We start from the raw sequence: 144,179 nt of genomic DNA, 5'->3' as shown, positions 1-144,179 counted from the left end.
CTTGTTCCTCCCTTTGCCATTCCCTCTCTTCTGCTGCCTGTAGCCTTTTGCCGCCTTGCAATGACGTAGAAAGCCGCCATTATGGTTCCACAGTTGCATTTTGGGACTCTTTTTATGGCCTTCACCTGATTACCACCTGCATTCAATCCATGGTAAATACCGACTCATAAATACCGAATTTCCGTGTATTCGGTATTTTTTGGCTTTCCTACATCTCCATGGCCATTTTTTACCGTTTCTTATTTACTGATTCGGTAAATAAGAATTTGGTAAATATGAATTCGGTAAATTCCGCCTCGGTAAGAATACGACTCTTATTTACTGAGTCGGAATTATACCGACTCATATTTACCGAGTCGGAATTATACCGACGCATATTTACCGATTCGGAAAATAATAGGCTCCTACATCTCATTTCATTTATACCGGTCGGTAACGGACAAAATTACCAAATTACGGCCGTTACCGACCGGTATTTGGCTACCTACATCTGGCCCTTAATCTTCCTGTGCCTAACATTAATGAATGTGTTCTTCTGTGACGAAACTGGTGCATATGTAAAGCGCTTTGATACCTGATTTTTTGGGTCTAGTTTGCGCTATATAAAACACGCTAAAAACTAAAAATCATCCATGAGGCGACATAGCTATCTCAAGAGGGTAAAGAATGTCATCCAGGCTGGGGATTCGCATGGATTCTGTTATTATAAATACACTAGCATTTCCATGTTTAGATCAGAAGAGCACTCTGCTGTTAATGTGTGGTCACTGCACATTGGAATCTCAGCCCATCTTATTCCTGTTTTCCCTCTGCTAGGAAATATGTCCAACTTGTGACCAAGATGGGGATCTGCACACATTGTCAGAGGTAACTAGGAGTTAAACCATTAAGTAGAAGATTCTATGGCAGACCACCTACCCAAGACAACTAGGAGCACATAGTAGGAGTACACTATACCCACTTATATGCCCGCATATATTCACTGCTTTAGCACAATGGTGGAATTGTATATCCTTTTCACTGTTCGAGTGATGCAATTACTCTTGTATGCTTCTGTCTATTAATCATTGCAGTGCTTATATTTTATACAAAAATCACAATAGTTCAATGAATATAGAAATGCCTTGTTCTGTATTTCTTGTCTATCTCTTTAGGTTTGTATAAGTGGCTGAGCGAAAAGGTTCTAGATCTGTTATTACGATTCCTTGGGAAGTCAGGGTTGTCATGTTCTGAGCTTACCTTCCTAGGCTTAGGGGTACTTATGCTTGCAAGGTAAACCAGTAGGACTATATGCCAACATTTCCTTGGGGGGTGTGTAAAATCAATCTTGGACCATCCTGAAGTAAAGGTTGTCCCACAAATGCACAGTTACTACTGATCAAGTGGAAGCCATACAACACTAATATGCACACCCATCTTCCGAGGCAGAAGTTTCAGTGGAGAGGCGTGTCCCTACCCAAACACGACAATGCACACCTGTCACTCTGGAGGAGTCTCAGCGGAGCAGCCAGTCCATTCCATACCCTACTACGCACATGTGTAACTCTGTGGAGAAGTCTCAGCAGAGAGGCCAGCCCATTCCACACCCTACTACGTACATCAATCACCCTTTGGCAGAGACTCAGTGGAGAGGCCAGTCTTTCCCCACACCTTACTATGCACACCCATCATCCAAGTGGGAGGTCTCAGAGGTGAGGCCAGCCCATTCCCATACTCTACTATGCACACCCTCAGCCTGTGCTGGAGTCTCAACCGAGAGGCCAGTTCCACCCCAAAACCTACTATGCACCCTTGTCACCCTGTCTAGAGGTCTCAGTGGAGAGGCCAGTCCTTCCCCCACCCTAATATGCACACCTGTCATCCAAAAGAGAGGACTCACCATAGAGGCAAGACACTTCCGATGTCCTACTAAACACACCCCCACCCTGTGGAGGAGTCTCAGCGGAGATGCATGTTTCCCCCTCTACCTACTACGCAAACCCATCATCCAAGAGAGAGGTCTCAGCAGAGATGCCAGCCCCTCACCACACCCTACTATGCACACCAGTCACCCAAGATAGAGGTCAGTCTCTCCCCACACCCTAATACACACACTCATCATCCAAGAGAGACAGCTAAACAGGGAGGCTCGTCCCTACCCCTCACTGCTATACACATCCATCATTCAAGAAAGATGTCAGGGAGAGGCCAGTCCCCCCCACACCCTAGTACTCACATACGTCATCCCAGAGAGAGGTCTCAGCAGATATGCCAATACCTTACCACACCTTCCTGTGCACAACAATCATCTCAGAGAGAGGTCTCAGCAGAGGGTAGTCCCCCCACAGCCTTCAATGAACAAGCATCACCCTGTAGAGGAGTCTGAAAGAAAGAACAGTCCCTCCCCTTAACCTACTGCTCATACCTGTCACCCTGTGGAAGAGTCTCAGTGGAGAGGTCAGTTCATCCCAATACTCTACTAGGCACACCAGTCAACCTGTGGATGAGTCTCATCAGAGGACAAGTCTCTCCCCATAAACTACTATACACACCCATCACCCTGTGGAGGAGTTTCAGTGGAAAGGCCAGTCCCTCCCTCAATCCTACTACACACTTCTCAGTGAATATGCCAGCACCACTCCACACCCATCTATACACACTTAACACTCTGGGGAGGGATGTCAGCAGAGAGGCTGGTTCCTCCCCACACCCTACTACAACACCCCAGGTTTAAGACAGAGGGCTCAGCAGAGAGGCCAGTCCCTTTCCAGACACTACTATGCATACCCTATACCCTGGGAAGGGGTGTAAGTGGAGAGGCCTGTCCTTCCCCACACCCTACTATGCACACTTGGTTCCTAGGGGAGAGGTCTTAGTGAACATTTCTGCCCATTTACATTCTATAGGTTCCACAGTTGTCAGGCAGTTATTGTAATTGAGACTTCTGAGCTAGCGAGATTCTGGAGGGAGTGGGTTTAATGTAGAGGTAGAGGTATTTGTTTGGGTGCTCCGGCAAGAGTCAATTAATTTTTTTTAATGGGAGTTGCAACATAAACCAATTAGAGAATGAGGATGTGGGGTGGCTCTAAAAAGTGCTGTTTTGTTTATATTTTGTAGAGTACACATAGATGTTACACTGGATGCATTCCTGTTTCCTTCGATAGTAAAATATATTCCAACTCACCTGTAGAGACCTGTAATATAAAAATGGATAATATGATAAATAGAACTCAATCTAAGGTCACACAGAAATGCTGAAATTGTTCTATTTGAAAATGTATGTGTGTGGGTGCTGCACTCTGCTTTACTGAATTTAAGGGCGTTTAATCAAAATCGTGTGCTACCTTCGATTGGTGCCTGCTACACCACGTAAACCAATGTATTAAGCCTGACACCTAGCTGGCTGCCAGGACTCTAGGGTGCACAACATAAAGAAGAGCGAACTCTTCGTCCATATAAACTTTTTGTTTGTATTTAAACCATTATTTTTTTATATATATACGATATACATCTCATCAAACAAGTTCATCATCATCAAACATAATTTACAGTGTACAAATCAATGCGGTTTATAATGTGCAAAACAATAAGGTTTACAAACTAAAAAAGAAGAACCATTTCATAATATAAACCCAATGCATTTCGGGACCTTTCGTGGCCCCTTCGTCAGGGGTCGTTTATGGCAAGTTGCTTGAAGCAATGAACGATACTTCTGCGAGCCTATGCGTAACGCGTTGGTCTCGCTTCTGTGGCCAAATAAAATTATACTGTTCAGGAAAGCGTTTCTAAATCTTCCTTATTCTTTAGGCGGACTGCTGGTACCAACCTGCGGTCCTACGCTGTGAAGCTTCGGTCCCGCAACGCTAGTACCCCTGCTGTTTTAACTAGAAACTTACGTTTAATGTCCGTGTACTTGGATTCCACGTCTCAACGGGCTCGCAGAAGTGAGTTTGTTTGATGAGATGTATATCGTATATATATAAAAAAATAATGGTTTAAATACAAACAAAAAGTTTATATGGACGAAGAGTTCGCTCATCTTTATGTTGTGCACCCTAGAGTCCTGGCAGCCAGCTAGGTGTCAGGCTTAATACATTGAAATTGTTCTATTGACATGTCCCCGGGATTGCTCCATCTTAGTACAAAATTGTTTTGACCATTACCTTTGAAATATGTTGGAATATACAAAGGCAGTGTGAGGAAAAAGGGATATCAAGTGAGAAAAGGTCTCCTTCATATGGATTCCAAGCAATGTTCCCTTTAATTGTATTCCTCTGTGTGCGGCAGTTCAAGATCTCTGTGCGCTGCAAACAAGGCTATATGCACCAAGCCATTCTATTTGCTCACCATGCCATTCCAGTTTGGACCCAGCCATATGCAAATCAGTCTTGACCCTGCACTCATCGGGAACAGTCCAGCCCAAACTGCCAGGCCAGGTCCTCCCAGAACTGGAAACAAGCATCCTAGGACCGGTTGCGGGCTTTCAGCCCTAATCTGCCAGGATAGCTTGATTCCAGTGGCATGGAGAGCAGGGGACCCACGTCCGGGCATACCCGTCCCACTTGGGGTGACAAATGCAAAAAGAATATTTAATGGACAGAATGCAGAACAATGTCATACATTCACCCCAGTACATATGTCCATCAACTGTGTGTCTTTGGCTTTCTCACCCTTAGTGCACCAGGTAGGCCCAGACGTGGGCCCTGGGCTCACTATGCCACTAGAATCAAGCTATCCCGGCTGAACCGGTCCTAGGATGCTTGTTTGCGGTCCAGGGAGGACCTGAATTGCCAGTTCGAGCTGGACTGGTTTAAACTGGGGTGGCAATTAGACAAAACACAGATCTCTCCAGCAACTGCATTAACCCACAGAGTTATCTGACCATCAATATTATCCTGTAAACTTTCCTGGGGACACAAATCTCTCTTTAGAGAATGTGTTAACCCTATAAGATATTTGTAATCATTAAAGCCAGAAAAGATTTACTGTCACCTTTGTCCCCGTTGCCATTTCTTTACTGCAGAGTTAAAAAAAGTAAATGTTTAAGTTGACAGCCAAACTCTTATTTGCGTGAACCCTGCTCCCGGTGACTGCAGCCCCCTTTCTTTTGTCATGCCTTGACCACCAATTTATGAGTTTGCACATCAATGAGGTCGCTGTAGTGGGTTCTTGGTGAATTAGCAACAAAGTGCATGTGATTCTAAGATCAGCACTCACTGGAAAAAAGCCAAACAGAGACAGTCATCCACCTAACTCCCCAAATTCTAGCAGCACCATATGTAAAGGGCTGCACTCTTATTTGTACAAGCTAACCCTTGAAAATATTTGAAATATCATATACTTATATGTTTGTTGAATATTTTACAAGGTTGCATTCAATATTCAAGAAGTGTATTTCTTTAATATGTGGAAGTGTTTCCCTTTAATACATTCAAATTATTTGGAAATTATTTATTAAAAGTGAGTGGTTTTAAACATGAACTGATAAACAGCCTATCACACAACAGGGGCAGCTACACTTCTGTGGATGAAATGCAGGCCAGTTCCACCACAAAAATAATATGCTGTTGACAATACTTTCATTCCTGCGTTGTGCCCCCAAATGTTGCTAGTTTTTGTCAGTTTTATATAGTGTGAACTTGGCCCTAGGGCACTGGAGCCATTTGCATGAGCACCAGTTGCATTACACAAAGACTCATTAGGATTTATTTTTATATATCCAGATAAATGACACAACAACTGACATACACCTATAGCCTGTCAGTATGATTGGCTTTGTCAATGGGTGTTAGCTGCTTAGGATAAATGAGTAACAACGATTTGTTATAAATAATTAACATTGGAAAGTTTCAATTCGGAAACTCTGAGTCTGTGAATTATATATTATTGATGCCTATGGAAGGAGTTTTGGCCATCAGTTAGTGTGATTAATGATAGATATGTATCTTCTTTTTTTCTGCATATGTTGTCCATCTGCACAACCACCTCTTTGTCCTCTTGAACATCCTCTTTTCTTTCTTCCCGAATGGACTTCCTCGCATCTTTGTCACTTAACCGCCCCCACACATGACCTGCACTCCCTCAAATTTAAGAACTTTAATTTCTCTTACTTTTGTCTTGCAACATTTTTGACATTTGTGTACCCTCTTCTCACACACATCCCCAGAATTTCAGTCTCAAGTGGTATATAAACATTGTTCTGTGTGCCAACCCTCTGACATGCACTTTGTTTGGCTTCAGCCTAAGCGCCTAGATGCTCAATCAAAGCCCCTCATAAACACCTGGCTGGGACAAGCCTCAAAGTATGCAAAGAAAAAAATACAGATAAACAACAAAATTATAAAATAGTGAATGCTAATGCAAGATTGAGTAAAGCATGTGAAATAAGACAAAACATTTATTTTCTTTGCCAGGATTTGAACCCACCGCCTGTACTGCCAAGGTGGCAGCATTTCCATTGCACCACGCTGCCTTTTGGAAATTGGTGTTGGCTCCTAACTTTAAGAAAGCAAACATCATGGGTAAAAGCTGTGAGCTTTCTAATCTAAGCAGCAGAACAGAGGGCAGAGGCTAATAGAATCCACACCGAACACGTGAATAGTGTCAGCTTATTAGATTATAGGTGCACAAAACCTCTATGCTCCCCACAAAATAGAAACTAGTCCCACAAACTTAACATATCAAAAAAGGTTTCAGCACTCTATGCAAGATTTAGCAATGTTTCCTGTCACAATCCACAGTCAATAAGTATCACCAATATTTTGCACATAAGGAAAAAAAGAGATAGCCAAATTCAATAGTTTTTCTTGTTCAAACGTTCTCTTTATTATTCACAAAACAGATTCTTCTTCCACAAACATATTCCTCATAGCCAACGCGTTTCGTCTCTTTAAGAGACTTCTTCAGGGCTATTGAAAGAATATATAAAAAAATATATATCTTTTTTTTTAACGATGGAGACTAACCCCATTATCACACATTAAATCCAGAAAACATCAATTACATTTAAGAAAATCACGTCCAAATTAATTGTTGATTACATAGATAATATTCGAATAAACAAGTGTAAATACTAACTCAAAAAGGATGCAAACTTAAATACAAAAATAATTAGAAATCACAGTGCATATCCAAACACCTTTACATTGCTATAATCATTCGACATTTGACATTAACCGAGCAATGGTGCATAAACACAAAAAGTGATGGCACTCCCGCCCTATACATATGTACATGAGACCCCACACATAAATATAAATAACACATTAAAAACAATACCTCTCAGTATTTGGCATATAGTATATTCTTCAAGCAAAAACGCAGTATTTCAAAGGCAATGTGAATAAAGCACTCTGTACAATGTTCTATCAATCTGTAATAATACATGAATACATTAAGAATTATTATTCTTTATATAAGCTCCTAAACTGTAGAGATCAGAGAGGACATATAAAACAACTATTAATAAACATTGTTGAATAAACATGATGCTCCCATGGGAAAAGCAGACAAACCCACAGAAGTGCAATTGAGTTAATATCTAAATACTATGGTATTGTATTTTCATCAAAGAAACTCATCATTCCATATATATTACATTCATTGTTCTAATTATTTATTACAAATTTTATTCAAAAGAACATGATGAGTTAATTGTACTCTGTTACATAATTTTATTTTGTTTCTTCAGAGGGACCAAACAAGGGAGCACCCACTACCAATTACCAGTATAGTCTGTGTCTCATATCTTTTAAGATGTATATTAAACTAGAAGAGTGTGCTAGGATCGTTAATCTCAAAACAGTATCAGAATCTACAGACCCTGACTTACGAAAGTATATTTAATTTTATAATCAAAGCATAATAAGTTATGGCTAATTCCTTCACAGCAAACGAAATGGACTCCCATATTAATTACAAACAGAGCTTGTTTTGAGAAAAATCTCGCCCATGGTGGCTAAACGACACATGTATTGAGTGTCAATAGGGTTTGTATTAAAAAAAAGTCCCGCCCACAGCGGCTAAACGGCACATGGCGGCCATTTCTACCTCTTCATTTACATGCTAACTAACGCACCTGCTATGTCTTATTTAGGTATTATGTAACTGAAAGAATGCTCGTACATACAATGTATGGCTCCCTCACACTCCCCCTGTTGGCATGGCATATCGATAAGATCACTTGAAAGAATTTTAAATATGCCCTCCACAACGATGTATCTTTCAGGGCATTTACGATTGAATATGAACCAATAGGAACCGTGTTGTATGCTGCCATTTTGAAATGGTTCTCACCACCCATAAGTAAGAGTCCTAGACAACATATTTGTGCTATTTAAATTAAAAAACAAGACCGAATCACCAAACGCATTGTGGCAAGTTAATAGTTTGCAATATAGCCATTAATCAGTATTATTTTGATGAGCACCCAAATGAGTTTTATATCCCATTATTAGACCATAATAAATCGTATTATTAAATTTTGGAACAATATAGCATTTTAGAGTGTATCCTAACTCACCTCAAAAACGGCCTGGTAACCGCACGCAGTCAAGTATATCGATATCACCAACCGAGCCACACTGTTCTTGCATTTTTAAATGCCGCGACCCGGAAGCAAATGGTCACGTGACTCTGAACGTAACCAACCAAGGACTTTATAAACATATTTCAGCCATCTTTCTTTTTCATGATATACTAATTAATGTCATTCTAAGTTGCTCAATACGGAGCAAATAACTCCCCTCTGTGCTTCATAATGCTGATCAGAGATCAACCAACACTACGGCGGCCATCTTGTAGTTGCTGACTCTAGTTTCGTAGCCCACATGTTTTAAACCGAACGAAATACAAATATGTTAACAACAAAATATCTTGGATGAAACAGCCTGTATCAGAAATTGCAGTTTTATTAGAGTAAACAAATTAACTTCATACATTTTTCACGGTCAAGTCTCAAAACACTAAATTTTGCAAATCATTACATGGCGGATATTTTTTGGTCCCATAAAATATCTAACACAAGCTAAATTCATTATTAAATATGTATTTTTATTATGAGGCCATCATTTCCAACCAATGTGTTTGTAAACACATTTTAGCCATCTTTCATTTTTATGAACTACTTATCAAATAATCTCATTCCAGTTGCTCACTATGGGACAAATAACTACCTTCTGATGTCGTTAATGCATCAACCACAACTATGGCAGCCATATTGTAATAACTAACTCAAATATGAAAACATCCATACTCAACCAAAAAAAGGGATACAAATAAATTAAAAACACATTGTCGTAGATAAGACAGCCTTTATCAAATCTTATCAACTTCATAAAAAGAAAGCAGATCTACTGCATACAATATTCACAGCCAAGTGTCAAGAAACTTCATTTTTCAAATCACTACTCGACTAATGTTTTGGTACCATAAAATATCTACCGCTAGCAGTGCCCATAATTCAATATATATTTCTATGATGATGCCACAACGTTAGAAAACAAAACTATCCTAACCATATATTTGTGTGTAACTAAATAGCGTTCAGTGATTCGAGCGGAATCAGACACTATTATTTGAAATCAACCAGTGTATGAGAAATCACTCCACAAAAATCATAAGAACAAAATGACATGCAATATATGCATTTACACGCATGTTAACCATAAATATTTTTATACAAAATAGAGAGATAACCATAAACAGCACCAAATGTATATGCGCAATCTAGTATGCTGTAAAACATCCTCAACAATGTTTACGATGATTACACTACGAATCTGATTTTTATCAATCCATTATATACATAATAAGAAGTATAATGTGCTTAAACAGAATCTTAATATTGTGAGAATATCATCTCTGTGGGTACCCTTATAACAACAAGGTAATTCCAGAGAATGAAAATATTGGCAAATCCACAAAAACATTTACTTAGGATATCTATTACAGATCTAGCATGATAGTATGAGATCCATGTAATCCATATAGTCCAGATAGTTTACAGATCAAACAAAGTTCAACAACATCCTATTCAGAAAACTAGCAAGGCACAGATATATCTAATTCACTGTCATCACAAAAAATAATGCATCTCATCATTAATGTTTAGGCCAAATTGTACAGTCCTAAGGCAACATATCCAGGAAGATTCTCGCTGCCTAAGGAGAAATTCCCTAACACCTCCTCTCTCTGGTAGTTTGACATGATCAATGCCATAGAAGTTAAAACTCATATCATTAGGATGCTCTCGTTGTATATGCATAGAGACATGATATCTCTCATCTCTATTCTTGATAGCTCTTGCATGCTCCTGTATCTGCAGTTTAAGGCTGGGTTTACTGCTCCCAATATATTTATTTTTGACAGGAGCATGTAATCATATACACTGTGTAGGTAGTGTTACAATTTATAAAACAGTTGATCTGAAACTCCCTGGGTGTATTATTGCCAAAGTTTTTACTTTTATTAAGACAAAATTTGCAAACACTACAATTCCCACAAATATGAAAACAACAAGGTTTATCTGGTAGCCATATCGTGGACTTAGTCAAAAGTTCCCTACTATAACTGTGGCTTATTATATCCTTAAGAGTCTTACTCCTACGTTAAACCACTTTAGGTTTCCGTGGTATTACAGTGTCTAAAGCACCCTCTTGTCCAGACCAGAATGCTGTATATGTGATTACTGAGCATATTATGTTCAGTAATAAAAATAATCTCAGAGTCAGATTTATTGGTACCCCGTTTTCTCCCTACTCTTGATTTCAAAATTACATTTCTTTTGTGGGATAAGGCTCTTCTCCCTGCCTTATCCAGGCAAGCTTGATTATAGCCCCTCTTTGCAAAATGTGTCTTGATGTTTCTGAGATTTCTTATGAAATTTTCTTCGAAACTGCAGTTCCGCCTAGCGCGAACCATCTCGCCATAAGGTATTGCTTCAATGGTCGAAGAAGGATGTGCACTTGTTGCGTGTAGATAACTATTACACGCGGTCTTTTTCTAAACATGTCACCATGTGTCGTTTAGCCACTGTGGGCGGGACTTTTTTCAATACAAACTAAGCATGAGCGAAAAATCCGCTCCGATCGCGGATTTTGCGGATTTTCGGTAAATCCGCGATCCGCGAACTCTCGCGAATTTACCGAAAATCCGCAATTCGCGAGCGGCGGATTCCTCGGTCAAAAGTTCACGCCTTGCTGGTCTGTAACTAATTTACGATGGCGCCGGCAAGCTGCCAGCGCCATCCTAAAGTTACTTAATTAGCTTCAGCAGGAAGCTCTAATAGATAAGATAAAGCAGGGGCTCGAGCGCCTGCTTTATGTTACCAATTAGAGCTTCCTGTTGAAGCTAATTTAGTAACTATTTTAGGATGGCGCTGGCAGCTTGCCGGCGCTATCGTAAATTAGTTACAACAGGCACAAAACGGTGGTGTCTTCTTGAATAAATATGAAGGGCAGGGTTCATTCTGGCACGACGGTCCTGGCACAAAAATTACACCTCAACAGGAAGCACTTACAGATATCAATACAGCATGTGCCCTAGTTGAAGCTTTAATTCAGTGACTCATTCATCAGCCCAAAAACAATCCTGAGCATTGTGGAGGCTGGGCAGGTGTGCCTTCTTCCCAAATATACCGTCGAAAATCAGCTGTGACGCTGGATACAGGCCTTTGCATCTTTGACCTTCACGAGCGCAATCTCCGTGCTGTTCTGTGACCAGGAGCTTCTGTCTCTACATCTGTTGCTCTGATCAGTCTCTGACCTTTTATACACACAAGAGGCATGTGCACTCGCATGGAAGCCCCGTCCGTTTGGCCCCGCCCACACACTCGAGGTGTGCACCGTCTTCCCGCCATTTACCCATTATGATAGGTCACTCAAGGGACCCCTGCGCCCTTCGGCGCGATTGCATAGTAACACACACCTGGTCGCTGTTGACAACTCTCGGGCACTTTAGGTAGCTGTAGTGTAGTAAAAGCACTATACATTTACCCAACGAGGTAGCACTTACTGATTATCCAGTAGAAAGTACTCCAGTTGAGTAGAGGTATGGCACAAAACGGTGGCGTCTTCTTGAATAAATATGAAGGGCAGGGTTCAATCTGGCACGATGGTCCTGGCATGGAAGCCCCGCCCCCAAATCCGCCGATCCGCAAAATCCACGGATTTTGCGGATCCACGATCCGTGAATACGCAAATTCGTGAATCGTGGATCCGCAAAATCCGCCCATGCTTAATACAAACCCTATTGACACTCAATACATGCGTCATTTAGCCACCATGGGCGGGATTTTTCTCAAAAAAAGCTCTGTTTGTAATTAATATGGGAGGCCATTTTGTTTGCTGTGATGGAATTAGCCATAACTTATTATGCTTTTATTATAAAATTAAATATTCTTTCGTAAGTCAGGGTCTGTGGATTCTGATACTGTGTTGAGAATAACGATCCTAGCACACTCTTCTAGTTTAATATACATGTTAAAAGTTATGAGACACAGACTATACCGGTACTTGTTAGTGGGTGTTCCCCAGTTTGGTCCCTCTGAAGAAACAAAATAAAATTATGTAACAGAGTACAATTAACTCATCATGTTCTTTTGAATGAAATTTGTAATACATAATTAGAACAATGAATGTAATATATATGGAATGATGGGTTTCTTTGATGAAAATACAATACCATAGTATTTAGATATTAACTCAATTGCACTTCTGTGGGTTTGTCTGCTTTTCCCACGGGAGCATCATGTTTATTCGACAATGTTTATTAATTGTTGTTTTATATGTCCTCTCTGATCTCTACAGTTTAGTAGCTCATATAAGGAATAATAAACCTTAATGTATTCATTTATTATTACAGATTGATAGAACATTGTACAGTGCTTTATTCACAGTGCCTTATATACCATATGCCAAATACTGAGAGGTATTGTTTTTAATGTGTTATTTATATTTATGTGCTAGGTTAAAGTCAAATGTCGAATCGTTATAGCAATGTAAAGGTGTTTGGACATGCACTGTGATTTCTTTTTATTTATTTTTTCACCATCAGTATTCCAAAGTTTTACAGAAAAAAACAAAGATAAATGTAGCAAGAAATGCAAAACATAGAAAGAGCTTAGCCATAATATACACAATTAAACAAGCTGAGACATAAGATAGCAAAAAACTTAAAAGCCACATTATTACCTATTATGAACATTCGTAAACACCATATATCAACAGCAAGGGATTTTGATCGGCATTATACCATTCTAGCCTTCCAGTCAGCTATTGGAGCCCAAATATGCTTTCCCCGTTTCATAGCTTTCCAGCCTTTTTTTCCATACAGCCCTTTTTCCACATTGTAAGTGGCTAAAAGCCTTGACACCCATTGTTGGAATGTGGGGAGTTAGGGTCTTTCCATGCTGCTGCAACACAGATCCTGGCAATCGCCATGGCGATGAATAAAAACTCCCTGTGCCCTTTTGCGCCTCCCTCCTTACAGGTACCTAAGATCAATAATTTGTTAGATAAGTTTACTGTAATCTTCAGGGATTGATCAATAAAAGACTCAATCGCCCTTCTCCATTGATCTAATTTTGGGCAGGCTGCAAACATATGTACCACGTCAGCCGCCATGCTGCCACACCGTCGGCAGCAAATTCCCGTTCGTCCTCCCCACTGAGCTATTTTCGCCGGAGTTTATTAGAGGTTAAAGATCGTTTTAAAATGTTGGGCTTGTAGGTTCGCTACTTTCAGAACCATGCAACCCATTTTAAGCGATGTTACCAGTTCATTACCTTCAATACCCAGCTTCTCCCGCCATTTCTCAGTATGTTTAATAATATCATCATTTTGTTTTTGAATTAGCTCACAATATAGCTGGAAAATGGGGCAGCCTGTGGGATTTTGCAGGCTGTCCATTACGACATCTATGTCAAAGCCCTTTACTCCCCCACTTTTTTTGTTTAGGGCCGATAGTCTCTGTGAAAATTTAAAGAACTCCCTGCGCTCCAAATGAAACCGACTTTGTGTCATTTCAAATGTCATTATGCCGTCAGGATCTATAATATCTCCAATTACCTTGACCCCCATTCCATCCCAACGTCTCATTATATTGTCATGAAACGTCTCTGGGAAAGCTGGATTTCCAAACAGAGGAGTATAAAAGTTAATTCTGCCCAATCCCAATCTTCTCCTAATGGCAGACCAGACTGATGCTACCGCTCTTAAAGTCTTAAATTTCACTTTCTTGTAATAGCTGGCCTCATGAAACCTGAGTAGCCAGTTACGTACTTCACATAGTAAAAGAAGCCCATATACTTCGGGCACTGATTCATCTTCCCTCCAGTTATCGTTCACCGTTCCTCCCAGCAACCCACGCATATACTGTAATGCCGCTGCCAAATATTATAGTTTTAGATCGGGAACTGCCCAGCTTCTCTCTCCCTTGGGAGAGTCATAAGCCTAAAAGCTCTTCTCGTTTTCCCATGGCCCCATATGAATCTATTAATCATTCTCTCCATTTCTTGAAACCAGCTATTATCAAATTTCAAAGAAATCATTCTAAAAAGATATAAAACCTTCGGAAGAAACAACATTTTGCTAATATTACATCTGCCCACAATAGTTTAGTGCAGGCTGTTCATTCTATCCAGATCACTCCTTGACTTCTGAATTATAGGAGAGAGGATTGTTTCAACGATCTTGTTAAATCGGAAGAAATTACAACCCCTAGATACGTGGCTGATTCGACCACACGTGAATCTAGCAGGTTAGCATACTCAATAATAACAATCTGATTATTTCCCCTGTTAAGGCTATAGCCAGAGACTACCCCAAAATGATCTGCCTCATGTTCAATTTCAATCAGAGCCTCAGCGGGATGAGGGGTCGTAATAGCCAGATCGTCTGCGTATCCCAAGATCTTTGTTTCAAACCGATTAAAACGTATTGGAGTAATGTGTCTATTTGATGCAACTTTCCTTATAAACGGGTCGATGTAGAAGGCAAAGAGGAGGGGTGAGCACGGGCACCCCTGTCTAGTTCATCGTTTAATATCTATACTATCACTTTGTCCTCCCATCACACGAACACGGATGCTAGGATTCCTATATAGGACCTGTAGCGCTCTTAAACACCCCCTACCGATATTAACTCTTTCCAATGCTGACCAGAGAAACCCCCACGAGACCCTATTGAATGCTTTCTCCGCGTCAAGCAGGATGAGTGCCATAGGGTCTGGTGTGACTGATGTACTGTCAAACAGGGTAATAACTTTCCTCACGGTGTTCATCAGTTCCTCTACCTGGAATAAAACCATGCTGCCGAATCGAGATCACTTTTCCTATGATCAAACTGAGATAGTTAGCCAAGATTTTAGAGTAGATCTTAGAATCGCTATTCAATAGGCTTATCGGCCTATAAGACCCAAGTTCAATCGGGGGTTTGCTTTTTTTAAGGAACACAATCATAGTAGCTTCTCCCCATTATTGCGGGGGTGCTAAACCATTCTGCACCTGTCGCAACATACTACATAAAAATTTATTTAATGAAGAATTTTGTTTTCATAGAACTCCAAGGGGATAATATCAGGTCCAACCGTCTTGCCCGATGGTAAATCAAAAATAGCTTTTCTAATTTCTTCATCAGTGAAATTGATTTCTAATGCAATTGAATCTTCTGAAGAGAAAGCATCAAATGGAATTGACTCTAAGTAATCCCTAGCTTCCTTGGGATCTCTTACCTCGTCCTCATTATAAAGATTTTGATAAAACTCTTGGAAGGCCTTACATATATCCTTCAGGGTTTTAGCGATTATACCATCTAATGTTTTAACATCAGTGATATCCCCTTTAGAAGCTAACTGCCCAGTCCTGTCAGCTAGTAAGTGTCCCACCTGCTCGCTAAACTCATACTGCTTTTGCTTCCATGCCAAAAATGTCCCTGCTGCTTTAGCAGCAATAGCTTCCCCTGCCGCTGCCTTAGTCAAAACCAATTTTTGCAGAGTCCCTTCTATATTTAACCCATGTTTAATTGCGCTAACCAGTTCCTCCTCAAGACCCCGATTACTCTCTGCATGGCCTCCCTTTCGTTTTTTTCCAATTTGATCCTTGTCAAGGAATAGCTCATTGTTTCCCCCCGAATTACGGCTTTGACAGCATCCCAGACAACTCCTAGTTCTGAGCTCCCCCAGTTGCTCTCCAAAAAATCTTTGAGCCAGTTGCTCATGTGTTCCACATATTCTGTGTCACACAGTAAAGCTCGTTCAAATGTCCAGTTGACTGCTTTTTTGGCCCCTCCATAGGTTTGAATATCTTAGACCAGAGCACTATGAGCTGATACCAGCCATGGTAGTTTCTTGATTTTACAGGACGGGATAATAGAAGAGGAGACTAAAAAGTAATCTAAATTCACCACTGTCCTATGAGGTGCAGAGTAATAGGTACTGCCAGTGGCCAAAGTATTGTAATACTCCCATGCATCGACAAGGACGTTATTCTTCATCATTTGAATTAAAGCCCTGTGGCCTTCTTTCTTCCTGCCTGTAAATTTGGTTGGATCCTCCTTCCAAATCCCATTCAAACCATTAATATTGAGATCTCCACAAAAAAAATCGGGAGCGGCCAGTTTGCCAATTCTTGATTAACAGAGCTAAGCATCTCTGTATCATCAACCGTGTGTCCATAAACTGAGCAGAGTGTAAACATGAATCCTGATATTTGGCCCTCTATAATTGCCCATCAACCATATTTATCTGACAGGCACTTTTTAAAAGTCAGCCCGGTATTTGTGGCTAATATTGCCAGCCCCTTGGTCCTAGTTCCCTGCGAGGTATGGGCTATTAGCTGAAAACCCAATTGTTCCAAAAGGAACTTTCGAGCCCCCTCGACATGCGTCTCTTGTAGGCAGATTATATCGGCACATAGCGTTTTAAGGTATTCACCAACCGTCCTCCTCTTAGCGGGGTCGTTCAGCCCACTAACATTTAGAGTTACTACTCGTATAAAATATATAGTTGAGCATAATGCCTGTTGCCATAGTTTAGAAAAGATTTCATTTCCACCTTGCTTCCTTTATTAGACTGCTCGGTCATGTAGCTGTCTTCTTTACTGAATGGTGATTTTTTTTTCCTTTTTTTACCCCTCCCAGCCCCCCCTTATTAGGGCCCCACTCCAACCCACCAACAACACCCCCCATCCACCTCACCCCGTCCCCCTCACCCCACCTAAACTGCGAAGCAAGCAGACCTAAGGTCCCTGTGATGAAGCCTGAGAGTCAAGCCCCCCTCGCTGCACTCAAGTCTATTATTTCTGTGCCAAACCTGTGACATTCCCTTTTAACTATTCCTATTAATAACCATGTGTACCTCTCGCCCCTACTCCCTCGGTGTCCTTACCCCATTGCTTTAAAGCCCCCTCTTTTTTTCTTTAACAGTAACCTAGCCCTCATTTCAGCTGCCCTAGCTCACAGGCTCAAGATTTACTTGAATTTAGGACATCCAGAGAATTGTTAATCAGCCTGTAAATTAGAAAAAGAATCCATGTAAGCTTTTGCTTGAATCTCTGAAGTAAAGACTCTGGATGTATTCTTGTAGATGATTTTTAGTTTGGCAAGGTTCATCAGAAAACGCCTGCGCACCCAGAGCTTGAAACGGTTGAATCATTTCTCTTAATCTCCAGCGCCTTTCCACAGTAGCGTGGCAGAAATCTGGCCTGGTGAAAAAAGACTGGGACCCAGGTGGATAGAGGGAAGCAAGATGGTGCCTAAATGGGTGGCCGCGGAGATCACTACTCACTGCTGGATATATCCCATGCCCAAACCTACGCCGATCTTCATCAGATTTTCAATTAAAACATGAATACTTACCCCGAATGTCTTTTGCCCGGGACGTCAGCTTGATCGCCGCTGTTGAGGAGTTGCTGACAACAGCTTTGGTGGCAGTGGGGCTATTAGTGGAGGAGCTCCGGTCCAGGTCACGTACAGCCGGCAAGTGCGCTGAGTGCCGAGGAGTGTGGGCGGATCTGGCGGTACAGTCCGGGTGGTTCACTGCAAGGTACCGCTCCCAACAGGCACGAGAGGCTAAGATGCCTCCGAAGACTCGCGCGGAGCCCGGGGAAGGCTATTGATGCACATGCTTGTGCTTCACCTCAGGATGGCGTGGAAGTGGGTGCTCCCAAAGGAGTAAAAATGACAGCCTTGACCAGCGCCAGGGCTACAACGCCTCAGTCTCACTCGAACTGCTCGTCAAAAGGTGAGAGCCTTGGGGTACGTAAAACGAAGGAGAAAGAGAAAGAGAATGAGAAGAGCATAGTAAATGCAGGAGCTAAGGAGGCAAAATTGGATTCTAAGGACACCGTCTAGGGGAATACCATTGTGAACTTTTTTACTGGAATGGCGCCAGCCACCAGAAAGGATTTACAGGCTATTGAAGGGGAGGAACGAATAGCTGTTCCAGAGGTTAGCACTGATGAACTTGGTTTGTCCCCGCTCTCTCAGCCCGGGGATAATGCATATGTACATACTGATGCAAATTTGGAGCTCACTCCTCCAGCTGATCCTGCTGTATGCACCCATATCCCCCTAGCAAGTCATGTCATAATCCAACCCTCGACAGATGAAGGGATCTCCCCTCTGTCAGTTAAGGCAGTAGGGACTCCAGGAGCCATAGGGGCAATAGTTGCAACTAATCCACAAATGGATACCAGGGCCCTAATAGAAAGTATCGAAGCAACCAACGACCTGGAAGAGACAATAGATCTTGATCTTGATCTAGGGGATACCTTTTACTCAGTGACGGACGGCTCTGATGGATCTGACCTTAGTCCCTTGGTGAAGGAATAGAGCGACTCGCAGATCTCCAGTGTCACCACAAGCCCGGGCACGCCGCAGAGAGACACTGTTGTAAGGAAAAATAAACTTTTAAAGAAACATAGAGATGCCTCGGCACTAGAGAAAAGCGCGGAGGGCCATTCTAGGGAAAACAGAGCTAGCTCGGATCCTGCAATGAAATGGGATTACTCTGCCACCAGGAATACTTATCCAGATCAATCAGGGTTGGAAGAAGGCAGAGATGAATGATCACCATCTCTGAAAATGATTTTTGACTCCATCAAACAGCTGCAGGAGGAGACACGTATGGATGGCAAGAAAAACAAACTGGCTACAAAAAAGCTACGAGGGGCAGTAAGAAAAATGGCCAAAGCCTGCCCAGACGTAAATGCAAGGATTACCCATGTGGAGGAGTGCACCAGTACATTAGAGGATAACGCAGCCAAAGCTCAGGCTCACGCTGAATCGTATGACAAACAGCTGGTAGATCTCTAATGGAAAATGGAGGACTTTGAAAACAGACAGCGGCGCAATATTCTCAGAGTTCTTGGTATTGAAGAAGGGGCAGAAGGCGATGATATCCGGGCGTATGTCTTGAAAATGATGAAAGGTGCCTTCCCCGAGCTACAGCACTGGAATTGGGAGACCGAGATCCAACGTGTCCATCACTTTCCCCTGATGTTAAAGAAATCACCGCATGCGGCTAAGCAAGGAATTATTATGCCAAGAGTAATTTTAATGTACTTTGGGAACTTTTTGCTACGAGAAGAGATTTATGCAAAAGCACGCCCCAATGCTAAACGCACCTTTGGGAACCAGTCTTTTTTCACCAGGCACTGTGATTTCTAATTATTATTTTTGTATTTAAGTGTGCATCATTTTTGAGTTAGTATTTACACTTGTTTATTAGAATATTTTCTATGTAATTAACAATTAATTTGGATGTGATTTTCTTAAATGTAATTGAAGTTTTGTGGATTTAATGTGTGACAATGGGGTTAGTCTCCATAGTAAAAAAAAAAAAATATATATATATATATATATATATATATATATATATATATATATATATATATATATATATATATATATATATATTGGTATATTCTTTCAGTAGCCCTGAAGAAGTCTCTCAAAGAGATGAAACGCGTTGGCTATGAGAAATCTGTTTGTGGAAGAAGAATCTGTTTTGTGAATAATAAAGAGAACGCTGGAACAAGAAAAACATCTATTCAATTTGGATTTCTCTTTTTTTCCTTATGTGCAAAATATTGATGATACTTATTGACTTTGGATTGTGACAAGAAATATTGCTAAATCTTGCATAGAGTGCTGAAACCTGTGTTAATCTAAGCTTTCTAATCTGCAACGTGTCCTTGGCAGAATAGCTGCTCTTCTGTCTGACCTCATAAATGCACTGCCACTGCGCCTGCCATTTTGCCCATGTTGATTTACATATGTGGTTGAGGAATGGACTTTTGGTGTTGCGCTCCCTTTTCTAGTGAGTGTGTGCACTAGAGGAAAGCCTGGCACGAGCATGTGCACCCACACATGTTAAAGGGAAGTATGATTCCAAGTCCACCCCCTGTGAGTGTGACAACATCATTGCCACCACAGTGCGCTATCATGAGATCTAGGTGTTCGAAATCCAAAAGGATCTTAACCACAGCTCTAGTCTTAGAAATGTCCAACTGGGGAAATCCATGACCTTTGTCAATTTCACAATTTGTAGCATATTCTCTATCCCAGTAGTTAAAGCTATGTCCCCAAATCAAGATGTAAACCATGATGCATTATGGAGATGCCATTCACAACAGAAGTGTGCAGCTGAATGAGTGATCACAGAAGGAACATGGAGTTAGATCAGAGGGAAAAAAATGGGTAGGTGGAAAAAATTCACAAGCTATTGGTAGGTTATGGTCAGTTAAAACAGTAGTTTAGGGTGTGAGCAACTGTTGTTTTTAATTATGTACTGTTATTGGTTAAAGAGTATGAGTTTTCTAGAGCAGCGTGCTATTGGGTACTTTTGAAATTCTGCTATGATACAGCAAGAATCTGGTGGGCCCAGCATGATCTGATTAGACTCTTGTGAGAGTTGCATGGAAATTTACTAAGTGACTCTGGTATGACATCTTTTCACAATTCAGCTAGAGTCCCAGGAGATCGTTTTGAGAGAACTAGCAAAAGTGTGGATAAAAACAGTGCAAGTGTATAAATAAACCACAGAAAAAACACACCTATCACTTGCATAATCATGGGTGGCTGAGATTGCTCTTGGTGATGTGTAGGTGAAACAGGTGTATTTTCTTTGGCTTCAGCAGAGTTGATTTGATTGAGAGTAGAACAATTTAATGTAATCTGCTACCTTCAAGGTACCGCTTCATTTGCAGATACTTCAAAATATAGAGCTTTACTGATAGGCAGTGAGGAATACTTTGCACACCGTACTGTGACTTAGTTTTTAAAAGATTACGGGCGATATGTATCAAGCATTTTCGCATTCGCAAAGGCAGAAAATCGCAGAATTTCGGTCTTTGCGAATGCGAAAATGCTCATCGGCATGTATGAATGCAAAAGCCATTGAATATAAGGAATCGCTAAAAATGCGATTCCACTATTTGCGAGAAGTGCCAATCTGTGAATAATTAGCGATATTGTACATTAGCGATTTTTTATATTGCGAAATTCGCAAAAGGAAAATCGCAAATGTAGGAAAACGCAGAAAAATCACAGATCAGCATAATTAGCAAAAAAAAATCGCAATGAGATGTATGAAAAAAGCGCAATTAGCAATTTATAAAAATTCGCAAAATACAGAATCGCAATTACCACCAAGTAGGAGCAGGTGGTAACCAGGTGCAAACTATTTAAGCAGCAACAGAATTCAAAAAACTGTTTACCACAATGGCGGGCCTTTACATCATAGCTAGGAGGATGCGTTTGAGAGCTGGGGCACAGAGGAGGCTACGGCAGGAGAGGATATTCCGTTTGCGCGTCACCATCTCCCAGCGCCTTGAGGAGGAGCTCTACACCCATTACAGGCTTGAGGAAGACAGCATAAATGATTTAATAGCAGAACTCAGACCCTACCTTGAACACCCCACACGCAGGACAAATGCCATCTCCACTGAACTACAGGTCCTGTGTTCATTACACTTGTTGGCCTCTGGAAGTTTTCAGGGGGTGATTGCCTCAGCAGGAGGTGTGTCACAAAGTGCCCTTTCACGATTCCTCCATGCCTTCCTAGATGCCATGGTTCAGAGGATGCCACATCACATTTACTTCCCCAGCACACCACAGGCAATAGCACAGACAAAGCAGGACTTTTATCAAATTTCGCAGTTCCCACACGTGATAGGATGCATAGATGGCACACATGTTGCTATATCCCCCCCATCAAGCAATGAATACATCTTCAGAAACCGGAAATGCTACCACTCACTGAACATACAGGTGGTGTGTGATGCAAAACACATCATTACTGACATCGTAGCAAAGTACCCTGGCAGCACACATGATGCATTTATCTTCCGACACAGTGGGATATATCGTAGACTCTCAAGAGGGGAGTTTGGCGAGGGATACCTTCTCGGTAAATACCTTCAGACATAGGGGTCATTACTACCAACCACCATATGCATGTCACAGGCTAACATATTTTTATCTAACCCACAGGTGACAGTGCTTATGCAGTACGTGATTTCATCTTGACTCCCTACCTCAATCCCAACAATGTAAGTGAACGCAGGTACAACAGGGCACACATTGCTACCAGAGGCACCATCGAACGGACATTTGGGATCCTGAAAAGCAGATTCCGGTGCCGCCATAAAAGTGGAGGTGCACTCCAATACAGCCCCAATACATGTTGTGAAATAGTGGTGGCTTGTGCCATGCTCCATAATATAGCAACAAGAAAAGGGACACCAGTGGAGCTGAGTGACTCAGGATCCTCTGATGTAGAGGGGCCTGGACCTGGACATATGGTAGCTGGTAGAGCAGTTGCAGCGGCTGGGCACCAGAGGCGTGATGAGATTACGCGCAAATATTTCTAGGTAAGGAAAAACAACACAATGCCAAGTCATGTAAGTGTGAATGTTGTTTGTAATCCTTAATAGCAGGATATGTATCAACTTAAAACGTACAGTAGTCATACAAGATTATAATTAGCACATGTTCCATTCATAGTGCTCATAACAGCAAAGGTGTGACTCACAAGTTAGATAATGCACAGGCTAATGTTCATTTTAAGGTGTAGCCCTATGGGTCCTGCCACTACGGCGTCTCTCGAAGGTTGGCGTTGGGGTGGTGCTGCTCCTTACTGACTGATTATCTTCTTCGCTTGGAGTAAGTACTCCCGACCCTATTGTGCGTACTTGGTGCAACTAAAAATAATAATAATAATAATAATAATAATAATAATCCACATTTGTAAAGCGCACAATCACCCGTAAGGGTCTCTAGGCGCTGGGGGCCGTCGGGAAGATTAAGCAAGCTATTGCCCAGAGTCACATGGTGCTGGGCTAACCTGCCGTCGGAGCCGGGGATCGAACCCTGATCCCCAGATTCCAGCGTCAGTCGCCCTGGCCGCGGCGCCACACCTCTCCCCAACTCATCCACAGCAGTGGTCACTTGCGTGAGCGCATTTGCTATGCCTTGTGCAGCATGGGTGAATTGCCGCTGCATCTCAATGCTGCGCCTGGCCTGGATGCTACATGTAGCCGCCAGGCGGTTGATGGCCCGGGTGTACCTATCTTGGCGTTGCCAACCTCTGCGCCTAGCACTACCCTCAGTACGCAATTCATTGCATACGGCCTGTAGGCCATCCTTCATGTCATTCCTGAGTGCACGGAAGCCCTCCCTCACCTCCCTTTGTAAAAGCTTTATGTTTTTTGCCTGCAGGCGCTGTACCTGCAACATGTTGAGTTCCAGTCCTGCATAAACTGATTCCTCGCCTCGCCCTTCAAATATGTTAGCCGTGCGTCGCCTGCGCCTGGCTGCACTTCGTGGGACATGCTGTTCTGTTGCCGGTCCCTGTTGCTCTGGCTGTGTGTCCACATGTGTAACATTTTCGCTACTTTCATCTGCGTCATCTTGAATTGGCGCTAGAGGTCTTCTTTGTCTGTGAGTGGTCACAGGGCTGTCCTCCCCATCTGTGTTGACATCTTGGCCTGCTTCTCCTGACTCAGTAACTGTCACACTGCATGAGGGCTGTGTCGAAGATGGTGCTGTGGACAGAACAGCACACATTAATTGACTGCACTGACTTGCACTGTATAAATAAAATGTTCACACCTATTCCATGTACTTTGGTGTCTTGTTCCACTGTCAAGCCAGGCAGAATATATGTTTGACTATTTTAGCTGCAAATTTAAAACTTTGATTTACATGTGACTACATCTCCCATGATGCATTGCTGGGTCTGCCTGTGTGCCTGCTCTGGACTACCTATCTTGTATCTTGACCCTGGCTCACTGCTGGGGGGTGTTGGGGGGTGTTAAGGGTGTGAGGGCATGGTTCTAACCTTTTCCTGTTGCTGGCTGGTCAGAGCTGTCCAAATCAGCCACTCCTCCCACACTCTCTGGTTGCAGGGTCCCCTCCACCAGTTCCTCCAGGGGTGTGGAATCAGAAACAGATGAGGTCCCACCACCTGTTAACCTGGACTGCTCCAGCCTGGCAGCTAGTTTTTCCTTGGAGCGCAGGCGCAGGTCGTACCAGCGCTTTCTGAGGTCCTCCACACTCCGGGGTGTCACACCCACAGCATTCACCTTGTGCTGTATTTCTTCCCAGATCCTCCTTTTGCGACTCTCTGGCACCTCCCTGGATTTCCTTCCAAAAAGTAAATCATTGTTTGACATCATTTCATGGATCAGAGCCTCCAATTCAGCCTCAGAAAACTTTTGTTTTCTTTTCCTTGAGCTTTCACTCTCCTGCTGCTGGGATTCCTGCCTGGGCGTGGCTCCACTCTCAGCCATGTTTCTCCAGGTGCACACTGCACTGTTCCAAACACACCTTCACTCTGCCTCTGAATCAGGAAGTCAGGTGCAGCATGGGTAGTCAATCACTTCCTGGTTGTGATGTCATCATTCTGCACCCGAGTTCCTGATTGGATCATTCCAGAAAATCGCAATTTTGCGATTTATCACACATTTTAGCGAATTTTCGCACAAACTGCGATTTCCCATAGCGATTTCGCATATTATGCGATTCCTACATGTTAAGGATTCGCATTTGGGGAAATCGCTAATAAATTGCGATTTTTAAGAAATCGCAATTTAATAGTGATTTCTATCATACATACCGAATTGCGATTCTGAATGTGCGATTCGGTAAATTTCGCAGATTCAGAATCGCAATTCTGTACTTTCATACATATCGCCCTACATTTTGTACAGAAACTGCGTCAAAAGAAACAGAAACAACGACCACCCCACGTTGTTAAATAATATATGCAGAAATGCACATACTAATAAATTAAATACAAATTCAGTTCCCTGAGCAAAAATGTCAAATTCCAAATCATGAGTCCATGCAAATAGTTTCATCACTTGTTCGTGCTTGGTCTTTATTTTGTCACTTGTATCCTGAGATGAGCTGATACAAGCAACAGCCACAGTTCTTGCCAACACGTGCCAATGATAGAGAAGTAATCATCAGTTGGTAGCGAGTTCAATAATTTCAAACAGTATCCTCGAAGCGTGCATCCAAAAGGTCGCGGCGAGTAATGCCGATCTAAATCGCTACCAACTAATGATTACTTCTCTATCATTGACTGATGAACCGGATTTGGATTTATACTGTCTACCTTATCTGTGGATGGCTCTCTACGATAGAGGCAGATTATATCCAATGAACTAATATAGCTGTCCAGGCCCTGATGAAGTCTTAGGTTATTACTAATAGATGAAACACGTGTTGGCAAGAACTGTGGCTGTTGGTTGTATCATCGATGAACTGAAGTGTGCTTTGAGTTCAAACAAGTCTTCAAAATATAGTGTCATTAATAATAATCCTGGGCAGAGTTCACGCAATTTCACTACGTGGAATTCCACTGCGTTACTGGAAAACTCAGCAAAATTCTACGCAGTTCCGTGACCTGTGGAGTAATTTTTGTAGTACCACCATTATAGTCCACATGATGGCATCAACACTTCAAGTTTGCTATGATGCAACAGAAGAGGTGTGGCGCCGCGGCCAGGGCGACTGACTCCGGAATCTGGGGATCACGGTTCGATCCCTGGCTCCGGCAGCAGATTAGCTCAGCACCATGTGACTCTGGGCAATAGCTTGCTTAATCTTCCCGACGGCCCCCAGCGCCTAGAGACCCTTACGGGTGATTGTGCGCTTTACAAATGAGGATTATTATTAGTATTATTATTATTATTATGCTTTCCATCTACGCTTCTGCAGTGCACTATGCACTAATTTCTGTACTTTAATTTACTCCATAAGTAAAACAACATTTAAAAAAATGACAGCATTGAAAGTTGTGGTGCTAGCGAGCATGAGAGAAAAATTAGTATAATCTGTGAGGGTTGTTGAGGAGTAGGACTCGAGGAGGGAGGAAGGGAAGAGGAAGAAGAGTGAGCATAAAGGGAAGATGGTGAAGGGTGATGAGGAGGGAGGTAAGAGGAAGAAGAGTGTGGGACCGGAGACAGAGGGAGAGGGTAGGGTGTCCCTCACAGCTCACTCACATTCTCTTCCAGTGCTTGGCTTGGCAATGGCATCTGGTGATGACATTCGCAAAAAGCAAGCCCTCAGAGGCCTGCACACAGCATCCCACAGCTCTGAGGCCCAGAAGTGAGAGCAGAGAGTCCCTTGCAGCTCACTCACCTTCTCCTTTGGTGCCCAGCTCCGTAGCTGGAGATGTGGGCCTGTAGAGCATTGGAAACCTTAGAGGCCTGCATTGACCATCCCTCGGCTCTGAAGCCCATCAAGATTGTGAGCACACTCCAGACAGTGAGTGTAGGTCAAAGCAGGGGACACCCCTCCTCAGAACAGGGCTCCGTGTAGCACAGGCGTCTCAGCTGTCCCTTGCCTACCTCCTAGCGCTGGATTCTCTCTCCAACCCTGACCTTCTCTCAGGCTCCGAGTCCAGACTCGTACCTACCCTGTGCTACTAGTATGGACCTGCAAACTCACTCCGCACCCAGGCTCTCTCCTACCCTCTACCTGCACAGTGCATACAACACATTAGCAACTCCAATCTTACTCCCAAACTCAGAACAAGCTTTGGCATAGCCAATAGTTCTCGCCTTCGGGACCTTCGCGAAAGCTATTGCCTTTGCCAATGTTTTAAGCTGTGTTGAAGAGCAGCATGGCTGCTGTGCAGCATGTTCGAAAGTTATAATGAAAAAGTGTTATAAGCATTTTTTTACTCTACATATACCAAAACAACAGTACGTACAACTGAATGGCCCAAATAAAAAACTATTGACATAAAAAAAGTCTTCTAGTTGTGTTGTCCTTAAAATGCTGGCAGCTTCTTTCTGCCTCTTATGGGGGCGGACATAAACAATGAAAGGGGGGAGGTTAGTTAATAGTACCTGAATTACAACATGAGCAGCGGATGGACACTAGGGGAGAATGATTAGATGCCAAATTCAGAGTGAATACTGCACGTATGGAAATGGGGCCCATTAGAAACTGTGTGGATAGAGTCTGAAATCAGTACAATATATATAGAAGCACTGAGCCCAGAGATAGAGAATGAAATATGTGAGAAAGACAGACTGAGTTAGTGTTCTGCTCGATTTTCCCGGCCCTTTTTGGAGGAAAGGTGATTGATGGTGACTTCAGTCTCTTATCATTCTGGTACATGGGTTAGAATAGTGGATAGAGCCTATTTACAAGGCATTTCGACATGATTCTGTATCCTATTCTCTAGATTAGGGCTTATATATATAGACTAGGGGATAGATTCGTTAGTATTAGGGATAATTCGCCCCTTAGTTAAGGTATTAGTATACTTTCCATGGAGTTATGCTGAATTCGGGCCTGGTAGGCCTCAAACGGGAGAGACTCCATCTTTCTTTCTGCCCCGGCAGCCTGGGATGCTTCTAGGTCAAGTGTAATGTTTTAGTTACGAGGTGTTGTTCGCTTGGAGAGAACCGGTTCAGGCCGGCCCTTGTCGAAGAATTGTATTTTTCTTCATACCGAAGACACAACATCAGGCCGGCCGGCTGGGAACGTGTCCTTGGTACGGGGAGGTACAAGAATTTGGTGGGCAGCAGGTTACTGGCTGGAATTTTCCATGAAGAAACACGCTTCTATATTAGTGGAAGCCCGAGGTAGTTGCGGAGTTAGTCTTGCAGGCGATATCTGGCCGTCAGTAGAAAACCTATCACTTATTCCAGGGAAGACAGATACCAGTCCAAAGGCGGAGAAGAATCGAGAGACATGCACTCTCCTAGCAGACCAGCCAGGAAAGGAGAGTAGCTGATGAGAGAAAGGTCCCAGGGGCTTAGAGAGGAGTGAAGGGAACAGTGCATAGCGGTGCCGCCGTGTACCCATGATTGCAGAGGTGTGACTTCAAGACGAACTAAAAGCCCAGACGAGAAGGGAACCTAGATGACTGCTGACTGTGGACTCCATATTAATAAGGTGATGTCGACCCTTTCTTATTAGAGTGTACAGCCTAATCTTTTACTTTCCTTTGCAGGCTATGTGTTGTAATGTGGTATTATGTGTTTATGTGTAACGATGAGAAATAAAGTACTTAGTGAACCAGTGTGTAGCTGTTGTTGTCCCTAGTGGGGCTAATCTTTCTTCCAGTCAGGTGCAGGTGAACGGATGCATCTCCCGTCCATGTGGGTCTGAGCAAGGGGGAGAGGGTGGCTTCTATGAGATAATAACCTTTACATAGTGTGCTCTTTATCCTTTCATGAAAAGATAACCTTTTTCTCCTAGTCAGATGCTACTATGTGAACAGATGCTAATCCTGGTCAGGTAAGTGGTAACTGAATAAGGGAGAGAGGGGCTCTTAGATCGAGGGATAGGCGGTACATCACCTAATTTGGCAACCATTGTGTAATCCCGAAATAACGTAGTACTATACCCCTGATGAATAGTGAGATCGATCCCTTTATGTAATGGTAATCATAGGATAAGCTGCCGGTTGGGTAGGTGACTGGGTTCGACTGGAGCCGCGAGGTCATTGATTGCTACTGCTGCCGATTGGGTAGGTGACTGGGTTCGACTGGAGCCGCGAGGTCATTGATTGCTAATGCTGCCGATTGGGTAGGTGACTGGGTTCGACTGGAGCCGCGAGGTCATTGATTGCTACTGCTGCCGATTGGGTAGGTGACTGGGTTCGACTGGAGCCGCGAGGTCATTGATTGCTACTGCTGCCGATTGGGTAGGTGACTGGGTTCGACTGGAGCCGCGAGGTCATTGATTGCTACTGCTGCCGATTGGGTAGGTGACTGGGTTCGACTGGAGCCGCGAGGTCATTGATTGCTACTGCTGCCGATTGGGTAGGTGACTGGGTTCGATTGGAGCTGCGAGGTCATTGATTGCTGATATTATAGGAGGTACATGGTATGTATCTTAGGAATTCCCTGTCCTTAGGGGGTAGATACCTCTGGTGAATAGGCCCTAGGGAGGGGAGAGAGTAACGTTCTGGCTGGGTTAGTGATGCTCTGAGGGGCAGGTTCTATCTGATCCGAAAACCCAAGCAGAACATTTGGCGTCACGAACCGTTTACGAAACCTGTGTGCGTTGTTGTCTTTTTATTTGTCCTCGGCGTATACGTGCTTGCGTTTGTTGTTTCGTTTTCTTTTTGTGTGTTTAGTTTCCTTTTCTCAGAATGTTCTTGAGAAAGTCGAAATCTGTTTTTAAGTTGCCTGTTGATATTCCCGGCTGGGATTCAAGGCCTTATGAGGCCTTGGCCCGCGAGTGGGCTGATTCTACTGGTTTGAGTGAAAATTGGAATTCTTGTCTGGAGCTGGCGGAGCCGGCTGATGTGATTTCCTGTTTGCAGAAGGCGCCGATAGCAAAGGGTGATGAGCTTCCTAGTTTAGGTCGCAGAGGTTGGATTGTTTTGTCTGCGTACAGGCTTGTACATGAGAGGTTGTTGAAATTGCGGAGGGAGCATGTGGAAATGGAACGGAAGTTTGTTGAAATTCAGAATGCTCATACTTTGTTGCGTTGCCAAAATAAATTGCTTGCTGACAAGCTTGAGACGTACCAGACTGTCGCCGAAAGGGCGGCTGTGCGGATTGCACGTTATAAATACAAGCATCGTCGGGGTCGCGTTTCTAAGTGGAAAGTGCGTCTGGTCGTGGCGAAAGCCGGCTTGGATTGGAATCCTGATGAGTGGGATGGTAATATCTGTAATTCGAGTGATTCCCTTTCCTCGGATGAGGAGCCTAAGGATCGCGTGTCTTCTCGCTCCGGACGGGTTCTTAAATCTGCTTCTTGTGCTACGGATGTTGATTCCCGCGACTGCGATTGCCCTTTGAATTCGCTTTCTACTTCTCATGCGGATTGTTCCCCCGAATTTACTGATCGGGCTCCTTCTGGTGCCCTTCCTGCGGTCTCTGCACATCCTGTTTTTCGTAGGAAGTTGCAGCAGGCTCCCGGTCATCTGAACGGTATTCCTTTGGATTCTTTGGAGGATTTTACTCAACAGGAGATTAGTGATATTTTGCAGCGCTTTCGACAGCGCGCTGGTGAGACCTTGCTTACGTGGATGGTGCGCCTCTATGAACTGGGCGCTGCTGGCATTATGTTGGATGCTGGCGATTCATTGAAATTCTGTTCTTTGAGCTCGGATTCTACTGTACAAGATCATTTTCGTAATTTTAATGGTGGTGGTCAAATCAGTTTGCTTCAGTTGGCGACTGAGGGGTGTAATCAAAAGTACCCTACTGAATCTGACTGGCCTGTGAATGACAAGCCGTGGTATACTCTACGCGATGCTGCACAGCGTCTCAAAGAGGAGGTGATGAAAACTGCGATTTTTCTGAGTACTGCTGACAGATTGCTTGATGGTTTGTTAACGTCTTCTGTGCGGAATCGTATTATTCGTTCTTCCCCGGTTGCTTATAAGCAGGTCATGATGACCTTATTGATCAATCAGACTGGTAATGCTTTATCTGTGGTGCAGGAATCTGTACGCCAGCTCGGTGAGCTGGGTGATTGGTTTAAGCCTGAACGACAGTCTCGGTCTGACACTCGTACTCCGGGTGAAAATAGAATTTCTAGACGTGACATGTTTATGGCACTTTTGGCTGATGGTGTGAGGAGGGAGGACATTGATGGTGAAACTACTTCTCGTTTGTGGGAATTGTTTCGCAAGCGCGGTTTGGACCGGAAGGAGGGTGCCCGGCATGTGCGTACGACTGAGTGTGATCGTGAATGCTCTGATGACAGCGGTGATGACTCCCGTCGTGTGCGTTCCGATCGTCGTGATGATCGACGGCTTGAGCGTGATGTGTCCCCTCGTCGGGGGAGAGAGAGAGAGAGAGAGGGGGAGAGAGAGAGGGGGAGAGATGATTATGGTAACAACCGACGTAGAGATGATAGGGATCAGTCCCCTGAGTTGAGGAGGAGGGAGGATCGACACAGATTTTCCGATCGAAATTCACAATACAATACGGAGGATAGGAATCCATTTCGTAAGGGAGATGGATATGAACATGATATATTGATACCTGAGAAACGTGAGAATCTCTATCCTGATTTGTCCTGGGCGTTAGAACGCAGCAAAAATGACTAGGAAGTAGGTCAAGCTCCCGTACACAGATGGGCTCATCGAGATAATAGACCCTATGTTGATATTGAAATTTTTTGGAGACATCGTAATATTCAAAGGGCCCGAGCATTAGTAGATACAGGAGCGGAGGCCACCCTTATTCATGGAAAATCAAAGAAATTTAAAGGCCAATTTTTTACCATTACTGGTTTGGGTGGGAAGGAAACTCCCGCAATACAAACTACAATTGAAATGAAAATAGGCAGAATTTCTAGAAATGAATATTCTGTATTAGTCGTGCCCCTTGTAGAGTACATCATTGGAATTGACATTTTGAAAGGAATGACTTTATATTTGGATGATGGATGTTATCAATTTGGAACTAAACATTACATATCATCCAGACCCGTACGGGTTGGTCGTTTGAGAATGCCCCCCGTAAAGATTCCCCAGGCGACAAAAGTGGTTTGCCAGAAGCAGTATCGTATTCCAGGTGGCCATGAAGAAATTAGTAGCACTATTCAAGACTTGGTGGATGCAGGGGTTATAACTCCAGTTACCTCTGCTTGGAATAATCCTGTCTGGCCGGTGCGTAAGAGTGATAACTCTTGGCGCATGACTGTTGATTATCGAGAATTGAATAAACATACGCCCCCTTTAACTGTCGCAGTACCGGATATTGTTACCTTAATTGAAAGAATTCAAAAGCATCCAGGTACATGGTATGCGTCCATTGATATTGCTAATGCTTTCTTTTCAATCCCGATTGCCCCTGAATGCCAAGATCAATTCAGTTTTACATGGAACGGACGTCAAATGACGTTTAGAAGTCTTCCCCAGGGCTATGTACATAGTCCCACGATATGTCACCGGCTGGTGGCAGAGCATTTGGCTGAGGTACCTGTAAATTCGAAAATTCAAATATGTCATTATATTGATGATATTCTGATTCAAGGTGCAACACAAGATGAAGTTCAGACCCAATTGGATAAAATTCTTGAATGTTTACGTGAAAAAGGTTGGGAAATCAACCCGGATAAATTACAAGGTCCATCCCAGACTGTAACATTTCTGGGTATTAATTGGCATGAAGGTCACAGAGAGGTAATCCCACAAGTAAAACAAAAGATTCTTGACTTTGCAGTTCCGAGGAATAGGAAAGAAGCCCAAAGCTTCATCGGCTTATTTGGTTTTTGGCGCCAGCATATTCCTCATTTGAGTCAAATATTGGCCCCCTTGTATCGAGTCACTCGTAAAAAGAATGCGTTTGAATGGGGTAAACCACAGCAAGATGCGTTTAGTTTGGCAAAAGAAGCGATCCAGTATGCCTTAGATTTATGGCCTGTGTGTGATGGTGATGTGGACTTGAATGTGTCTGTACAAGGCCCTTATGCAAATTGGAGTTTGTGGCAGAAACAAGGCAGAAGTAAAGTACCGTTAGGTTTTTGGACTAAAAAGTTACCTGATGCTGGTGAGCGTTATACACCTTTTGAGAAACAGTTGCTTGCATGTTATTGGGCTCTGGTAGATACCGAGCAATTGACTTTGGGACATGATGTGGTTCTGCGACCTGAAATTCCTATCATGCAGTGGGTTTTGAGTTCGCCGAAAACTCACAGAATTGGACATGCTCAGGAAGCGAGTGTGATCAAATGGAAGTGGTACATACAGGACAGGGCACGTGTGGGACCGAAAGGAGTTGCATCTTTGCATGAGCAGGTGGCGCAGGCACCATTGGTTGAGACAGAGAGTGAATGCTCCATACCTTTAGTGCAGGAATCCCCTGTCAAGTGGGGAAGGCCATTTGATGATTTGCCCCTGGAAGACAGAAACCACGTTTGGTTTACTGATGGTTCAGCAAGATTCATAGGGACAAAAAGACATTGGAAAGCAGTGTCCTATAATCCGATCACACAAAGGTTGCTGAGTACGACAGGTGAGGGAAAGAGTAGTCAATTTGCTGAGCTTTATGCTGTTTATCAAGTTCTGAAACAAGAGTTACCTGGTACATGTCATATTTTTACTGATTCCTGGTCTACTGCCAATGGATTAGCAGTCTGGTTACCGACTTGGCATTCCCATAATTGGGAATTACATTCAAAAGAACTGTGGGGGAAAGAATTATGGCAAGAGATTTGGGACATGCTCCCGCAGAGTACTGTTACAATCTTTCACGTGGATGCTCATACCCCAATAGATTCCCTTGACAAATTTTTTCATAATATTGCAGATGAACAATCTAAAATTCCTGAGGCAATGGTGGACATGCAGGATTCTGATATGGAAGGATTGGCGAAATGGGCCCACCAGAAGGCAGGACATTATGGAGAGAAAGCCACTAGCAGGTGGGCTGCTGATCGAGGAATTTATATTCCTCTAGATTTAATTAAAGACATTATTTTGCATTGTCCCATTTGTCAGCATGCTAGACAGCGGAAAGTGCCTCAAATTGTTAAAGGCCATTTACATCGCGGGAAGCTGCCCGCTCAAATTTGGCAAATTGATTATATTGGCCCGCTTCCTATGAGTAAAAACTGTCAATACATTTGCACCATTGTGGATACATACAGTGGCCTGTTAGTGGCCCTCCCCTGTAAACAAGCTACCCAAGTGAATACAATCAAAACATTGGAATTGATTATGCTCTATTATGGTATCCCCTTCCAAATTCAATCTGATAATGCATCCCATTTTCGTGGAAGATTGGTGCAGGAATTTTGTGTGGAGAATAATATTGAATGGGTGTTTCATATACCGTATTATCCTCAGGCCTCGGGTCTGATTGAACGACTAAATGGCTTGCTGAAAAATCAACTGCGTAAATTGACTGATGACAGATATAAGAATTGGAGGGATTATTTGTTCCAGGCACTGTTAATTTTGAATAATCGTCCCTTTCTAAATGCTGAATCTCCATTGATGCGTTTGTTTCCTCGAAATGTCAATGCGAAGCCCAATCAAATTAATGACCCTGTGACATACTGGGAAATTACCCCCGGAGCACTGGCTCCATGCAGAGCGACCCCGGGGTCGGCAGGTTTAGACTTGCATGCCATGAATGATACTATGATAAAGAGTAAAGATCAAGTTATCATTGAAACCGGTGTTGGTGTTTGTATACCCACTGGAAATTTTGGATTAATCGCCCCCAGATCGGGGCTGGCTGTAAAGGGCATTCAAGTACTCGGAGGAGTCATTGACAGTGACTATCAGGGAGAGATTAAGGTGCTCCTGCTGAATAGCAGTGAGATTGATGTACCGATTCATAAAACTGACCGGATTGCTCAATTGTTGATAATGCCTGTTTTCAGTGGTGAGATCACAAAAGGCGCTGCCCCAACGTTGCTAACTGTACGAGGACAGAAAGGTTTCGGCTCTACAGATAATCCTGGAGCTAGAGTTTGGGTGCAATCGCCTAAGAATCCCCCTGAACAGGCTGAAATAATTGCGACCGGTCACGATAACACCATTCTTGTTATGAGACCAGGGAAAGATAGCTGGGAAGCTGTCCCAGCTGACAAATGTTACCTTCGAGAATGAATAATGCCTGTTTTTGATCCTCTTTCAGATCATTCTCTGGACTGTTGCTGCAGGATGTGTCGGCGTTGGACTCCTTTTGGACTGCTACGACGGGAGAGGCGGGAACCTATCGACCCGGGCTGATTTGAGAACCCGGATGCCGTGTTCCTTTGCTGCGTGGGATTCATCGTCGAACTTTTGGACCACTTTGGCCAAGCGGGTGACCAATGCCCCTCATTTTTGCTTAACGCCGATGCGGTCGGTGACTGATATTCTAGCGACTTGTTTAGTGGCTGTCCCTGCTTCATTGGAGACTTTGGCCCACATTTTCAATGTATCGAATGCCCGTCCTAATGTCCTTTTGGGAGATGTTGCTACACATGAATACTGCCCTTTATGTACTGAGATGTCCGATTCGACACCCTTGATCCAGTCCCAGATAACAACTTATAATATTACGCAGGGTGATTTATGCTTCTTCCTTACTTGTGATCCCAATGCTATTTCTGAGTGTGTACGTTTAAAACTGAAAGGCGCTACGTCGTTCACGGCTCATGAAAGGACTCTTTGCTTCCAGAGGTCACTGAAATCTTGCACTTCTGTTCAAAATAATATGACTTGTAAGAGTTTAGTAGTGACTCCTAGTCATTACCGGACAATGTTGTTACCTTCTGGTTGGCTCTTTTCTTGTGGTAATACATCCTGGCCATATATTCCCGCGAACATTTCCGGAGGCCCTTGTGCCATTACTAGACTGAGTTTATTGATGTTTTCCTCACATCCCCATGCTAATTCCCGTGTGATCCGAGATGCTGTAATGCTACAAGAGGACTGTGATTCATCTATGCATTTATATTCCAAATCTGAATACCTTGGTTTAGCCTTTTCAATTATTGGTGTTCCTGCTTTGGCGGTCTATAATGCCAAGTCTATTGAGAAAATGGCCTGCTGGATGGTGAAATCCATTAATCAAACTTCTACGATTTTGTCTGACATATTACTAGACGCCCAGGGTGAACGTAGAGCTATCTTGCAGAACCGGGCGGCTATTGATTACCTTTTGCTTAAACATGGACATGACTGTTCTGATTTTGAGGGTCTTTGCTGTTTTAACCTATCTGATCATACGAAATCCATTCAGGCTCACATAGATAAACTTCACGACCTGACAGAAGAGGTTAGAAAACACATTGACCAGGGCTGGTTTGACTGGCTCTTTAATTGGCTACCTGATTTACATATGTTGCGTCAAGTTTTAGGGGGTATTTTGATTACTATTAGCATTTTGATTGCTATCTGCTGCTTTATTCAGTGTATTCCTTCTCTACTTCAATACTGCAGCCCCGGTACTAGACGTAGATCAGTTAGTTTTGTTTCCTATTATTCCTCCACAGATGTTAGTTCCGTTTAATAAATGTATAATAGACTGAAGTCAAGGGTGAAATGTTCTGCTCGATTTTCCCGGCCCTTTTTGGAGGAAAGGTGATTGATGGTGACTTCAGTCTCTTATCATTCTGGTACATGGGTTAGAATAGTGGATAGAGCCTATTTACAAGGCATTTCGACATGATTCTGTATCCTATTCTCTAGATTTGGGCTTATATATATAGACTAGGGGATAGATTTGTTAGTATTAGGGATAATTCGCCCCTTAGTTAAGGTATTAGTATACTTTCCATGGAGTTATGCTGAATTCGGGCCTGGTAGGCCTCAAACGGGAGAGACTCCATCTTTCTTTCTGCCCCGGCAGCCTGGGATGCTTCTAGGTCAAGTGTAATGTTTTAGTTACGAGGTGTTGTTCGCTTGGAGAGAACCGGTTCAGGCCGGCCCTTGTCGAAGAATTGTATTTTTCTTCATACCGAAGACACAACATCAGGCCGGCCGGCTGGGAACGTGTCCTTGGTACGGGGAGGTACAAGAATTTGGTGGGCGGCAGGTTACTGGCTGGAATTTTGCATGAACAAACACGCTTCTATATTAGTGGAAGCCCGAGGTAGTTGCGGAGTTAGTCTTGCAGGCGATATCTGGCCGTCAGTAGAAAACCTATCACTTATTCCAGGGAAGACAGATACCAGTCCAAAGGCGGAGAAGAATCGAGAGACATGCACTCTCCTAGCAGACCAGCCAGGAAAGGAGAGTAGCTGATGAGAGAAAGGTCCCAGGGGCTTAGAGAGGAGTGAAGGGAACAGTGCATAGCGGTGCCGCCGTGTACCCGTGATTGCAGAGGTGTGACTTCAAGACGAACTAAAAGCCCAGACGAGAAGGGAACCTAGATGACTGCTGACTGTGGACTCCATATTAATAAGGTGATGTCGACCCTTTCTCATTAGAGTGTACAGCCTAATCTTTTACTTTCCTTTGCAGGCTATGTGTTGTAATGTGGTATTATGTGTTTATGTGTAACGATGAGAAATAAAGTACTTAGTGAACCAGTGTGTAGCTGTTGTTGCCCCTAGTGGGGCTAATCTTTCTTCCAGTCAGGTGCAGGTGAACGGATGCATCTCCCGTCCATGTGGGTCTGAGCAAGGGGGAGAGGGTGGCTTCTATGAGATAATAACCTTTACATAGTGTGCTCTTTATCCTTTCATGAAAAGATAACCTATTCTCCTAGTCAGATGCTACTATGTGAACAGATGCTAATCCTGGTCAGGTAAGTGGTAACTGAATAAGGGAGAGAGGGGCTCTTAGATCGAGGGATAGGCGGTACATCACCTAATTTGGCAACCATTGTGTAATCCCGAAATAACGTAGTACTATACCCCTGATGAATAGTGAGATCGATCCCTTTATGTAATGGTAATCATAGGATAAGCTGCCGGTTGGGTAGGTGACTGGGTTCGACTGGAGCCGCGAGGTCATTGATTGCTACTGCTGCCGATTGGGTAGGTGACTGGGTTCGACTGGAGCCGCGAGGTCATTGATTGCTAATGCTGCCGATTGGGTAGGTGACTGGGTTCGACTGGAGCCGCGAGGTCATTGATTGCTACTGCTGCCGATTGGGTAGGTGACTGGGTTCGACTGGAGCCGCGAGGTCATTGATTGCTACTGCTGCCGATTGGGTAGGTGACTGGGTTCGACTGGAGCCGCGAGGTCATTGATTGCTACTGCTGCCGATTGGGTAGGTGACTGGGTTCGACTAGAGCCGCGAGGTCATTGATTGCTACTGCTGCCGATTGGGTAGGTGACTGGGTTCGACTGGAGCCGCGAGGTCATTGATTGCTACTGCTGCCGATTGGGTAGGTGACTGGGTTCGACTGGAGCCGCGAGGTCATTGATTGCTACTGCTGCCGATTGGGTAGGTGACTGGGTTCGATTGGAGCCGCGAGGTCATTGTTTGCTGATATTATAGGAGGTACATGGTATGTATCTTAGGAATTCCCTGTCCTTAGGGGGTAGATACCTGTCGTGAATAGGCCCTAGGGAGGGGAGAGAGTAACGTTCTGGCTGGGTTAGTGATGCTCTGAGGGGCAGGTTCTATCTGATCCGAAAACCCAAGCAGAACAGTTAGTATGAGAGGAAAACAATCAAATAGAAAGAAGGATACCTACAGGAAGGAGAAAGGGTTACAGAGAAAGAAGTAAGAGAGAGAGACAGAGTAAGCATTTGCTTGAGATGAATGAAGCTAGAGAGACAGGATGAGGAAGGCAAGGGAGAGATGGTGAGAGCAAGAGAGAAACACCTCGAGGGAGGGAGAGAAGAGAAGAGGAGAGGTGGACGAGCGATAAGAAAGCGAGTGTTAGAAGAAGAGAAGTAAATTTGTGAGTGCCATATAAATTGTTATTTGTGTAATTACCCATATATAAAGATACAAATGGCATTTTTACAGTCTTTGCATATTTTTTGCAAAGAAGGGCAGAACAAAGTCCTGCCTGATCATTAAAATTTCTCTTAAGCGCTAGTGAAGTGATAATTTGCCTAACACTGATCAGCCACTAACAGAGAGACACATAGTACAGGGCTCACATAATGATTAAGGTGCAGACTTCAGAAACTAGGTGGCAGTAGAAAGCCACTTAAGGCACGGCAGAACAGACTACAGGAATCACCAACTAATGTCAAGTCACAGGACTTGTGCCACTTATCCATCTCAACCTGCCTCCACATGAAACACTGTGTGCGGACAGGAGCAGGAAACATATATAGATATCCTTGGTTATCCCCTTGGAGCTTGATATTTAAGCGTCTGTCCTGCCACTGAGCATCCCCACAACGTGGTGTGGGGGTCATGAAGTCTAAATACAGCAAGGGCTTCGCAAAAGGGACATGGCACTTGGACTAAAGTAGCGCAGATACGGACTACATCACCCAGATGCCCACGCATTGACTCATCCAGAGCAGTTGAATATCAACATGTGATTTGGCTTAAATAAGAGGGTGTGGCCCGTTCTGTTCCTCCGACCGCTGTAGCCTCTGAGGAAGTGAAATCACGAAACGCGTCAGGCTGCGGTCGCATGCATTCAGAGACTGTGAATTTATCTGTGCAAACCATTAAAGGCTTTTGCTGGGGAAAAAAAGCGTACCGTGTCGGAGTGCTACTCGATAGTTGGTCATCCCCTTGGAGCTTGATATTTAAGCTGCTGTCCTGCCGCTGAGCAGCACCACCCCGTGGCGTGGGGGCCATGAAGTCTAAATACAGCAAGGGCTTCGCAAATGGGACACGGCACTTGGACTAAAGGAGCGCAGATACGGACTACATCACCCAGATGCCCACGCATTGACTCATCCAGAGCAGTTGAATATCAATATGTGATTTGGCTTAAATAAGAGGGTGTGGCCCGTTCTGTTCCTCCGACCGCTGTAGCCTCTGAGGAAGTGAAATCACGAAACGCGTCAGGCTGCGGTCGCATGCATTCAGAGACTGTGAATTTATCTGTGCAAACCATTAAAGGCTTTTTCTGGGGGAAAAAAGCGTACTGTGTCGGAGTGCTACTCGATAGTTGGTCATCCCCTTGGAGCTTGATATCCATGGTTATATAGAACTTTAAAACATTTGCTCCATGACGTACATGTATACAACATTTTTGTACAGCCCTTAGTATTAGAGCTTAACCTGTCTTTTAGATCTTTGAATGCTTGCTGGAAAAGGTATTTGGGCATAATGAGGTAAACTAGCCTGCCAATGATTGTCCAGTAGTAGTCATCAAACATCAGTTTAAATAAATTGTTGAAGATTATTCAAATGCAAATGTTGCCAACTCAGAAAAATAACTGCTGAATATTTAGAAAATGTCTGCTAGCTGTATTGATTTGGTGCAATTATGAAATTAATCTGGAAATTAACTCTGAACTGGATAATTTTGACACTATAAAAAATATTAATGTTTTTATTTTTTTGCTGAGCAGAGCAGTGAACAAAAATAACATATAATAGGTTGGCAGGAGAAAAGCAAAAAAAAAAACAACAACCATCATCCATCCGAATTTGACGCAGATACACAATATATACAGTTAACATCTAAAACCCTTAAAACAGGAATGGACACATCCTCAATTAAAACCTCCCCCATCCTAAAATACCCTAAAGTGTCTTGTGCCAAATGATCATCGAGATTACGACAAAGGTCAATTGGATTGTCTTCATAATTTTTCATGTGTAAAGTCTTAGCATTAATACAGTACACAACTTTTCCCCCATTAGGGGGCTTAAAGTGCAACGCGTTAAATTGCTAAATTTTCTAATGTGCAATGTGCTAAACTGCTAAGATTCCTAAGATTACAATCAAATTATCAAAATACTTCCAAACCACTGCAAAGGTTTTTGATCCGCCAATCAGTTTAGCATATACTTCCTCGAATCTCCTTATTCTTGACATTTTATTTATCCATTTAGGATAAGGTGAAATCTCTTCCGACCTTCAATTTTGGTGAATTAATGAGCGTGCTACTGTTGAGCCGATTGAGATGTACGGCTCTTCAGCTTTAGTCAAGTCTGGCCTAGCTTTAGAAAGCCCAAAGAGAGTCATTTCTGTCTCGGGATTGATCTTTTTTTAATAGGCTGGCTCATTGCTAAAAAAAAATTCTACAGAAGGCTTCGAGCTTCGGGCAACTAAAAAATACGTGAAGCCAATCTCCCTCACCATGGGAGAGACATCGAAAGCATTTATTCTCAACTTCCGCATGACATTTATTTAGCTTTTTCAGAGTATAATAAGCCAGCCACCGTGACAAGAAGACCATCCCTTTAAAATGTGCTGCTCTCAGAGCCTTGCTTCCTGCCCGGGCTATAGCCTGCCTCTCCTGCTGAGAAAAGGAACAGCTAGTCTCCGGAGTTATTTTTCCCAAGAATTCATCAACCAAGGGGAGTGCCTTTTGTTTCAGAATTAAGGAGTACCAATTTCCTACTCCCTTTAATTTTACTTTATATAGAGCATTAACTAGGGCAATTGGAACCCCGCTTGGCAGGAGGCTATATTTTTTAATGAAGTTTATGATCTGCATATATTCCAAGAACCCTGGCTTAATTCGGTTCCCTGCTCTACCTAGTACTCCTTCCCAAGAAATCACTGTATTTACAATGAAGATATGGCCCATATTTTCGAAGCCAATGTCCTTCCATCTCCTATGACGACTTGAATGAATTTGCAGGCCAAACCCCCTACATTCCTCCGATTTAAAAAAAGCAAACCCTGACGAGTTTGCTTGTTTAAAAAAAACTGGAGTCGATCGGAATAAACATGAAGCGTCTTGTAACTGGACTTTTTCAGTAGTTTAGATGTTTTTAGAAAAACTGGAATTAGTGTACTGGACTCATCAATCATTGTTTCGAAAAAATATGTGTCCATCTGGTCGTTGGGTTCCAATAGACGAGCTGTAAGATCTAGTAATGCTGCCTCATAATAGGAACAGATATTTGGTAAGGCTAGACCCCCTTGACTTGTCTCTAGTTGTAGTATGGGCAGTTTAACCCTTGACGCCTTTTTATACCACACAAATTCCCTAAACATTGAGTCAATTGCCTTGAAATATTAAGCATTGATTTTTAAGGGTATATTAACAAACAAAAATATTAAAAGTGGAAGAATTGACATCTTTAACAATGCTACACGGCCGATCATGGTCAATGGTAGGAGGGACCACTTGTCCAGTAGGGTTTTAATTTTATTTCACACTGCTAGATAGTTCAAGTTAAATAATTGATCTATGTGGCTCGAGACATGAATACCCAAATATCTAATTGGCTCTTCTTTCAAGGCCTGGGTTCTTAAGATCGAGGGTAAAAAATTACAGTCCCTGTTAAGCACTAAAATCTCTGTTTTATTTTGATTTATTTTATAGCCTCCTTTTTGTTCGAATTTACTAAATTCTAATAGATCTTCTTCCGCGATCTGTTTATCCGGGCTGAGATACATAATTAATGTCGTCCGCAAATAATTTTAACTTAGACATTCCTTTGCATGGAGCTTAAATTAGGGGATTTCAGCAGATTCTTACAGCTAGGGGCTCAATGAAAAAAGTAAAAAGTAGGTGTGACATCGGACAGCCTTGTCTAGTGCCGCGGTTTATTTCCACGGTCCCAATTGAATCTCCATTGAGCACCTTGGTGTATATTTTTCAGCATATTCAATACTAAAGCCGGGATGCCGAATGTACCTAAACCAAAAAACAGGGCATCCCAGTTTACCAGGTCGAATGCTTTTTCGGCATCAACCATGGTGATAAAATTAGGTATTTTATTATTAGTCACATAGTCGAGAGCTTGAATTAAAAACCCGGTATTGGTGGACATGGACCTTCCGGCTATAAACCCAGTTTGATCACTGTAAATTAACTCCTGGGCGATGGGAGTAAATCGTTGTGCCCAAAATGTCATTAATATTTTAAAATCCACATTAAGGAGACTGATTAGCCTATATGAATGAATATCTTTGCCATTTTTTCCCTTTTTAACAAAACTAACCAAAATGGATTCCTTAAAACTTGGGGGAACACAACCTCCCTGAGTGATATTATAAAAAAGGTTTACCAAAAAAGGGGTCAGCTCTCTCCAAAAAGTTTTATAAAATTCAATTGGAAGACCATCGGCTCCACAGGCTTTTGCTCCTGAAATAGATTTTATCACATTCACAATTTCTTCTTCAGAAATGTCTAGCAGGAGCTGTTCCCCCATTGGCCCTGAAAGATGGGGAAGCTCGGCCCCATCAAAATAATTATTAATTTGAATCAACTTCAAAGCTAGTGGTGTATAACTCCGCTTAATGATCTAGAAAGACTTGGGCTATCTACTCTTTACCCGTTAAAGACAAATCTAGTTTTGGGGTCAAAATTTTTTGTGATGGTGGCTGCCTCCTGTTTGGTTTTGGTACTACAGGCGAGCATCTTGCCAACCATCTGACTCTCCTCATATACTTGCTGTAGATATGTTCTGGAGCTGGCAATCTCTTCCAAAGTAAAAAACTCCTTTAACTTGTATTTAGCCCTATCTAGCTTTGCGTTTGCGTCCTCCATCCCTGCAGACTGTGCATATATGAATTTTGTAGCTTCTACAACTGCCTGCTGGAGTTTCGCAATTTTGTCTTTCCTCAATTTAACTTGAGAGGCGGATAGTGCAATCATTCACCAACGAAGGGCAGCCTTTAACCCCCCCAAAATGAGAAAATTTCTGCCGTGTTCACATTGATCTTAAAAAATTCAACAATCCAATCTTTTGTATCAGCCACCCATTGATGGTGCTGCAAAAGGACCCAATCCACCTGGATCTTGGCCTCCTGCTTTCCCCTATTTCTATACTAAGTTTAATAAGATAATGGTCGGAGAATGGATTAATGTCCATATCAGAGGTAGAATGGCCCAGGGTTTGTGATATTAAAAAAAAAATCAATTTGGGAGGCCGTATGGAATTGATTTGAATAGCATGAAAATTCCCATTTCGATGGGTTGGCGACACGCCAGGGATCCATCAAAATATGCTCCTGTCTTAAAACCTCAATCACCTTTTTAGTTTTGGGTTTAAGCTCTTTTTTGTTTTTGTTCGAGGTGTCTTTCTTTAAATCCTGAATGAAGTTAAAAACGCCTCCCATAATTATTTTCCCGGGAACCCCCCTTAGTACCTCACTAATTATGCATAGGGCAGTGGTGCCATTCACAATGGGGCTGTACTAGTAGTTGATAAAATGCGATATCATACCACTTAATTTTGCCTCAACCCATATTCATCTCCCCTGGGGATCTCTCTTCACTTGGCCAAACTCCCATGGGAGAGCCCTGCAGAAATATATTGCAACTCCTCTCTTAGCCAGTCCTGCAGAAGCAAAAAAAGCATGCGAGTACCATCTTAGGAGGAATATTCTAGGAGGTTTCGTTTTTAAATGTGTCTCCTGTAAAAATAGAACTTGGGGTGAGAAGAAGCTAGCCATCTAATTTGAGCTCCATATTTTTGTTTGTTCAAGATCCCGTTCATGTTGAGCAAAAGAATACTGCACTTACTTGTGATTTATAACCCAATAACTATAGCCTTACTGATTACATCAATGCTTCGCATACTCCTGACTTTTTTTCAATAAAAACCCTGCTACTGCTCATTTTACAAATGCTTTTGCCCATCCCCCTCGAGCCCTCTTCTCCTTCCTAATGTGGTCTCCTCAAGTCCCGCAAGCCACATTTTCCCCTTTCTCTTGATGGGGTGCCTTGACCCTGTACCCTCAGTGACCAGCCCCACCCATACCCACAGACAGATACATTTTTTCCACATTGAACAAGCATTACAAGGATTCTCATCTCATCACAGAGATTTCTTTCAGAAAATCTTGGGCTTCTTCTACCTGTGTAAACAAGTGAAATTTCCCTTTAACCAGTTTAGACTGCTGTGCATTGGATGCCTGGGCCCCTGAACTTTAAATAACAATAACAGTTTTACAAATTCCTTCCGCCTTCGTGCTGCCCCCACTGACATGTCTGAGAAAATACATTTAGATGTCTCATCGATAGGAATTTGTCTAATTTGAATGGCTTTCATATATTAACGTTGCTATTTTAAAACGGAGTTAAACTTGATAGTGATGAAAATGTCGGTTTCTCATGTTGCGTGTTTGTATCTCAGTATGCTTGTTTCCTTATTGTGTTCTGAATATGTATCATGTATTCATAGGAGACACACACCTACATGAACAAGAATGCAAAGGGAAGAAAAAACACTACTTGAGTACAACTTTTCTAGCTGCAGTCAAATTGCCTGCATCCCCTCCCCTACCCCAAATCACAGTATGCGATTCTCATGAAGTCTTGTGAAAAAACCTAGAAGTGTTGTCCTTTGGCTTGGGAGCAGTGCTGCTTGGACCTACGTCTAGAGTCAGTGCATGCACAATGCAATGCGAGATTACCTTCCACAGCCGTTGTAGAAATGGAATGCAAAACAGAATTGTTGTGCATCTGTAAATGACCATGTATGTGTCAAACTGAGCGAGAAAAGGAATCTGTTAGTTTAGTGCGCGGTGAAGGAGGGTATAGTTGGTTGGTAGTAGCGCTTGTTACTTTAATGCTCAGATACCATTTAGTGTGCGTGCATGCTCTAGATACGGGACACTGGTATTTATCGTGAGATGTAGTGTATTACATTGGAAACTAGAGTCTCAACCTGGTTCCAGATTTCGTATTGGAACGGAACGCCGGTTGGATGCAGGGAGGCCGTAAAGTTCATTAAAGGTTTTAAAGAAAGAAATATATATACTCCTTTATCTGCAATCTTTGATCACCTCATCACGGGATCAGCTGAGTAAAGATAGCTCATGATGGCATCTCGACTCTTGGCAACATCCAAATGCAACTGACAAGGAGACCATATAAGGCCCTTGGAAAAATTTTCTGTATTTAGCACATTTTCAGTGCACCCTGTTTTAAAAAAACATTAGCACGGTGGCTCCAACCAAGGCTCTTTTATTCTGAAAACGTTCTTAATAAATGATATTTTTAGATATATATCTGGAGGGATCTCTTTAAAAGGGAAAATAATCTGACCCTCGACCAATGTAGCAACTCTACGCTTTTATAAAGAAAACTGTCCTGAAGAAGGTGAACATCAAACGAAATCACCGAAACGCCGCGTCGACTTTTGTTTTCTAATAAATTGTTTATGTATTGATTGTTTATTGTTTTTATGAATTTTATGAGTAACATTGTATTTTAAACCTGTGTAATAAATTGTAAAAAATGACTTTTTGATATATCAAACCTTTGGGTCTAATTGTATTATTCCGATGATAGCTGACATAAGGAATGTGTAGTCATTTCGAATTGTTTTGTGGTTGTGCAATATGCTGTTAGTTTAATCTTGTAGTACATATTAGTGTTCAGGTCTGTGGGACACATTTGATTTTGTTGTCCTGCCTATGGCCAAATTATTGTTTGATTCTTGGCATGCATGCAGGATCAGTAAAAACCTCCTTAGAGAGCTATTGATCAGTTGGCGTACCCTAAAATCGAGCCGAAATACCTTAAATGAAACATGGGCAGGTTAGCTCAACAGCTGCTGATTTTAGGCAAATCCTTTAATCTCCATGTACCTAAAAATATCTGACTTTGTGTAATATGATGCTTATGTAGAGCGCTCTGTTGCTGCTTAAGGGTTCAAGTGACCAACTTGGTGTTGTGGATCACATTTAGGCAAAGTCCTACTGTAGATCTAGTTAACTCTAGTATGAAATTTCACAGACACAGGATTCCATCATATAATAAAGACAGCTCCAGCTAAATGTGAATTGCGGCATATTGATTTTTAGGCTGCAAGTGCTAATTAGAAGGGTCGATGCTACTGGATAAGAAAACGAAAGGAACTTTACAGTAATAACCAGTTTCTAGAGAAATAGAACTCTAAAACCATTAGGCCCAGATTCCAGATGGCAAAATGTGGTTTGCAAACGCAGAAAGTAACGAACTGACATCAAAAGTACAAAAGAGAACCACGCCCTGACAGAAATCTTCCAGTTCTTCAACATTATGTATATCCTTCAGAACATCCAAAGTATACATCGAAACTGCAGCAATACCTGTGGTCTTTAAAGTGTTCACTTTAGATTTTGCTCTTCCGGCCTCTTTAGGCAGTTTATCCACTTAACGATGACATCCGAGAAAGACATATTGGCTGAAGAAACAAAGAAAGAACTAAGACACGATCATCTGCAGGATGAGAAACGTTTTTATTTTTTTTATTTTTACTCTTAGCTTGCTTTTTCTTAACAGTAAATATTGTTTACCATATAAATAAAAACAGGAAATCTAATGCAGGCCACATTAAATCTAAGTGCATTTCTCTGGAGGTACAGTGTTGTCTCTAATGCATGTTTATGTGCCTTAAACCATTGTTTAAATAATATATGTTTTTAATGCTGATTCCCTTATTGCACCTATTATGTCGGAGGCAGAAGTAAATTTTGCACCGGGAGCTGTCAGTCCTTGAGGTGGCGTTTCTCTGCACACGGAATGCAAAGGGAGGATTCGCAGACCAAGCACTGTATGTAAGAGACCTGCTGGGCCAGTTCCCCATTCTAATTCAAATGAAGGCGAGACTAAGCAGATGTGTCTGGCTTAACAGGGTAGATTTGTGCCGAAGAGAGGCCTGGCTAAAAAATACAGCGTGCAGGCTGCAGGCAGGAAACAGTCTATGTATTATTAACTCAGCAAGACACGCTACATATGGGGGGAGGGTGTGGGGGGAGAGCAGCACCCACCTCCTTACCAGGGCTTGGATGTACTGAAAGCTAGGGGGAGTAAAAGCGGCTGCCATCTGCTAAAGGTGTGGCGTCACTGGAAGGCCACCTAAAAAGAACGGCGTTTTGGCTTGTGGAGGGCACAAGGACAAAGCAGACGGAAAATAGGTATAAAATAAAAGTGGAGGTTTCGAGTTTGCATTGTGAAAGTGACAACTCCCTTGGAGCCAGGAGGAGAGGAGTGCCTGGATAATCATTAAGGCGTCTGACTTATGGGGAAATGTCCGAGACGTCATGAAGTAACGGCTGTGTGGGCAGTATGGAGGCAATCACCTGACAGCTCTGATTTCTTCCAAACCGGGGTCAGAGCCATGGTGGCCGCCGGACAACACAACACTTACTGCAGCATCATGCGAATACTGAAAGGTGACGGTCAGGAAACAATAAAAACAAGCGATGAAACACAAGCGTGGCCCCGAGGCCGTGAATGTGAAACAGTACTCCAGGTTAACACGTGGGAGGGGTGGGGGGAGTGCGGCCAAGAGAACACACAGTGATTCCCTTGCGAGAGCGAGCATGGGCAACATCTGTTTGGAAGTTAATTACAAACAGATGTTGCCAAAGCTCGCTCCCACAAGGGAATCGCCAAACGTGCACGCGTTGCCATTGAAAGCAATTGGTCCACCCTCCTGCTCACTCCCCTCCCCTACGAGGGGCGGAGTGTTCAAGCGACCCCCGGTTGTACAGGTTTCCAATCACCCGTAGGATAGCGGGGCGCCGTCGCACCCCATGGTCCATCGCACAGACTTCCTGGGGATATTATGCCTCAGCACCCTTTGTGCTCCTGAAGAGGGTACCCCTGAGTACCTTTCCGCCTCTGGATCGCCCTGTAACTCCGCCACAGCCCTGGGTGTGGTGACCGTCACAGCCAGGGCCCCCCACCAAGGCCAGCATTCCTACTTACATCCTGCTATTTCTAGGGCCTCATCCCTAACCAGCAAGAATCGGTCCATGCTTATACTGGGCAGATGTACCCCTCGTTCTCAAAACACCCTGTGAATTTGGCGTGTAGCACTCAGGTCTAATGAGGCCAAGTCTCCTCTGCCCAGTGAATTTACGCATAGCGCAGAAGGCTCCATCGCCTCCCCTGCCAAGCTCCCTGCCACAGGAGCCTGGGGTGATTTCCGACCACTGACGTTTACCTGTCCCCCACTGGTTGCTAATTTGCCCCGTGTGGTCATTGTGGTCTTCATCCCTGGTTCATACTTTGCCACCTAGACCAGACAACTTCATAGTTATTTTCAAATTATCCCTGGTGCCCATAGCAATGGTGTCACACGGGCTTGAGGGAATAAGTGTATGGTGTCCATCATTAGACACTGCACTAAGTCGTGAAGTGCCAACCTACAGCTGCCCGGACCCTGTTATCCACCTGTGACCCTTGATACTTATACCAGTAATGGTGTCAAACTACAAGATAGTGTGACACATGTTTAGCTATAATCCTTTTTGGTGGATTCTCTGGGACCCATCTGTGTTCCTGCCAACGCTGTGTCACCCACTTCAGCACTATAACGCCCTAGCCCGCCCCTCAAAAACATCTACAGCCTGATACCCCGGCTGACTTTCTGATGGGGTTTAGAGCCCAGCGCTCCCCGTCTAAGTTTCTAACCTTTCTCTCCCTTGCGTGTGAGAGGCTATCCCTGTCCTGGCGAGGCATATCAAAGACCATTTCCCACCTTAGGGACTAACCTTCCCTGGGAAAAGTGACATAGACACAGGTGTCCATGTGTCTTTGTCGTATAAAAGGGGGAACCACATGAACGCAAAACACTTGACCCTTCTTGGGCAGTCAGACCGCCAAAACAACCTTCTTCAATCATTTTAGCCAAATTATGTGGACCCCACATTCTCCTCAGGTTATTGCACCGCAACCCACAATTTATTTGGCAGCTACCCCCACGGCCTAGCTCCCTGGCTCTTGCGCAGGTGTTATTGTCTGTCTTGAATGGACTGGAACATCCATCACTTGGTGCGTGCTTGCCCTTAATGTAATCACCTTGGTTGTGCAAGCCCCTGCCTGGCCGCAAGCTTAGCTAAGCCCCTGCGGAAATCACCTGCCTGTCTAGGCCCACCAAGCTACCTCCCTTGGCATCCCGTCCCTACAACACAAGGCTTACCTCTTAGGCATGTCACTAATGTCTCCATCATGCGTATAAGGCTAGTTGGGACCTTCTTAGGCAATCTCCCTTCTAGTACACATGCCGAGTAACTATTAATGTCTGTCTCTTGACCAGTCACCCCGATTGGGCACTCGCTGGACCCAAGGCGGCTATTAACAAATGTATATATCAAGTTGGGCAACTTGGGACACTACTACTTTCTCACTGTGTACTTCCCGGCTTGGAGATACTGCCTACGATCTCCCCACCATAGATCCTGAATAACGACTAAATAAATCTGACTCAGGCCGAACGATTACTAGTGCACCTAGCCAAGGGCCCTCCACTGCATATGTACTCCAGCAGTTCATTTTAAGACTGTGGTTATTATCTGCCCACATCTGGACCCTACAAGTGAAACCCAGCCAAATCAATGGCAGGCCCTCCTGCTAAGACAAAACCCTATCTGGCCGTAAACGTGCCAATAAGTGTCTAAATTATTCTGGGCACCAGAATTTAAAACAAACCAATAAATCCAAAGGCAATAGTCACCAATGATCTTGACTTATCCTGTGGCTGTTGTAGCGGTCGTCTCTGAAAGCCAGACAGTGCTATTTAGTAACAATTGAGGGGCGGTGCCGCGCACCAGAACGAACCACCCTGAAAATAGAGCACCGGTGAACATGCTGCTGCTAATAGCAGTAACTGCAAACACAACAATGATGGACAGAATGTGGATCAATGTCACACATTCACCCCAGTCCAAAGATATGGGCCCAAATCCATCGTTTTTCCACTCCACACCACCCTGGGTTAGACAATGGCGATATGCAAATCAGCACTGACCCTGTGCCCCATGGGAACAGTCCAGTCCGAACTACAAAAGCCATGTCCTTCCCAGAACGGAAACAAGCATCCGAGGACCGGACCGGTTTCGAGGTAACACCTCTCTTCAGCCCGGCTAGCTTGATTCCAGTGATGTGGAGTGCCTGGGACTCACGTCTGAGCATCCCCAGTACACTTAGAGCAGTAACTGCAAACACAACAATGATGGACAGAATGTGGATCAATGTCACACATTCACCCCAGTCCAAAGATCTGGGCCCAAATCCATCGTTTTTCCACTCCACACCACCCTGGGTTAGACAATGGCGATATGCAAATCAGCGCTGACCCTGTGCCCCATGGGAACAGTCCAGTCCGAACTACAAAAGCCATGTCCTTCCCAGAACGGAAACAAGCATCCGAGGACCAGACCGGTTTCGAGGTAACACCTCTCTTCAGCCCAGCTAGCTTGATTCCAGTGGTGTGGAGTGCCTGGGACTCACGTCTGAGCATCCCCAGTACACTTAGAGCGGTAACTGCAAACACAACAATGATGGACAAAATGTGGATCAATGTCACACATTCACCCCAGTCCAAAGATCTGGGCCCAAATCCATCGTTTTTCCACTCCACACCACCCTGGGTTAGACAATGGCGATATGCAAATCAGCGCTGACCCTGTGCCCCATGGGAACAGTCCAGTCCGAACTACAAAAGCCATGTCCTTCCCAGAACGGAAACAAGCATCCGAGGACCGGACCGGTTTCGAGGTAACACCTCTCTTCAGCCCGGCTAGCTTGATTCCAGTGGTGTGGAGTGCCTGGGACTCACGTCTGAGCATCCCCAGTACACTTAGAGCGGTAACTGCAAACACAACAATGATGGACAGAATGTGGATCAATGTCACACATTCACCGCAGTCCAAAGATCTGGGCATGGCTTTTGTAGTTCGGACTGGACTGTTCCCATGGGGCACAGGGTCAGCGCTGATTTGCATATCGCCATTGTCTAACCCAGGGTGGGGTGGAGTGGAAAAACGATGGATTTGGGCCCAGATCTTTGGACTGGGGTGAATGTGTGACATTGATCCACATTCTGTCCATCATTGTTGTGTTTGCAGTTACCGCTCTAAGTGTACTGGGGATGCTCAGACGTGAGTCCCAGGCACTCCACACCACTGGAATCAAGCTAGCCGGGCTGAAGAGAGGTGTTACCTCGAAACCGGGCCGGTCCACGGATGCTTGTTTCTGTTCTGGGAAGGACATGGCTTTTGTAGTTCGGACTGGACTGTTCCCATGGGGCACAGGGTCAGCGCTGATTTGCATATCGCCATTGTCTAACCCAGGGTGGTGTAGAGTGGAAAAACGATGGATTTGGGCCCAGATGTTTGGACTGGGGTGAATGTGTGACATTGATCCACATTCTGTCCATCATTGTTGTGTTTGCAGTTACCGCTCTAAGTGTACTGGGGATGCTCAGACGTGAGTCCCAGGCACTCCACACCACTGGAATCAAGCTAGCCGGGCTGAAGAGAGGTGTTACCTCGAAACCGGGCCGGTCCTCGGATGCTTGTTTCTGTTCTGGGAAGGACATGGCTTTTGTAGTTCGGACTGGACTGTTCCCATGGGGCACAGGGTCAGCGCTGATTTGCATATCGCCATTGTCTAACCCAGGGTGGTGTGGAGTGGAAAAACGATGGATTTGGGCCCAGATCTTTGGACTGGGGTGAATGTGTGACATTGATCCACATTCTGTCCATCATTGTTGTGTTTGCAGTTACCACTCTAAGTGTACTGGGGATGCTCAGACGTGAGTCCCAGGCACTCCACACCACTGGAATCAAGCTAGCCGGGCTGAAGAGAGGTGTTACCTCGAAACCGGGCCGGTCCTCGGATGCTTGATTCTGTTCTGGGAAGGACATGGCTTTTGTAGTTCGGACAGGACTGTTCCCATGGGGCACAGGGTCAGCGCTGATTTGCATATCGCCATTGTCTAACCCAGGGTGGTGTGGAGTGGAAAAACGATGGATTTGGGCCCAGATCTTTGGACTAGGGTGAATGTGTGACATTGATCCACATTCTGTCCATCATTGTTGTGTTTGCAGTTACCGCTCTAAGTGTACTGGGGATGCTCAGACGTGAGTCCCAGGCACTCCACACCACTGGAATCAAGCTAGCCGGGCTGAAGAGAGGTGTTACCTCGAAACCGGTCCGGTCCTCGGATGCTTGTTTCTGTTCTGGGAAGGACATGGCTTTTGTAGTTCAGACTGGACTGTTCCCATGGGGCACAGGGTCAGCGCTGATTTGCATATCGCCATTGTCTAACCCAGGGTGGTGTGGAGTGGAAAAACGATGGATTTGGGCCCAGATCTTTGGACTGGGGTGAATGTGTGACATTGATCCACATTCTGTCCATCATTGTTGTGTTTGCAGTTACCGCTCTAAGTGTACTGGGGATGCTCAGACGTGAGCCCCAGGCACTCCACACCACTGGAATCAAGCTAGCCGGGCTGAAGAGAGGTGTTACCTCGAAACCGGGCCGGTCCTCGGATGCTTGTTTCTGTTCTGGGAAGGACATGGCTTTTGTAGTTCGGACTGGACTGTTCCCATGGGGCACAAGGTCAGCGCTGATTTGCATATCGCCATTGTCTAACCCAGGGTGGTGTGGAGTGGAAAAACGATGGATTTGGGCCCAGATCTTTGGACTGGGGTGAATGTGTGACATTGATCCACATTCTGTCCATCATTGTTGTGTTTGCAGTTGCTGCTAATAGCAGTGGCATGCCATAGCCGCACTTACGGAAGTCCAGGCTAGACTCTCTCACATTGTGAGGTTAAAAGTTACCAGGTGACAAGTGTGTACCCCGCAACTAACTAGGCGGGGAAAATGGTGAGTGCCCCTTCCCCTTGTGCGACACAGGTGGATTGCTATGACAGGAAAGATATAATTTTATATTTTATTGTGTCCAGGTATATTTTCGCAGAGCAACTTAAAGAGGTTCAACAATAGCTGATTAGAAAAATCCAAAGCTTATTAACACCATTCTACTAGCTGCACTTAGTAGCGTAATGCACTCCTACGAGCCCTATCAAGTGGATGCATAAGCATCGCCTGCTAGTAACATATGCTTGAGATAAATTGATAATTGTCTACATGTAACTAACCTTTAGTACATGTCAAAAGGACATGCCCCATGCCCTATAGTGCGATAATCTCGTATCCCGCCCTCGTTGTGAGGCTCCCAGGTGCATCCGGGTCAAAGCAATGAAAATTATGCTATCCCGGAGGCAGTAACTAACATGCATGTATCGCATAACAAAATTGTGTAATGCTGGGTCTTATTAAGGCAGGGGAAAGTATGTTTGAGTCTCTCCCCTGCAGCATACAATTTCATGTTGCAATGAAGGACTAATGTGCTACATGAATGAATAGTCGTCCTGTACTCACAATGTACCAATGTCGATAAAGTCAGGGCAGTCACTGCATCCCCTGAGGGGTGACCCATCCCAATCCCATCAAGCTTAATTGCTGTAGTCCTATCCCAGGTAACCCTACCTGCTGCCCAAAAGTGACCCTTGGTGTTGAACCAACCATGCCCTGGATCGCTTGTAGCCGCCGGAATTTATAGCCCTCCACCGAAGTGTGTGAAATGGGCATGCCTGTATCTTGGAGGACTGACAGACGTATGTAATATGCAGTTCTTATGATATACCATGCCCTTACATACACATGCCTGCGATACGCGCACTGAATACAGCAAGGAGCATGCCCAAGTACCTGCCCCTTGTTTTGAGACTTGAGGAGGACATGCAACACACCCCCTAATTGTGGACCTATGCGCAGCCCAGCTGTGCCCACAGCCCCACACAAACCCAGTGTGCTATGGCCCTTATACCTGTTGAAACTTCAGGTGGCCCCACATGTGAATAGGGTGGTTCTCCATCACTGTTCCAGCATTTGAGACAACACATTCATTAAAAGCCCTGCCCCCCTCATATACCAATATGAATTCACTGCAATGGGACAGGGGCCATCAATGCCGCCACGCTAACCAGGCCAAAGCCTGGTTGACAGATACGAGATCTAGGATGCCACCTCACATTCTCATAAGCAGTTGGTTGAGGCAAATACCAAGTTAATTATTCAAATGCTAAGTCGATAATGACCGTTGCACTTTAATGACTTATTCATCCCATAACCACCTCCGCCTCCCAGGCCTACAAAACTGACCTAAACGTTCTCCTCCTGCAAAGACACTTCCAAATTGTCATGCCCTCTCTATTATCTGCGGGAAGACCTTTATTATAGAGAATTCTATTCTCCTGGACTATGGAAGTGTCCTCCCAGTGTGTTCTTGTGGTTTGAGTCTGCCCTTTCTGAAGTATTATCCTTCTACCTGTGTTTGTACTCTATTGTAACATGCACACGTCACTTTCTTCTTGTACCACACTTTTTGCTACCTCTTGCATTGTTTTTGGTTCCAGTACTTGCACAAGTGCCACCATTGCCTACGTAACGTTTGTTCTTGTGTTTGAGTGTCCTCCATTTCTGGCAGAATTATACCTCTACCTGTACTTTGTACGCTTTTGTAACTTGCACACATGTCACTTTTCCTACTGTAATGCACCGTTTGCTACCTCTTGTATTGATTGCGCACGATTGACACTTGCTTCCTGTAACTTAGCGTTTGCTTTTGCAATGTGTTCACTTATGGTGCTCTCATGTACCTGTACTGTTCCTATTGTGAAGCGCTCTGAAATGTACCGTTTGCTACCTCTTGTATTGTTTGCTCACAATAGTCACTTCCTTTATGTAACTTAGCGTTTGCTTTTGCAATGTGTTCACTTTTAGTGCTCTCATGTATCAGTTCTGTTCCTATTTTGAAGCGCTCTGACACCTGCGGGTAAAGTCTGCGCTATATGAAGCGATAAAAGAGTGTGTACATGATTGTCAACTGCAGCGGGATACGGAACGTCAATGCAAGCCTCGATCCAGCTTCCCCCGCAACAGTCGACTGCTGTCCCAGTAAGGCCCTATCATCTCCGAGGCGCTCTAAGCTCCTCTAATGACTCCACCCGAAGTGAACCACAGAGAGCGCTCCTAAATAATGGCAACATGGTCTGGGAGTCCTTCCGTCTTACACTCTGAAGACAGACCAAACCAAAGCTTCCGTCGCATAGTGTTATGACTAGTCGCCCCGGAAGACTGGGTGGTGCAGCAAGGCATTGGAAAAAGACAATGGCTTTTTGGAGTAGGCACTTGTTAAATCACATATGCCCTGAAAAAAACAATCTTGCGCTCACTCTTCAAATCATGTACCAACTCACACAAACCCCGCCACCGTGTGGCCACATGCATGAGTGCCTGCAGAGAAAAAACGGCGAGGCAAGAGAAGGCCTATGTGTATCTGAGGACGACATGTTACCCAGCACGCCGCTAGGCCCAAGGGATCAGAAAAGATACCAGGGAAGCCCAACAACCCAAACATCGAAAAGCAACAACAATAGTAATCATCAAACTCGAGCTGTACTGCATAAAAGTGTTTGACTTTTGTCGTCTCTAAGACCAAAGGCAAAGCGGGCTAAGGGAGTCATACAGGAAAAAGGATGCTTCTCAACTTTGCTTTTCCTTCCCAATGCACAACTTCTGCAGGACCCTCTGCTACTTTAACCCCTGCAGTGTCTTCGCATCGCTCTCAAAGCATGATGCAGTACGCCAAACACTTCCACCTGAGCCCTGACCTGTAACCCTTGCCCAAAGCACCAATGTTCTACTACAGGCGAAACTTACTGCTTAGTGACACACAGGACGAAGTGTCGGGTGCCAGAGACACAAAGGAGGAGATGGTTCCTGTGGCCAAAATCTACCACCGCTAGCGATACTTAGCAACTGCGCTACTTGACATCTGAACTATATGAATGACAACAATAAAGGGGAAGCCACGAGGCGCTCGCTGCCCTCCCCCAGCGAAACACCTGGCTCCGAGCGTCTCTTAAGTGCCGAGAAGAGGCCTGCCTAAACTGGGGAAGGAGCCCTGAGAAAATCACTGTCCCCGCTGGAGGTAATGGCGAGGCCAGGTATCATATTACAGCATCAGCTTTAAAATTAGTATTGTCATCTCTACATTGAGAATCTAATGACGGCAACTACCTAGGACAGGGAAGCTGTCACCGCATACCAGATCACTATCACAACCTCAGACGAAGAATCCCCTCCTCAGTCTACGCAGATCTATCCGCAATCAAAATTCTGATACCTGACCATCCTCCAGTTTGTATACTGCCTTCGCATCAAGGTCGTGTTGCAGCGAACAAAAGGCGAGCCTTAAGCGAGGCCCGAATAAGGCCAGCCAGCGCATCTAAGTCCTGTTAACAAAGTAAACCCTCACCAAGATGAGGCTGGTTTGAAGAATCTAGCGCGGTTCCAGTCGGGCCCACGCTGAGAGTCCAAAACACCCTACTTGGGCATCACCGATCCCACCAAGGCCGGACACTGCCTAACCCACGAGGCTTTAGAGGGGAGGGGGCTTACAGACGTCTCAGCCATACTTGCAGTTCCCTCGGACGATGGCGTGGGTCTCCGTGTGAGGAAAGACTGCGTTCAATCATACAAAACTCTTTGATTCCCTCCTGCCATAAATCCGTACACCAGAATCTAAGCAATGCGAAAAGTCAAAAACTGGATCCAGTTCTACCTCACTCAGCTAACTCAGCCTTGCTCCTTACTTTCCAAAATTAAAGCACGATAGACACTTCTTTTCACCAACGCACCACAGCACTATCTGGGCTCCATCGGGAAGCAACAAATAACAACCACTGCGCTCAAACAATTGCGGCAAGCCGCATCTCACCATCCATGGCCTCTCCGTGGACACCAGCACCCGTGCCCGCTCAAATAAATAACGCGGGCCCACATAAGCGACCCCACATGCCACCGGACCATACCGATGCCCTGCACCGGAGGACGCGCTCGACCCCTGCACCCCAACAGTCCCCTCGCTTGAAGGCGATGAAGATCACACCCAATCAGAAACAGACTCACCGCAAGAGAAAACCAAGTCGGCAACCGGCGGAGAAAACATCACATCGATGCCAGACCAGGCCTCTGGATGGAGCGACCAGAGGGCACCCAAACGGCGACAGGGTGAGGAGACAAAGAGGCCGCCAGGTGAGCGGGGGAGGAATTAATACCTCTCCCCCGCCCCCAACCTGGCCGGAAGTGACAAGCGGGACCCGAACAGGGGTCGCAGAACACTGGGCTGCCCCGTGTGCCATCTTGTGGCACTGAGGGGGCTGCCCTCTTATGAGGGTCCCCTGCGGGGACGTGTCGGTCGGCCCGCAAATACTGAAAGGTGACGGTCAGGAAACAATAAAAACAAGCGATGAAACACAAGCGCGGCCCCGCGGCCGTGAAAGTGAAACAGTACTCCAGGTTAACACGTGGAAGGGGTGGGGGGGAGTGCGGCCAAGAGAACACACAGCGATGCCCTTGCGAGAGCAAGCATGGGCAACATCTGTTTGAAAGTTAATTACAAACAGATGTTGCCAAAGCTCGCTCCCACAAGGGAATCGCCAAACGTGCACGTGTTGCCATTGAAAGCAATGCAACGCGTGCATGTTTTTCGGGACAAAAGCGGATCGATTCCACGAGGTACCCCATATGCCAGAGCATTTTGGAGTGGTACCTGCAGAAAAGGACCTGAATGTTCCCCCTCTTCATATAATGAAGTGGATGGGCGTATCGCTAGGTTGAATTAAACTTTACAATTGCAATATTTAATTAAGGTGAGCAGGCATGTCTGTAAACACCGCTGGCAGTTCAGATTTTTTTTACCGAACTTCGCACTGCAAGCGGAGTGCAGAGGGCCAAAAACTCTGTACACTCCACTGGCAGGGCGGAGTGCACTGCCCACCGTTAATTAATATATGAAGTCTAGGACTTAAGATTTAATTAATATATTATTATTTTACTTACAGTTTAACATTGTCTGCCTAAAATGTAATTGGTAGAAACTTCAGTAATCAAAAATGTAAAAAAAAAATTATTATGGAATAACTATTGAAAATAGTAGAGATGTATCTGCATTTTTTAGGAAATTCAAGTTTGCATTGTGTAATGTGTATTTGTTAGATTATGTTTATTGCAGTTGACATTTTAAAATTATAGGAACAATAAGCGCTATAAAAAATTAACAGTGTTTGATATTGAACCTTAGCTGAGGTTATGTGTGGTATGTGGTTGAATTTATAGATGGTCCTCTAGTGATTTCACTATTGAGCTGTAAATGTCGTTTATTAGTTGTTGATGTATTGTGAAACCATTGTAGATTCTATATTTGAACTACTGAACCCAATCATAAACCCTGTTCACTGACAGAAAAGGTGTTTTTAGTGGAGTGCGTTCCTATTTATAAGGTATGAAACTCAGGCAACATCCAGTATTGAGGTTTCAACAGAGAAGCCATATTGTAATACAACTAAACCATTTATCTTGCATAGAGTTCTAAGAGAATGAGCTAGTGTTGCACCACAGTGCTTCATAGAAAATCCACAACCAGTTAAAGTGTGATATTATAGGGCCTCAAATTTTTGTTAAATCTTGTACTCGACACATTTAGTTGTGGAAAATGACAATGTATATGTACATAAGCGGCGTTCATTTGTGTTCACCATACCCCTCGCTGTAAGCAGAACGAATACCGCGAAGCATTGACCGCATCATCCCGCCAGCATAGGCCCATGCACGCACGTACACGACAGCCATTTTAGACACCAAGGCCTCTCTGCCCACTCCCGATAGCCAGCGTCTCTCTCTCCCCCCTCACTCCCCAGCCTCGCAAGCATCCCCGACAGCCCCCGGTCTCTCATGCATAGGCCATAAAACCCTCTCCCTCTGCACGACCCTGCTCTAAAAGTGACACCCCGCCTGACCGACACCTCCTGCATTCCTCCCAGGAACACCCTTCCCCTCTTCTGATGACCCCCCGTCTACGCCTGGCCTCCCGACCCGGTCCCAAGTCATAAAACAAAGCCACATGGATGTACCCCCCCTGGCCCCGCATAGCAAAGCGTGATACACCAACCGAAGTGCCCGATCTTATCGCCTGCCCAACCTTAGATCTGACCACTCCCTCTTGCCCTCGCGTCCTGTTGGAATGTCCGGCTGCAAGATTACAATCACATGTTACATTTGGGAGGGGGAACGACATCCGAACGACTGGTATGGGAATAGGCCTGAAGCTGGGATTCCAAACACGCCTTTTCGTACTTCAAAGTGCCTTTATTGCAATAAGGAATGTTTGTACATCATAAACCTGTGTATAAAAGACGGAGCCTCAGAGAAACTTGTTAGAGCACCTCTTGAAGACATTGTGCGCGTGTCCGAAATGACAGGCTCTCCTCATGAGTAATACAAATCTGTTCCTGCACTCCCGCTTCCAGCGCCCGTCTCTTTATTTGGTAACTGTTCAAGATGGGAACTAAGAGGCGTCTTGTGCCAGCCGCCTGGGCATCGGTTGTAATTTGGGCTGTTTTTCCTCATAGTATGTATTAAGGGGACACTAAAGTGGTTGCTCTTAGCAAATATAATCAGACACTGTGTTCACCCTGTTAAAAACTGTTTGCACATGGGTCAGTGTCTCAGTGAAATCTTTCACATCCAATCTTTGAGCTGCAGAGAAATGTTATAGATAGGCTATGTTGTCATAACATCTAAGAACTTACACTGTATAAAGCTATTAGTAAATGAGTGAGTGCTGTAGAAAAGTGTAGTATGGTAATAATACTCATTTAAATGTCAAAAATGTAAATGGTAGTAGGCGGAAATTGTAGCCTGATTCTAGACCACTTCATGGACCAGACCGGCCATCACACATTACCCAGACCCAAAGATAGGCATCTTCTAGGGGACATAATGAGGAAACACTCATTAATAGATCCATGACAGCTAACTCACCCCACTGACTGAGACTACACCTTTTCTTTATGTGTGCACATTACCGGAACAAAAATAGACTTTTATTTAGTATCTGTCCCCTTTATGCAGTACAATTAAGCACTGATATTGGCATCCCTAGACCTCCTATTCGCTCAATACACCCAGATTTAAACAGCTAGAAGCTAAGAGGACGATGCAGGAGATTGATAAAAGATACATAGAAGAGAATCCACATTTGGCAACTTCATTACAAGTCCTCTAGAAAGCAGGCAAACCCTCCAGAAGAGGTGAACTGATGTGTGATACAGCTACCCTGACACAGTAATCGCTCACAACACAAATAGTCCTTGAACAGCAAATAGCTCTCCTTTCAACTCTATACCGCGTCAACCAAACCGGAGGAGGAATCGCCATCATCTACAGGAACACCATCAGTGTCACAATCAATTCCAAAGACACCCTCACCGCTGCCGAGCACCTACACTTCCAGATCCACACCAACCCCAAGACCACCCTCAGAGGATCACTCATCTACCGTCCCCCGGGCCCACGCACACAATTCAGTGAACCATCGCCGACTTCACCAGCCCACACGCCCTCGCCTCGCCAGACTACATCCTCCTAGGGGACCTGAACTTCCACCTGGAGAACAACAACGACAGCAACTCCACCACCCTGCTCGACAACCTCGCCAACCTTGGACTCAAGCAACTGGTGGACAACCCCACCCACTACGCCGGGCACACGCTTGACCCCATCTTCTCCGCCAGCGGCCATGTCAACTTCAGCAACACCTCCGAACTACACTGGACCGACCACAGCTGCATCCATTTCACCTTCAAGAAGACAACATCCCACCACCTCCCGCAACAGATCCCCCGCAGACACTGAAGAAAAGTAACCACCAACCAGCTAACCACAGCACTGAGCCAGAACCCACCAACTGACTCTACCGACACCAACGCCGCAGCCCACAACCTCACACAGTGGATCACCTACTGCGCTTACGCCCTTGCACCACTGAAGACCCCTTCAGACAAGCCAGGCAACAGGAGAGCCACATGGTTCACCGACGACTTTAAAGATTCGAAGAAATCCTGCCGTACCCTTGAGAAAGCCTGACGTCATGAACAGACGACAGTTAACCTGACAACTCTCAAGAACGCCACACGCAAGCACCACCAGTTGATCCGCACCACCAAAAGGACATTGTTCAAAGAGCGGCTGGACGCCAACACACACAACAGCAAGGAACTCTTCAGCATCATTAAAGAGCTCTCCAACCCCAGCGCCAGCAACAACGACATCACACCGTCGCAAGACCTCTGCAACTCCCTCGCCACGTTCTTCCACCGTAAGATCGCCGATATACACGACAGCTTCGGTGACCAGACCCTGCCTCCAACCACCGAATCAACTCCCCCTACGACCACCCTCAACGCTTGGACCCCCATCAGCACTGAAGACACCACCCACGTGATGAACACCATCCACTCCAGCTCACCCTCCGACCTATGCCCTCACCGCATCTTCAACAAAGCCGACACCATCATCGCATCCCAACTCCGGAATGTCATAAACAACTCCTTCTCATCCGCCACCTTCCCAGAGAGCGGTAAGCACGCAGAAATCCACGCCCTACTGAAGAAACCCACAGCGGACCCCAAGGACCTCAAGAACTTCCGCCCCATCTCTCTTCTCCCCTACCCGGCAAATGTCATCGAAAAGACCGTCAATAAACAACTGACCGCATTCCTCGAGGCAAACGGTTCCCTCGACCCATCCCAGTCCAGATTCCGAGCAAACCACAGCACCAAGACAGCCCTCATCGCAGCCACCGACGACATCAGGACCCTGCTCGACAGCGGTAAAACTGCCGCTCTCATCCTCCTAGACCTCTCTGCCGCCTTCGACACCGTCTGCCATTGCACCCTGACAACATCAGGGATCCAAGGAAGGGCCCTGGACTGGATCACCTCGTTCCTCTTAGACAGAACCCAGCGAGTCCTCCTCCCCCTTCCGCTCCACGACCACCAAGATCATCTGTGGCGTACCCCAAGGCTCTTCACTCAGCCCTACCCTCTTCAACATCTACATGAGCCCCCTCGCCGCCATCGCACACAAACACAACCTCAACGTCATCTCCTACGCCGACGACACCCAGCTGATAGTCTCCCTCACCAAAGACCCGACCACCGCCAGATTCAGCTTCCAGGAAGGAATGAGAGACGTCGCCGAATGGATGAAGCTCAGCCACCTGAAACTGAACTTAGACAAGACGAAAGTCCTCATCCTGGGCCCATTCCCATCCGCATGGGACAACTCCTGGTGGCCCACAGCACTGGGCATCGCGCCAACACCCACGGACCACGCACGCAACCTGGGATTCATCCTGGACTCCTCCCTCACGATGACCAAGCAAGTCAACGCCATCTCATCCACATACTTCAACACCCTGCGCATGCTCCAAAAGATCTTCCAGTGGATCCCCACCAGAACCAGAAAGGCGGTCACCCAGGCCCTCGTCACCAGTCGATTGGACTACGGGAACGCCCTCTACGCTGGAACCACGGCCAAACTGCAGAAAAGACTCCAACTCCTACAGAACGCATCCGGGATGACTCATCCTCAACATTCCTGGCCACAGCCACATCTCTGCCCACCTGAGAGACCTGTACTGGCTCCCCGTCAACAAGAAGATCACGTTCAGGCTCCTCACCCAAGCACACAAAGCTCTCCACGACATGGGCCCCGAATACCTCTACAACCGACGCACGTTCTACACGCCAACACGCCAGCTCCGCTCCGCTAGCCTCGCCCTCGCCCTCGCCACCAACCCTTGGATTGGCAGAGCCACCACCGTAGGAAGATCATTCTCCTACCTGGCTGCCAAGACGTGGAACTCCCTCCCCACCCACTTACAACTGACCCAGGACCACCTCACCTTCAGGAGACACCTCAAGAACTGGCTATTCGAGCAGTAGCAGCACCCCCCCTCCCTTCAGCGACTTGAGACCCGCACGGGTGAGTAACGCGCTCTATAAATGTACTGATTGATTGATTGATACAGCAATTTCCACTCCTGCAATGCTCTTAAACTGCTTTTACAAAAGAAGTCTGAATTGGATGAACTATACAAGACCTTTGCTAAAACACCATTATTTCTGGCACTCTGCTCTTTCGCACATCTAACCCCTTTCCAAGTGAGAGATGCTAGCTCCAGACCGTCCCCGAGAAGTTAAGTTAATACAGTGTCGGGATAACTATCAGATTCAACATGACTACCGGATACCCTGGAAAAATGCTCAAGGCATAAGATGGCTCCTCTACATGGGAGCCCTTTCCATAACTATTTAAAGAGACCGCTGTAGACCCTGTTGCGGCTAAAAATGAAGTGGTGTTTTAAGGCTTTTTGGCACATGTACCAGTTGATTGAGCATTGCTTTTCGCCTTTTTTGATGGAGGGGCTTGTGTTCTCATCACTGTACTTTATTACTTGCTTTTCTTCGCTTATATTCGTCCTTCTGTTTATCTTTGCAATTCAGCACTAACATCGCACTAGCTTGTCTTGTTCTAGATGTAATCTAGTTCTTACTTATTGCGTGACTCACTATATCGTAATAAATTCTTTATATATTTCTAATTGTCATGTAAAGCACTCTGATACTCGCAAGAGTCTGGTTCATGCTATATAAAACCTTCAAAATAAATAAATAAAAAATCTTTCTGTGCATTACTATGCCAATCACAAGGATTGGACTCTACAATAACAACTTAATTGTTAATGGTATGGCATTATGTAGAGGAGCCCATCCAAGTACCAAACACCGGGTTCATTAAAAGGCCTTTTTTAGTGGTCCTCAACATCTCCCCTACACATTCCATCTCACTGTTTAGCACTCCCATAGCATTCATAAGAAATATCATAATAGTAGCAGTCAATGGGTGCTCCTTGGAGGACAATGTTGCAGATGTCCTCTTTCCTATCAGGCTTTACCGGCTGTGGATGGGCGCAATGGAACCAATCTTGACCCGGTCTTCTCCTGGATGCGTCTAATGCTGCAGAATTTATGCAGGGATTATAGCGCCTTCCTGGTGTGAAGCATAACAAGGACGGCCTTCCTGCTGCAAGTTGGACTGGGCCCTGAAGTCCTGCGGCCCCAAAGAGTAGAATGGCTATCATACACTGCAGTAGTCAAGCAGGGATTATAGCCCCCTCCTGGTGCAAAACATAACAAGGGTGGCCTCCCTTCTGCTAGTTGCACTGGGCTCTAAAGTCCTGTGGCCCCACCTGGTAGAACATCTATCCCACACTGCTGGAGTCAAGCAGGGATTAAAGCGCCATCCTAGCACGAAACATGGCGAGGGTGGCCTCCCTGTCAGGCTCGGCGTTGATTCCCTTCGGGGCTGTGACGAATGGCCTATAACCACCCCCACCTGACTCCCCTAGAGCCCGGAATAAGAAACACGGACTACCAGAAGAGTCCTGTGAGGGCGGGAAAGGAAGGGGACAGCGGCGAGGGAGAGCTGAAACGACAAGGACAAACAGATTAGAAAAACACCCTCCCGACAGCCCCACAATCAGCTTCTACACACTCTTTCCTATTGATTACACTTTTCTATCTACTCCCCTACCTGAAAAGGAAAAAACAGAAAGCTTTGTATTCGGGAGGTATGAGGGGGGGCGATCAGGGATGGAAACCAACTGTTAGAACAAATGTGTAAAACCACAATGAGCTGCTGTGTTAATAGAGGCAATAGTAAATACCTAGAATGCTTTCCACATACCACTTTTGTAATGTGTTCTTCTATAGGTTAGACCAATCCACAGTTCACGTACCCCTTGGCTCCTCTCCCTGTACAGTTGAATAAAAAAGCGCAAACAAAACAGGTTGGGGCAAAAGAAAACACAAAGGCAGATAAGGCAGGCTAGGGTACGGTCATCATCACTCAGGTGTCCTGCCCCGCTCTACAGGTTATCCTAGAAGGAAGGAGTCTGCTTCCAAACACGTCCGTGTTTAAGCCCAGGAAAACGTACAGAATATAGTCTTAAACAAAACGACTCCAAAAACTCTTCCACGAGTACAAGCTATGCAATTGTTTTTGTTGTATCGTGAAGACCCTTCCGGTCTAATACGACCAGGAACAAACCTCTCCCCGCATCGAGGGCGCGAAAAGCCGCCTCAGCCAACAGGGAGAGAACGTGAGATAGAGAACCCTTGTTACCTCACAAGGTTCTCCGATGTCATTAGAAATGTACGCAGCCGTGTACCAGGACATAGAATTAATCCTTACTTCCTCCAACCAACACGGGAAGAAGTTAAGCGAATGAACATCAAGGAACGATTCAACAGCTTACCGCTATCTTTGATACCGATCTAAAAAACCTCTGAATAGGAATTATCGGCACCGCTTCCTCGACTCAGCAAAGTATTTATTTCCGGGCTGGTGCGTACCTGACGTCGTAACGTGACGTTGTTTCCTGGGTTTCTTGGTTAATGTAGTTCTGAGCCGCTACTGTTGCGGTTTGTCCCTCATCAGGCGGACAGCGACCCTACATCGTCGATACTTGACAGTACATCCCCCTTCACAAGGGGTGCTGGCCAGCAGCAGGCTTCCCCGGAAACAAGCGATGGAACTTCGCCACCAGACGAGGAGCATGAACCTTACGCGCATTCTCCCAGGAGTTCTCCTCCTGTCCATAGCCCTTCCAAGAAATCAAGTACTGCAGACGACCCCTCACCCACCGGGAATAAAGAACCCCCTGAACTTCATATTCATTGTCATGATGGACCCATAGAGGAGAGGGGGATCTTCGTACCGGGCAAAGAGAGGGTTTCAGCAGGGACACGTGAAAAACAGGGTGAATCCTCATGTGCGCAGGCAGGCGCAACCGAACCGACACAGGGTTCACATGACCTAACACTCTGTAAGGACCAATGAACCGAGGGTTAAATACACTGTGTCTCTTGAACCTGATATACCTGGTAGACAACCACACCAGGTCACCCGTCTTATAGACCGGGCAAGGCCTGTGGCGTTTGTCGGCCTGTGCCTTGTACCTGCTCTTGGCAAGAACAAGATTTTTGGGCGCTTCCGTGAGTATACGGCGCATGCGCAATAACCTGGTTCTGACGTCTGGCAGCCTTACATTGTCATTAGGGAGCAACAAGGGACTAAGCCGAGGATGGTGACCATAGGAACAAAAAAAAAGGGGAATGGAGCGTGGAGGAATGCTGTGAATTGTTGTAAGCCACCTCCGCCAACCATAACCAATCCACCCACGAGTCCGTATTGTTCTGCACATAGCAATGCAGATATTGCTTCAGGGTCTGGTTCAACCTTTCCGTCTGTCCGTCAGTTTGGGGGTTGAAGCTAGTCGACGGAGAGGAGGAGACCTGTAAGGCAGAACACCAAGTTCTCCAAAACCGAGCCGTGAATTGGGCCCCTCTGTCCGACACTATCACCCTCGGGAGACCATGCAACCGAACCACGTTCACCAGAAGAAGGTGGCCCAACTGACCGGCAGTAGGGACCTGTGGACAGGCTATAAAATGCCCCATTTTGGTCAGATAATCCACCACCACCAGGATAGCTGTCTTTCCCTGATCCTTGGAGAGCCCGACTATGAAGTCCACGGAAAACCTCTCCGACGGCGTTTCAGGCATGGGTAAGGGTTGTAGCAAGCCCTGCGCTCTTTGATGATCAGACTTCATTTGGGCGCATCTCATACATTTCTTTCCCCAATGCGTCAGATCAGATCTTATCGACGGCCACCTAAATTGTCTTAGTGCTTTTTCAAGCGTTTTCACAGCTCCTATATGACCTGCACACGGAGCCTCATGACACCATGTGTATACGATCTTCAGTAGAGCCTTGGTGGGTACCAAGACTTGTGACCCCTTCATAGGCACACCGTGTCTTATTCTCCATTCTGGGTGATGTCGAAGCCAGGTTCTCCACACACAGGATTGTATACCCCTGCGGACGCTTTGCAGAAAGTCATCCGTCCGAGTCACACCCACCACTCTAGCGGGATCGATGATTGATCTATGAGTCGTTAATGCATGCATAGCAGGGTTCTCTTGTCTTGTCAAAGCGTCAGCCTTCTTATTCTCTGTGCCGGGGCGAAACGTGACAACGAATCGGTACTCCTCAAAGAACAACATCCAGCGTAGTTGTCTGGGTGTCAGATGACGAGCGGCTCGTAGGAACTGAAGATTCCGATGGTCGGTGTAAACCGTGACCTGATGAAGAGCACCCAATAACCAGTGTCTCCACTCCACAAAGGCGTCACGTATAGCCAACAGCTCCTTTTCAGCGATCGTGTAGTTTGTTTCAGCGGAACTGAGCTTTCTGGACATGAACGCTATGGGATGTAGCATTCCAGTGGATCCTTCCCTTTGCGACAGCACCGCCCCTATAGCCACCTCAGAGGCATCCGCTTCCACCAGGAAAGGCAAGTCAGGGTTGGCATTGGTTAGAACAGGAGCCGTGGAAAAAGCGTCTTTTAATCCTTTAAATGCATTTTGTGCTTCAGCATCCCAGATAAATGGCACGTCTTTCCTTGTGAGATGGGTTAACGGTGTAACTAGAGCAGAGAAACCACGGATAAACCGTCGGTAGAAATTAGCGAATCCAAGTAGACACTGGATGTGCTTCACTGTGTTCGGACGCGGCCACTCTTTCACTGCTTTCACTTTCCTCTCGGCCATAAGTTGACCGGAGGGGGTGAGCATCACTCCCAAGAATTCGACCGTGGTCACGTGGAACTCACATTTCGTGATTTTGCAGTACAGATGGTGAAGTAACAAAGCCTGTAATACTAGGCTCACGTGTTTCGTGTGTTCTTCGAGGGTGTTGGAATATACCAAAATGTTGTCTATATATACGACAACGAAACGATCAAGATATTCTCTCAGTACCTCGTTCAAGAAGAACTGGAAGGCGGCCGGGGCATTACATAGCTCGAAGGGCATCACTAGGTATTCGAAGAGCCCATACCGCGTCTTGAAGGCCGTCTTCCATTCGTCTCCGTGCCGTATGCGGACAAGATGATAGGCTCCACGCAAATAAAGCTTAGTGTACACTGTGGCCGACCGCACCTGTTCAAGCAAAACTGGGATCAACGGCAACGGGTATTGATTCTTAATCGTGATGGTATTTAGGGCCCAATAATCGATGCAACACCTCTTGTCACCATTGGCTTTGGGTATAAAAAATAACGGCGAGGCTGCTGGTGATCTTGACGGACGGATGTACCCTATGGCCAGGTATTTGTCCAAATACTCCCGCAAGTACTCATTTTCGGGTACCGTAAGGGCATAGAGCCTCCCGTTGGGCACCACCGATTCTGGAATAAGGTCTATCCGACAGTCCTAGGCCCTGTGTGGTGGAAGCTCTGCGGCCTGTACATCGCAAAAAACCTCTTTATACTTGTCATAACATGATGGCAACACAACGTCTTTTTCAGCAGCCGTGGCTACCTCGTGAATCGAAGCCAACGTCTTGGAAGGGCCTTCTGAATCGACTACACAATGCGTTCGACAGTACTCCGAAGTGAATTGCACCGTCTTGATCGTCCAGTGTATGACAGGTTCTTGTTTTTGAAGCCACGGAAGTCCCAAAATGACGCCGTATTGCGGCGCTTGGATTATATTGAAAGACAATGTTTCCTGATGGATCCCATTATGGAGAAGAACACATTCTGGCCTATCGGAGGTGATAGGCCCGGGTATAAGCTCACTCCCATCCACAGCATATACCATCTCTGTTTTTTTCTTGGTGATGAGCCGTACCCCCAATCTCTTTGCTTCGTCGAAGTCCATAAAACATCCCGTTGCATCGGAGTCCACCATGGCCTTTATGTCGTGTTCTCTTGAATCTATTATCAGTGTCATGGCCAAAAACAGATGGTTGTTTTCTTGATCCTGACCAGGCGTCACTGAAGGGATGACGATCCTGCTTGAGGGGTCCCCTTCTTTCACCTTCAAGCATTGGAGTTTTCCAACTTCTTCTCGCTAGTTCCTGCTGCAGCTTGTCCGGTTCTGGTCTTCCCGAATTTGGGCTTCACTGGATAATCCCGCAAGTAGTGCCCTTTCTTGCCACAATATAAACAAAGACCGAACTTTCTTCGGTGTTCTTTTTCATTGGCTGTTAAGGCTGCCCTTACCGCTCCGATTTCCATAGTCTCGGTTGAGGAACCTGCTTTCTCCCCAGGTCCCCCTTTCTCATAGGACATAACGAGTTATTCCTTTCTCTTGGTGTCTCCTTTTCGCTCACGTATTCTGTGATCTAATCGTAATGTTAGCTCAATGAGAGCCGAGCAGGAGCGTGGTTGAGGATCAATGTGTGCCAAAACGTCTTTCATCTCCTCGTTTAAGTCTTGGTAAAATAAAGAAGATTGTTTGATTTCTGGCCAGTCAGTTTCTGCTACCAGGCGACGGAAACTATTTAAATAGGTTACCAAGTCGGTGTTGCCTTGTTTCAGAACCAGCAGTTCTCGGTTGGCAGAGAACGTCTCGGCTCTACGGCCGAATGTCTTTTCGAATTCTGTTCGGAATTCGTCCCAATCGTACAGCAGGGGATCATCGCGCCTGCCACAGGAACAGCCCATTGTGCCGCCTCCCCACCCAGATAGGAAATAAGGAAAGCAACCCTAGCCTGATTGGTGGCGAACATCTTGGGCTTACACATGAAATGCAGCAACACCTGCGTCATGAATACCTGAACTTTCTTGTTGTCCCCATAAAACCGCTCAGGAGGGGCTAGGGGTATTTGAGTGGGCATTTCTACCACCACGGAGGTGGAGGGAGGAGAACCCGACCCAGCGTCAAAGGGGTTCCCCTGGATACGATCAAGTCTGGCCTTTAGCTGTGCGTTCTCAGACCTAGAGGCCGCCACTTCTCTATTGGATGCCGCTAGCTCTGTCTGAACCAAAACCAGGGCCGTCAGAACGTCATCTAAGGAGGCCATGATACTGCAACACAGCCAAGAAGAGAAAGAACAATCTTGGGCCGATAGTTCTGTCAGGCTCGGCGTTGGTTCTCTTCGGGGCTGTGACGAATGGCCTATAACCACCCCAACCTGACTCCCCTAGAGCCCGGAATAAGAAACACGGACTATCAGAAGAGTCCCGTGAGGGCGGGAAAGGAAGGGGACAGCGGGGAGGGAGAGCTGAAACGACAAGGACAAACAGATTAGAGAAACACCCTCCCGACAACCCCACAATAAGCTTCTACACACTCTTTCCTATTGATTACACTTTTCTATCTACTCCCATACCTGAAAAGGAAAAAACAGGAAGCTTTGTATTCGAGAGGTATGACGGGGGGCGATCAGGGATGGAAACCAACTGTAACAACAAATGTGTAAAACCACAATGAGCTGCTGTGTTAATAGAGGCAATAGTGAATACCTAGAATGCTTTCCACATACCACTTTTGTAATGTGTTCTTCTATAGGTTAGACCAATCCACAGTTCACGTACCCCTTGGCTCCTCTCCCTGTACAGTTGGATACAAAGCGGAAACAAAACAGGTTGGGGCAAAAGAAAACACAAAGGCAGATAAAGCAGGCTAGGGTACGGTCATCGTCACTCAGGTGTCCTGCCCCGCTCTACAGGTTATCCTAGAAGGAAGGAGTCTGCTTCCAAAGACGTCCGTGTTTAAGCCCAGGACAACGTACAGAATATAGTCATAAACAAAACGACTCCAAAAACTCTTCCACGAGTACAAGCTATGCAATTGTTTTTGTTGTATCGTGAAGACCCTTCCGGTCTAATACGACCAGGAACAAACCTCTCCCCGCATCGAGGGCGCGAAAAGCCGCCTCGGCCAACAGGGAGAGAACGTGAGATAGAGAACCCTTGTTACCTCACAAGGTTCTCCGATGTCATTAGTAATGTACGCAGCTGCGTACCAGGACATAGAATTAATCCTTACTTCCTCCAACCAACACGGGAAGAAGTTAAGCGAATGAACATCAAGGAACGATTCAACAGCTTACCGCTATCTTTGATACCGATCTGAAAAACCTCTGAATAGGAATTATTCGCACCGCTCCCTCGACTCAGCAAAGTATTTATTTCCGGGCTGGTGCGTACCTGACGTCGTAACGTGACGTTGTTTCCTGGGTTTCTTGGGTAATGTAGTTCTGAGCCGCTACTGTTGCCGTTTGTCCCGCATCAGGCGGACAGCGACCCTACATCGTCGATACTTGACACTCCCACTGGCAAGTCCTGCCGCACCACTGGATAGATTGTTCATCACTCATTATGGCCACCAAGGACATTCAAATCATCCTGGACTGAGGAGAAACAGCAGCCGTCATCTTTTTGGAACACTGGCTCACACAACACTCATCAGAAGGCTCCACACGATTGCCATATAACTATACTCTCTCAAATTGATCTGTTCCATCCTGATTGGAAGAACCCAAAGGGTCAGGCTGTCATCCTTCACATCAGAGACCAAAAGGCTAAAAACCAGAGTCCCACAGTGATGGTCCCTCAAGCCCACCCTTTTCAACTTATATATGATGTTGCTTGCCAAGATCATCCACTCCTAAGACATCACCATTATTTACCACACTGATCACACCTTACTCATCCTCTCCCTGATGGAAAAGGCAATTACCACTGGAACCAACTTTACCAACTGCATGACTATTGTAGCTGACTGTATATGAACCAACTGCCTGAAGCTCAACTCCGACAAGATGTCCCCATATGACTCCACCGGGTGGCCATTGGAGCTAGGACCAAGACCCACAGATCACGCAAAAAACCTAGGGATCATCATAGAGTACTAGCTCAAAATGACAGCTCAAGGCAACTCAGTGTGCACCTCCTGCTTCCACATCTTGTGCATGCTTCAAAAGATCTTCAATTAGTTGCCTCAGAACACCAGATGGACTGTCACCAAGCACTCATCACAAGCAGTCTGCACAATGACAACACTATTTGCTCCAGAATCTCCTAACATCTCCTACACAGACTCCAGATGATCCAGAACAACAAAAGACTCATCCTAAATCTCCCATGCCGCACCACATCACACCATGCCTCAGGAAGTTTCACTGGCTCCCTATTCACAAGTGCAGCAAATTCAACCATCTCATGCACACTTAAAAAGTCCTACACAGGACCAGAATACCTGAATATCCACATACACTTATACCAACCCACCAGACACCTGTGCTCTGCCTCACTCTCACTCACACACACTCCCTGCATCTGCAAAAGCAAAACTGTACATCACTCTTTCTCCTACATCCCACCCAAGATGCAGAACAACTTCCTTCAACACATCAGAACCTTTTTCCCTGCATATACTTAAGAAGCCCTATCAGTATGTCTCAGGCCTGCCATTGCAGAGCCTGTGTATGCAGTTTTAAACTGTCATTTGACCTAGAAAGTTAACCCTCCTAATCGGCCCAAACCTTTCTTTTCAATACATATAAGTCACCCCTAAGGAAGGCCCCTGACAGCCCTAAGGGTCAGTTATGTTTCATACAGGTTTCTCTGAATAGTAGCCTCATTCATTATGCATGAGGATTCTTGGAATTACAGCAGGACTACCATCTACTGCATAATAACTGTGTATAAGGGTCATTACTACCATCACCCTAGTCTGACATGACACAGCAAGTTATATCCCCTGGGGGTACCACATTGGGTATATAAACACCATATCTCTGCTGAGGCGGGAGAGGAGAAAAAGGACTTCCATGCCGACGCAAGATGCTGAGGTTCCTCCACGCAGACACTCCAGCTCACAGTGATCTAACATCCACTGCGGGGTGTCCATCACGAGAACTAGAAGGGGTCCCACAGTGTCTCACTTCAGGGAATAGGGTTGACTTCATCATAGAGGGATTCTTGGCTTTTACACCTACATACATGCTAGGTACACTTAGATGCATCTAGTTAGGGTTGCATCATAGGAGACACCTTTTATTGTCATGTATTTTTATACTTGCTCGTAGTCATGGTTGTACCACTATGGTAGAAATCTGCCATCCTTTTACTCTGTTGGTGCTTATGATCTGTTATACCTGTTTCTGTCTTATGGTTGTTTCAGCACACCTATTTTACATTAGAATGACGCTGGTTTAATAAATGCTTATTGAAAAATGTCCCCACCATTTACTCTGTGTATCTCTCAGAGACAAAGCGAGCACGAGTAACTGAGCAAAAAGTACTGTGCTGTTTCCAAGATCCCTGATGGGATAGAGTTGTCATGTTTGATAGTTGCCAAGAACTATTCTTTCTTTAGTAAACTGAGTTTATAATGGCACTGTGAGCTAGTTGGTATACAGGCGAACATACCCAGTGGGGGTGTCTGGAATCAGTTTGGACACCAATCCCATGGTCTATGTTGTCTAAACGTGCGGATCCTATATAGGTTTATAATAACTACACAACACTCTGACAGTTTCAACAGCCTCGATACCCAGGAGCCTCTTATCCCACCTGCAACCACCTCACCCAGCGACACTGGACCTTAGAAGACCCTGCTCAGTTGGACTCCCCTCACCACTAACAACACACTCAGGATTGTGAAGAGCATCCACTCTGGAGAACCCTTGGAGCCCTGCCTAGGCTGCATCATCCACAGAGCCAGCACCTCCATCGCCCCCGAACTCTGCCACACCATAAACTGCTCCATCAACTCTGCCACCTTCCCGGAAGACTAGAAACACACAGAGATCAACCCCTTGCTGAAGAAACCCACTGCCAACCTGAAAGACCTCAAGATCGTCAGACCCATCTCTCTGCTCCCCTTCCCAGGCAAGGTCATCAAGAAGGCCATAAAATCCCAATTTTCTGAGTTCATCGAAGTGAACCACATCCTGGAGGAGACCACCCTCCTCGACGCTACAGACGACATCCGCACCCTCCTCGACCGAGGCCAAACTGCAGCCCTTATCCTCCTGGACCTCTCATCCACCTTTGACACCGTCTCCCATCACACCCTATCAAGTAGAACCCTGATGTTGAAATCGGTTCAGTAGTTTGTGCTGACTGGGTTGTCATTACGATGGGAAATAGCAAAAAGCCTTAAGAGACAACAGCAAGATAGCACATGAAGTCGACACTCGAAGCCATTCTTAACAGTCAGAGAAACAGCATGGCCATAATTTTTCATCACACAGGATTTTGAGCTGTTAATCTTCCTATCGTAGGACAGACAATATTACATTTGTCCAGTGAACAGACTGCTTCCGATATCTACAGCTTGTCCAATGACACAATTTTTTTCATGTTTTGCATTGTGTTTCTTTAGGCATACATTTTTCTAATATTCACATGCATAACGTGTTTATTGGAAAGACAAAATTATTCAGGCTATAGTGCCAAACAAGAAAGTACTGTAATATTTCCTTTTTGGCATTGCTTGTAAACGAATTAATATTTTTAACCATTTTATATACATTGTGCTGTAAAGTTAATTGTTTGAACGAGTTCATAAATGTAGTTTTTGATTCGGAAATGTTATTAAATCCACTGGTATAGAACTGTCCCTGATTGATGTTCTTGGTTGGACGAATAATGAGCTGGTAGTGACACATTTTTGGGAGCACTTTTATTATCCGTCGTAGTTTCAATCCATACACGCTCTGCAAAACAAAGCTGAAATAGCAAAAACAATGTATTTGCTCCTTCTGATTCCCCAGACCCTCGCTCTCATATACACACACGCTTTGAGGATCACACTCCCTCAGGTATCATTTCCAGGTCTCAGGAGCCATTAGAACAGCTATAATAACCTTCTTTTGGCTTCGGCATTTGGCTCATTTGTTTCCAGGCCTCTGTGACAGAATGTCTGTGTGAACCAGGATTAGCCTTTGGACTCTTTCTGTTTTGATGTTCGCTGCTTGAAGTGGATGCATCCTCAGGTAAAGTTTTACAAAGGTGTGGTCGGAGATTTTTGTTACACTTTTTTCCAGATTTCTCTAAGAGTACGCTTATCTTAAATATGAAAATGGTTTCATGCTTTGGTTAAAAGCTAGGTTACAATTCGACCACGACTATCTGCCTTTAGTGGTGGTAGACGTCGACCTGTCACTCCATGAACCAGCCTCAAGACACCCGCTCCTGTTGGTATTGCTGACTGCAAGGGGTCCTGGGAGGCCACGTCATGTATCCAAAGTGAAAAATACAAATTATCATTCTCTATATCACTACTACAGTACACAACAGCCATACTATTAGTAACTAAGGAGAAGACATACATTCTCTTTGATGCATGTGAGCAGAAACATTAGCAGTGCTAGACTTAACAGGTTTAAATGGTTGAATTTTTCACATAGTATCAATGTTTTGCAATTTTGCACCAACATTTGCACTGACTGGGTCCTTATTTCACGCCACTAATGCTGCTAGTACCTTACCCTTTCTTTAAGCTGCAGAGATTAGCACCAGCCGCTATTTCATGAGCTATGACGTGCTTTGCCAATCTGAGAACTTTCTTGCAGGCATGATCTTTGTGATTGTGTGGACAGGAATCAGTATTGCCTGCCAGAGAATATGGCAGTGCCCGGGCTACAGGTGCCCGAGAATATGGGGCAGTCTGTTGGGGGGGACACTACGCCCGCATTGAGGTAAGTGCAGGGCTGGATCAGATTTAAGATCTTACCCTCCCCTTCAAGTGTCTCCACCATCAGGCTCCAACGCACTTTTCAACAAAAATCACACCTCAAATATCAACCTAAGAACTATGCAGCAGGGAACAGCTAGCCTGACTCATCTTTAAATGTAACTTGGCTACAGGTACAAGCCGATCAGCCTTGATAAAGGCAGGCACGTCATAGAATGCAGTCTTTAGAGATAAAACTCTCATCTAATCTTCTGACCTTCAGGAGAAAAGCAGAAGATCCATATCTGTAGTTGAATGCTATTGAGACTAGCGCCAAGAGACCGTCATGCAGGCTGTGCCCTACATGAATACAGTAAGCCAAGTTCATTTGTTGAAAAATATACATAGCCGTGTTTGTGGAATATTAGACAAATGTGATTATCCTATGCTTTTTATTATCTTTTAAGACAGTGTTGCAGGCCTGCATTTCAAAGGCTTGCATTTGGTTTATTTCATAACACTATTACTAGTAAACCCTGTGGCTATACTCTTTAATCGATTGGGGAAAAAGTTACATGTAGGGATCTAGACGTTGTGGGTAATTCACACAATAATTCTCATTATTGTGCTTTGAATCTAGAACAATCCTAGAAAAGAACGGAAAAAACAGGTTTTTGATTCGATAGGCACGTTTTCCAGCGTTAACAAAACCTCAGTTGTTGTTTGCTCCTATTTTCCCCAGTATTACCAACGGGGCAATGAAAGTATGCGTTGCCCGCATTGGCAAAGGCTTGCGTGTATTGTCCTTTTGAATGAACACTCTCAGGTATAGAAATACATTCAACTTCCGGCCGATACTGCAGGTGAAAGCTGAATCTTGGGCGCATCATATGATGCACATCACTTTAAGTAACTTCATTCTCATATGCAGCATAACGTGTTGGCCAGGAACTCTTTTTTGTAACATTAAAGAAAACATGCAAATGTTCCTGAAGCAAACTAGACTGATTTTGATGCTGGTTCTTGACAGTGACAAGAGCACAGAAACAAAGCAATAATGACTGTAGTCTGGCCCCATGTCTGTTTCAGGTGCTCGAATTGGCACATAATTGAACCCTGATCCGTTCATATGTGATGCCATGAGAGCTCTTCCTGGGACATGATGCTGTTTCCAGCGCCTGTGGGCACGCGTGGCAGTGCCTAGCAGCATATGATGCCATACATGTTCGTCTGCAGAGAAGATTTCCTCGTGAGGTACGTGTTCGCTGTAAATATACGCTGGGATCTATAGATCCCAACAACAGAACCATGAAACTGGGAAACCGCAGCTGCTCTTCTTAGCAGGGTAGCAGTGGTGTGTGAAATATTGTATAAAAAAGTTATTATGACATCATTTCGTGAGGAGCTCATCTATGATAATATGGATCTTGCTCTAAAACGAATGACATAATTCAGAATATTTGGAAATATACGTTGTAAAATGTTCCATTTTGACCTACGTTTTCGAAATTAGTTGAGGAGAGAAACTTCAAACCTCCTTTGAGGTGTAGCTTCCTGGCTTGGAGGAGCGAGTAGCTGATCTGATAAACTTTTCCACATCTAACTTTGGTTCTGAGCTCCCACTATCTGGAGCAGGCTGCTTGTCAAAGGATGTGCATGCACAATGTACGCTGGAGATAGTGCGCTAGAGACAGCCCCAATACCATCTGGGCTGCCTGTCAGTTCTGCAAATGACCTGTTGTCAGAAGCTCAGGTAGTGACTGGAATGGGAAAAGGGATACATATGTGCGCAATTTTGTTTTTCAACGATGTTACATTCATCAGGGGATTTTGCCAATTTAGCTTTCATTGTTTTCGGTACATAAAATGTTCCACAGGAAAACCTTTATATCTAGGTTCCAGTTTTACCAAGGAAAGTGCACTCTGCAAGGAGGTCTGGTTCTGTAGGGCGTAGTATGTAGCATGTATGATTCTTTCTGCCTGCGGTGTGGTTCTGTAGATTGTAATGAGTCACTTGCACCTTGTATGGCTCATGTGAAGAGTGTAGTCTGCTGGGAGGTTTGTCTATTCAGCTCATCATGCTTCCAGTGAAAGTTCAGTGTATAAGGAGGTCTAGCACTGCAACAAGATGCAGTGCACAGAGATGTCTGTTTCTACAGCCTCATATACATTCAGTGGAAGCTCAGAACCCCAAATGATTGGGGTCTTCCATCGAATGCTGCACAAGTAACAAAAGAAGGGTCTTATGGATGATAAGATGCAGGGGTTAGGATGGGTGCGATGAAGATAATTCAACTAATGTAATCAAGGCGCCCGTAATTGTAAACGTACCACTAAGGTAATTACATTGCCGCCCCTGACAGTATTACTAAAAGCCACCATGCTCTCCAGGCTTGGCAGATTGTACCTTTGGGCACCGCTTTTCTTTTCTGAGCTTTCATTTGACAAATCAATGCTTCCCTGAAGTCGTCGTCTTGTCTTGCTTTGGTTGAACCAAGTGGACGCGCATGCCCGATCAAAATGAAGTGGAAAAGAAAAGTAATAGGAAATAGTGACGTCTTGCTACAATTGCAGCTAATCTCGCAGATATTATTTCCCCTTTAGGAGTTCAGCGCTGGTGATTTGAGGCGAAGCCTCGAGAGTCTGTATTAGGTATACAGAGACCAAGCGTCTGCATTGGGGTTGCTGAAATGGGCGTTTGAGGATAAACTTGCCGACGAGGCGGTCACCCTGATTATTAGTGACTATTACAATAAAAAAAGTGAGGCTGCACTGCGCATCCGTAGTAATTACAATGCATGAGGCCTTCACTGCCTGCTCGGAATATGAACTGTACACGGGGATGCTAAACTGCGTCTTTCAGGCTACGTCTGAACCTGGGGTGGGGCACTCATCAGTGAGGGCATGCCTCTCTTTGGATATGATGCACTGCTTACATTAGGCAATAGCCCAAACCCCAATGGGACGGTGACGAATGCCCTGATTACTTACCGGTAATCTTCCTTACGCCAAGATAGTCTTCCTCGCCACATGACTAACGAAGTGAGCTTCAGCTCCACACCAGAACCCTCCAAGGCAAAAGTTAGCCTCCCATGCCTCCCATCCCTTCCAAATATGGCCGACCCATACACTCCATGACCACTATAAGAGACGGGCCGGCCCAACCCCAAAGCCTGAAACTACCAAGCCAAAACATGAAGCCGATAGCCAGACAAGGAGGGAGGGATGGGAACTCATGTGGCGAGGAGGACTAACTCGGAGTAATAAAGATTACCGGTAAGTAACCGGGGCATTACCTCCTCGTTAGTCTTCCTCGCTACATGACTAAAGAAGTGAGCACATACCCAAGCCAGGAAGGCTTCATGGTACACAAGAAAGCACCACCAAGGTGGAAACAGGTAACCAAAACAACTTTTAATCCATTGTGTAAAGAAACAACAGAATAACAACACAGTCCAAACACGGGACAAATCAAGGGACGGCAGAACCAGCACTCAGAACAGCTCCCGCAAAATCCCCAGGCAGAGATCCCCCCAGGACCACCCAATAGTGTTCCATAAACATGTGGGGGGATGACCACGTTGCAGCCTGGCAGATCTCCTCAGTGGACACACCCTTAAACAAGGCCCAAGAAACAGAGAGGCTCCGGGTGGAACGACCCTGGACCACCCCCGGGAGATCAGAACCCTGGGAATCGCATGCCAGCAGGATAGTCTGCTTCAGCCAGCGACTCAGAGTAGACACAGAAGGCTTGTGACCAGAACGCACCGGACCAAAGGTCACAAACAAACTGTCACACTGACAAAAAGAGGAAGTACGGGCCAAGTAAATCTCCACCGCACGACGGACATCCAGCAAGGACAGGGAGACATCCACCGCCGGGGAGAAGGCAAGGACACCTCACAAGAGCGGTTAGCCAGGGAGGGAATCTTAGGCAGAAAACGGGGATCATGGCGCAGGACCAGCCGGTCCGGCAAGACCATCAAGAAGAGAGGAGACCGAAGGAAGGATCACAGCTCGCCCATGCAGCCAGCTGAGACAATGGCAACCAAGAAAACCACCTTAAAGGTGAGGAATTTGGGATCCACCGACTGAAGGGGCTCAAATGGAGAACCTGCAGAGCCCGCAGGACCAAGGGAAGATCCCAAGGAGGAGCCAGGCACACAGCCCAAGGCTGCCGCAGAGAACAGCTCCGCAGCTAGCGAGCCACCAAGGAATCCAGCCAATCGAGATCCAGACTGCGGAAGATATGCAGGGCAGCCCACTGAGCCCTCAGAGTGGAGGTAGCCAACTCCAGAGAAAAACCCACTGCCAGGAAATCCAGAACCCTCATGGGGTCAACTGACACCGGATCAGAACCCAGCAGGCCGCACCAAAGGGAAAAGGAGGACCAGTGACGGGAATAGGACATCAAGGTCGAAGACCTCCGGGAACCATGCAACAAAGCAACCACCCCCGGGGAATACCCCTGGGCGAACAAGGTCACCCGCTCAACAGCCAAGCCTGCAGATGAAGCCGGCGCAACACCGCCCCGGGGAGAGGAGGCCCCCACAAGGGGAACGGGTGATCCGGAATCGGCCAACAGTCCTGAACCGCCAGCTTGCACAGGAGAGGATACCAGGAGCAGCGAACCCAACCGGGAACCACCAAGAGTAGGAAGGCCCGGTCCAAGCTGGAACAAGCACCACCTGACCCCACCCCCGGGAGGACGTGCCTCACTCCCACGAGAGATGGGATGCACAAAGAGAGCCCAACACTGTGAAGACAGCATGAGCCACGCAGCACCGCCGCAGCGCTCTGAAGAGCGGGCGCGAGGCGAGCGCCCGAGCGGGGAACTGCAGTAGAGGTAGGAAACACCCTGCCGCCGCCTGCTGCAGTGCTTTAAGGGCAGGCGGCATCAGGGGGAACACAGAAAACCATGGTGCACGCGGTGCACAACTTCCGCCGCCCGCCCTAGCATGCAGGGATGGTGGGCGGCCAGCCAGCTCTACATATAAGCAAAAACAATGTGCGGGCTCAAATCCCCCAGCCGGCACACATGTAGCGGATGGCCGTACCCCCACTGCAAGGGGAAAAAAGAGGCTGAGCAGCCGCCCGCCGCAGCGCAACGAGGGGCAGGCGGGTGGTGGGAACAAAGTGCAAATATGCAAAGTCGCCGCCCGCTGCAGCGCCGTGAAAGGCAGGCCGGCAGAGAAACCGGGCGCAGGCCAAAGGGAAGAAACACAATAGCCTAAAAACCTGATTTGATGTGCAGGATCACATTCGCAGACCCTCTGAAGAAACAGGGACAGGAAAAAATAGAGGAGGCAATCCCAAACAGTACCCCGGCCACCCCCCCCCCGGAAACCATCGGCCTGCTAGAGCAGAGCCTAACCGGCTCAAGACAGAACACACCGGGAGAAAAGGGGGGGAAATAATAGCCCAAGTTCCTAGAGTCCGCTATAGCAGGACTGCCACCCGAAACCCATGTACCTGCTAATGCAGGCACCACTTACCTGACGCATCTGGGGAGACTTGCGCAGAAGTAAACAAACAGGCTTTGGGGTTGGGCCGGCCTGCCTTTTATAGTGGTCATGGAGTGTATGGGTCGGCCATATTGGGAAGGGATGGGATGCATGGGAGGCAACATTTTGCTTTGGAGGGTTCTGATGTGGAGCTGAAGCTCACTTCGTTAGTCATGTGGTGAGGAAGACAAACGAGGAGGTAATCTATGTGGCTTTACTGGGCTGTGTAGCACATGTGAGTCGGCATGTGACATGCTGCTATGCATATTAATAGAAGTCTACACAATTGTATTTGCTGTTTGTGCATCAGAATATAATCTGATGCGAGGCTCTTGAGTTGTGCCTGGTCTTTTTAGTCAGCAATTGTGTATGATTGCGTTAAGCATAAAATGGTTGCACCTGTGTAGATGGTGGCTGCCCTCAGCCATTTCACGAATGTGCTCCTACATGATCATGACTGTATTCTAGATAATAAGTAGTTGGTAAAAGTGAAAATCTGTCTGCTTTCCTAATGTTTTTATCAAACATGCACTTGTTCATTTTGCTTCACTCATGTTACTTCAAGTGAAATACTAAGCTGTAAAGGTCAGAGGCCTTATTTTACAATACAGTAAGTCTTCGAGTCAAAAGTATGTTATGTCACTCATCAGAGAACAATTAAACTTTTGCTACTTTTGTCATTTTTGTGAATTGACTTCCACAACCAAATGGACGTGATAAATAACTTCATATGGTCTTTGAAATATCTCAAATTGTTCTTTAAAAAGTATGTTAATTTCAGAGGCAGCTCCTCTACTAAGGCGGAGCATCGTAAAACGACTGCTCTCAGAACAGTGAAAAAAAGGAGACTTTTTTTATAACTATGCTATTATCATTTTACTTTTTGTTAGTGTATTTTAGTGAGTTCTGTACTTTATTTTCACTCTACTTCCTTCCTATTTTTTTTAACTTTTTCCCCTCTTATTACTGTTTTTATTATACTTTCTACATTTTGTCTCTTCCACCCCCCAGCATCATGGCAGAGAAGGGTGCCCCAAAAAAGGCGGCAACCAGAAGCCGCCTTCCTTGTAGGAGGAAGAGCCCGGAAGGGGTACAGCCTCGGGTCTTATTTTCAGAGGTGGAGTTGGCATTGCTGTTTTTTTCTCCAATGCCACCTCGCCTCCATCCAGGCAGCAGGCCGTATGCCTGGGTCTGGGTGTGGACTCCGGAACACTGGAGGCGCTTGGCGAGGGTGTACTGGGCAGTGTATCACTGCTCTTGGATCCGGTGTACCCATAATAAGATGACGTACCAGTGGTCTGACATCCTGGACTGAGAGCAGGATCTGCTCCTGGGGCTGAGGTCACGGGGCTTGGTGGGTAGCTAATTATTAATTATTATTATTTGTGTGTTCTGTTATTGCTAATATATTTTTCCCAAATATCAAGCATGGTGCTCACAATCAGGAAAGTTACGTTTACAAATCTTATATTATGTGATTGTTATTCAATTTCTAGACCGGTGTTCAACGCTACCTAATCGTACTTATTTGCGCTCGCTTGGACTGATTATGTAAGAACTTTAGTATTGACGACTAGAGACTACTTTGTCTTGTCACTAAGATGGTGGTAGTTAGTATTAGTAATTTAGCGGTGCACATCCTCTCACTTCAGTTCTTAAAACCTTTTTCGAAGGTCATACAATGACAAGCAATCAATCAATTTGGTGTATGCATGCATACATCTATTCATTTAAAGACAAAATGCTGACTTAGTAAATTAGCACGTCAAAGGGGGTTGAGAATGATTGTGAAGGAGATTGGAACTTAGACGCAAACATCATTAGTTTCAATTTATTAGTAATTCCAAAGTATTTGGAATAGGTGGGCTAGGTAGATTTATGAAATGTGGAAAAAATACATAAGGAGGTCTACTCTACTAGTCTACTAATAGTCTATCTGATTTAGGAAAGTTATTACAATTGCTGTTTCCTGTCAAAAAATCTTTCTGTCCCTTTATGTCCAACATCAGCATCCAGGGGCAAGGGGTCATCCGAGGCACCTGAGGGAGCTGGAGGTGCCTCCCAGAGTGAAGATTGCTCCTCGGCCCCAGTAAGTCCTCCTGTTGTTAATATTAATATATTTCCCTAACCTTTACTGCTCCTTATTTTGAATAATTTGTTTCTACCTGTTTCCTAATTTGGGGCCCTATTAGGATCGCGGACGGACTTGAGTCCGTCCACGACCCCTGAGGAAGAGGGACCGTCCGCAGGGGCTGCGGTGTTCTCTCCGAGCAGATTAGGATATGACCGCCAGAGTGGCAGTCACATCCTCTATCTTTAACATTGCGGCAGGTGCAGCTTCAAGCTGCACCCGCCGCAAGGTAAAAAATGCATGCATCGCATTTGCATGCACAAAGCGGCAGGCACCGCGCAGTACTGCTGCTTTGTGCACGCAAATGCAGGGGGGTACCATAGGTACCCCCATGTGCACCCCCAACCCCCTTCACCCAGGGGCCCGCAACGGGCCCCTGAAGTGAAAGTCCGTATCCTTTTCAACGACGGAAAAGCCACAGCGGAAAAGCATGTCTTTTCCACCATCCTAATATGGCTGGCGGTGTCTGTTAGACACCACCACCATATTAGGGCTATTCCGCCGCGGTTGTAATGCAACCGCGGCGGAAAAGCGGCGGACGGAATTCAAGACCCACCAACCATCCTAATATGGCGGTGGGTCTTTGGAGGCACCGCAGCGTTTTTTCCGCATCCTCCGGGCCGGCGGTCCGCCGACCCGGAGGATGCGGAAAAAACACAATCATAATCGGCCCCTTAGCTTTTTCCCCAAAGCTCTTCTAACTATCCATTTCTAAATTCTTGTTATCCCTGCATTATCCAATTTAATTATTTTCTATATTCCTAGTGTCTGTATTTTACATCAAACTGTCTCTGTCTCTACTAGTCTGACATTAGCTTCCCTTCTTCTGGTTTTTCCATCAGTTTTCTCTCTCCCCTTATTTATTTTGCGGACTGCCTAGTGGTAGTAATGTAGACTCAAACCATTTGTCATGGCTACTACTAGTACCACTACTCTGCCATGCAGATTGCATGCCCAAGTAAGGTATTGTACGCATGCTTGTTGAGATGAGAACTTAGGCTTTATTTTACTTTCCTATGTCATTGCTCAATCAGTAAAATGGGAGAGCTTCTTTTGTCACTTTGGGCACCCCAAAGTTCTGCCATCTTCTTGTAGTATTTTTAGCAGCAGTTGGTGGTGAACTGATTACCCTGCAGCATGGCTGGAAGGAAGTATGAAGGAGGCTGGCCCCATCGCATTGGCCAACCAAGACCTTATGTCCAGTTGTCCACTCCTATTTCTTTGCAAAAACCCAGATTCATCAATAGCTGTAGCCACGCCAGTCCTTTACAGGTTGTCTCCTCTTCTTGAGAGGCTTTGCAAAAATTGCTATTAACAAAAAATTCCCAGCCTAGTTTGTTCAATAGAAGATACTCTCTGTATCCGAATTGTAGTGATGTCTATTATGTATTTTTAATTTTACAATATAAAAAATAAATACTAGGTGGCCTATCTTGCATCTAAAAAATGTGCAATGTTTTATCTAGCTGCACTAACCACCAGTGCCGGGGCCAGCAGTGTTGGCAGCGCCAGTCCTGTAGAAGATGCGTCAGCGATAAGGGGTGAGCCAGCACCAGTGATGGGCAGTGGTAGGTCATATCGCTTGCTTATTGACAAAAATGATATACTCACTACTTACTTGTACTGTTGAGACTTGTGAAAAAATTAAACACACCCCTCTTTACTTAGCAAACACAGCAGGAGTTGATTAACTATGGCCTCTTCTCAGATTCAATTCAGTAGAGAAAGTTGCATGAAGAGTCAGACCATGATGGGTTGATGGAAAAGGGAAAGAAGGATGGAAGGAGGAAGGACAGGTGAAATGCAATATGACTGGAAGAGAAGGATGCATGTGTGAAAGGATGCATATACTATAGGTGGCTGATAGGATAAATGAGTGGATGAAGGAGCGATGAAAGGTGAAAGGATGCCCTCCTGGGTGGGTGAAAGTGTATGGCTGAAAAGAATCCTCCAGTGGGTGTGATGGGTCAAAGCAAGGATACATGGGTAGTTAAATTACAAATATATGTTGGTGGAAGGTTTGTTGAGAATGAGAGCCATGTTTAGATGGATGGATATATATATATATATATATATATATATATATATATATATATATATATATATATATATATATTCACTGAAAAAACCATAGGTTATAGACCATATATAGTTAGGAATTAGCATTTAAAAAACCTTATTTTACTCACACAAAACCATTGAAATTCCATATATAGTTAGTTGCACTAACTATATATCGCGCACCCGCAATCCACTGCTGATGATGTCACATATTACATCATTCATGACATGGTCAGTGACATCACTGATGACATCACTGATGACATCTCAAATGACATCACTGATGACATCACTGATGACAACATCCAGTGACTGTATGTTTCTGTAAAGTTAAAATATGTCTTACATATTGAAGAATGAGTGGATGTATAAGTGTCTGGACGAAGGATTTAGTAGGTGCATGACTGAATGTATGAGTGAGTGATTAAATGTGTCTCACTGAGTGCATGGGTTAGTGACTAAACTGTCTTAATTTGTGCATCATTATGTCTGTTGTTCTGAAAACTGCTGCATGTGTTGATCAGTAGCTATATGAGTAACTATATGGGTTATTGATTGATTGCCCAAGTATTTGTATGGGAGACTGAGTGTGTGTGTGGCTGGCTGGGAGGTGTGTGACTCTGTACAGATCAATGTGTACTTGTATCAATGATTGTATAAGAGAGTAAGTATGTGTTAGTATATGGTTGAAAACGTAAGGTGCTCTATGTTTAACTGTATAGAGTAGAAAATGGAAGTGTGATTGATTCTTTACAGGACTGACTAGGTGTGTGAGTAACTCCATGGATGAGTGGCAGAGTGTGAGTGTCTGTATAGGTGTATGAGTGCATATGATAGTGTTGTAAAGATGAGTGATTGTATGTATGAATGATTGTATGGGTGAATGAGTGAATGTGTGTGTAGACGTAGGAATCAGTGAGTACGTATGTAGTAACTAGTATTGGTGTGTCAATGGTTTCAAAAATTATACTCTGTTTTTAACACTCGGTGAAACAGAGGTTATATTAAAATGTGAGGAGATGCATTGTATTGTCACATGAATGATATCATCAGTGATGAGGTCATTGATGTCAAATGAGATGGCATCAGTGATGTCATCAGTGATGTCATTTGAGATGTCATCAGTGATGTCATCAGTGATGTCACTGACCATGTCATGAATGATGTAATATGTGACATCATCAGCAGTGGATTGCGGGTGCGCGATATATAGTTAGTGCAACTAACTATATATGGAATTTCAATGGTTTTGTGTGAGTAAAATAAGGTTTTTTAAATGCTAATTCCTAACTATATATGGTCTATAACCTATGGTTTTTTCAGTGAATTTTCAAGGTTTTGTAAATGCTAATTCCTAACTATATATGGTCTATAACCTATGGTTTTTTCAGTGAATTTCAATGGTTTTTTATTAGCAAATATCATAAGCTGTCGAATGTCAAGTACGTGGTAAGTGAAAACATTTTCGTGTTTATGCACACTGATCTGCTTTGAATGGTGCCCCCCCCCCTCATTTCTATTAGGAGTACTCTCTCTTTGCACATAGTGAAGGGTAGTTAACGCAGGCCTTTGCCCCCGTTGTAATACGTCGTGCCTGCTTCTCTCTCCATTTGATTGATTGTTATCCAAGTATTTACTGTTTTAGAATTGGTTCTCTTTGGTTCATTCTCTATTTACAAACAAACACAGAGTCGCAATACTCTGTTTAGTCTTTGCAGATAACAAAAAATCGTGTAAAAAAAAAAGAAAAGGAATCGAGCAAAATCAGTAGGCCACTAATGGGATCTCTTTTTGACCTCGCTAAAATAGAAACATTAGGAACAACCCCTCATGACAAATACAAAACTAGTGAAATGAACTGAACTCCACACAATTATGGCTGCAAAACAGCTCGGCTCCGCCACCCACCCCGCCCAAAATAACGATAAAAAGCGGCTGCCATGATTGGTTGCGGAATGGCCACGACGGAGCTACGAAATGGTGCTGCTCTCATGCTAACCCCAGCTTCAGTCTGAAACATCCAGAAACACTGTAGACTACCAATTCGATCAGTTCTGGTAGCGCCCCAATGTAACCCGGTAGAGAAGAACTAGCCCTCCCCTCTTTGACTAATGGTTCTTGTTGCCTGTCCCTTCTGTTGTCATTTAACAGAACTATTTAGCCTGCTGAAAGGGGTTGTGTTCCGACCGCTGGTTGGTGGACACATTTTGACTATATTCTGGACCTGCGTTGTCGCGTAATGCGTCATATGACGCGCCGCGTTAGCGCATCCGGAAGTCATCCGGGGCGCGCAGCGCGTAACGTAAGCATAACAAGTCATGTGACTTGTTAATAAAACTTTTCATTGGTTCATTTTACTTTTCTTATTCTAATGATGAAAGGCTTGGTCATATGACCTAAAAATTACGCTTTTTATTACTTCCGAACATTATTTTTTCTTAAATATATGTTATAATGTTCCAGGCTAATGTACTTTCCCGGAAAATTTACAACTGTCCTGCAAGTAAAATATATTCTTTTTTCGAGAAAAAGAGCGTTTCTTCGTCCCATGACGGAGCCGTTGAGCAAAAGAGGGTCGACCTGCTGTCTTAGTCGCCGATACGCCTGAATATGAGATTCTTATCGATCACTTTATGTTGCAGGAATAGAAAACACAACAGCCCTTGACCATTTATCTTTACTGCGTTCCTTCGTATTATACCTTTTACCCTTCATGTAATTGGTCTGCTTTATTTCACTTGCCTTTTAATGATTCTAAAACAGTGACTATTATTAAAAACTTTACCAATGTATATACTACTACCATGTTTTCTTTTAAAAACCTTTATTGTGAAAATTTCATTATACAAATACGAGCCTATAACCACGTGGGCCTGCCACAGAGCAAACTGTAATCGTATATGATGAATAGACATTTACACTGTAGAGGAACGTAACGGGCGGGCCATTAGGTTGTAAGAACTAAGGTGTCTAACAGTTACGGAATCGGTGGACGTACATTTTATAATTAAAATACGACAGGGCCAGTTACAATAAAATTATCTAGATATACATTTGCGGGCAAGTACCATGGGTGACGTTAATTCGAACTTTCAACAGTACAGTAATCAATAACACATCAGAACTTAATATCAATAGGGATGTCGAAATATTCAATCAATTCTCGTCCCCGCCCGCCATGTGCTTCAAAACTGCATACGTATCTCGTAATTTCAAGGTTCTGCAACCAGTACACAACAAGGAGTTACGAGTCCCATTTATTCCGGCGCCATTTTGGGCGAGGACGGGCAGGTCCAGGATATAGTCAAAATGTCTCTACCAACCATCGACTATGATGACGTTCATATGCTGTATTTATTAGAGTAACACTCATCTGTCCACATGAAATTAATTTGCCACAATCTAAACATGTCATTTTAATCTTTCCAAAGTTCTTCTAAATATTTGGGACCGTTTCCCTTGCCTCTGAAGCTCTCAGTGCCACTTCTTTGATGAATGTACTAGCAGGTCAGGGGTTCTCCTCCAAATCTCTCTTTTATGCAGCACTATAATTAATTGGTGCCACCTCTCCATATGATGATGCATGGTATAGTTACCACAACTATATTTTTTTTCGGTTCCTCTGGAGAGTTCATCGTGGCAGATGAAGCGTGTAACGTACCGGGCATTTACCTTTTTTTGCATGTACAGGAAAGGAAAAAAAAAAATCGAGCGTCCGAGTTCTAAGGTGTCCCAGGGCCATTTTAGTGGACCAGGCCCAAATCCAAAGAACAGGCCGCCATTTTGAGAGTCCTCTTGCAGCCGCCTGTCGCTGTAGCATCAAGAGCAGCCGAAACTCAGCTGAATGGCAACTGAAACGGTAAAGGGGCGCCCCACTACATTTCAGCATTGTAGGATGACCACACCAGTACAGCAACTTGCTAGACATCACCTCGGTGCCATCCGGATCTCGGTGCCCCACTGCAGATGAAGTGCCTCTCAACTATGAAACCACCACGGTGACATCCGGATCTTGGCGCGTTGTGCTGCCTTCGGCCTATTCGCACATCGGTCCGCTACTGACGCCATCTCACAGGCTAATGGGGCGACCCACGCCGAGTTTCAGCATTGTAGGATGACCACACCAGTACAGCAACTTGCTGGACATCACCTCGGTGCCATCCGAATCTTGGCATCTCAACGCCTAGTGGTATCTTCCATACAGAAAATCTTGTTACGCTGCCTTTGGCCCCATTCGCACATCAGTCCGCAACTTAGACATCACCTCGGTGCCATCCGGATCTTGGCATCTCAGCGCCTTGTGGTGTCAGTCAGAAAATATTGTTGCGCTGCCTTTGGCCCCATTCGCACATCAGTCCGCTACTGACACCATCTCACAGGCCAACAGGGCGCCCCACGCCGACTTTTACCATTGTACGATGGCCACACCCGTGGCACAACTTGCTAGACATCACCTCGGTGCCATCCGAATCTTGGCATCTCAACGCCTAGTGGTATCTTCCATACAGAAAATATTGTTATGCTGCCTTTGGCCCCATTCGCACATCGGTCCGCAACTTAGACATCACCTCGGTGCCATCCGGATCTTGGCATCTCAGCGCCTTGTGGTGTATTCTCTTCAGAAAATATTGTTGCGCTGCCTTTGGCCCCATTCGCACATCGGTCCGCAACTTAGACATCACCTCGGTGCCATCCGGATCTTGGCATCTCAGCGCCTTGTGGTGTCTTCTACTCCGAAAATATTGTAGAAAATATTGTTGCGCTGCCTTTGGACCCATTCGCACATCAGTCCGCTACTGACACCATCTCACAGGCCAACAGGGCGCCCCACGCCGACTTTTACCATTGTACGATGGCCACACCAGTGCCACAACTTGCTAGACACCACCTCGGTGCCATCCGGACCTTGGCATCTCAGCGCCTTGTGGTGTCTTCAAATCAGAAAATATTTTTGCGCTGCCTTTGGCCCCATTCGCACATCGGTCCGCTACTGACGCCATCTCACAGGCCAACGGGGCGCCCCACGCCGACTTTCAACATTATAGGATGGCCACAGAAGTGCGACAACTTACTAGACACCACCTCGGTGCCATCCGGATCTTGGCGCGTTGTGCTGCCTTCGGCCTATTCGCACATCGGTCCGCTACTGATGCAAACTCACAGGCCAACGGGGCGCCCCACGCCGACTTTCAGCATTGTAGGATGGCCACACCAGTGCGGAAACTTGCTACACACCACCTCGGTGCCATCCGGATCTTGACATCTCAGCGCCTAGTGGTGTCTTCTATTCCGAAAATATTGTTGCGCTGCCTTCGGCCCCATTCACACATCGGTCCGCTACTGACGCCATCTCACAGGCCAACGGGGCGCCCCACGCCGACTTTCAGCATTGTAGGATGGCCACACCAGTGCCACAACTTGCTAGACACCACCTCGGTGCCATCTGGAACTTGGCATCTCAGCGCCTTGTGGTGTCTTCAATTCAGAATATATTGTTGCGCTGCCTTTGGCCCCATTCGCACATCAGTCCGCTACTGACGCCATCTCACAGGCCAACGGGGCGCCCCACGCCGACTATCAGCATTGTAGGATAGCCACACCAGTACAGCAACTTGCTAGACATCACCTCGGTGCCATCCGGATCTCGGCGCCCCACTGCAGATGAAGTGCCTCTCAACTATGAAACCACCACGATGACATCCGGATCTTGGCGCGTTGTGCTGCCTTCGGCCTATTCGCACATCGGTCCGCTACTGACGCCATCTCACAGGCCAACGGGGCGCCCCACGCCGACTTTCAGCATTGTAGGATGGCCACACCAGTGCGGCAACTTACTAGACACCACCTCGGTGCCATCTGGATCTTGGCGCGTTGTGCTGCCTTCGGCCTATTCGCACATCGGTCCGCTACTGACGCAAACTCACAGGCCAACGGGGCGCCCCACGCCGACTTTCAGCATTGTAGGATGGCCACACCAGTGCTGCAACTTGCTGGACACCACCTCGGTGCCATCCGGATCTTGGCGCGTTGTGTTGCCTTCGGCCTATTCGCACATCGGTCCGCTACTGACGCCGCCTCACGTGCCAACGTATTTTCTCCGCATTTTATACCCTATGCCGCATAACAGGTCATGTGACTTGTTTATAAAACTTTTCATTGGTTCATTTTACTTTTGGTTTCCTAATGATGGAAGGCTTGATCATATGACCTAAAAACAACACTTTTCATTGGATGAAAACTTTTTTTTTTTCCCAAACGATGAAAGCCCCACCTTGTTTCTGGATGTTTCAGACTGAAGCTGGCGTCAGCATGAGAGCACCACCATCTCGTAGCTCCGTCGTGGTCATTCCGCGAGCAATCATGGCAGCCGCTCCCCACCAGAAGCCTGCAGGAGTCGGGGCCCCCAAAACTTTTGATGAATTCTCAATGCGGAGGGGACGCTTTCGAGAATGGGGTCCAAGACCTAGCAGACAAGCGTCCGATTTTCCAAGGTGTCCCAGGGCCATTTCAGTGGACCAGGCCCAAAAAGGAAAGAGCCTGCCGCCATTTTGAGAGTCCTGTGACAGCCGCCTATCGCTGCACCGCAAGAGTGGGCGCAACTCAGCTGAATTGCGGCTTTTGACACAGTGGACCAAAAACGGACGGAATGGCAACTGAAACGGTAAAGGGGCGCCCCACTACAACAGATGACACTCCACCTGGAGAGGCCCGTTCACACTGCCTCCCCCGGGGCGCCCCACGCCGTTATTCGGAGCAGCATTGTAGGATACCAAAACCAGTGCGGCAACTTACTGGACATCACCTTGGTGCCATCGTTCTGCTGCCTTGGAACTATTCGCACAACAGTTTGCTACTGATGACCCACCCCCCGCGACGCCCCACGCCGTTATTTGCTGGGTGGCAACTTACTAGACATCACTTTCGTGTCATCTAGATTTCGGCGCGTTCTGCTGCCTTGGAACTATTCGCACAACAGTTTGCTACTGATGACCCACCCCCCGCGACGCCCCACGCCGGAAATCTGGACGTTGTGCTGCGTTGGGACTATTCGCACAGCCGACCGCTACTTCGTTGTTTTTCCCTAAAAATGTTTATATGTTATTACTATTTTTGTTTTCTTGTATATATTTATAAATTATTAAAGTTTTATAATCTTACTACTTTGTCGGAGTGCTATATATTTTTAATGTGACACATAATTGTAAAAACTTTGATGTACAAAGAGTCATCCCTGGAATCTACCGCTTCACGCTCGGTCCCCTCCCCAATCACAATACAGGATGGTTTTCAGATAATAGCAACGCTTCTGCTGTGACGGATCTCATCGAGTGTGGGCCTTGATCTACTATAACTCCTTTGAAGAGGGGTGATTCTTTACGGCTGTGGCCATAAACTACATCTGCAGGGCTAGCTGATAGCCTAGGACCGGCCTGGACAATCGGACACAGAGGAAAAGGAGTGTCAGAGGGTGCGGTAGTGAATAGGGCGAAAGGGAGGTGTCGGGCGGGCACAGGGTGTGATTCTCAGGGAAGAGCAGCGCAGATGGGGGGAGGTTTATTACCCATGCATAAGACAGAGAGCGGGGGTGACCACTGCCTGGGTGAGATTCTTGCGAGGGTGGGGAGCCATGCTAAGGATCGACAGCGTGCACAGAGTGGGTCTGGTCAAGGCATCTAAAATGGCTGCCGTGCACGACAAAAGTGTGGCATTTGAAAAAAGACAAGATGGCGCAGACAATGTTTTTCAACACTTCCTGATTTCCTTCGAATCGAACGTTAACAGACGTTGGGGCATATTACCAAAGTTAAGCGATATTCATCCCTAACGATGCATTGCAAAGATTTTTTTACCGTCAGAAATTATCGCACATAAACCTTGCTATTATCAAGGTTTATCGCAAATACGATAAAAAACGACCGCAATGCATTAATATCGCTGAAAACTCAGCGATATTCATGCATTACCGAGCTAATGCTCTTAGCCATGTTATCCACCTCCCATTGGATAACATGGCTAAGAACTGCTCAGGGCAGCTGTTACTTTTTGGAGATATTCGCGCTTATCTCGAATATTTCCAAAAGTTGATAATAGGAGATAGCGATGTTAGCGACTGTTTCCAGTCGCTAACATCTTGGCATGCCCACTTTGCATGTCATTAGTGATAAATATCACTCACATGCAAAGTGGGGCCCAAGATGGTCGCTATCTCCTACTAGCCGTCACTAACTGGTGTTAGCAACAGCTAGGTAATACAGATATAATTTTATCTCCGCGAAGCGCAGCGCTGTTACAGATATATATCTTGTTTTTGAACGTTAATTTCTCAAAATGCACTGAAGCACATATATTGAGACCTAGCAAAGGCACATCGGGCTACCAGTCCCTAATATTTTACCAAGTTTCGTGCAAATCCATTCAGCCGTTCGATTATTATTATTATTTTTTTTTTTGCCCCGCGGGGCCCTTTTAAAACCTCCACATCAAACCTAGGGGGTCAGCGAGGATCTACTATGCCCCCTTATGGTCATTTGCCCCTTCGCTTTGGCCTCCTCTTGTCTCTCGATCCTACCGAGAGACAAGATGGCGGCCGCTACGTACTGTTTGGAATGTTTACAGACACCGCAGAGCCAATCAGCTTCGCTTCGCAAAGCTCCGTAACGCGAAAAGTACGCGTAGCGGTGCGCTGTTACAGATATATATCTTTTTTTGAACGTTAATTTCTCAAAATCCACTGAAGCACATATATTGAGACCTAGCAAAGGCACATCGGGCTACCAGTCCCTACAATTTTGCCAAGTTTCGTGCAAATCCATTCAGCCGTTCGATTATTATTATTAGTTTTTTTTTTGCCCCGCGGGCCCTTTTAAAACCTCCACATCAAACCTAGGGGGTCAGCGAGGATCTACTATTCCCCCTTATGGTCATTTGCCCCTTCGCTTTGGCCTCCTCTTGTCTCTCGATCCTACCGAGAGACAAGATGGCGGCCGCTACGGACTGTTTGGAATGTTGACAGACGCCGGAGAACCAATCAGCTTCGCTTCACAAAGCTCCGTTGCGCGAAAAGTACGCGTCCTGGGACGCTGCCCGGTCCGCTGTTACAGATATATATCTTTTTTAAACGTTAATTTCTCAAAATCCACTGGAGCACATATATTGAGACCTACAAAAGGCACATCGGGCTACCAGTCCCTACAATTTTGCCAAGTTTCGTTCAAATCCATTCAGCCGTTCGGGCTAAAAGTGAGGCCAACCGCCCCATGGAAAACTCAATGTTAAAAACACGTTTTGGGACCCCCCTTTTTTCTCAACCCCCCTGGACGAAACCCCCCCCAATTTTCAGGGGCTGCTCAGAAAAAAAATGTGCCATTTTCCTGAAAATTTCAGCCAATTCCGTCCACAAACGCCAAAGTTATTAGACATAGAATTTTCAAAAAACCCATAGAGAAAAAATCCTAACTATATATACCTACTGGCGACCGCCAGTAGGTAATTTATATATATATATATATATATAGATCTGTCACGTCATGCTTTGTAATGCACAACATGTATTTTTACCATTGTGGCGGGCGGTGCTATGCACCCGCCACTTTGGCGGGCGCATCCTAATTCTCCCCACAGGACCCCCGCCCTTATGGCGGGCGGTCCCTTGTACCGGGAGGATGGTGGGCGGGCAAAGTCCGCCCGTCATCCTAATGGGGGCCATAGTTGTGTTTCCCTTCACTCCCAGTGCCCACTCATTCCATTCCTAGTACATAAGTAACTCCTTTCCTAATTTCCTTCTTCTGTCCGAGGCTTCAATTCTGTTTGAAAAAAACATTCTTTGCATGAACTACTTTCCCTTAGCAACGTAATATATTTTTATCAATGCTTACATAATGGATTATCTCAGTTAAAATGTTTCCCTTCCAACAATTGCTGAACATAGTGACTCACTACTAGGAAAAGGTTAGGCACTTGATGATGATCAGTGAAACTTCTACCTATCCAGCCTTGTCCGTCTAACTTACATGCAGTTGACTAAGTTAATAAATATTATCCTTACTGCCTAGTAAATATATTTTGTTGGGAACAAGTAATGTCAAATGTGGTGACGGAGGACGAGACCAGGGAGTTAAGTGGGACTAAAGAGAAGGTGACCGCATTTTGTGGATAGGATAGTCTGTGATGAATGCGCCAAACACAAAATCATGTTCCCTAGTCCTTTCCCTGCATTGTAGTGCATTGCTTTTCCATTGAGCAAACAGGAGGATGTCTGTCTGCATTGTCTTCTTTATAATTATTGAGTGGTACCTCACGTGATGTATATCCTTCATTTTAACTATTCGTCTGCTTTGTTGTAGTCAGGGTGAAATTGAGGCATTTACCAGAGCATGGCCATGATAGGAAAAGAGATCATTGTCTAGTACAACTGCTCCCCCTGCAGATAGTAGGAAAATAACACAACACAAGTATGTCTGTCTAGGGCGCAAGCTGAGATGGCATGCCTACATTAATTTAGCTCAATAAGAGAAAGAAGAATACTTGTATACTCCATAGTGCATAATGCCTGGATCTTTAACCCCATCAAAAATGGCCCGAGGATACCAGCAAATGTACTGCTAGTAATACTGTGCCACCATATAATTTTATATGCTTTGCTAAGAGTATTGGATACAATTTGCCTATTTTCTTTCTTGATATAGCTACTCCTGTCAATCCAACTCAACACAACCAGCAGTAGGTAGCAGCCAGGACCCGGAAAAGGAAGCAGGAGGCCATGAGGGCTGAATGCCAGTGGCTGGTGGCCGAGGAGGAAGAGGCAGCAGCAGCTGCAAATGTCCCAGGCAACAGTCAGGTCCCAGTGCCTCCGGTAGTCCATCACCATGGTCACAAGGCAGTTGCCCGCTGCCATTCCACCACTGAGCCTTTCAGCGCTGTATTCTGGAGAGGCTGGTGTGCATGGAAGCCAGGATGGAGGATCATCTGAACACTTAGAAGAGGAAGCTACTAGCCCACAGCTATGCCTCTTTGGTCACTATTTTAACCTTTTTTTGGTGAGTGGGACTTGATGGGGAGAGAGTGGGAATGTGGCAGTTGAGCCATTTCTGAGGTTTTCTTACTTCTTTATAGACAATTTTATTTTTAGACTTTTACTTTGGAAACTGAGCCTTGGACATAGGGGTTAGGGAGAGGGGTTGGCCAGTTGTTGTTGGCTTATTAGATTATTCATATGTGTCAGGGATATACATTTGTTATAGTTGTACATATAATTTAAATCTTTTTGGGGGGTTACAGTTTTACTTCTTACTGCTGCCTTTGCTGCAGGCCTGCAGCCACTTTTTATAAATCTGCTTATATTGTAACAACAATAAAATAGTTATGCGGTACCCTCACTTGTAATACTACTCTCTCCTCCTATTCTCTGCAGTCTGCAACTATATTAACCCCTAAGGACTCAGTGGGGTGTGTATTTCCATTGTATAAAGATTTTTACAGTTTCACAATTAATCCCCCACAGCTCTTCTCTTACCCTATTAAATTAAGCAATGGTTGCATGGTTTCCCAAGGTCCCATGTTGATAGTAGTTGTATCAGCATGCTAGCACACTAGTCGAACAGTGAAAGCACCAGATCCAGAAGTGAGGTCCCACTTCCTCCTAGCAAGACTCAAACTGTAGGATAAGGAATATTAATTGCAAGAAACTAATTAAATTGAAAAATAACTATGTTAATGCCGTTACTAATAACTTATTATTTGCAAGCTTTTTAACAAAGATGAGACAGTCATCAGAGACAAGACTACTAGTACACAAGAAGAAGAGAGACAATAGAGAAAATATGATAAGCAACACTAAATTAAAATATTCAGAATGGTGAGCTAGCAAAGGTTACAAAATGAAGTTGATTCGAGCTACGAAGCGGACAAGCGCAATCTTTGATGCAATACAGTGCCTGGAGGATAATGCTGGCAATTATGTTCCTCTGAAAATGTTTTAAATATCAAATACTGTGAGTGGGTGGCTAAGCTAAATATAACATTGTCAGTGTGGGCTATGCTTAGAGCTGAAGAAGATCCACGCCCTGCATAGTTGGTGTTGCCTTCACCACATCTGCCCCAACAAATGTGTGATTCATTAATGGTGTAAATTTAATTTAGTCGCACCTCAATTAATCACACAGCCCGAGGGAAGATGGTTAGGGACTCGATGAATGGATGGGAAGGGGATTTGAGGGAAAGGTTTGACAAAGACGACCATCATTATTCTGTTATGGGAGGAAATGGAAAAGGAGGAATGACAATGAGTAGTACAGGTAAACCAAATCCAAATTGTCCACCTGCCCCCAGAGAGACCGCAGTTCAGTGGGACTGAGCTTTGAAGGATAGAAAATAAAATAAAAATATCTGTAGGAGTCAAGGAAGCAAAAGCAACCCACACAGTTCTGCCTGTGACCACATCTTTAATCACACAACACAAGTTCACAACAAACAACGATCACTCCGCGTGCAATGCATGTCATTTACCTATTCTTCCGGTGTGCTCACTGTGATCGATTTGTGGTACATTGCAGAATTCAGACAGCCTCTGTACCACCACCATAAGGATCAGGTGCTTTGTCGAATACACGTCAATGATAGCAACAGAGAAGAAACCCAGCACAAAAAGGATGGGAGCCACAACCACAGCATGGAGGGGTAACTTTCTGGGGAGGTAATGCCTTTACACAAACACAAAACCCAAAACCACAGAAAGTTAAAACAACCAAAAGAGAAAAATCCACCTTACACACACTTCAAAATTAATTTCAAAATTATACCAGTAAGACAAAATTAGGAATTAAAGCCTTAACTTGATTTCAGGAAACTCAGGGCTGTTGTACATTTTTTCGATCCAGAACCCACACTTAAGTCTGCCATTCAGTGTGACAGTGGGAGCCTAAGCCCCACTCTGCTGTAGATCCCCAGGGTGGGGTTGGCTGGCCATTCCCTGGGGGAAGGGCAGTCTGATGAGGGCACAGCAGAGCTCCCAGACCAGTGCATAAAAGGAGGCAGCCAGGTTTCCGCACCCAAGTCCAATTGTGACAGGTTTCAATTACCAAGTCGAAAAGTACCCCATTCTCCAGGGCCCGGCCAGGGACAAAAATTATTTATGGTGTGTAGTCCCAACAAGCAGCGCCCCCAATAATCCATCAGCCTCCAGCCCAATGGAGGCTATCCTTTCAGTTCCAAAACAAACCAATGTTCCAGTGGTTTTTTTTTTGGTTTTTTTTTTCCACATTTGTAAAGCGCACAATCACCCGTAAGGGTCTCTAGGCGCTGGGGGCCGTCGGGAAGATTAAGCGAGCTATTGCCCAGAGTCACATGGTGCTGGGCTGACCTGCCGCAGGCTCCGGGGATCGAACCGTGATCCCCAGATTCCAACGTCAGGCACCCTGGCCGCTGCGCCACACCTCTGTTGGGAGCCAGGTTTTCCACACACTTTGGATAATGAAGACCCCATAACCTCCATAGCACATGCACAAAATCTGACAGATTGTGAAGCTCTGCATGGTGGGCACATTTCTATGAGTTCTTGCCTTGCACCAGAATCCCCATGAAGCAATGTTCTGCCTCCTTCATTCCCTCAAAGTTTTCGAAACATCCAAAGCCTGCCTCCTGGGTCATGCTCCTCCAAAACAATGAGAATAGCTTGTCGCCGGTTAAATATCCCTAGCCACAGCTGGGGACAGCAGAACCAAATATCCTGGATAAGATGTGGTTCAAGGGAGACCATGTTCCAGGAAGAAGAGCATCTGCAAAATTCCAACACAGCTCTATGCAAGGTAAATAGAAATATGCTCACCGCTGTATCCAGCATAGAGATTAGCTAACACACAGGGCCTGTCTGGGGCCTGTCTGGGGAAGCAGTAAGCCCAATCTCAGACACCCTAACATCTGAAGCACATGGGAGCTACAGAAGAGCTCTCCGACACCCCTCTGGTTCATGACAATTAAGACAACAAATCACATGAAGACCTAGAGAAGCGCTCCAAGACCATTAAAAAAAGAAATCCCAAATTTAGCCCAAAAAGAAGCCTCTAGAAAGAGGGCAAGGTCAAAACAAGGGAGACCTACCTGTAGATAAAAAATCTTCCCCTCAACGATGACACCATTGCACTATGGTGCAAGGGTTCTTGCGTTGGCGTTAGGCTGTTAAGTTTAGCGCCAGCACACGGGGGCATGAAAGGCTGCACCATATTGTTCTGAAGTGACGGAGCGCAGCATTAAGCCTGGAAGACTAACGCTTCACTCCAGCACTTCATTCTACACATGCCCCTTAGTAGGCAGGGACCGAGATATCCTACCACCTTAGTACCCATGAGCCTGGGACCGACTAGCTATAGTGTCTCACTGGCCCTCTTACTCACTCAAAGAGGAACAAGTGATTAGACATCCCAGAAGACAACACTCACAACCCTCTCAGGAATTTCAGTGACAGTACACACCCTTTCACTCTCACACACGTACTTGTCCACAATAAATTCTGACACAGACACGAGTAAAGTTTAAATGTTTATTTTAATTATTGTGCTCTAGTGTGCAGTATACATGTCACATTAAGTAAGAAAATGCCTAACACCAATACGGTCAGCATAGTAAGTAATCCATAATTCATTAAAGGAACTGTCATGATATTAGACTGAGTAAACTAATCCCACACCCCTTCTACAGAAGCAAAGTGATTATATCTCAGAAGATCTTTGGGTGTTTGCAGCGCACCCCGTACATGCACAGATGAAAGTTCTACATCCCAGATGTAGTTGTGATCGCTCCTGTCAAAACCTCTCTCCAGGTGTGCGGTTTACAAGTCTGTGCATACTTATATAACAAAGAGTATGTGTTCACAACAACAGCTGCATTAATGTGTTTTTTCTAGTTGCTAGAGCCTCACCAGAACAGAATAACCAGGGGCAATGTTGTTTGACCTAGTCTCCTGTGTCTACGGTGTTCAGACCAAAACCCAGAAAAGAACAGAACACACAACTACAGCAGGTTCTGTGTGAAAGTAAAGCATGGCACAAACCAAAATATGTATGTAGAGTAATGTGCGCAGGGCAGAGAGCAGCCTGCAACGTGCTCAGGCTAACAGAAGGAAAGCGACAATTGGCCTGCATGGGACACGTGACACCTGGAGCCATCCCAAAACCTGCAATAAGTTATGTATTGTACAATTGTATACCCTATGTTTACTATGCGTGTGGCTTTGTCCGTACATTGCAAAAAAACTGCCTAGTCAAATGCAGTCTACACAGACATTATTTACAAAAGCTTCAAGACGTCCCAATAACCAGTTTTTGAAAAAACTTGTTGTATAACCCTCTCGTAACTCGAAAAGAACTAAAGTGATAACAACCTCACAAATAAAATCAATATCATACAATGTTGTAAATAAAGCATAAATTTGAAAAAACAGTTTTGTAAAAAGTTGCACAATTTTATTATACATAATTCCATTGGGTATTCAATCTTGATAATACAGTGCCATTAAAAAACATCTTTTTTTTAAAATGTGACCATACACATGAAGAACAATAAAATCACAAGGTTCAAATGTTGTCGACGCAGCGTTTCGGTTTTTACGATTACACCTTCATCAGGACAAGGTTCTATGAAAATTCACTAAGCCTCTCGTCTCAATTGGAGGGTTTTATTAAAAATGTCATGCCTCAATGGATAAGGGCTCTCTTCTGGAAAATGTACCACAGTATTCTTGCTTCGAGTTTGTCTGTGGTCAGAATGAGACCGGAGGGGGGCCACCGTCTTGTTTAAGATCCATACCTATTATCTTGTGTTGGTATTCATAAAATGCTGGTAATCCACAACTACAGTTTCACAGCGGTCCTGAAAACAGGGATGTTGAGCTCTCTAGGTAGCGTGACTGGATTCCATTTAATTCTCCCAGCACTATCCTTTGAGATACGCTCTTTGATTCAATTGACCTTAGTTCCATATATCGGCCTCCCTGCTCCCCTCTCGTCTCGGAACGCTACCGGAGACAAGAGGGGAGCAGGGAGGCCGAAAAGGTTAGGCACTTGATGATGATCAGTGAAACTTCTACCTATCCAGCCTTGTCCGTCTAACTTACATGCAGTTGACTAAGTTAATAAATATTATCCTTACTGCCTAGTAAATATATTTTGTTGGGAACAAGTAATGTCAAATGTGGTGACGGAGGACGAGACCAGGGAGTTAAGTGGGACTAAAGAGAAGGTGACCGCATTTTGTGGATAGGATAGTCTGTGATGAATGCGCCAAACACAAAATCATGTTCCCTAGTCCTTTCCCTGCATTGTAGTGCATTGCTTTTCCATTGAGCAAACAGGAGGATGTCTGTCTGCATTGTCTTCTTTATAATTATTGAGTGGTACCTCACGTGATGTATATCCTTCATTTTAACTATTCGTCTGCTTTGTTGTAGTCAGGGTGAAATTGAGGCATTTACCAGAGCATGGCCATGATAGGAAAAGAAAAGAGATCATTGTCTAGTACAACTGCTCCCCCTGCAGATAGTAGGAAAATAACACAACACAAGTATGTCTGTCTAGGGCGCAAGCTGAGATGGCATGCCTACATTAATTTAGCTCAATAAGAGAAAGAAGAATACTTGTATACTCCATAGTGCATAATGCCTGGATCTTTAACCCCATCAAAAATGGCCCGAGGATACCAGCAAATGTACTGCTAGTAATACTGTGCCACCATATAATTTTATATGCTTTGCTAAGAGTATTGGATACAATTTGCCTATTTTCTTTCTTGATATAGCTACTCCTGTCAATCCAACTCAACACAACCAGCAGTAGGTAGCAGCCAGGACCCGGAAAAGGAAGCAGGAGGCCATGAGGGCTGAATGCCAGTGGCTGGTGGCCGAGGAGGAAGAGGCAGCAGCAGCTGCAAATGTCCCAGGCAACAGTCAGGTCCCAGTGCCTCCGGTAGTCCATCACCATGGTCACAAGGCAGTTGCCCGCTGCCATTCCACCACTGAGCCTTTCAGCGCTGTATTCTGGAGAGGCTGGTGTGCATGGAAGCCAGGATGGAGGATCATCTGAACACTTAGAAGAGGAAGCTACTAGCCCACAGCTATGCCTCTTTGGTCACTATTTTAACCTTTTTTTGGTGAGTGGGACTTGATGGGGAGAGAGTGGGAATGTGGCAGTTGAGCCATTTCTGAGGTTTTCTTACTTCTTTATAGACAATTTTATTTTTAGACTTTTACTTTGGAAACTGAGCATTGGACATAGGGGTTAGGGAGAGGGGTTGGCCAGTTGTTGTTGGCTTATTAGATTATTCATATGTGTCAGGGATATACATTTGTTATAGTTGTACATATAATTTAAATCTTTTTGGGGGGTTACAGTTTTACTTCTTACTGCTGCCTTTGCTGCAGGCCTGCAGCCACTTTTTATAAATCTGCTTATATTGTAACAACAATACAATAGTTATGCGGTACCCTCACTTGTAATACTACTCTCTCCTCCTATTCTCTGCAGTCTGCAACTATATTAACCCCTAAGGACTCAGTGGGGTGTGTATTTCCATTGTATAAAGATTTTTACAGTTTCACAATTAATCCCCCACAGCTCTTCTCTTACCCTATTAAATTAAGCAATGGTTGCATGGTTTCCCAAGGTCCCATGTTGATAGTAGTTGTATCAGCATGCTAGCACACTAGTCGAACAGTGAAAGCACCAGATCCAGAAGTGAGGTCCCACTTCCTCCTAGCAAGACTCAAACTGTAGGATAAGGAATATTAATTGCAAGAAACTAATTAAATTGAAAAATAACTATGTTAATGCCGTTACTAATAACTTATTATTTGCAAGCTTTTTAACAAAGATGAGACAGTCATCAGAGACAAGACTACTAGTACACAAGAAGAAGAGAGACAATAGAGAAAATATGATAAGCAACACTAAATTAAAATATTCAGAATGGTGAGCTAGCAAAGGTTACAAAATGAAGTTGATTCGAGCTACGAAGCGGACAAGCGCAATCTTTGATGCAATACAGTGCCTGGAGGATAATGCTGGCAATTATGTTCCTCTGAAAATGTTTTAAATATCAAATACTGTGAGTGGGTGGCTAAGCTAAATATAACATTGTCAGTGTGGGCTATGCTTAGAGCTGAAGAAGATCCACGCCCTGCATAGTTGGTGTTGCCTTCACCACATCTGCCCCAACAAATGTGTGATTCATTAATGGTGTAAATTTAATTTAGTCGCACCTCAATTAATCACACAGCCCGAGGGAAGATGGTTAGGGACTCGATGAATGGATGGGAAGGGGATTTGAGGGAAAGGTTTGACAAAGACGACCATCATTATTCTGTTATGGGAGGAAATGGAAAAGGAGGAATGACAATGAGTAGTACAGGTAAACCAAATCCAAATTGTCCACCTGCCCCCAGAGAGACCGCAGTTCAGTGGGACTGAGCTTTGAAGGATAGAAAATAAAATAAAAATATCTGTAGGAGTCAAGGAAGCAAAAGCAACCCACACAGTTCTGCCTGTGACCACATCTCTAATCACACAACACAAGTTCACAACAAACAACGATCACTCCGCGTGCAATGCATGTCATTTACCTATTCTTCCGGTGTGCTCACTGTGATCGATTTGTGGTACATTGCAGAATTCAGACAGCCTCTGTACCACCACCATAAGGATCAGGTGCTTTGTCGAATACACGTCAATGATAGCAACAGAGAAGAAACCCAGCACAAAAAGGATGGGAGCCACAACCACAGCATGGAGGGGTAACTTTCTGGGGAGGTAATGCCTTTACACAAACACAAAACCCAAAACCACAGAAAGTTAAAACAACCAAAAGAGAAAAATCCACCTTACACACACTTCAAAATTAATTTCAAAATTATACCAGTAAGACAAAATTAGGAATTAAAGCCTTAACTTGATTTCAGGAAACTCAGGGCTGTTGTACATTTTTTCGATCCAGAACCCACACTTAAGTCTGCCATTCAGTGTGACAGTGGGAGCCTAAGCCCCACTCTGCTGTAGATCCCCAGGGTGGGGTTGGCTGGCCATTCCCTGGGGGAAGGGCAGTCTGATGAGGGCATAGCAGAGCTCCCAGACCAGTGCATAAAAGGAGGCAGCCAGGTTTCCGCACCCAAGTCCAATTGTGACAGGTTTCAATTACCAAGTCGAAAAGTACCCCATTCTCCAGGGCCCGGCCAGGGACAAAAATTATTTATGGTGTGTAGTCCCAACAAGCAGCGCCCCCAATAATCCATCAGCCTCCAGCCCAATGGAGGCTATCCTTTCAGTTCCAAAACAAACCAATGTTCCAGTGGTTTTTTTTTTGGTTTTTTTTTTCCACATTTGTAAAGCGCACAATCACCCGTAAGGGTCTCTAGGCGCTGGGGGCCGTCGGGAAGATTAAGCGAGCTATTGCCCAGAGTCACATGGTGCTGGGCTGACCTGCCGCAGGCTCCGGGGATCGAACCGTGATCCCCAGATTCCAACGTCAGGCACCCTGGCCGCTGCGCCACACCTCTGTTGGGAGCCAGGTTTTCCACACACTTTGGATAATGAAGACCCCATAACCTCCATAGCACATGCACAAAATCTGACAGATTGTGAAGCTCTGCATGGTGGGCACATTTCTATGAGTTCTTGCCTTGCACCAGAATCCCCATGAAGCAATGTTCTGCCTCCTTCATTCCCTCAAAGTTTTCGAAACATCCAAAGCCTGCCTCCTGGGTCATGCTCCTCCAAAACAATGAGAATAGCTTGTCGCCGGTTAAATATCCCTAGCCACAGCTGGGGACAGCAGAACCAAATATCCTGGATAAGATGTGGTTCAAGGGAGACCATGTTCCAGGAAGAAGAGCATCTGCAAAATTCCAACACAGCTCTATGCAAGGTAAATAGAAATATGCTCACCGCCGTATCCAGCATAGAGATTAGCTAACACACAGGGCCTGTCTGGGGCCTGTCTGGGGAAGCAGTAAGCCCAATCTCAGACACCCTAACATCTGAAGCACATGGGAGCTACAGAAGAGCTCTCCGACACCCCTCTGGTTCATGACAATTAAGACAACAAATCACATGAAGACCTAGAGAAGCGCTCCAAGACCATTAAAAAAAGAAATCCCAAATTTAGCCCAAAAAGAAGCCTCTAGAAAGAGGGCAAGGTCAAAACAAGGGAGACCTACCTGTAGATAAAAAATCTTCCCCTCAACGATGACACCATTGCACTATGGTGCAAGGGTTCTTGCGTTGGCGTTAGGCTGTTAAGTTTAGCGCCAGCACACGGGGGCATGAAAGGCTGCACCATATTGTTCTGAAGTGACGGAGCGCAGCATTAAGCCTGGAAGACTAACGCTTCACTCCAGCACTTCATTCTACACATGCCCCTTAGTAGGCAGGGACCGAGATATCCTACCACCTTAGTACCCATGAGCCTGGGACCGACTAGCTATAGTGTCTCACTGGCCCTCTTACTCACTCAAAGAGGAACAAGTGATTAGACATCCCAGAAGACAACACTCACAACCCTCTCAGGAATTTCAGTGACAGTACACACCCTTTCACTCTCACACACGTACTTGTCCACAATAAATTCTGACACAGACACGAGTAAAGTTTAAATGTTTATTTTAATTATTGTGCTCTAGTGTGCAGTATACATGTCACATTAAGTAAGAAAATGCCTAACACCAATACGGTCAGCATAGTAAGTAATCCATAATTCATTAAAGGAACTGTCATGATATTAGACTGAGTAAACTAATCCCACACCCCTTCTACAGAAGCAAAGTGATTATATCTCAGAAGATCTTTGGGTGTTTGCAGCGCACCCCGTACATGCACAGATGAAAGTTCTACATCCCAGATGTAGTTGTGATCGCTCCTGTCAAAACCTCTCTCCAGGTGTGCGGTTTACAAGTCTGTGCATACTTATATAACAAAGAGTATGTGTTCACAACAACAGCTGCATTAATGTGTTTTTTCTAGTTGCTAGAGCCTCACCAGAACAGAATAACCAGGGGCAATGTTGTTTGACCTAGTCTCCTGTGTCTACGGTGTTCAGACCAAAACCCAGAAAAGAACAGAACACACAACTACAGCAGGTTCTGTGTGAAAGTAAAGCATGGCACAAACCAAAATATGTATGTAGAGTAATGTGCGCAGAGCAGAGAGCAGCCTGCAACGTGCTCAGGCTAACAGAAGGAAAGCGACAATTGGCCTGCATGGGACACGTGACACCTGGAGCCATCCCAAAACCTGCAATAAGTTATGTATTGTACAATTGTATACCCTATGTTTACTATGCGTGTGGCTTTGTCCGTACATTGCAAAAAAACTGCCTAGTCAAATGCAGTCTACACAGACATTATTTACAAAAGCTTCAAGACGTCCCAATAACCAGTTTTTGAAAAAACTTGTTGTATAACCCTCTCGTAACTCGAAAAGAACTAAAGTGATAACAACCTCACAAATAAAATCAATATCATACAATGTTGTAAATAAAGCATAAATTTGAAAAAACAGTTTTGTAAAAAGTTGCACAATTTTATTATACATAATTCCATTGGGTATTCAATCTTGATAATACAGTGCCATTAAAAAACATCTTTTTTTAAAAATGTGACCATACACATGAAGAACAATAAAATCACAAGGTTCAAATGTTGTCGACGCAGCGTTTCGGTTTTTACGATTACACCTTCATCAGGACAAGGTTCTATGAAAATTCACTAAGCCTCTCGTCTCAATTGGAGGGTTTTATTAAAAATGTCATGCCTCAATGGATAAGGGCTCTCTTCTGGAAAATGTACCACAGTATTCTTGCTTCGAGTTTGTCTGTGGTCAGAATGAGACCGGAGGGGGGCCACCATCTTGTTTAAGATCCATACCTATTATCTTGTGTTGGTATTCATAAAATGCTGGTAATCCACAACTACAGTTTCACAGCGGTCCTGAAAACAGGGATGTTGAGCTCTCTAGGTAGCGTGACTGGATTCCATTTAATTCTCCCAGCACTATCCTTTGAGATACGCTCTTTGATTCAATTGACCTTAGTTCCATATATCGGCCTCCCTGCTCCCCTCTCGTCTCGGAACGCTACCGGAGACAAGAGGGGAGCAGGGAGGCCGATATATGGAACTAAGGTCAATTGAATCAAAGACCGTATCTCAAAGGATAGTGCTGGGAGAATTAAAAGGAATCCAGTCACGCTACCTAGAGAGCTCAACATCCCTGTTTTCAGGACCGCTGTGAAACTGTAGTTGTGGATTGCCAGCATTTTATGAATAACAACACAAGATAATAGGTATAGATCTTAAACAAGTTGGTGACCCCCCTCCGGTCTCATTCTGACCACAGACAAACTCGAAGCAAGAATACTGTGGTACATTTTCCAGAAGAGAGCCCTTATCCATTGAGGCATGACATTTTTAATAAAACCCTCCAATTGAGAGGAGAGGCTTAATGAATTTTCATAGAACCTTGTCCTGATGAAGGTGTAATCGCAAAAACCAAAACGCTGCGTCGACAACATTTGAACCTTGTGATTTTATTGTTCTTCATGTGTATGGTCACATTTTTAAAAAAAAGATGTTTTTTAATGGCACTGTATTATCAAGATTTAATACCCAATGGAATTATGTATAATAAAATTGTGCAACTTTTTACAAAACTGTTTTTTCAAATTTATGCTTTATTTACAACATTGTATGATATTGATTTTATTTGTGAGGTTGTTATCACTTTAGTTCTTTTCGAGTTATGAGAGGGTTATACAACAAGTTTTTTCAAAAACTGGTTATTGGGACGTCTTGAAGCTTTTGTAAATCTTGCCTCCTTGTCCCCGATTGGACCCATTAGGAGACCTCCCTTCTTTTTTATATTTGTAATACACAGACATTATCACACTGCTAGCGTAGGGACCTCTCCCATATCACTCACAATTACACCAAACCTAACACTAGAATCCCAGATGCATTACACAGCACCCTTTTGCACAACACATAGCATCAGCAAATGACCACCATGGGCGCCCAGACATCAGCCAAGTCATGTTACGTCTGTTCACTGATACCACATTCAGTAGGCGCAGGCAGGCTTTGCTTGTCCCAGGGGATAGCCCCAGAAAGAGCACAATGTCTTCTTCAGGATTAGGGCTAAAATACAACCCAAAGGAGTACAACCCATTAGAGTAGTAGTGAATATGACCTGATACAAGACCAATCTCACTGCACTGTATCTTTTCACTGAGCTTAGCGATATTCAAATTGAGCTAGACAGAATGTGCAGGGGGGGCACCATAAGGGAGAATACTGTTTGGCCTTGAGACTTTCCAGAAAAGAGATTCTTGGAGGTAGTATACCCACTGCACCAGTGCAAAAACACATCTGCTTCCGCTTCCATCTGTGGTCCTAGAGTGGACCTTAGCATGTCTGGGGCAGTCTTCTTTAATAACAAATGGGCCCCAGACATGGATTTCCAGCATAGGACCATCAACCTTAATGTTATAAAGGAAAACGAGTCATGTCAAGCAATCTGGAATACTGAGATATATGGGTAAAAGTGGTTAGAAGGAAAGGGGCAACCCCTAATTGTATGGAAACTTACACTGTAGTCTTTGTGCTTTAGAGGTAAGGAATGATTCCGCTTGGCACAAAAAATGACTGTTGGGCAATTCTACACATACTGGATATGTAATGGGGTGTCTCCAAGAAGTTGGATGCATACTGACAGTGCGGTGAGTTTGCCTATACTCAGCTAATCCCCGGAAGGCTGGGCCTCTGCTCCATTGTCACCACACACATCTCAACCCTGGTCATTCCTCGAAAAGATCTGTCAAAGTTGTACCAACATCCGCTACAGAGCAAGACAAATCTGTTGCATCCGGCTCAAGAAAAAAGAACTGCTGATTATTTTGGCTGGGCTCAGTCCAAGGATATTCTGGAAGAAATCAGACTGTTTACTGGCACACAGGTATGCACACGGGGTCAAGTTTCAAGTTTCAAGTTAATTTTTATTTGTTTGATTAATTAAAATCTTACAAAAAAGCAGCTAAAACTTCACCAATTAAAAAAAATATATAACAATCGGTTTTTCAGTGAAATATATATCATACACATATAATTATCTATAAGTCTGACCTTTACAATTAAAAAAAACTGTTTTATATAAAATCCATATTCCCATAGTCAGTTGTTTAGTCAAACGATAGCCTCCAATTTTTTCTGTACAACACAAAGGAATTTGACAAGTGCAGAACTCATTGGCAGATCTTCTGGATTTAGACTTGCAACCAGGGCCTGTCTGCATGTCCTTACACCACGCATGTTAATCATTCTTTTAAGCATAGTTTTTCTTTCAATTTCCAGATCCGAACAAAGACACAATAGATGTAAAATGTTTTCTTCTCCTAGTTCACAAAGCCTGCATAACTTATTTTCTTGAAATCTTTTCCATGGAGCTAGGTGACATGTACCTGGAAAGGCGCCAAATCTAGCATTAGTGAAAATGTGTTTATTTTTCTTAGACCATGGTGTTTCAAGGTAAGTTTGAACCTTTTTATTCTTAAATCCACAGACAATTGACCATGCATGACTGCGTTTAACCAAAATATCTTTATCCTTAATCAGGGAGAGATAATTAGTGAGTTTGTTTATTGTTTTCTTGAAGCTTTCCGACTTAATTGTGGTCTTCCAGATGGGTGTTATTCCAAATTCTGCAATTGCGCTATTTAAGTAGGAGCCGACTTTTGTGTTTGTTTTATTTTTTACTTCTTGCCTCAGTAAACGGGACATTTCGTTGTCCTGATCGTTTTTTATTCTGTTCCATACTTTTAGTATGTGCCCCTTCCTTGCATAGCATTGGTTGTTTAACTCAAAGTCCAATCTCACCTGGGCTTGTGAGGCATTCTTCAGGAGAGAAAATAAAGATCTATACGTTTTGGCCACGGCAATATTAATAATCTCCGCATCTTTAATGTTGAGTGCCTCACTACCATAAGTTAAGGCAGGCAATAGTTTTGCGGCAATTATTTTTAATAAAGGATTTTTTTCTGAATGATTTTAAATGCCCCTACTAGGGAGTTTGCTTTTCTAGTAATATCCATTTTTTGTGTCTGGAAGTTGCCGTTGTCATTAAAAGTAACTTCCAAGTATTTATAATCAGCTACTTGCTCCAATTTTTTGCCATCCAAAAACCATTTATGTTTGGATTTAAGGTGTACATTTTTTGAGATGAGCTTTACCTTGGTATTAACTTCATTTATTTGCATACCATTTTCCTGTGAATACCTAAAAACTCCATTGATTAATCATTGCATGCCAACTTTGGTTTGACTTGAAAGTACAACGTCTTCTGCATATATTAGATTAGATATCGGTTTGTGAGCTAACCTTAGAGGGTGTGCATTGATTTCGTTTAGCTCAGTAGATAGATCAGCTAAAAATAAATTAAAAAGTAAAGGGGCCAGAACACACCCTTGTTTCAAACCACTCGATGTAGGAATTGTATTGGTTAGTGTTTTTCCCTCACCTAACCTCACCCTTACCCAAGTTTCCGAGTGCAGGAGCCGGATCATCTTTAACAGGTTATGCGGAATTCCTTGATTGTTACGTTTTTCCCATAGGAGATCTCTGTCGGCACAGTCAAAAGCAGACTTAAAGTCTACGAAACACAGGTATAATGGTTCTTTAACTTCAGTTGCCTTGTCAATTAGTATTGATAGTATTAAAATGTTTGTGGAAGTACCAAGGCCTTTGATTAATCCTGTTTGGTTCGAGGGTAATACTTTTTTCTCCTTTGCCCAGTTTGGTAAATTCTTCAGCAGGGTTCCATCAAACAACTTTGCGTCCGTATCCTGCAATGTAATCAGGCGATAGTTTTCCAGTAGTTGCCAATTTCCTTTCTTCAAGACGGGTGTTATTAGTGATCCTTTCCATGATTTAGGGATTTGGGCACTTTCGACTACTGCTCTAAAAACATCTGTAAGATAAGTAGACCAGAAATCAGGTGCTTCCTTGTATTGTGCAAATGGAATGCCATTGGGACCGGGGGCCCCATCCTTTTGTCTCTTAATTAGTCCAGTCACTTGAGTTTTTGATATTAAAATTTCACAATCGCCTTCTTGATAAGCTTTTCTGTACATCGGATTGTTAGTCGATTGTTTGTGTGTTGTGGATTCCGAATTTAGATGATTTTTAAGGAACGTCACCCATTCTTCTTCAGATAAGCTAGATCCTATAGCAGCTTTATTTGGTCTGGCTAGACCATTATTTATTCTCCAAAACTCCCGCGAATTTGTTAAAGTGCTTGCATGGAAGACTTTTGTCAAGAGCTCTTTTTTTGATTTGTTTTTTTCATTCCAAATTTATTTCCTTAAAGTGCAATTTGTATTTTTTAATGATGCCAGTTTTTCCTCGTTGAGTGGGGACTTGGTTAGTTGTTTCCTAAGCCTGTCTCCCGTGCTTCTAGTTTTCCTTACAGCATATGGAAGCAAAATGTTAGTTTCTCTAGTTTCCATAGTTTTGCTCTTTTTCCTTTGTTCACCTGTTATTTTTGTATTGTAGGTCACTACTTTCTGTGTAAATTCAACCCACTGGTCGACGGCAGATGACTTTATTTGTTCATCAAAGCATTCTTTAACTAGATTCTTTGCCATTGCTGTAATCTCAACCATATTGTCAGGCTTCCATGTAAGTTTCTTATAGTTGGTGGTACCGATCTGACCTTGAAGTGTCAAGTACTTTTCAGATTTTGGGCAGAATAGCTTTATCTCAATTATTTGCTGACTGTGGTCGCTGTTTAAAACTTTTTTCAAACAGTAGGATTTCACTCTGTTGAAAGTACACAATGATGTAAGTGTGTAATGAATACATGAATTACCATTAGTTGAATAAAAAGAATAAGCCGGTGGACAGTCCGTTGTGTATCTACCATTTAGTATCCTGAGACCTAGGGCTTCCATGTCCTTTACCAAGTTTCTCCCTATTCTATTTTGTTTATTAGGTGTTCTAGGTTTCATTATTGGATCCGCGATTCCCCATTGGTGATTTTGAGATTGGACGAAGTCATCCCGCACAAACGATGTCAACAAGTTTGTATTGAAATCACCTGTTACAATGTAGTCAGCTAACTGCTCTTCCAAGATTTGCTCCAAAATCAAATTATTTATGGCAGTAGTCATCTCGTTCCTTGATATCTGGACACGGGGGTCCATATCCTACTTCACTCTGCAAAATAAAGCGAACATCCATGGGTTACAAATAACTCAGTGGGAGCTGCTGAAAATGATGAACAATACTGAGCTTGGCCTTAATGCAATCAAGGAAGAACTAAGAGCCATCCACCCCATGGTAATGCATGTTAGACTTGATGACCGCAGTGGAGGGAGGGGTGTGTACCACGATCGGTTTGCCCATCTTCACGTTTATCCCAGGAAATTACATGGATAAGGGGATCCTGACTCTTTCCATCCAGGCCCTGCACTGTTCACAAACAGACATGCATAAGGAGGGAGGTGCCCGAGCAGGAATGGAATACACACTGGTTTTCCTGGCTCCCTTTTGTTTGATAGGTCTCTGTACATTATTGCTGTCCATTCCTAACTTCTTATTTTTTTGTGTGCTTTCCTACAAGTGGGGGTATCCTGCTGTAAAAACGCAGTCCTCAAATTGGGTAGAATTCATGTAACTAGGAGAGTAGTAATAGTCAAAACCGAAGAATAACAAACCCCTAATAATATGACTGTCATGGAGTATGGGGTTAATGATGTAGTTGAAAATTCAACTAGAGAGGTAAGGTTAATATTGGAAAAGTCGATGTCCATATATGCTATGTTCCTCTCTATGTAAAAACGAAATTGCAACACTGTTGTCAAATTCAACCAACATGGCCTCTCCATCAACCCCAAATCAGCAATATATGGTCAGGCTGGCCTTGTGATTTAGGCCTGAGGTTACTGATGGACACATCACAGATGGAGTGACACAAAACTGGCAGACAAGCACATCAACACGAAGCTCAGATCAATTCCACAGATAGGTGCAGCAATACCACAGTGGTCCAGGAAGATTACCCCAATAAAGAACACATGGCTGGAGGGGTTAGTGCATTCCCAAAATACAATGAAGTTAGATGCTACATTGAGTTAGGAACACTCAGCCAGGCAGAACACAGCACACTTGGTGCAAGCAGTGATCACGCACTCCTCATGCCGGACATCTGGACAACTTACCCACTGGCGCATATTGTGTCCACACAAGGTCGAGGCCCACCTGCATTTGTTTTTCGGTGGGAGAATTTATAAACTTAAGACAAGGCCCACATTCCGTTCCCTAAAAAGTATCTCTGAACTTTTTTATGATGCTCCAAGAAATATTTATAATGGCACTCAGATCGATTGAACTTTGAGACTCTGTAACTGTTCTCCGTAACTGTTCCTGTTTTGATAAACACCTCTTGTCTTTTGTTTTTTCAGGGTAAATTCATATTTGAGCAAGAGGACAAACAGTGATTTTGCTCTCCTTGAAAACTGTGTTGAGGCTAGTTTCTGAGCCTGTGATGTTTTTTCCCAAGTTTATATTGTGTTAAATCTGAACTGTGGTCATTGGTGCACCACATTGCAGTCATCTAGATTCAGCGGCTCCACATCAACTCACAGGTAGGGTGCAGTATGTGGCCTCCACTCTCCTGGCAATGGACCATGACTTGTATTATACAATCCCCACCTGTCTGATGTTGATCTCTCTGTCTGTAGTGCAGCTGTTGATGTGACAGCTTCAATTAAGGAAGGAAATTATACGGAGAGGGTTCCATGTTTATTTGGCATCACTTGGTATAATGTTCTGATTTAAAAAAAATGTTTTATTAGATTTTATTAAACATTACACAGCTAAACACCATGCTTAGCTTAAACTGTACATTTAGCAATTAAATTGAATCCAGGATACATCAAAGACTTTACAAAACTTGCTTCACTGAGGTCACATGGTTTTGATCAACACAACTTGCGGCAATGCTAACCTGTACATCAATACTGCATTTATTGACGTAATCAATCTGACACTGGACTATATGCAAAAACATTTTTCCTTATAGCGAGCTATGTGCCACATCACTATGTGATTCTGCTTAGTTTCCCCCGCTCACCCACATTTCTTACCACTAGGTATTGTTTATACAGTCCCCAAAAGCTTTTTGGGCGGCACTGTAAGGGTATCATGTCATTATATGTTTTGGACTGCATATTCCAGAAAAGCATTTCCTTTTCCCATTCTGTCTTTGAGGGAGAATGGATGTTCTTGCCCACAAGGAACCAATATCAGTATTACCCAATCTTCTATGGCGACGGGGACTCGGTGCTTGCACCTTACTCAGTGCAGTTCTCGTCTATGTTTCCATTTTGAAGCCTTACGCTACACTCCATCTGATGGTTCTCTGCAGCTTGGGGAAACTTTTGTGTGCGTGGCTGGGTCCTGTTGAACAGCCTCCATCACCTTCAAGCTCTGTGCTGTGTTCTTCTTGGATTTGTACATCAAGGGGGAGAAAGGAATCAGAACAGAATAAGGGGAAGAACAAGGAAAAATAACAAATAAACCAATAGAAGAGCGTGCATGTCAAAACTGATGACTGAGGTATGTACCTTGTTAAAGAGCAGGAAGGAAAATGGGGTGCTGACACACAGATGAAGAGGGCACAGCCAACAATGGGCGATGCATCCCACCGGAACATAACATAGAAGGGGTACATAACAGGCATGGGAAGTATCTCAACCTGCATGGGAAGTAACAAAAAAAGATAATTGAACAGCTACCAAACAGTCCGCAGTGAATAACCTATGTAGGAGTTAATTAAAACTGAAAACACAATAAGCCAATGCATACAAGTCTTCGAGTGAGATTTAATACTTTTCCTGATAGCAGATGTATCATCAAAATTGGTAGCGTTGTTCCAAAATATGAATTTAAATTTGCACAGATTAAATAAGCCATATTGTGCACTTAAACCTTGCAGGATGAAGTTTGAAGAAGTCTTTCTGTTGTTTAGCCATAGCCATATAGACATCCTGTGACAGAACATTTTTGCACCAGACCACGTAACATGCATTTTTGATTTGGCTGCTTTAAGATCTTTCAGGAGAACAATGAATTCCCCCAAAAAAATGATTACACTACCTGGTTTGGGAGGACCAGCTAATGAAAACTAGCAAGGCCTCAACCTGTGAGCATGCTGGATGCTTAAACTAATGTAATTAGGTAAGTCTAGACGTTTTGCCAGCAATGAGGTCAAGAAGGAAATGGAATCTTAGCCTTCAATCCCTTTAGGAAGACCATAAAAACTTAGGTTATTATGTCTGTTCCTATCCTCTAGGTCAACAGTCCACTTGTTCACTAATATAACATCCTTTTCCTAGGCTGTGATTTTAGTAGATGCATGCTGTACGTCACTGGCACGTTGCTCCACCAATGGTATTCTAGACTCCATATTTAACCATCTGTCATCAAGGATTTGAACGTGACAATTAGTTTCTTCAATAAATGGTCTTAAGGCTCGAATTTCCTCTATTTCAATTTTTAAGATACAGGATATGTTGACTTTGGTGTAGAAGTAGGATCCTGTTTGAGCATTTTAGTAGAGGAGGGTTAGTGTGATTTCAATGGCGCAAGGGCTGAAGCTGATGAATGAGAAGTGGCAGACTGAGCCATGTCAAAAGAGGCACATGCTCTATCCATTAAAGTCAATGTAGACGAAGGGCAAGAGTCCGGTATGCTGATAGAAGGACCTTTACTTGAAAATAAATGTTTCTTACTTCTGCCCATATATAACTTGGTCACACTTAAAAAATGAAACAAAGTCTAACAGAATATCTCAGTCAAAGGGCCCTTCAAGTTCCTCCAAGATTATATTTGGAACAAGGGTAACTTAGAAACCTTGTAAGTATGAGGTGGTGACTTCAAAGGATATTACAATATAAGGACTGTAGAAAGTCTGTAAGGCGGAGAAAAGCTATATTAAAGCATCATGTGTAGGATTAAAAATAAAGAAACATCATAAGAACGTCTTAGATGTTTTTAACATTACAAGTACCACAGGACCGAGTGAAGAGCAGAGGAGAAAGGGGTTATCACTGTGAAATTAAAAATGTTAGCCACAATGCTTCATATGGCGTGACTGCATCTAACAACTCCAGACTGCCATAAGAAACATTGAAAAGTAAAGAATGCGGATCCGGAGGTATTCCGAAGCTTGAAGATGCAGTTGCCCTAGCTCAGCATGCAGGAAACCGTATTACTTTTATTGGCTGTTTCGGCGTGGCACAGAGCCTCAGTCTGTGCGATTTCACTTTAGGGTATACCTCTTATTGGTCATGAGACCCCTTTTAGGGTTTCACCATAAGCTTTTCCACCTACAAATATTTTGTGTATATATATTTGTAAATTTTCTAGTAGTATTTAGCAGTGTATGTAATAAAGTATTTTCCCTTTTCAGAAGAAAAAGAATGAGCCGGACAGCAATTTCTTGTTTTTGGACCCCAAAAATGGTACTTAGTTTGTGATGCACAGGTTCTGTTTTATAAGTATACTAAGTACTTCATGGTTATGATGGAATTGTTTTCATGCTACAGCATACTATTACAATCGTTAAAATAATACTATATTATATCCCTGTCCTCAAGGCTCTCTGTATATCATGCCACATTCCCTTTGATAGGTGGTCCTGCAAAGTTTCATGAAAATGAGCTGGCCTCTCAAGCAGAAATGTGCATTTTTTGTGAGAAATGGGGTTGTTGATTGAATCAGGGGTGCCCCTGTTCAGGAAAATCTTACAATACCCGTCAGGGTCAATACCAAAAGTCACTACATTTACCTTTGCTCTCTGTTAGCTTGAAATAAAAGCAGTCAGGCTTTACTTAGATGCAATGTGTAAAGTATTTATGCAGCACACAAACAGTCATAAAGTGAAAACACAACACAAGAAAAATCTCACACCAGTTTTGCTGAATAAAGTATATTGTAATAAATAATTTGATACCAAAATGATGACAATTCAATCAATACAACAAGAGTAATGATTTTTAAAGTTTAAGGTAAAAACTAGTGTCTAACAGATTGAATTGCTAACCGTAGACATCTGCAAAAACAACAAGGTAATTTAGGGAAAAATTCAATTGATCTCAGGCACTGGCAATCGCCCGGGCTGCATCCCAATCCATACTTTTTTGTCCACCATGCCACCTCAGTTTGGACTGAGCCATATGCAAATCTGCCTTGATCCTGCTCCTCATGGGAGCAGTCCAGTCTGAGCTGACGGGCCAGTTCCTCCCTGAACTGGAACACAAGCTACCTAGGACCAGGTTTGCCCTAGTTAGGGCTCTTCATCCAGGTACAGCTTGGTTCCAGTGGTACAGTGAACCCCGGACCCACATGTGGACATACCCGGTTCATTTAAGGTGGCAAATGCAAAATCAACGAAGTGATGCATGGAATGCTTGAACTAATCTCAGCCACTTAAAATTGCATCCTAATTTGTTCTTTGGTCACCATACCACATCAGTTGAGATCCAGCCATGCGCAAATCAGTCTTGACTCTGCTCCTCCTGTGAACAGTCCAGCCCAAACAACAGACATTTAATTGGACGAGACCAGGTCAAAGTTGAAAAATATGGCTGATGGCAAAAAATATGGGCGACGGAGCACCAGTTGAATGCGAAGAGTGGATTGGGCCAGGTCAGCTATTACATTTGGACTTAGAAGAAATTTAAAAGGAAATGTTCTGAGGAGGTAAACTTCAGCAGCTCAAGGCTGTAAGGGGTGTCTGAGGAAGGAGCGTTGTCGCCGGGAGCGCTGGACAAAATCACTATGAAGATTTCTTTTTTGGGATTTAGGGCCTGAGTTATAGCTTGGCAAGTGGGGTACTCCGCCACAAAGGTTACAGATATGCTGTCCCCCATATTACAAGTGTATTATAACCTATGGCACTTGTATTAGGGCAGATGGAATATTTGTCACATTTTTGACAAAGTATTCCATCTGCCAAGATCTGAATCAGGCCTAGGTCTCCTTTTTTAGAAATCAAAACCTCTAGCAGGACAAAACTTCAGGCTGTAGCTGATGAGATTTCCTCGAGGCAGGATACCCCTTTGGTGAAGGACCACTGAACAGGATATGCTGCTGTGCAGAAGAATGTAGCAGGAGTTCTCCTGGCCTGGCTTCAAGCTGGCTGCTTTATTAATGGAGGGGTGACAAGTCCTTTGCGGAAGGCAGAGAGGGGCATATTCAGTAGCAAGTGGGGCTGTGCCCTGCTCCATTTCCAATTCTGCCAGTTGATGGCCCATTCAGGCACACCTAATCCCACTACTGTGTGGCTGACTGGGAGGAACAAACAAAGACCTACTGCCACCGCAAGATAGCAGACATCCACGACAGCTTCAACACCCAGACATACCCAACAGATATCAACACAACCGACTCTCCGCACACCATCGACCGCAATCCCTTGCTAGCCTGTGCCAACGTGAGCATCGATGACACCATCAAGACCATGAGCACAATCCACTCTGGCTCCCCTCCAGACCAATTCCTGCACCATATCTTCAACAAAGCCAGCAGCTCCATCGCACCCCATCTGCGCAACGTCATCAATCTCTCCCTCGAGACTGCAATCTTCCCAGAGAGCTGGAAACACACCGAGATCAACGCGCTACTCAAAAAAGCCAAGGCGGACCCAAGAGACCTCAAGAACTTCCAGACCATCTCTCTGCTTCCGTTCCCGGCCAAGGTCATTGAGAAGATCATCAACAGACAGCTAACCTCATACCTCAAAGAAAACAGAATCCTGGACCCTTCCCAGTCAAGGTGCCACAGCAACCACAGCACCGAGACTGCCCTCATCGCCACCACCGATGACATCAGGACCCTGCTGGACAACGGTGAGACCGCGGCCCTCATGCTCCATGACCTCTCCGCCTCCTTCGACACCATCTGCCTCCGCACACAATGTGCACACCTCCACACCGTAGGGATCCGAGATAAGGCTCTGGAATGGACCACCTCCTTCCTCTCTGGCAGAACCCAGAGTGTCCCCCTCTCCCCATTCTGATCTGATGCCTCCTAGATCATCTGCGGCGTACCCCAGGGATCGTCCCTCAGCCCGACACTGTTCAACATCTAAATGGCCCGCTCGCACATGTCGCCCAACAGCACGACCTCAACATAATCTCCTACGCCGACGACATTCAACAGATCCTCTCCCTCACCAAGGACCCCATCACCGCCAAATCAAACCTCCACGAAGAAATGAAGTCCGTCGCTGACCGGATGAAGATCAGCCGACTGAAGTTGAACACGGACAAGTTGGAGGTCCTCATCCTCTGCTCCAACCCTTCAGCCTGGGACAACTCCTGGTGGCAGACGGCAAAGGGGTCAGCCCTGACACCCACCGACCATGCACGCAACCTGGGAATCATCCTCGACTCAATGCTCTCCATGACCAAGCTAGTCTTCTACTCCTGCTTCAACACCCTCCACATGCTCTGCAAAATCTACAGGTGGATCCCGACAGATACAAGGAAAATAGTCACCTAGGCCCTCATCAGCAGCAGACTCGACTACGGAAATACCCTCTACGCGGGAGCCCCGATCAAGCTCATCAAACGACTCCAAAGCATCCAAAATGCATCTGCACGACTGATGCTCGACATACCATGCCACAGCCACATCACCCCCCACCTGATAAACCTGCACTGGCTCCCCATCAACCGAGGATATCCTTTAAGCTCCTCATCCACGCACACAAGGCACTCCACAAGACCGGCCCAGCCTACCTCAACAGACGACTTTCCTTCTACATTCCCAACAGCCAGCTCCGCTCCGCCGACCTCGCACTCGTCACCTTCCCTCGCATCCGAAGAACCATCACTGGCGGGAGATCCTTCTCCCACCTCGCCGCTAAGAACTGGAACACCCTCCCATTGAGCCTACGACAGACCCAAGACCTGCTGACCTTCAGGAGGCTACTCAAGACCTGGCTGTTTGACCAGTAGCAGCTCCCCACCCCCTCCCAGTGCCTTGAGACCCTCGCAGGTATGTAGTGCGCTCTACAAATGATTGATTGATATACCTACACCCAATCATGAGACCCAGTGCCAGGTTGCAGGCACCAAATAGTTAGGGCAAAAAATTCCAACTTTCTAAAAGTGGAATTTCCAAATGTTAACTTAAAATCTGGCTTTACCTTTAACCCGTTGACCGCGGCTGGAATTCCGCCGCGGTGCGGGTGATTTATAACTGGGCGCGGTCAGTACAACCCCCGGCCGTCCTCCGCACACGCCCACCGTGACGTCGGACGGCCGAGGGCCATCCAACGCATGCAAAGAGTTAAAGAGGATTTTTATGTACATTTTCTCAGACCCCAAACATAAAATGTTCACCGGCTCTTAATCAAAGGTTATCACTTATGAAATGAAATAAGGAAACCCAAAGTTATCCTGAGGGAAAGGTATGCCTCGCACTACAGAAAAATGAATTTAGCAGTTTTACACAACCAGAACATGTAAAACCTAACATACATGTCCAGCTTTTTAATGGCAATTCACCGTGTTCTATGTGGTACCTATGCCCTAGCTTACGAATGACTTATATGCAGTAAAAAGCGAGTTTGATGCTTGTAAAGGGGGTTATATTGCCAAGTCGAATTGGCAGTTTAACTGTATTCAGGTTGCAATGGCAGACATCGGACATGTTTTAAAGGGGCTACTTAAGTGGATGACACAATAAGTGCAGCAGGCCCACTAGTAGCATTTAATTTACAGGCCCTGGGTATATTGTATACCGCTCTACAAGGAACTTTTGAGTACAATAATTATGGCAAACATACGTAAGCATCATGTTATCATGTTTAAAGCACAAGCACTTTAGCACTGGTTAGCAGTGGTAAAGTGCACCTGGCCAACAAAATGATTTTCATCAAAAAAGAAAGGGTAAAGATAAAACATTTAGGGATGACCCTGCAGAGAGAGTCAAGTCCAAAGCTCTTTTAATTCACTTTTTTAAGTCGAATGTTTATATTGTGTGTGATATAGCATGACCTCAAGCACAGTTGAGAATTTCAGTCACAAAAGCTACGGGATGAGTAAGGTGACAGAGGGTACATACTCTGCTGGGTTTAGAAGATTGACAAGGCAATTGCTTATCATATGATCCAATATATGGAAGTGTACTGTCATGAATCTGTCAACTAGTTCACATGTTGACACTGTTAGATCTATCAGCTGTATGGTAGTCTTCTCCTATACCTTTTGCCTGCACCCACCTTTTTTTCTAATGTTGTTTTTGCTGGCTTAAGAACTCTGTGCACCTTACCTCTGCTAATCAAGCTGCAGCCAAGACAAGGAGGCAGGAAATTCCAAGCACTTTTCAAAGGGAATCCCTAGAAACTTCTCCTACTTCAAAGAAGACACCAGGTATAAACATAGGACCATCAGGCCCACTTTTCAGTTTTGGCGTCGGAGGGGGACACTAAAGAGAACATATTTACTAGTCCCACCCTAATATAAGCTGTTTTCATGAAGGTGCTTGGCACAAAAGGGGTACATTTACAATTCCCTCGACAATGTAAACCATTTAGGGGAAAGTGTGGAACACTAAAAGGGGCTGAGTTACTATTCTGGCTCCAATCTAAACAATTTTAGGGAAGATGTTGGACAGTACATGTTTCAGATTTATTATTCACACTGCAATTAAAACCATTTTGGAGAAACTGTGGGACAGTTACAGAGTCAGATTTACTATTCCTACCCCGATATACACCATTTTGAAGAAAGTGTTGGAGAAAGTGAAAAGGTGTACTGTTCCCATAACACTATACATCATTCTACAAAACTCCTAAACATTACATAAAAATGGTACATTTTAATTTAAATACATATTCAGAAATTAAATAAATAAGATATAAATTAAGCTTCACTATATAAAATAAAGCAAAAAAATACCTCTTTGCAAAATGTAATAAAAAAGTAGGTGGGAAAGGTATGCCTCGCACTATAGAAAAATGAGTTTAGGAGTTTTAAACAACCAGGACATGTAAAACCTAACACACATGTCCAGATTTTTAATGGCAATTCACCCTGCCCTATGTGGTACCTATGCCCTAGCTTACGAATGACTTCTATGCAATAAAAAGCGAGTTTGAGGCTTGTAAAGGGGGTTATATTGCCAAGTCGAATTGGCAGTTTAACTGTATTCAGGCTGCAATGGCAGACATTGGACATGTTTTAAAGCGGCTACTTAAGTGGATGGCACAATAAGTGCAGCAGGCCCACTAGTGGCATTTAATTCACAGGCCCTGAGTGTATTGTATACCACTCTACAAGGAACTTTTAAGTACAATAAACATGCCAAAGATACGCAAGCCTCATGTTATCATGTTTAAAGCACAAGCACTTTAGCACTTGTTAGCAGTGGTAAAGTGCACATGGTCCTAAGGCCAACAAAATGATTTTCATCAAAAAGGAAAGGGTAAAGATAAAACATTTAGGGATGACCCTGCAGAGAGAGGCAAGTCCAAAGCTCTTCTAATTCACTTTTTTTAGTCAGAATGTTTATATGGTGTGTGATATAGCATGACCTCAAGCACAGTTGAGAATATCAGGCACAAAAGCTAGGGGATGAGTAAGGTGACAGAGCGTACATACTCTGCTGGGTTTAGAAGATTGACAAGGCAATTGCTTATCATATGATCCAATATATGGAAACTCAAGCGTACTGTTATGAATCTGTCAACTAGTTCATATGTTGACACTGTTAGATCTATCAGCCGTAGGGTAGTCTTCTCCTATACCTTTTGCCTGCACCTGCCTTATTTTCTAATGCTGTTTTTGCTGGCTTAAGAACTCCGTGCATCTTACTTCTGCTAATCACGCTGCAGCCAAGACAGGGAGGCAGGAAATTCCAACCACTTTTCAAAGGGAATCCCTAGAAACTTCTCCTACTCCAAAGAAGACACCAGGTATAAACATAGGACCATCAGGCCCACTTTTCAGTTTTGGGGTCGGAGGGAGACACTAAAGAGAATATATTTACTATTCCCACCCTAATATAAGCTGTTTTCATGAAGGTGCTTGGCACAAAAGGGGTACATTTACAACATGGTCTGTGACTGCCGGCCCCCCCCCCCCCCCCTTAACATGCAAACTACAGTTACACACTTATCAAACCAACAACAGAATTCTTTGGAAGGCAGGGGGTCTCGAGCTCGAGACCCCCCGGCCGTATTTATTAAAATATGAAACAAAATTAAAAATGTAATAAAATAACATTATTTACATAATTATTAAATGCAAAATTCAGACATTAGATTTACATCCAGTTTAGACAGGTATGGTGGGCTAACCTTAACAAATGTCTAATACAGCGTGGTTCCTAAACGAATCTAACATCCTGATATCAATTTGCATTTTAATGATTTCTGGTCCTACGGCAAGGTCGCTAACCGGTGTCAGATCCTTTTACCCAGCTACGCTCTCACGTCCGAGATGCGCATGCGCAACAAGGGCCCGTTTGCCCTTGTGCGCTCCGTGAACTCCATTTAACCATAACAGGAGGGCCCTTACACTCGCGCCCTTTGGTGACATCATAGTGTATGTGCGGGGTGGCTACCAGCCTGAGGAAAGCGTGACTCCCCTCCCCCGCACCCAAGCAAGCGGATATCCTGCCCCTGAAGTTCTGGGAGAGACCAATGGCCCCTCCCCCTGGGCGACCTCTTTCGTGAATGGGGCCGCCCCCACCTAAGGACCTTAAATTGCTGCTCACCGATTATGACCTTACCGCCAGACCCACATAATAAATACGACATTACTAATCTAAGAGGGAAAAAAGGGCTAAGGAAAAAGAGTTAATGCAACAGCAAAACACACCCAGAAAACATATACATATTAACATTGCCTGTAAATGGGGAAAAAAGGCTTATGGAAGAAAAACATTTATTCTTACGACATTGCATAGCGTTGAGGAAAATTGAATTTTGCCCTGTCATGTGTCCCTACGTGTTCCCCATTATATGTTATATGTGCATGATTAATATGCATATGTTCCCCCTTGACCGAATAAAGACGCAATTACAGTTGTGTCCAACGTTAACATGTCAGTTATCCAGTCCCTCCTGAAAGCAACGTGAATTAGGCTTCTAGGCCTATGTTGCCAACGTCTTTACATTGTGCACGTTAAATCATCGAGTTGCACCCGTTTCTAGGCCTCACAGGGCCTGGACACCAGATTCAAGCCTCAAGTATCCTGAATCACTCCGAGGAGCGAAGCAGCCCCTCCCGCATCCCTGACCCCTCACTTACTTCCTGCCAAGCAGCGCGGTGCCCGGCCTGGCCTGCCTGCCTGTCTACCAAGAATATGTTATGCCTACAGTTATCAGTTCAGCTCCCCAGCTTCACATTCCTAGCTAACGAACCGCATAAACATCTTCATCTATAGTCTAGTCTTTCTGTCTCCATGCAAGAGAATTACTGAATTAATATCCATAGAAGATTCATAGCACACGCAATACACTAAGAAATATATGCATGCACCAGCCTTAGTGACAAGTAGCCTTTGCCCTGATGACTTTTAGATTCAAGCAACATGTACTCCAAACACGAGATATCAGATATGCTATAGGTACATGTCGTCCTGACATCCCAGACTTTAGTCTCCTCTTCTAGTGCCAGAAGTCAGAGCCCCCAGCTCTCCCCAGTTACACGTCATGGCCCGTTTGCGCGCACCAGTAGGTTAAAGGCTCCAGCTGCCCAGGTAGCCCCCTCCATGTATCCACCCAATTATGACACTTCTGTGACGTTTACATCACATGTCTCCTGTGCACGCCTCCTTTTTACGCCCATGTGTTCTTATCTTTCGTTTGTCACTTGTTACGCCTACTGTATGCAATGCAATTGTACTGTTTTACTATATATACTGTATGATGTTAATGAGATGCTGCAGCTGCCATTTCCCTTTGTCCTGTGTCTGTCCCTTCCTGAACCTTTACAGGTGATGGAACCCGATGGTCCATTGGCTCGAGCCATCTGATTAAAGCCCGTATGACTCAGATACCACGGATTCTGCCTCTTATTTATTGAGCTATCCTTTTCAGTTAATGCATAGAAAAATAGTACCGGTAATTATTTATTTATTTACCACATAAATGGCGCCCGAATAGTGACGAGCCCCTTCCCCACGCGCCGGCGATGTAACGCAGGCCCCCTGACCCTTCTACAGACGTGACGGAACCCTACTGTGCACGTGCAGATATTTCTGCTTCAAGTCTCCCTCAGGCCCACGGAGGAGACGGAGACTGCGGTCCGGCATCCAGACGAGGCGGTGAGGAAGGCGGATCGTCCCGACCAGAGCCCAAGCCGAGAGAGCAAGGTCCGAGGTATCCGGAGGCCCACCTGTTTTCTGAAGCCCGAAGCCCGAGGCGCATGCGTAGTGCGTAGCAGTAACCAGACGTCGTAGCAGTCCAGTCCAGTCCGAGGCCTTCAGTTTTGCTTCCCGGTGAGTACCGTTGCTGGGAACGTATCTAGACGGGTTCATTAATTTGTGCCAGGTCCGACGGGGTTTGGGTACACAGATCCGGTCCGACGTGTTCACCTAGGTGGATACGGTATGACGTGTCTCTTTAGGAGACCGGTATGTTCTGTACTGTTTTAGCAGTGCATCCAGTAATTCTAGTAAGTCTGTTCTCTGGTATAGGTTCTCGAGAAATTCAAGTATTATGTTTTCAATGTATTAGGTAGTATCTGTTCGAACTGTTATTAATGTGTTTTTAATGTCGTGGTATGAGTGATTGTTTTCTATTTATTACTGTGTTCATTGTGTATTGTGTTCAAGTTCAAGTACGGTTCAAATATGCCGCTGTTTTCAAAGTTACGTCAGATAAAAACCAGAAAAGGGTTACTCGAAGAATCAGTTCCTGTCCCTCCCAGGGACAGTCCTGGACATTTCATGTATCATAAGCGTGGCTTAGATGCCATACTGTATCTAGATTTATGGGTGGACTACACCAAAGATCTCGAAGAGAAATATAGATGGCCTGTTTCAGGAACATGGGATGCCGAGTGCATCATGAGAGTAGAAGAAGCATTATGGAAAAAGAAAGCCAGACAATCCCAGAAAGACTCCATAGAATTGTGGCGTAAAGAATCGCATAAAAGAACGGAAAAAGAATTCAGAAAAGCAGAATTAAGTAGAGAGTCCTCAGAAAAAGCCCAAGAAAGGGAATTACTAGAAGAAGGTGAACGAGTTAGAGCAGAACAATCAGACAGACAAAGAAATGCCCTTATTAAAGGTATGTATCCTCTTCTCGCCGAGGGTTTGCCGAAGGCGACCCCGGAAACACCCTGTAATTTACCGCCACCATTAGTCCCGACTAAGCTACGTCATAAACCGACCGCAGCTGAAATCTTCCTCTCTTCCTATTTAGATGACACGGTCCCAGAATATGCTAATACGAATCCTACCCCGCCTGTTCAACTTCCATCTCCCGTTAATAATGTAATTACTGTGCCTCCAGCCGTTGGTCCCGGGAATCCTGTTAATGTGCCAGTACCCCAGGATCAACCCACATTACGTACTCCTGCTTTGCCAGTTACATTACCAGCAGCCGCACATTCAGTATTAATTGACGATTCTAGTTCAGGAGGAGCAGGGGGAGGTATTCCTATCACCCCGCCTCAAACAAAGCGCCTGACGCTGAGAGACGCAGCATTACAGCGTACGCCAAAAGTGGCTACGTACGAAGCACTCAAACGGTTCCTTAATGATTGCAGATATGACCCAGTGCCAGGTGAAGATCACATGATATTGCATTCCGTACGCTTACGACGAGTTGCAAACTTCTTGATTACCATATCAGATATGAAAGAACACTTAGACAAAATATATCATTTCATTCGTACAGGGGAGAAACCAGAATGTATTCACGAAGCTATGGCACACAGGAAAGTCGAGATTCAAGACATGATTTTGCAATTTCTAATAAATTGTTTAATAAGAGAACAGGATCGCCCTGATAAAAATCCAGAAGAGATGAAAGTCCTGATAAGATGGAGTGACAATATAGCAGACGGAAAACACAAGACACAGAATAGTATAGAATCCATGTACAGAAAGGTTCGTAAAGAAATTATATGTATACACGAAAAGGAGAAAGCAAGCAGAGTAGCCGAGAAAGAGAACGACTCTTCAGACGAAGAGGTAGACAACGAGAATCCCACCAGAATAGCGTATGTAGGTAGGACGAGACCTTCCGATAGACACACACGCTCAGATTACAAGAAAGCTTTTCCTCCTCCCGTACCAGAACAGTGTTCTCTTGAACAATTATTCCAGGTTACCGATAAAGTTCTGAAATTACGAATAGGTTACAGTGAGCTCAGTACCATGCATGAACAAGAACTAGCCCGATCAGCAGTCCGATGGATTAGTGATTCTACCACGTATTCAGACGAAGTAGTGGCTCAAATGTTTCTGAAACTGCCCCCAGGCGAACAGCGACTGGTGGGTATGTACATGATCCAGCACCTCATTACACTGTACGAGGATCAGCATTCTGATCCAGGTCCTTTATATAATGTATTGAACGAGTTACTCCTAAACAGATGGAAAGGTCTAGGTACCGATTTAATTAGTGTCATTTTAGAACAGCGCCACAAATACAGGACATTCCTGACTCCACACTTTGTTCCTGTTCCACCCCCATTCTACATAGATAGACAGAATCCGTTGCGAGAAGTGCATCCTGTTAAGGGAACGGGGGGTGCGCTCGAACGAGTATTTGTTTACACCCCTATAACGAAAATAGAACTACTAGAAATGAAAAAGTTAGTGCCCTGTCACGATAAAGATCCAGCAGGGTTCCACCGTGAATTAAAAGATATGCTCCGTATGGGAGAATACACATATCCTGATATCATCAAAATGTTAAAGGTCCTGTTGCCCGCGGGCATATATGAAAAACTCAAAGAAAAAGAATGGGAGGTGGGAGAGAAAAAGATAGATTGGACAGCGTTAGAGAACGAAGATAACACACGAGTCCCAGGTACGGGTCTTGGGGATAAAGCCAAAGAGTTGCCCGAACTGTTAATACAAGTCTTGCCAAGATTACTAGCCACGAAAAAGGAAGATTGGGATGCCATCTCAGCCTGTAAACAGAAACAAGACGAAGACACTAGTGATTTCTATTCCAGATTTGAGAAATGTTTCATTATTAATAGCGGTTTGAAAACAAGTAGTGAGTCGTATCCACATCTTTTTGTTACCAAACTAGTTGAGAATTCTTTACCACAAGTTAAAAATCGAGTATTGAAAGTCGAGAGTACATGGCAAGCTAATACCCTGTCCCAAATGCTACAGATGTTACAGTATCACCAGAACCGAATTAGGGAGGAGCAAGAACACGAAAGGAGACGTATGAAAGACACGAAAATGAAAGTTCTAGTTGCACAGTCTGTTCCAGCAGATAGTCAGAAGAGGGGTACGAATCAGACTAGTCATTCTCCAGCTCCTGTTAAAGGGACATGCAATTACTGGAAACAGCCAGGTCATTATATAAACGAATGTGCAGTTCTGAAACACAACATAGCTACAGGTAAGACGAAAGAGAGACCCCGTCCTCCTAGACAGGAACATGTTCCGCAAAATTTGCAGCAACCACCGCAGAATGCACAACAGACAGTTACAGTACCGCAGCCTATAGCTGCCACACAACACGTTACACAGCAGATGTACCAGTACGCACAGTCAGATTATCCAGAATATCAGCAGTATTCATGAAACAGCCTGGAGAGGGAGGTTGGCTTGCCTCTCATCGAGGTTCCTGTAGATCAAGAGGGTCCCTATGTACACAGTCAAGTATTAGGGAAAGACAGAAAGTTTCTGATTGATACGGGGGCAAGTAGGACTACCATCAGTCATGACGAGGTTCCAGGGGCTCCACTCTCAGGCTCAAGAAATGTTTCCCTGGGATTTTCAGGAAAGCCTATTGTTAATGAAATATCGAAACCAGTTTCCCTAGAAGTTGGTCCATTGTCCCGAACTACAGACTTGTTACTTACGAAATCATGTCCTGAAAATTTACTTGGTATTAAAACATTGAAAGAGTTAGGTGCCGTTATTTGCTGTTCTCCGGAAGGAGTGAGATTGTTTTTACGTGATTTTAAAGGTCATTATGTGTTACGTGATTTTGATCCACGATTACTGAATGTACCACAGCATTTATGGGCGCAAGGTCCAACTGATGTAGGTTGTATGCACATTACACCATATCGTGTCACTCTGAAACAAGGTGTTGTATTACCACGAATTCGACAGTACAAGTTGCCACCTGAGGCTGTAGCAGCCTTATCGAAAATCATTGACGAGCTCATTGCTCAAGGAGTAGTTGTAGAAACTGACTCCAATATATGTAATTCTCCTATCATTCCGATTCTTAAACGTACTGACCCAAATGCACCTCCAGTTTATCGATTAGTGATTGACCTTCGAGAACTTAATAAATTTATCGTACCCCAGTACCCAGTGGTTCCAGATATCTCTTCCCTATTGACTGCCATTGATTCCGAAGCTACGTTCTTTACTGTTATTGATCTCAAGAACGCATTCTTTAGTGTCCCCATTCATCCAGACAGCCAGTTTCTTTTCGGATTCTGTTTAAATGGAAGAAGCTATAAATTTACACGTGCTCCTCAAGGTTTCACAGAAAGTCCTAGTATTTACAGTCAAGCACTTAAAAGACAACTAGACAGTATTCACATGCCAACTGACACTGCTCTGCTCCAGTATGTCGATGATCTATTGATCACAGCCCGTACAGAATGTGACTGCGAACGTGCGTCACTGACAGTCTTGTATTTTCTGGCAGAGATGGGGCACAAGGTGTCCCCTTCGAAACTGCAATTCTGTGTCCAGCAAGTGGTATACCTTGGACACTTACTGTCCAAGAGGGGTAGACAGTTGACACCTGACCGTATCCAGTTAATAGCACATCTTCCTCAGCCTAAGACACAAAAGGAGGTACGAGCTTTTATCGGCCTCACTTCTTACTGCAGACAATGGATCCCTCAGTACGCATATCTAGCCAAGCCACTGATACAATTGACAACACAGGAGGCAGCCACATCGACTGTCCTCCCTTTGACCCAGGACCATACACTTGTTTTCAATGAGTTAAAGAAAGCTTTATGTAATGCACCTGTATTAGCGACACCAAACTACAGTAAGCCTTTTACGCTTTTTGTTACTGAACGTGATGGTACAGCATTATCTGTTCTCACGCAAGATCAAGCAGGACAACACAAACCTTGTGCTTATTTTTCTAGCACATTAGATCCAGTAGCCCAGGCTCTGCCTGCGTGCCTCAAGTCAGTTGCAGCCACAGCTGTAGCTATCAGACAAAGTGATTCCATAGTGTTAGGACACTCCCTGACAGTACAAGCTCCACACTCCGTGGAAGTTCTTTTAAACCGAACACAGACTCAGCACTTGACAATTGCACGATTAACAGGATATGAACTGACACTGTTTCAGCCACACATAGAAATCAGACGCTGCAACATATTAAATCCTGCTACACTGTTACCCTCGATTACATCAAAACCTGCCACACATGATTGTGTGGAAGTTATTAACAACATGACAAAGCCAAGACAAGACTTGACGGACATTGCATTACCTGATCCAGACCTGACACTTTACGTGGATGGTTCATGTATGAGAACGAGTACAGGAGAGTTAGTAGCCGCGTATGCAGTGACTACTGAAACTGAAGTTATAGAAACACATCGTATTGACACCTTGTCTGCTCAAGCAGCAGAGCTCATCGCTCTGACCCAAGCCTGCATACGAGCTAAGAACCTGAAAGTAAACATATATACAGATTCACGTTATGCATTCGGAGTCGTTCACGACTTTGGAGTACTCTGGCAAGAAAGAGGTTTCATGACCTCTCATGGAGCCAAGATTCAGCATGGTCCCCTCATTCAAGCTCTGTTGGAAGCAATACATTTGCCGACAGCCATTGCCATTATGAAGTGCAAAGCACATACGAAAGCCACTGACACCATTTCCCAAGGTAACGATCTAGCAGATCGAACAGCCAAGCTTACAGCTCAGACTCCAGACATTCCAGTTAACATGACAAAGATAGATGTTCCAGATCAGACGACTTGTATGACAGTTAAGGACCCCACACAAGATGTACTAGACATACAGACACATGCTACCCCAGACGAAATCAAGAAATGGTCTGAACAAGGAGGGGTCCAGACAGATCAGGGATGGTTGACGAAGGGAAAAGCCACATGGTTTCTCCCCGACTCTATGGTTCAAGTCATTATTAATACCGCACATAGTCCAGCACACTTAGGAGAAAAAGCCATGTTAGACAGTATCCAGAACCTTTGGTTTAACAAACATTTACGAGCAGCAGCGAAGCAGAAAGTGCGTACCTGCATGATCTGTTGTCAGTTCAATCCAGGTAAAGGTGTTCCGGTGGAACAAGGTGGATTCCATCCTCCTGACCACCCTTTTGAAGTCCTCCAGATGGATTATATTCAGATGGATCGATGCCGAGGTTTCAAGTATGTCCTCGTAGTTGTATGCGCTTTGTCCAGATGGACAGAAGCATATCCAGTCCCAGATTACACTGCCGCGACCACTGCCAGGCAGTTGGTTCGTGAGTTTTTCCCACGCTATGGTTTGCCCAGAGTCGTGTATTCAGACAACGGACAGCCATTCTCATCCGAACTCATGAAACAGGTATCACTTCTGTTAGGGTACCAGTGGAAGTTCCACTGTGTACGACATGACGAGGCAGCTGGCCTCGTCGAGAGACACGATCAGACTCTGAAAATACGTATTGCGAAGGTCTGTGCCGAGAAAGGTGTAGATTGGATGGTAGCCCTGCCAATCGCCCTTTTTTACATGAGAATGGTCGCCCACTCCCGATCAGGTCTGTCACCGTATGAAATAGTGTTTGGTCGTCCCCCAAACATGTGGGGTACACCTATGCCACGTAAAATCACCGATGTTGACAGTAATATGCTGACAGATTACCTAGCTTCCTTGATGTCTGCACTACTCTCTTGTCGTTCACAGGTCGCGGCTGCCTTTCCAGACAACACCCAAGTGAAACCGCACGAGGTCATTCCAGGCGACCTCGTCCTTGTAAGGAATTTTGATCGTTCAAGCCCACTGGAGCCCCGCTGGAAAGAGCCGAAACTTGTTCTGATGACCACAAGGACCGCTGTGAAACTGGAAGGCCGGAAGGGCTGGCTACACTCCAGCCACATCAAGCGTTTTCATGGACTGCGTCCAAAGACTTTTTTCAAGGACTGCCCCGATACTGACTCTAAACTTCCCCTGTTAGAGAAAACTCCGCAGCAGGAGTATAAACTCAAATTAAGGTCTAGCAAGTCAGACAGTTTAATTGTTTAAGTCCCTCTCGGGTGAAGCGGTTAGACAGGTTCCTGACATGTATGAGATAGACCCCCATAGTGAGAGAGTTAGACGAAACTCCAAGAAAATACGTTACTGTAAGAATCTGCGCAGCAGATTTGTTGTTACATTATTGTTGTTATTTCTGAGTCTTACGATCACATGTATAAGTTATGTTTTACATGTATTTTTTCCTCCTCTTGGTTCGCATGTACATCTTTCTTCTAATGATACAGTAGAGCACACTTTTAGTGAACTACCCCCTCACGAGTTATCCTACCGACTTGCAATGCGCAACAATACTTTTATACGTATGTTACACTATTCACACCAGACCAGCAATGCCACTAATTGTTGGGTGTGTGGTCGACTCCCCCCTTACCAGACACCGAAGGGAGTTCTGCCACTTTTTCCCTATCCGTTTTCACACAATGGTTCGTGTGGAGCATGGTTTACGTTAACGTCATCCTCAGACGATAAGTCCCTTTTGAATAGAACATGTTTCACAGACAAGGAAGGTCTTTCCCATAGGACAGGGTTAGATCTAGAAAATGAAGTATATGATCTAGGTAATTTTTCCTCCAATTTCATGATTTTGAATGTTCAGTCCGAGACTACTCCAGATTTGCCTTCTATAACAGTTCTACCAGTGAAAGGCGAATTATGTGTTAGAAAGAATGGTTCAGTACATCTAGGACACAGTGATTGTACTACTGTGGTCGAGTATAGTGACAGTGGGAAATCTACTTTCAAAGCCTCACGTCATTCGTATTTTGTATGTGGTCAGACCGCATATGTACGTCTGCCCCTAGATTGGGATGGAACATGTTACATTGCCTTCCTACTGCCACCAGTTTTCCTAGCCCCATCCGATTATCACAGAAATACACATCTAGTACACGTCAGACATAGAAGGGAGATCGAGTCCCCAATTGTCGATCAAACTGAAACTGCATTAGAACAGTATACAGACTTCAAAAAAGATTTCTTTTTCTTCATAGGACCTATCCAGAATAGTAAATTAATACGTAGGTTAACCAGAACCCTTGAAGCAGTAGTGAATGAGACTACATCCGCTCTAGGTAACTTAACAGAAGAGCAATCTGCTATGAGATTTGTCGTTCTTCAGAACCGCCTTGTTCTTGACGTCATACTGGCCGATAGGGGCGGAGCTTGTAGAGTCATCGGATCTAGTTGTTGTATTTTCATTCCTAATAACGCACCGTCCGTATATTCAGCTATAACAAGACTTCATAAAATAGCCCATCGGCTACACCAGAATCCAGGCACCTGGACATGGTCCGGTTGGCTCTGGAGTATAATATCTGCCTGGGGATGGAAAGTACTGTCATTCCTGGGAATAGTAGTAATGATTATATTCAGTTGTTGTCTCTGTTTACAATGTGGCCCTGCGATTTGCGGCTTGTGCGCTACCTCTTGTATTCCAAGTCCAAAGTCCCATTCCAAGAAGATTAAAGACGAGCAAATGATGCTCTATGAACAGATAGATGGTATCATGAATATTGATGTTTCCTGAAGGAAACGTAGGGAACAAGGAGGGAATGAGGAAAATTGAATTTTGCCCTGTCATGTGTCCCTACGTGTTCCCCATTATATGTTATATGTGCATGATTAATATGCATATGTTCCCCCTTGACCGAATAAAGACGCAATTACAGTTGTGTCCAACGTTAATATGTCAGTTATCCAGTCCCTCCTGAAAGCAACGTGAATTAGGCTTCTAGGCCTATGTTGCCAACGTCTTTACATTGTGCACGTTAAATCATCGAGTTGCACCCGTTTCTAGGCCTCACAGGGCCCGGACACCAGATTCAAGCCTCAAGTCTCCTGAATCACTCCGAGGAGCGATGCAGCCCCTCCCGCATCCCTGACCCCTCACTTACTTCCTGCCAAGCAGGGCGGTGCCCGGCCTGGCCTGCCTGCCTGTCTGCCAAGAATATGTTATGCCTACAGTTATCAGTTCAGCTCCCCAGCTTCACATTCCTAGCTAACGAACCGCATAAACATCTTCATCTATAGTCTAGTCTTTCTGTCTCCATGCAAGAGAATTACTGAATTAATATCCATAGAAGATTCATAGCACACGCAATGCACTAAGAAATATATGCATGCACCAGCCTTAGTGACAAGTAGCCTTTGCCCTGATGACTTTTAGATTCAAGCAACATGTACTCCAAACACGAGATATCAGATAGGCTATAGGTACATGTCGTCCTGACATCCCAGACTTTAGTCTCCTCTTCTAGTGCCAGAAGTCAGAGCCCCCAGCTCTCCCCAGTTACACGTCATGGCCCGTTTGCGCGCACCAGTAGGTTAAAGGTTCCAGCTGCCCAGGTAGCCCCCTCCATGTATCCACCCATTTATGACACTTCTGTGACGTTTACATCACATGTCTCCGTGCACGCCCTGTGCACGCCTCCTTTTTACGCCCATGTGTTCTTATCTTTCGTTTGTCACTTGTTACGCCTACTGTATGCAATGCAATTGTACTGTTTTACTATATATACTGTATGATGTTAATGAGATGCTGCAGCTGCCATTTCCCTTTGTCCTGTGTCTGTCCCTTCCTGAACCTTTACAGGTGATGGAACCCGATGGTCCATTGGCTCGAGCCATCGGATTAAAGCCCGTATGACTCAGATACCACGGATTCTGCCTCTTATTTATTGAGCTATCCTTTTCAGTTAATGCATAGAAAAATAGTACCGGTAATTATTTATTTATTTACCACAGCGTTACACCGTATACCCACCAGTGTCCTCACCAGAATTCTGCTACAAGGGTATGGAGGGTGGGGAAAATTAAAGGCCCCGCAGCGTGGCGAGGAGTGAGCCTGGGGAGCGCAGGCACAAAGAGGCCACTTTCCGCACTCCCCAGGCTCTTAAACCCCCCCTATGCCACGATCCCGCCCCTTCGACCCTGAAGCGCAAAACTGCTTCCGGGTCAACTGGCGGGACGCGGGGTCCAACCAGGACTGGTGATGGGGGGGGGGGGGGCCGGGCCCAGCCATGTGTGCGTGGGGGCCGAGCGGCCCCCCCTTTCCTCATGGTCTGTGACTGCCGGCCACCCCCCCTTAACATGCAAACGACAGATACACTCTTATCAAACGAACAACAGAATTCTTTGGAATGCAGGGGGTCTCGAGCTCGAGACCCCCGGCCGTATTTATTAAAATATGAAACAAAATTAAAAATTTAATAAAATAACATTATTTACATAATTATTAAATGCAAAATTCAGACATTAGATTTACATCCAGTTTAGACAGGTATGGTGGGCTAACCTTAACAAATGTCTAATACAGCGAGGTTCCTAACGGAATCTAACATCCTGATATCAATTTGCATTTTAATATTTCTGGTCCTAGGGCAAGGTCGCTAACCGGTGTCAGATCCTTTTACCCAGCTACGCTCTCACGTCCGAGATGCGCATGCGCAACAAGGGCCCGTTTGCCCTCGTGCGCTCCGTGAACTCCATTTAACCATAACAAGAGGGCCCTTACACTCGCGCCCTTTGATGACGTCATAGTGTATGTGCGGGGTGGCTACCAGCCTGAGGAAAGCGTGACTCCCCTCCCCCGCACCAAAGCAAGCGGATATCCTGCCCCTGAAGTTCTGGCAGAGACCAATGGCCCCTCCCCCTGGGTGACCCCTTTCGTGAATGGGGCCGCCCCCACCTAAGGACCTTAAATTGCTGCTCACCGATTATGACCTTACCGCCACAGGCCAGCATTGTTGACCGACTATCTGGCCCCCACAACTGCCTACACTGAAAGGTCATACCTTCCTAATCAAAACCCTCCACCCCTGCAAGTTTGTTCCCTATCAATAGGGCATTCCCTGACTCTGTCAAATGGACCCTTAACCTGCAAGTAGAGACAACCCCTCCAACCATTGACAACCATTTTTTGACAGCCGCTCACTGCTGGTCCCCTTCAAGTGAACCCCCCCCCCCCCCCCTGCTAATCTAAATTGTCCCTCTCGGATGCACCCCTGTGGAATATACTGCAATGAGGTGTTTGAAATAATTTCTCAATCCAAGTGTTGATCCTCTTTACCGAGTGATTCTTCACCGAGTGATTCTGCGCACTAACAGAGTCCACCCCCCCTTTTCCTGCAGCCTGGGGAACAACTGAGACCCCCTATGGTGCAGTCTGGGTTTTATATTTTGCTAGTCTGCTTGCTACTGCGATTATCCCTTCCACCAGGACCCCCTTGCCCAATTAAACCCAATCGTTGCTACCCTCAAGTCAGATAATGACTGAGGGTGGTGGGGCGTGCCTATCGAGTACCTCTCCTTCCCCACTCTGGACGGACAGACCCCATCTTTGGGGTCCCTGTAATTGCTGTGACCGGGGGCATCCTGGCACTAGACATATATACCCGACCTACGCGCCTACGTTGCTGCGCTCGATAAGACGCGGTGCTCTTGACGCTGACACCCATTGTCAGAGTAACTGAAAAATGCTACCCGGGTAACCACAGGCTCCCAAAAAAGGCTCCCACTGGCGTATCGTGAAGTGTGCTAACCACCCACCCCTGCCCACTCCGCTCTGGGAAATGTTAAGTGTATGTCTACTTCTTTACTATGGAAGTCCCCCTTCCCGACAAGTGGTACTGAGGTGTTGCATAGGCCTATTACTCCTGGGTTTGCCCAGGCTAGCAATGCACACCCTTGTGCACTGCCACATCCCTATCGTTGGCCCTACCAATTGGTAACCTATGAATAGACCATGATGACCCTGGTGGCCCTGCGAGCACATGCGCCGTTACTGTAGAAATACAATTTCCTGATAAGACAACTACTGCCATTTTTATGTGAACATCCCGCTACATTACTGCGGCCAGCCAAATCTGTGGCAACACACCAAAACAGTCAACCTAGTGTTGTCTCCTCCGGCGTCCTTGATCGATCACCCATCAGATCTGATGTCGTTGCTTGTCATCATCTCCCTGACGTACGCATCCCTTTGGCTGTCCACCTGTTGCAGTTGTTGCGGTGTGGAGCGCTTCACAGATATCCACCATGGACCCGGCCATACATAAATGGAAAAGACAAACACAAACGGTTAGTGTTTCTGGCTTCCCGGCGATACTGCAGTATACATGCTTGTCTTACATTGCCTTCACATGCTAAGTTTTAGATAAGATTAGCGCCAGCTGCATTCTCATTAAAACTTCCAACTGTAAGTGTTTAGCATAGCCTCAGTTTGTGTCCCATGTGGCGTGTTTGCATTAGTGTTACGGAGAGGGTGCCCTGTAGAATGACCTTCATTGAAGAATAGTACCCAGTGTGAAGTGCAGTGACACAGTGCATGGGGTCCACAGTGAATACAATAGCGCCTTGATGACCCCTTAAGGATGATACACAGTGTGAAGCGCAGTGCAACAGCACATTCATTGTTATTAAAATTCTGCTGCAGACCAGGACATCACCTCCTATTCCTGGTTTTCTACCCACGTCTTCATGCATAGGATAAAAGTTTGCAAGGGACGGTCTGTTTGTCAGTGCAGCATCAAAGTCCTTACGCAAAGGATTAGCACTGCCCTAACCATGCCCGGCTGTAAAATGGCACCAGAGTCTTTTTAAGGTCCCCACTTTGGCTTCTGGTAAATACCACCCCAGCCAACCTGACATGACCACAAGCATCCCCTGACATGTGTTTCACCCTCCTCAGAGAGATATAACCCTGTCCACACCAGAGTGCACACCGGATTTAAGTCTAAACAAAAAACCCGTTCAGAAAGATACTGCTGCATAAATATACCAAATAACCAAAGCAGAAGACTCTGGATCGTTCTCAACAGGGGCCAGGGTGTGTCGGAATATCAGCACCCCAAGAAAGAGGTCATTAGCATGGAGAAGTTCCCACGCTTGTTGTAACTATCAGTTCGGTTGATGCCATTGTTAATAATTCTAAAATGAGATGAACTTGTGAGATACGTATATTGTGCTAAGTTACCGTGTGTTAAATAAGTTTACTGACTGTAATTTTTTGCCTCTAGCCTCAAAAAGGGACTAGAGGGATGTGTTTAGAACAGATAAATATATTTTATATACACCTGGTGTGGTTCTCCTTTCATCTACTCATTCATGAGATTGTAGACTGGTAACACAAGCTGATTTACATCCCTCCAAGACTTAGCCTGAAGGCTGCTCTCCACATCTACCACTAGGATAGCTTTCTAATAAGGTAGTCTTTAACTTACCATCAATAAGGGTCGTTTGGACTGGTGCAATGTGCCCACCCGAATAGTGGACAGCATATGCCAGGCAACCTTCTCACACTATGCTCACATAATGTCCCCCAAGAACAAATGATGCCACTCCCACAAGCACATCAATGGCTACCTGATCTGGCTAGATCATTGTTTAAGGCATTCTGCACCATCTACCGAGCATCTCAAGGAAAAGGAGTACCACTACAAACAAAATGTAAGCAATGCAGACAAAACAGGGCTCTTCGCTCAGAGGTAGCACCTCAGATTCTCAATTCAGGTTTCAATAAGACATCCACTGGAGGATTCACTTACTTGGTCCAAGTGGCCAAACCCTGGAAGTCCTTGCCACCTAAGATTCGTAGCATTCAGTAATGCATAAAATTCGGATGAGAAGAGAAAAGTTGGATGTTCATGAGATAACCATGTGACGCACCCACCATAGGAATGAGCAATAATTCATATATCAACACACGAGCCATCCTGAGCTCTGGGCCCGCCCCAGCTAGTAGACGAAGCAAGAAAACAAACACAGGGACTTGCTGCTGTTGTTGTTTCTAAAAGCCAATAAACTAACACTCCACAGCAGAATGTTATTCCAATACTGATGAGAAGGGGGGCCTAAATGACAGTCCCTACCCATAGATCCGAATCATAGCCTGCAGTCTGGAGCCCACAGTACCACTCGATGACACTACAAGAGGTAGCCCTACTGCATCCGTTTTTATGCGCCTCCACTTTGCTGATGGCAAAATTGAATGGTAAACACATTACAAATTGGAAACAAAACATCTGTGCCCACGATGCCTCCTTTTGAAAGGGTTTGCAATATGCCCGACTTTGATTTACCTTCCCAGACCAGTCAAAGGCTATGAAATCTTTATCATCTGGTAGCTCCGAGCCAGGCTGGTCTTTATACAACAACAATAGTCACTTCAAAGGCATATCCCGAAGTGTCTTCACAGGACGGGGAAAAATTATCTATTACGGAACCGAAAGGCAGGTCATTACAATCATTTTCTAGTTCTTCTACGTGGCCACTAAATGGTATCACAGGCAAACTAGCTTAATCTCCTGTGTCTGTGTGCCGAGAAGAATTCTGTCCCAGACAGTCGTTTAGATGTCTGAATTTTCCCAAACCATGAGCACGATTCAGTTTTAAGTACTTAATGCCAATTAGGATATTCCCCCCAGATCACGAATGAAGACGTGACACCGAGGCTCGAACCCTGGTCACTTAGCACCAAATTGACTGTCGTTTTAACCATGAGCATGATTAAGTTTTAAATACTTGATGCCAATTAGGAGATTTCCCCAATCAGTGCTGCTTGTAATTCCCTGTAATGATTGCTAACTGCACAAGACAGTCAGTCATTCACAGGAAGGACTGAATTAAAACTTTGAGAGCCCCGGCTTCTGGGAACATCAATGGGCGATGCCAGTCCTGCATGCGAGTGTCAATCACGCTTGAAATAGTGATAACCTTATTGGAAAGGAATTGTAAGTTCTTCATGAGAAAGCATTAATTTACACTACCAACTTCGCCCTCATGTTTTTTGCCTACATTGCAGAGAAAAGACGTCTACTCTTCCTACATGACAGAACTTTTTAAGCAAACCTTAGCGTGCCCGACAAAGCATCATCTGTGGACAGAAGTGGGCCACCACCCCGGTGAGTATATGCGCGAGAGAAGTACCCACTCTTGCCTTAGTCCTGAATATACATTAAAAGACACAGTATGCCCTTGGGTCACAGAGTCTCCCTTAAACTTTCCCACTTTCCCAGGATGCTTCTGATGTACCTCCTTATCTGGTGAATGTACAATGCGTTTTTTTTACCTGGACTTGTAGGGCTGTACAATGTATTGGGAAAGTGTCTTTCTTCCCAACATACGAAAATTCTCCATTACCTCGGAAAGGCATGTACTTTATAAATTAATTCCTGATATCCTTTACATGCCCACTAGATGGTAGCATAGGCTGCCAGATTTAATCTCTTGCATGACCAAAAAACAAAAAAATCCCCTCCCCGACTCTCATGAAACATCATTTCCATTTGTTTTTGAGTGCTTTTATATAGCGCGAACTTAATCCGAATGTGTCAAAGCGCCTCACATAGAACCAGCAGCGTTACATGAGTAGAAAATTATAATTGGGCATGATACCAAAAAACTACTGTGCATGTGCAGGCAAAACCTGACACCCCGACTGCATCGGTTCACAACAGTAACTTCTAGCAGTCTGCTCTGGATTTCTACATATACTTCTGGGCTCTCATAGCGCTCCCCACGCACCGCTCGCACTCAGTGCAAACCCGGTACACAATGCTAAATTCTAGCAGTCATGTCTTCATCCGGTACACAACAGTAATTCTAGCAATCAAAGAAACAAACATCTGGGAGTCGTCACTTTAAAGGTGGGGAGGTTGCCCGAAGGATGAAAAAAGGGGAGGAGTGGGATGGTGAGCACGCTGAAAAGAATCCAGCAGTGTACAACGAGGAGCTCGTTCACAAGGAGGCAAAGAACGGCTCATAAACCAAGCAACAGGGTAGAAATGGGCAGAGTCACAAGACAAAACCAAGAGAGTTGCGAGTAAGAGATAGTGACGCTAAAGTAGAGAGAAGAACGTCGTGATCCCATGCGTTAACAATGCACACCTCTGTTGAGATTAACCAACAGCTATCCCCGCAAAATCCATCCCCATAAAAGCTCGGCTTTAGAGAACAAGCACTTCAAAGGACCATCGTGGAACCCAGGCCTCTATTCTAGTGCCTCGAGGGCCAATGTGTTTAAAAAGGTGCACTACAGAAGTGTTCCCTCTCACCCACTCTTCCTATTTGGAAGAAACCTCTGACTTTATATCAAAAGCATCAAATGGCGGCTGTGAGAACCTATAGTGGGCCAGAGGGGAAAATCGCTGGATGGAGCCCAATCCCGCAAACCAGTGTACACAGCAAAGGGGACAACATCCTTTAAGATAGCATCGCTGAAACTGTGCGCTCACACCCCGCCCACACAGTTATTTTCCCAACTTAACTGGACTGTAACCATCCTCAGTGGGGTTCCGACTCCTGACCCCGTGGCCCGTCCAACACGATTGGAGGATACCGCTACTCCCTCCGTTACTTGCGCTGTTCCATTCAGACACCCTGGTGTCTCATCACTCCCGGGGCCGACACCTTCGTCTGCTTTCACCCGGGCCTCGCGCTCCGATAATAGGGCTCGCACCGACTTCCTGCAAAACAAGACAAAGAAAATTAAAGGCCCCACAGCGGGGCGAGGAGCGAGCCTGGGGAGAGCGGGCACAAAGAGGCCGCTTCCCGCGCTCCCCAGGCTCTTAAACCCCCCCTACGCCGCATTCCCGCCCCCTCGACCCGGAAGCGCAGAACTGCTTCCGGGTCAACTGGCGGGACGCACGGTCCAACCAGGACTGGTTGAGGGGGGGGGGCGGGCCCAGCCATGTGTGCGTGGGGGCCAAGCTGCCCCCCCTTTCCTTTCCCTCTACAATGTAAACCATTTAGGGGAAAGTGTGGGACACTAAAAGGGGCTGAGTTACTATTCTGGCTCCAATCTAAACAATTTTAGGGAATATGTTGGACAGTACATGCTTCAGATTTACTCTTCACACTCCAAATAAACCATTTTGGAGAAACTGTTGGACAGTTAAGGAGTCAATTTTCCTATTCCCATCCAAGTTGAAAACATTTTGAGGAATGTGCCCGACGTTAACGGGGTCAGATTTACTATTCCTACCCCAATATACACCACTTTGAAGAAAGTGTTGGAGAAAGTGAAAAGGTGCACTGTTTCCACAACATTATACATAATTCTACAAAACTCATAAAAACTGTACATTTTAATTTGAATACATATTCAGAAATTAAATAAATAAGATATAAATTAAGCTTCACACAATATAAAAGAAGGCACAAAATATCCCTATTTACAAAATGTAATAAAAAAGTAGGTATTGCTTAAAGGAAAAAACACATCATCATCACTTTGCAAAATTTTTGCAAGATACAGATTGTGGACTTTCTGAAACAACGCAAAAAAATTAATTATAATGTCTAACTACTAGAAAATAATAGCACCATTTTTATGTTTATTAGAAAAAATAATAAGTATTTATGAAATATTTAATACGTTTAAAAAAATTAGCACAATATGCATATGAAATGATCAAATACTACAATCAAATTTTCAAATTCTATTTTTGAATTTCTAATTTTTTTTAAATATTAAATTATAAATAAAACTTGAATCTAAAGTCTAAAAATGTAATAAAATATACATATATATTTAAAAAAATCTCCACATCCTTTCCCCCATAAACCCAACATTCCCCATCTAAAATCTTTATCAAACATATATTTTAATCTTAAATTACATATGATTACAATTTAAAATCAAACATGAAAAACATTAAACTTAAATTTTAAATAATCATCCCCTTATTCAATTTACTATCTAAAATAACTTAAACTAACATGAACATTTAACAAATATATTGTAAAAAATGTCATTTTCTGCAAGAATATTTTGAGACAATATATTTTACAATGATATTCAATCCTAAAACAATATCCTTACCGTCGACATTTACATCCACAT

This window comes from Lissotriton helveticus, chromosome 5_1, assembly GCF_964261635.1.
Source record: "Lissotriton helveticus chromosome 5_1, aLisHel1.1, whole genome shotgun sequence".
NCBI classification, from domain to species: Eukaryota; Metazoa; Chordata; class Amphibia; order Caudata; family Salamandridae; genus Lissotriton; species Lissotriton helveticus.
This window is presented reverse-complemented; position numbering follows the sequence as displayed.